This window comes from Corvus moneduloides, chromosome 12, assembly GCF_009650955.1.
Source record: "Corvus moneduloides isolate bCorMon1 chromosome 12, bCorMon1.pri, whole genome shotgun sequence".
Classification (NCBI taxonomy): domain Eukaryota; kingdom Metazoa; phylum Chordata; class Aves; order Passeriformes; family Corvidae; genus Corvus; species Corvus moneduloides.
The window spans coordinates 20,760,952-20,904,789 of record NC_045487.1 but is presented as its reverse complement, the minus strand read 5'-3'; the positions used below and the strand labels follow the sequence as shown (position 1 = coordinate 20,904,789).

The 143,838-nt window shown below is 43.5% G+C and overlaps 2 protein-coding genes and 1 non-coding gene across 8 annotated transcripts; 2 read left to right on the top strand and 1 right to left on the bottom strand.

Moving 5' to 3' along the window:
* The first annotated feature begins 6,876 nt into the window (after positions 1 to 6,876).
* Positions 6,877 to 6,950, top strand: TRNAT-AGU. The gene has a single exon. It is a non-coding gene; the product is annotated as a tRNA-Thr (tRNA).
* A 35,068-nt stretch (positions 6,951 to 42,018) lies between these two features.
* On the top strand, positions 42,019 to 77,149 carry LRP3 (LDL receptor related protein 3). 3 transcript variants are annotated; one of them, XM_032121858.1, is made up of 8 exons: positions 42,163 to 42,185; positions 43,795 to 43,857; positions 47,240 to 47,287; positions 60,551 to 60,689; positions 68,971 to 69,179; positions 69,463 to 70,549; positions 71,736 to 71,868; positions 72,785 to 77,149. In XM_032121858.1, the coding sequence occupies exons 2-8, from the start codon at positions 43,851 to 43,853 to the stop codon at positions 73,589 to 73,591; spliced, it is 2,430 nt and encodes an 809-aa protein (XP_031977749.1). In that variant the 5' UTR covers positions 42,163 to 42,185; positions 43,795 to 43,850; the 3' UTR covers positions 73,592 to 77,149. The 3 variants fall into 3 exon arrangements, with proteins under 3 accessions (XP_031977747.1, XP_031977748.1, XP_031977749.1); XM_032121856.1 differs by lacking the exon at positions 43,795 to 43,857 and having other exon boundaries at positions 42,019 to 42,185; XM_032121857.1 differs by lacking the exons at positions 43,795 to 43,857; positions 47,240 to 47,287 and having other exon boundaries at positions 42,019 to 42,185.
* A 1,374-nt stretch (positions 77,150 to 78,523) lies between these two features.
* On the bottom strand, positions 78,524 to 129,173 carry SLC7A10 (solute carrier family 7 member 10). 4 transcript variants are annotated; one of them, XM_032121868.1, is made up of 11 exons: positions 129,061 to 129,173; positions 98,988 to 99,192; positions 92,681 to 92,832; positions 91,831 to 91,956; positions 90,716 to 90,869; positions 88,936 to 89,059; positions 88,737 to 88,840; positions 87,619 to 87,715; positions 83,858 to 84,007; positions 83,396 to 83,573; positions 78,524 to 82,417 (listed from the first exon to the last, which is right to left on the bottom strand). In XM_032121868.1, exons 1-11 carry the CDS (start codon positions 129,152 to 129,154, stop codon positions 82,293 to 82,295), a joined length of 1,509 nt encoding a protein of 502 aa, XP_031977759.1. In that variant the 5' UTR covers positions 129,155 to 129,173; the 3' UTR covers positions 78,524 to 82,292. The 4 variants fall into 4 exon arrangements, with proteins under 4 accessions (XP_031977759.1, XP_031977760.1, XP_031977761.1 ...); XM_032121869.1 differs by lacking the exon at positions 91,831 to 91,956; XM_032121871.1 differs by lacking the exon at positions 83,396 to 83,573 and having other exon boundaries at positions 82,327 to 82,417.
* Between the last annotated feature and the right edge of the window lie 14,665 nt (positions 129,174 to 143,838).

The window sequence follows — 143,838 nt, the reverse complement described above, 5'->3', positions numbered from 1 at the left end:
GCGGGAAATTGGAAACAGACTGTGGCAGTCCACAATTGAGGGTGGAAAGGAAGGTAAAGAAGCTAAAGCTCTCGGATTAACATGGAGAGCTGTGACTAATACCCTTGCAGAAATGAAAGCAGAGAGGAAGGTGGCTGCGGCAGCCATGGAGGCGCTGGGGGATGGCGGCCCCAGAAAAGAAAGAGAGGGGGGTCTCATGGAGCAGCGGCCGGAGGCCAGGGCAGAGTCCAGTGTTGCGCGATTCTTTGGGCTGACCGTGGGTCGACCAATGAAGGGGACATCAGCGCCTGTACGCTCGCTGCGGGAGCTGCTGGACATGACGGGGAAGGAAGTTACCCTGCAGAAGCCTAAGGGAGAACTGTGGTAGCAAAAGTGGAAGCAGAGTCTCCTGACTCTGGGGGCAGGGCGCAGGTGAGCAGAGGAGAAGCAAGCAGTCCTATCTGCCGGCCGAAAACGGCAGCGCGCCACCCCCCTCTGCCAGACAGTGGATCATTGTCCGACTGCAAAGCAGCCTCTACGACTTTGTCACCTGCAGAGCCAGAGCCAGACGAGGCTGCCAGTGGTCAGCCCCAAGAGGAGGAGAAGCACCGAGAGATGATGCATGAATTAATGAAGAAGCTTGCTGAATTGTCTACGCATCAGGACACGCTGGAGTCTAAGGCTTGCGAAACCACACCATCAGCACCGTGGCATCCTGTGGACCCACCGGTCAAGATGGCCACCAGAATTCCTCCGTTCCCATTGGGAGAACCGGGCACAGTGCCTACGGCCCTTCCCTCCCAGCAAGAGGACGTGCAGCCATTGCCTCCGTCAGCCCCAATGGTGAGGACTGATCCATTGTGAAGGAGATGGAACAGAGTTGTCCGTAACTCAATCATTGAAGGAGATTGGCAAGCCCTAGATGCCCTAGCCTGCCCTGTACTGATGCAGGGGGACACCGCAAGGTGGGAGCCCCATGACTGGAAGATCTTGCAACAAGCCAAGCAAATGGTCACCACGCACGGCCTCTGGTCCGAAGCTACACGGAGCATCCTGCAGTTTATCTTTACAGCAGATGTCCTGTGTCCTAATGATTGCATCAGCATCGCACAATTGTTGTTAACCCCCTCACAGTTCCTGCTCTGGGAGCGAACGTGGAAGCAGCTAGCACAAGAAGAAGCTAGCAAACACCAAGGTGACACACAAGACCCACTGTATGCACTCCAAGCTGACATGCTAACTGGGAGTGGGGCTTATGGAGCGACGGTGACGCAGCTGACCATGCCCACAATCATTCATCAGTTGTCACAGACTCTTGCCCACAAAGCCTTGTTGTCAGTACCCGAAAAGAAGAAGTCTCCCCCGTATGCAGCAGTCCGACAGGGGCTGTCAGAGCCATATGGTCAGTTCATTGACCGTCTGTCAGCGGCCTTGAAGGACGCAACTGAGCTCTCTGAAGAGTTCCAGGAGCAAATGTTCCGGACCCTTGCCTTTGAAAATGCTAATAGGCAAACTAAAACGATTCTTGCCACACTGCCCCAGGGAGCAGGAGTAGACGAGATGCTTGTGCGTGCTACCCGTGCGGAACAGTCGTCTCAAACAGCTGCATTCACCGCAACGCTGCAGAATGTCCTGCAACAACAGGGACAAGTCATCGCCGCAGCGCTGACGGGAGGGGCGCAAAGTGAAAAGGGGGCGAGGGCTGCTGGCCGAGCTCCTGGTCCCCGGACGGGCGGAGTAGCGTGTTTCCGATGCGGTGAAGAGAAGCCTGCGTAACCTTCGGGAGACAGGCGACCCTATTGGAGATTGGCTTAAGGGTCTGGGTATCACCGGATGGCTGCGTACCTTGGTAGTAGAAGGCTGCTGTTTGCTATTTGTAGTTATATTAGGCTTAATAGTATTTGGGTGCATTTTTTCTTGCATTAAAGCGGGACTGTGAAAGATCATCGACCAGGCCTGGGTTGCCCAAAAAGAAAATGGTGGATGTGTAGAGGGATTCCTTATGGAACAGGAGCATATGATACCCCTGGAAAGACTGGGTAACCCAGGGTTGCTGAGGAAAAGCTCCTGAACTGGCCCCTGGCTGCAGGCAGGCCTGGAAAGCACCTGGCTGCAGGCAGCCCTGAGAGTCCTTGGCAAAGTTATACACTGGCCGGCTCCCCCGCTGATTAGAGGCTGTCTAGAGGGACTGGGCGTGAATTTTTGCAAAAGTAGATATAAGTTGGCATAGTTGAACAATAACGGGAGAACGATGCTTAATCGAATCGGTGTATGTGTCATTTATCTGGCCAGCTCTCCAGACTCAGTCCCTATCAATTCAGAAAAAGAATTTCGGTGTTAAAGGAAAGCTGTCACATTTCTAGGCTGAAAACACAGATTGATCATGGTTTTGTCTCTCGGAAAATTGTCAAATCCTTTTTTAGAACTGGAATGTAGTAATAATAGTACTTTGTAAATAGTGATTTTGGTAAGGACATTGATTTTCATATACAGGTGCATTTTGGTTTTTAAAAGCACAGCCATGTAAGTGTACATCTGAAAATAAACATATTTCGGTTTTCTATACCTGATGCTCCTGCAGAGTACTAGCCCATATATTGGAGCACTACTAAATCAATGTAGGTATTAGTTATATGCTCCTGGACACAAATCAACTTATAAGAATTTTGAGGAGTGTCTTTTCAAAACTGAGACTGTATGTATCCTGACTTCTAAAACTTGAATTATAAAGAGGTGTTAGGAATGAAGAACATTAAGCTTAATACTATTGAAATATGCTTTCTATTAGAGTCCCTCAATTGTTTTGGATAGTGAATTTGCAAGATCTTGTGTATATTTTCCTTCTTGTCAATAATCATTAAATGAAACTGCATGAAAAAGAACTCTTTTTCTTATATTTCTATCAGATTTTTTGTTGAATAGCAGGTATTCAGAAATAATGAGCAGCTTTTTAAGCTTTTATACAAGTTTGATAAATGGGTCAGCAGTGAAAATGTGTAGATTTCAAAAAGTATACATAAACAGAAATTTGAGAATATGTTTAAAATTGGTACAGGAAATTATTTTTTGTGTGCATTTAAGTAATACTTAAAGCATAACAATTAGAAAATGTCTACTTTTTTAATAAATAGTTTCACAAGTAGTTAATTAGGAATCAATGTTATATTGACTCTGATAGAAGTGGATGGAATTTCATGAGTATTTGTCTAATCAGCAGAAAACCTTCTCTGTACTGAGTACAGTGGGTTAATATTTAATCTAATATTATTGTTGTGTATCAATTTTCCTTTTTTTTTTTAAATTTTTCTACGTGTCTCCTTTAGTAAGATAACAGTCAGACTAAAAAAAGAAAAGTAAATATGAAAAAGCCCCAAATGACCTCGTGTTAATCACTGAGACAGAAAAGCTAAGAAATGGATACCCATCAAGCCACCGAAAAAATAAAGTATGATACTGTATTGGAAAAGATAAAATCAGAGTTCACATGAAACACAGTTTTATTCAGGAAAAAATCTGAACCATTCACCATAGGAATTAATTTAGGGCAGCACTATCTGTGTGAAGTTTACTACAGCTATATGGCTTGGGGTTTTCAAAAATCAGGCCTAGATTTGTGTGTGTATATACAGAGCTGTACCTGCATGAGTGAAATAATGCACACTTGTTACAAATGATTAACTGAAATGCCCTTTTTTTGTTACATTTACACCAGTATGAAGAATGCAAGAAACCCTTCTTATGCCTGCAACATAGCAACTCTGAATAATATACAAGTGTGCATCCTGTCATCTGGCTTCTCCAGTGAGAAAAATTTCGCCATTGGTACCTTTTGTTTCTCCTGATCTTTGAATAAATCTAGCAGTCTTGAGACTGTACATCTGTATGTAATACACAAGCTAAGACTTTCCCTTAACTACAGTATTCTGTATGAAGAATAATAAAATAATTGCACTAGCCCATTTAATACCTGTGATGTATCAGTTAAAGAATAAAATCCCCAGGAATATAAATACTACTTATTCTGCATGGCACCAGAGAATAAAATTGCTTACTTGTCCTTTGGGAAACATTAAACAATTTTAAATAAACACACTAGTCCAATCTTAATAAAGAAGTAACATTTAGATGCAAATTATTGACAGGTTTCCTTCAGTTCCCTAGAGGGCACGTTCTTCACTATGACAAACAACAATCTTTGCTGTCAGTGGCCCTCAGGAAGACTTCTGTGAGTAAAACCATGAATAAAACCATGAGCTTTTGTCTAACTTGTTGTCATACCCCTTAAAAATTTTTTGTGAAGGAGTTTTCAGGTACTGAAAGTAAGCTTATGTGGCATGATGCAGCACAAATTAATTTTGTGTAGTAAAGCCTTCCTTCAACAAGGAGTGTAGTGGTTTATCTGCCCTTTCTTAGGAGTAACCCTGAAAGGATTGTATCTATTCAGTATAGGTGAGAATGTCAATTAATAAAAGAGTAACTGTTTCAAAAATTTTGGAAGCATTATTCCTAAAAACAGTGATTTCAACCTTTTCAACTGTTCCTTCTAAAAGGAACTTAAAGTGGGGAAAATATTTGGGCATGTGACAGCCTGGAATGCAGTTAAGCTGTGGAATACAAAGAAATCTTAGTAGGTAGATTTTTTTCTCCTTGTGCAAATTATGTGAGGGTTAAATGAAAAAATATTTCTATTTTTGTACAGATTTATGGCTTTGGATAAGTACTAGGTGATGAATTGTGTTATTTTCCAGCATTCTTCCCCCTCTTTACTCCTTTATTAACTATTACTGGTTTGTTACAGAGGTTAAAAGAAAATGCTATGTCTATGCTCCTCATGCTGTTTTTTTTTTAAATCAGATCACATAAAATATGCATGTTTTATAGATTAACTAATTTGGCTTTAATGTAGTTAGTAATGCAGAAGTAATTTCTGTATGTTAGAAATGATTATTCTAGAATAATTAATCTTATATCGGAATTGGAAGTGTTCTTTCTTCCCTTTCTTTCTTTTCTTTCTTTCTTTCTTTCTTTCTTTCTTTCTTTCTTTCTTTCTTTCTTTCTTTCTTTCTTTCTTTCTTTCTTTCTTTCTTTCTTTCTTTCTTTCTTTCTTTCTTTCTTTCTTTCTCTCTTTCTCTCTTTCTCTCTTTCTCTCTTTCTCTCTTTCTTTCTTTCCTTTTTCTTTCTTTCTTTCTCTCTTTCTTTCTTTCCTTTTTCTTTCTTTCTTTCTCTCTTTCTCTCTCTTTCTCTTTCTTTCTTTCTCTCTTTCTTTGTTTCTTTCTTCTTTTCAGCTAGAAAAATCAAAGCTCCATTTTTTCCCATTGAAACAGGAAAAAAAGCAGTAGCTTTTTAGAGGTTTGGTTCGTTTTGAATCAGTGGTGGGACTATATTGGGAGATTTCTTTTGAATGAATTCTCTATTTTCCAAATTGAGAAAAAACAAAGAAATGTTAATTCTTACATTCTGGTTTTAATAAAAGCAGGGAGTTTTATTTATTTTTGTTTTCTGTCCACTACCATCACTGGTTTAATGCCTGGGTGCCAGCTGAGTTTCTCTCAGCCCTGCACTGGTCTCACCTGCAGCAGTGGGCTCACAACTGTGTGCAGTGTCGGTTTGCTGCAGAATGTGGTAATTATGGACAATTCATAAGATGGAGATTTATCTGCATTTTTTCTGGCTTTTGTACCACTGTAGTTTGAATAATTATCCCAGTCCCCGTTCTTAGGTACCTGATGAGAAAGCTGTAAGGCTGTTTTGGACTAAGCCAGGATGGCTGCTTTCCCTCTAGGAGTTATTTGGAGAATAACACCTATAATTTGGCTGTAGATATGCCTTGGATCCCTGTTAGATTGCCACAGCAATCTCTGTGCTTCGCAGGTTCTGATTCCACTCCAAGTGAGAAATCACAGAATTATAGAATGGCCTGGGTGGGAAGGCACCTCAAAGCTCATCCCATTCCACAAGCCTGCCATGGGCGGGGACACCTCCCACTATCCCATGGTGCTCCAAACCCCGTCCAACGTGGCCTTGGACACTTCCAGAGATGGGGCAGCCACAGCTCCTCTGGGCAACCTGTGCCAGGGCCTCCCCACCCTCACAGGGAACAAGTTCTTCCTAGTATCTAACCTAAACCTACTCTCTTTCAGATTGAAGGCATTTCCCACTTATCCTGTCACTACGTGCTGTTGTAAATAGTCTTTCTCTATCGTAGGCTCCCTTCAGGTACTGGAAAGCCACAGGTCTATTTCCAACGGGATCCTTTCCCAATGCTCCTGGGTTAGGGGCTGACCTGGTACTGCTGGACACTGCTCGGAGCAGGGTTTATTTGCTCTGCACAGGTACCGCCTGTGGGCTTGGCCCCACGGAAGGGGTAGCTGGGAGCAGCATCACTTCTGTGTCTACCGTTCTTACCAGCTCTCTAAGAACTACCCAAACCACTTTTTCTGGTTATTTAGCTTGTATGAACACACGTTTGGTTCGACACTGTGCCGGTGTGTGTGCACAGGTCATGAAGCACATGGCAGAGTGTGCATGTGTATATCGTGGTTTAATTTTTCATCATTATAGATGATTGCAGAGTCTAACTGAGACCCGATCTTCCCTTTGTATCCTGTGCCATGAACCTCGGCCAATCGAGGCACTGCAGGATAAGGCAGGGCTGGAGCCTGGCCGTCGGCAGTTTCGCCTAAGTGTCTGAAAGGCCGACATTCATGCATTTTATTCCGCTCCCTACGTGCGTTGTGCCAAAACCAGCTGCAGTTGGCGGTCCCGCACGGGACAGAGCCGCGGCCGCAGCTCCGGAGCCGCAGCGGCGGGGCCGGCAGGGCAGAGGAAGGCGCAGAGCACGGCCCGGGCCGCGCTTGGAGCTCTATTAATGCTGCATTGCGAAGCCGCTCAACGCGCGGCGCCGTGGCTTAGTTGGTTAAAGCGCCTGTCTAGTAAACAGGAGATCCTGGGTTCGAATCCCAGCGGTGCCTGCGCCAGTAGCGTGGCTTTTTCCTATCCCGAGCGCTGTTTTACCGCCGCCGCGCGGGGACCGGCCCGGGATGTGGCTGAGGCTCCGCTGCGGCGGGGGGGAAACAAATCCGGTGGGTGCGCGTGTGGGTGCGTACATAAATACATAAATACGTGCATACGAAAATATCTGGCAGTCGCAAATTCAGGCTGTCTCCTATGTGCTTTACGGGGGAGCTTTTTTCCAAACTTAAGAGTATTTACACAAAGTCAGGAAATGCCTCTCACAATTTTTTCTTCTTATTGCCACATCTTCAATAGCCCCTAGGGTAAACAAAGCTATTATTGCCTTTTTTTCTTCCTGCTATAGCTGGAGTGCCTGCTGACTCAGGGTTTGCTGCTGAGGTTTTTTATTGCCCATCAGCACTGAGACCTGCCTTTTACCTCTTACCTGCTACTGTCACTGGCTTTTCCAAGTGAAAGTTGCAATAAGCACTCTGTGCTACCATGTCATTAGTGACACAGCAGAGGGACAAAGGGTTTTCCTAGAAATCTTGAAAAATCAAAGGCCAGACCTTGCTCTGTTAGGCTTGGGAATTAGGTTCAGTGAAAATATTCCAAATTTGTGTTACTTTAAAGAAAGGCAGAATTCATCCCCAAACCGAAAGATAAAAGGCTTAGAATCCATTAATATGACTTCCAGCCTAGCAACCATATCCTCAGGTGCTTTTTTTGCACTCACACAGCAGTGATGGGAGTAAGTGGATTGTCAGCCACATTTGGGGGTCAGGTTTTCAGGATTCAGATCAGCACCCAAATCACAGTTGTCAGTCGCCTCAAATGTAATGTATAAGGCTTAATGTCTAGGATGAACACTTTGGTTATAATGTTTACCTGCAGGAATATTTCTTTGAGTAGCACTTACTGTAAAAATGCAGGCTAGATACTATTTTATATGTCATACATATAAGTAAACCATAATTACAAACTGTGATATATTTTAAAAAAATCAGAAGTATCTTGGGATTAACCTCCCATAGATTGACGTTATCTAAATGAAAACAAGAAGAACTAGACAACTGGAAAATGCAAGTTAAGGAAGATTTGGGAGACGAAGCTGCAGTGTATGCAGCCAGTGAAACAAACTTGTTCTCAGCTCTTGCACAGGAGAGCGATAACTTAGGCATCCTTTACTTTGAATATTTGTACCTGCTGTTACTCTGCTAGTTTCCAGCTAGGTTCTGTTCTTTGGCTTGTAGATGAGAACTACCAATGTTAAGGAGTTCTAGGCATTTGTATCAAAATTGTTAATGCTCTTTTTTGATGCATCAGCAGGAATGGCATGATGACCCAGCCAAGATGGTACCGGAAGGGGCTTGTCACTTTCTGCTTTAACACAAGCACCCTAAAAAAAAGACTGAAAACTTGAACTTGACTCCCTTGAGGGAGATCTTGACAAATTACGGTAATGAGAGAGATGGAGAATCCCCAACCATGGGAAGTTTAACACAGGCAAGTGCTGGATTCTGCACCTGGGAGGGGGCACCCCTGGCTGCGTGGATGGACTTGGAATGAGAGGCTGGAGAGCAGCTGTGGGAAGGGACCTGGGGGTCCTGGTCGATGGCCAGTTGGATCTGAGTCAGCAGTGCCCTGGCAGCCAGGAGGGACATCCCTGTCCTGAGGGCATCAGGCCCAGCATCACCAGCCACAGCATAAGAGAGACATTAAGCCATTGAAGAGTGTGCAAAGGAGATTTCTCCCCCAATGGGTGGTCAGGCACTCGAACAGCCTTCCCAGGAAAATGGTCTGTCATAGATCAAGAAGTGTTTCGACAATCCCCTCAGGCACAGGGTGGGATTCTTGGGGTGTCTGTGCAGTGCCAAGAGTTGGAGTCAATGATCTTGATGGGTTCCTTCCAACTCGGCATATTCTATGATTCTATGAAAATGTTTGAGGAAGAAGGGCATGATCAGAATCTGAATTGGTTCATGAACACAGACCTGATTTGTCTGGATTTTGCAAAACTCTGTTTTTATACATTAGTCAGAAATATGGAGCCCCAGCTTCTGTAAAGCCCCACATCCTAAAATCCCCAGATTTCAAGGATGATCTGTATACTTACACAGAAAGTAATCCTATAAGACAATATTGATGCATATTGAGTGAGCTGAGGCATATTTTTTTTGCCTAGATTGAAGGATATCTAAAAACATCATACAGTTGCTTGTTTTGGCTCAACCTTGGACATTTTAAATATATATTTATGAAATCCCTTCATCTGAGCACTGAGCTTTTTCTGACTGCCCAGAGTGTGTGGTTGAAGGGCCTGCTGGGCTGGGCAATTTGCTGTATTTCTTATTTAGCTATCAACACTAATAAGAAATGTGACACTCACTTCAGTGTGCCTGTTCTGCTGACAGTAACATCTAAGTGTGTAGTTATTTCCAAGATTTGTTACCAGTCTTTTCCTTGGAGGGGAAAAGTCAACCTAAACAGGTGTAAGTCCATCTGCTTTCTTCATTCACTTTTTCCGATGTTTTACATTACCTTTGTGCAAATTGTGAGTTGGAAGGGTAAGTGCTGCCTAACGAATGGCAAAATTCAATTGTCTCCAAAAAGGTTGGTTTGAGTATCCTGAAATGGAAAATATGGGCAGATTTCAATTTGCAAATGGAAATGGTGTTTATGGTTGTTGAACTCGGTCTTGATTTTGGCTGAGCACTACATCACTCACTTGTTTTCCTTGCCAAAGTAGGCAACTGGACTATTCAGTGAGCCCAGCCAACTTCAGTGAAACTATTCCCTGACAACTTTTTTTTCCTCCCCCAGGATTAAGGCTTCTGGTGTCCTCCTTCTGTTACAGGTAATATTTAGTTCCTAAGATAAGCGTAGAGGGAAAAATCCAAGGAAAATACTCACCAATGGGATTGTGTAAAGTGCTTTAATGCATATGATCAAAAACCCCTCTGTTAAAGCATCAAAATACTACTTATGCCAAAAAGATTCTGTATTATTTATCATTTGAGTTTCTACAAAGTTTTTAAAGGTAGTTTAAAACTGCTAAACAAATCACTAACTCTTAAGCTAAATGTGTATGTTGAGTGTATATGGGGATTTTTTTTTCTTTTGCATTTATATGTGGGAACAGACCAGATGAAGGCTGCTTAAATCTAAAGTAGGATTGTTGTAACAAATTTGTGAATATTGTTTAAATTGCATTAAAGCTTATATGTGGTGTGCCAGCTAGCAGTCAGTAACAGCTGTCTTTGCACAAATATTTGGTTTTTTATTTTTAATGGGAGCTGAATAAGCTTCCTTCTCTCACTCCTCACCCAAATGCTATGTCATCACATCAATACCCAGTGAGGTAATTGCACTCTCTATATAATTATATTATCAACTGCTCTAAAATACAATATGTTGTGCTTATAGGCCCCCTGGCCCTTATGCTACTGGTATTTGCAAGGTTATATTTGAAAATCCATATATACTCAACTGTGATCTATTTAATTTCCAATGAGCAAGAGCACCTGGTCAGAGGAGCCCTGTGCATCAAGAAACCTGTCCTTGCCCCTCAGCTGCCCTTTGGCTCTGCACACACTGCTCTTAACTTTTCATCTCTTCTGCAATCTGCAAAATTATAATAATACCTACTGCTCTCATAGAGTTGCTGGGAGAGTTAATGAATGTAGTATGAAGCACTCTGAGCTTTCAGATAAAATCAATGTTATTAAAATCATGTTTTTGTTTTTCTCCTCAATGAGTTCAGGTCATGCTGGGACTAAGCCTTTTCAATAATGCTGGCAGTGTTCACAGATGCATTTAGACTGTTTCTGGGAAAAGGGGCCTGACTAACTTCATCTCATTGATGAGACAGAAAATCAATTTGCAAATAAAACTTTGAGATTATTAAATAGGGGAGATCATTGGAAATTTAGCATGTAGGACTGTTTTAGCCTTCTTGTTGAAGGTGCTTATTAACCACTAAGATTATTTTATGTTTATCCACAGAAATATATGTAATACATGTTTTTACAGGCCAGTATTTTTTTGACAACCTACTTGTCCTATTTTAATCTCTCAAAATATTGCAACATTTTTGGTGCAGGTGTGTGATTATGATATCAATATATTTCTGGTATTACCGGAGAAGGGTTAAGTGTTATATGTAGCTTATGATGAGTATTTAACAAACACTTTAGAATCTTTCTAATTGTAATGTTTGTTGATGCCCAATGTAAACCAAATGGCCGCAGTCTGTAAGAAAGTAGGGTGAATGCCGTAATTCTTATGACTGTTCCCATAATGACTGCCTCCTTCAAACAGAAGCTTAAAATGCTCTCCATTATCTATTGTTGGTTCTGGCTCACCAGGGAGGGCCCAGATGACTAAGCTGGCCAATGTGATGCCCATCCACAAGAAGGGCTGGAAGGGGGATCTGGGTAACTCCAGGCCTGTCAGCCTGACCTCAGTGCCCAGCAAGATTATGGAACAGATCATCCTGAGTGCCATCACACAGCACCTACAGGATGGCCAGGGAATCAGAGCCAGCCAGCATGGGTTTAGGAAAGGCAAGTCCTGTCTGACTAATCTGATCTTCTTTTATGACCAGGGAACCTACCAAATAGATGAGAGTAAGGCTATGGATGTGTCTACTGAGACTTCAGCAAAGCCTTTGATACTGGCTCTCACTGCATTCTCCTGGAGAACCTGGCAGCTCATGGCTTGGACAGGTGCATCTTCACTTGGTTAAGAACTGGCTGATGGCCTGGCCAATGGAATGGTGCTGAATGGATTTAATCCAGTTGGCAGCTGGTCACTAGTGGAGTCCTACAGGGCTCAGTATTGGGGGCAGTGCTGTTTAATATCTTTATTGATGATCTGGATGAGGGAATCGAGTGTACCAATGGATGGCACCAAGCTGGGTCAGAGTTCAGATCTGCTGGAGGGCAGGAAGGTTGCAGAGGGACCTGGACAGGCTGGATTAATGGACTGAGACCACTGGCATGAGGTTAAACAGGACCAAGTGCCGGGTCATACACTTTGGCCACAGTAACCTTCTGCAGCTCCCAGGTGTGGAAAGAGTGGCTGGGATGCTCATTGGCAGCGGCTGAACCTGAACCCAGGTGTGCCCAGGTGGGCAAGAAGGCCAATGGCACCTGGCCTGTATCAGCAGTACTGTAGCCATCAGGACCAGGGCAGTGATTGTCTGTCTGTGCTGGGCAGTGGTGAGGCCACACCTCGAGTGCTGTGTCCATTTCTGGGCCCCTCAATTCCAGAATGACATTGAGGTGCTGGAGTGTGTCCAGAGAAGAGAAAGGAAGTTAATTAAGGGTCCAGAGAATGTCTGATGAGAAGTGGATGAGAGAACTCAGAGCTGGGGAGCTGGGGAAGGCTCAGTCTTGAGCAAAGGAGGCCCAGGGGGTATTGAACGAGAGCTTCAGTAGATCGATGCCGCGTTTATTCCTCTGGGTCCCTCGTGGACACGCTTAGGCGGCGCTCTCCCAGCACCCACGTGTGCACTCGATCTCACCTTCGCAGGTGGTCGCGAACAGCCGCTCACACTCACAGTCTGTGCACGAACCGGAGATAAAGAGGCAAGAGGGGTTCTCTGCATGCAATTCTGAGGCGTTTAATGGTAATGCACCTGAAGGGTGGCAGAGGCAAAAAGAACACAAAACTGAAAGCCCGTGCTGGTTTTATCCTGAAAACTCCCAAAGGCGGGCAGAACATCCAAAACCAATAGTCTGAGGGCTAGGGGGCAGAGGCAAAGTTGAGTGACATAACAGGGGCCAATGGAAGAAGGGATGGGAGGGAGGAGAGGGCCAGAATCTAGACAAAGGGAGAACTTTCTAGCAGTGTTGTAAGGAGAGATCACTCTTAGGGCAACTTGGAGGGGTGTAAAGTGGACTTAGCCACCGCAACAAGGGGGGACCTTGTCACTCTCTACAACTCACTGGAGGTTGTAGTAAGGTGAGGGTTGGTCTCTTCTCACAGACAGCCAGTGACAGGACAAGAGGACACAGTATTAAGCTGTGCCAGGGAGGCGTAGGTTGGACAACAGGAGGAATTTCTTCACAGAAGGGATTCTTAAACATTGGAAGGCATTGCCCAGGGAGGTGGTGGCTCTCTGAAGGTGTTCAAGGACCAACTAGACATGGCACTCAGTGCCCTGGTCTGGTTGACAAGGTGATGTTTGGTCCAAAGTTTGATGCAATGATCTCAGAGGTCTCTTACAACCTAATTGATTCTGTGATTCTTTGGATTTAACACCTGGCAAAGACAGGGAATCCTTTCAAGTTAAGTATGATAAACTATAACCTTTTGTAAAAGGATTTTATGGGAGCTCACATATTACCCTGATCAATCAACGATAGACACAAATCCCTAGAATTGTTAATCATTCTCTGGTTTAGCGGTGGGGGGTTCCGAGCGCAGGGGAGACCGGCCAGAGTCACGATATGAACACCGATACGATTTGAGCATCGTGCTCCCTTTATTGTTTACTTACACTCACTTATATTTACTTAACAAAGCTTCACACCCTATTCCCACTGGACAGCCTCTAAGCAGCGGGGCAGCCGACCAGCGTGTAGCTTTTCCCAAGGCTGTTCAAGGCTGCCTGCTGCCAGGTGTCTTTCTGGCGTATCTGCAGCCTGAGGCCCCTTCAGGGGCTCTTCTGCAGCAGCTCTGGGGTGCCCAGACTGCCCAGACTGTCCTGGGGTATCATATGCCCCTGTTCCACGAGGAATCCCTCTACACTCTTTTTATCCACAGAGCACACAGTATTCTACAGTTTTAGAGCTATAATGAATCTTTGAAATCATATTAAGGTGGAACCAAATAATAATTTAATTGCCAGTAGCAAGAATCCTGTTAAATTATTTGAGCAGGAAGAGCATATCCACCTGAAAGTGTGTGATAAAGTTAATGGTATAAGTTCTTCAGCAGTAATTGTTTGGGTAATCTCCGGATATAACACATAGGTAATTTAACCATGATTTTCTTGAATGGTTCCTAAATTGCACTGTGTTTTCTTAATAACTGTGCATGTTTTCCTTCATTTTCTAGCTTGTGTGGGCAAGGACAAAATACACAAGATACAAATTCATGAAGAAGTCAGGAGGTTCTGGATTCTTCACACATAATCTGTGACCAAAGCCTCATGTCATACAGTGCAGTCTCAAGCTCAGCAAAAAGATTTTCAGCTTAGAAAAGCAGAGTTTTTATAATCAGATATGTTACCTTCATGTATTCAGTAGTTATTTATATAATACCTACCTCTGACTTGCTCTTGCATGGTTTAAATGCAAGACACTCAAAATACATGCCAAAAGAACTTGGTCAGGTGACTCCAGCCTGAACCAGGTATACCAGTGCTCGGGCCAGAATCTGCTTATTGGTTTTCATGTGAAATTCTCATGTGCTACGAGTTGGAAGTGAAGTCTTGTCTTGAATAAGTCTAATAAAACATTTTCCATCTGGAATAGAAAAGACCATAGTTCCAAGTTTTTATGAAAGCCTTACAAATTAACTTGGGATGTGTGGAGGGCTGGGAGCCCTTTGCACAAGAGCCCTCTGCACTCCCTTGGAGGAGAGAGGCCTGAAGCCAAAAAGACTTTCCCCAGAGATAAGCAACCTTCCTCTGGGTCACGGTGACAAAACGAACCACCCCCAGCGTGCCTTGTTTCTATATGGTAATAGCCTCTACCCAGTTGGCTAATTGGTTTCTATCCCCGCCCCCCCCCGCCTTTCCCATAAAAAGCCCCTGTTTCTGCCCCTGAGGAGTGTGTTTTTGTCCCTGGCCTTCCTTTCACAGGGGGTGCTGGACAATAAAAGCTACCTCTGTGGAACAGGCAAACGAGGCTCCTGTTTCTCTGTCCCTGAGTTTGCCTTGGGTGATTTCACAAAGCTGAATCACAAGAGCTGGAATCGCTTGTAGCAGGGAAGTTCCTACACTTGCTGAAATCATGTGCTGCCCAGGGAGGCCTGCCATCACCCCTGGAAGAGTTGTTCTATGCGGGACAGTCTCTCTAGGAAGGTTGCAGCATACTGGTGCTGACCAGCGTCGGACCCCTTGCAACAGGGATGAATAAATAAAAGATCTTTTAATGTATGTAATTGGAAGAGAAATTTGTGTTCTAGCAGCTTCTCATGATTTATCCTAATGGTGGCAAATCAATTGAGATGAGAGAGAAGCAAGGAATCTGCCTGCTTGTGTATTCAAAAATAAGATATGTTTCCTCTTGTTGTCTAACAGCAGCTGCATCACTGGAAAATGTGTTCTAATGAGAATATTTATTTTTTCAATAGAAGACTAAACTGCTTCATAGAGCCCTGGATTGAGCCAAATTACTTTTTGTTGGGGTTTTAGGAGTTCTCCTAGTTTTTTTTCTGTTAAAGGAATTTTCCCCCATACTGTTGCTAGGGGAACAAATGGCCAGGTGCTTAAGAAGAACAAAAGACCTGGCTGCTCTTTTTGTTTCACCTGGGGGTGTGGTCAGTCGGTCTCGGAGTTCGGAGTTCAGAGAGAGAGAGAAGCTGCTTGCTCTTTGGCCATTTTTTTCTTTCTGCCAGAGCAGCCCCGGGATCCCAAGCCCACCTTCCCTGCCCCGCTCGAAGCCGGGCTGTGGCTGCCCTGCCCCGCCGTTGCTTCGAGCCTTCGCTGTGCTGTAGCCGTGCTCGCCCTGCCTGCCCAGACCTCCGGGGGTTCCCCGTTTGGATACATCTCGTCTGCCACCCGGGATTTGTGCTCGTCCCTGCCGCTCCAGCCTGCTGTTCCCGAGGGTCCGGCCGGACACCGGGATCGGCTGCCCAGGGGTTTGTGAAGCCTTTGTCCCATCCCTTCCCGGGATCCCAGGGCACCGGTGCCGCGGGCTCCCCGAGCTCGCTCCGGAGCGCCCCCTGCAGCCGCGGGGGAACCATCGCACCTGCCCTGCTCACCGGGAGCCGCCAGCGCCCCTGCCGGCTGCGAGCGGAACTGCACCCGAGGGGAAAGGGCTCGGCAGCCGAGAAGGCTGGGGCTGGGTTTGTGATTGTTTGCTGTTACTGCCAGAGTTATTGCTGTTTGTTTGACTGGTTATACACATATAGATATATAACAGTAAAGAACTGTTATTCCTATTTCCCACATCTTTGCCTAAAAGCCCCCTTGATTTCAAAATTATAATAACTCGGAGGGAAGGGGGTTGCATCTGCCATTCCAAGGGAGGCTTCTGCCTTCCTTAGCAGACACCTGTCTTTCAAACCAAGACACTTTTAAAAGCCCAGAAATTAAATTTTGAAAGGTGTCAACTTAGATTCTAGCTTTGTTTTCACCTGCTGCTGCTGCAGGTTTTCTCTTTTGGTGTTTAACTGACATACTGTGTGAACACTTAATAAATAAGTTGCACATAAGGTGGTGGAAAAAAATGATATATTGCTATACGTTCTTTGACTTAATCACAGCCTATGCAGTACTTTTAAGGATCTGAAGAGTAATAAATTTACGTTATCCTGGTAGGTATATTTTTTATAAGCTTTTACCCTAGACAGTTGCCAGAATGTGATCTGTATCTGTTACTGATTAATAGCTGAATTAGGAGCACAAAACTAACCTGTTCTTGAGAATCAGCTGCTGGGATTCTATCAAGATGCTACGGAAGAATAGCATGTGAAATAATATATTAGCAGCTTAGTATTTATATAAAAATATGAAGTGGTGAAATAGAAAGTCAATCTCTTGCAATTTAAAGAATTCTGAAAGTGCCAGAATTGCTCCAGAAGATCTTTAACTCCTGTGCTGTTGCGATTAATTATTTTCTTAGGCGTTTCAGAGCCAGCTTGCTCTGTGAAATTGTATCCAGAACTTACCACAGTAACAGTTAAGTATTACTTAACATAAGAAAATATCTAGATTCAAATTGAATCAGATTGACAGTGTATCTGGCCCAGCATTCTCTCTAATAAACATGGCCAACAGCACATATCTTGGGCAGAACATAAGCACAGGGCAAACAGGCAGCAGTATTTTGCCAGAATACCCTACCAGCCTCTGGTGATTTCCAGCTTAGGGTCTTGAACTTTCAAATACAGACCTGATCAAATCTAATTTTTCATTCCTCCATGTTTGTGAATAGGAAAAAGTGAAGTGACTCATGCAGGCAGATTTGCTTATTGGAGATATCTTTTATCAAAGTGGCAGTTGCCTAAAGAAGGGAAATATTAGAGGCTGCCAAATGTTTAGTGGCTGTTTATTGCAGCACTGACTATAGGCTTAGGGGACGATATCTCCAGTTTGCCTGGGAGCTGGGATTACTGCCTGCACATTATTCACAAAGATTTGGGTGAAAACATTTGATAAAAACATCAAGTGAAGCCACATTGCCTGTTAACCCCAGTTTGTAAGACTGCTTTTTTGTCTTTCCTGACATGCTCTGCTGTGATGTGTCATTCTTCAACAGGCATGTTCAGCTACATGGTGTCATGGCTGCATAATGTGATGTATGTATCGTGAAAGGATTTGCCACAGTGTCAGCTCTGAATTTTGGGGGAGAGGCAGGGGGAGAACTGTTTGGGATACTGCAGTCTGCATATTGGAAAACAAAGACATTTCCCAGTTATTCCTTTGCTGCTTGTAGAAAATATTGATATGGATGGTTTAATTTGTAAGTAGTTTGCAGAACTTACACCTATTGCTTGTAGGCTTGTTTTAAGGTTTTCATTGTCTGTTCTTACAAAGTAAGCAATGACATCAGAGTGTCTTATTGTGAAGAAAGTGACTTGCCTCCATCACCCAGCAGAGAAGTCCCTGATGCATGTCGCTATTGATATTTACAGCCTAGATGTTTACAGAGATAAAACTGGCCTGTGAACTTGGAGATAGATATGGTAGATATCCCATACTGTCACTTAAAAGACAGAAAATGCAACAGAGATCAGGAGGAGAGAGCAAGAGGACACTGAGGAATTTAGATTCTTCCTGTTTACGGCCTGTGCCGCTCCATTCTCCAGGAAGCCCAGCTCATAAGTACACCAGATCAAAAGAAAGAGTTTTTGAAAGTTTGACTGTATTTTGGTTCATAATGAAACACAAGTTTGTTCAAGCAGGGAGCGTAGCTGGCTAGTAAATTGCAAGTTGTGTACCTTCTGGCAGCAAAATAGAATATTTTTCATCCAAAAGGCTGAAATCCATAGCCACAAAACATGGGGTTCTGTAGGACTGATGGGAGAAGTGAGGCAGTTTTGGAGGTGTTCTTTGAAAAATGTTTTTTCATTAGCTGTGCTTGGCTCATATACAGAATTTTGCCTTTGTGCAGGTGTTTTCACTTCTTATATTTTAAGTGTCTAATTGCCTGTCTTGGCAATTTGTGTTTGTATTTTTTTAGATGGTGAAGCCATCACAATTCAGTTTATTTTCAGTTTACCCTTCTTTTTCCAGTTTACTTTTTTTTCCAACAGGGAAGTACTCTGTAAAGATTCGAATAACAAGCAGGCTCCTATACATCCAGATGAAGTCCAGTGTACACAACTCATATGGCGTAAGTTTCTACGGAGTGCACCACTGTCATATGCCAAGTCATTGGCAATGATGGCACAGACAGAAAGAGAACAAACAGTGGATAATTTGGTTGCCCACCTCCAGCAAAATGAAGAAAGTTTCTCTTCTCCTATGGGCCTGCATCTCAGCTGTGAAAAGACTGTCCAAGTATGTCCAGCAGTTTAGAGAAGTGTCCCATGCCCTGCCAGTGCAGACCAGTCCCTGGTAAGTGCTCCCCTGTGCTAGAGAGAGGGGACCCACCATGATGTTACCTGTGGTTTTACCTGCATGATCACAGAGAGGATGTGGGGAAGTGGGATGGAAACCCTGCCTCTGCCCTGGGAGCACAGGTGAGTGGAGAGGAGGAACAACCACCACAGGAAATTCTTCAAGGATAAAAGCAGCTCCAGTTTCCAGTGGGCAAGTCCTCAGACAGAAGGGCTGATGTTACTTCTGATTAATTGGCACTGAAGCACAGCTCCTTCTGGCACCCCAACTGCCAGTGCTGGGCTGGATGTTCAGAGAAGTCCCTTCCACGCATCCTGGCCCTGATGCCATGTGGAGTAATCTCACACAGCGAGCTTGAATAGGAAACCCCAATTGCCCAGGGATCTTGAAAGTTACCACGAACTGGCCTGAAGCTGAAAATTTCAGATTATCATCATAAGAGGAGGAGAGGGGACATGCTGAGGAGGCCCCACCACATAATCAGCTACCAGAAAAGGAAAAGCGATGCCCTCTCTTCACTGCTGTATCATAGAGATACACTGAAAATGGAAAGCTGCTGTACGGAGTCCTACGTGATGAGTCGCAAAAGCTCTTGAGGGACAAGGTGGATCAAGTCCGGTTGCAGAGCTGAAAGCCTCCAGATGGCCTGGATACCACTGAAACAGAGAAATGGCCAATACTACCTCTACACTGACTCGTGGGTGGTGGCAAATGCCCTGTGGGGGTGGCTGGACTGATGGGAAAAGATCAATTGGCAGCACAGAGGGAAACCCATCAGGGCTGCTGAATTGTGCCAAGACATCACTGCCTGGGTAGAGAACGTGGCTGTCAAAGTCCTTCATGGAGGGCTGCCAAAGGACATCAGCAACAGACAGGTGGATTGGGCTGCCCAGATTAAAGTGTTTCAGGTGGATCTGGACTGGTAACACAAGGCTGAGTTATTTCTGGCTTGATGAGCCCATGACACCTCGGGTCGTCAGGGAAGAGATGCAACCTCCAGATGGGTTTGTGATTGAGGGCTGGATTTAACCATGGACACCATCTCCCAGGTTATCCATGACTGTGAAACGTGCACTGCCATCAAGCAGGGCCAAAGGGGTAAAGCCTCTGTGGTGTGGGGGACAATGGTGGAAATATAAATAAGGGGAGGCCTGGCAAATCAATGACACCATGCTCCTACCAAGCCTGCCAAGGCAAGCACTGTGTGCTGACAGTGGTGGAAACAACCACGGGATGGCTGGAGATTAATCCTTTGCCTCATGCTGCTGCTTGCGGCACAACCCTGGGTCTTGAAAAACAAGTCCTGCAGTGACATGGCACCCCAGGAAGAATTGAGTCAGACAGTGGGACTCACTTCTGAAATAGACTCATGGACACCTTGGCCACAGAGCACGGGACTGAGGGGGTGTTTCATATTCCCTGTCACGGACCAAGCTCTGGGAAAGTTGAACGGTGCAATGGACTGTTAAAAACCACACTGAAAGCAAGAGGTGGTGGGACCTTTAGACATCAGGATCTACATTTACTGAAGGCCACCTGGTTAGTTTTCACTAGAGGCTCTGCCAATGGAGCTGGCTCTGGTCAGCCAAAAGCTCCACGCGCCGTAGCAGGGGATAAAGTCCCTGTGGTGCATATGAGAAATGTGTTAGGGAAGGCAGTGTGGATTTATCCTGCCTCAGGCAAAGGCAAACCCATGTGTGGGATTGCTTTTGCTCAAGGACCTGGGCGCTCTTGGTGGGTGATGCAGAGGGATGGGGAAATATGATGTGCACCTCAAGGGGATTTGATTTTGGGGTGAGAACAGTTTGTAATGTTGAATTGTATAATACTGGTTGCTGAATGACACTGTCACTGTGTGCCATTACTACCATGGACAGTGAGTATGGATTGCACCACATACCAGTCATGTGTTGCAGTGCAGGGCTGGATGATAAAGTGCCACGATGTTCCCAAAAGCATCTCCAGGAGGAAGCCACTCGGCAAGGCCACCACACTTGCACAGATGTACACACACACACAGATAGCTCCAGGAATGGATCAACGGTAAAGAGCCAAGGAAGGGTCTTCGTATGGGGTTCCATGGGAGAGGTTTAACGCAGCCACACACATGAAGGGGTCAAGAGATGAAGAGAAAGAACACGAGGGTTCAGGTTTATATGTGGGAGCAGAGGGAGCATCAGAGACCAATGATCTGAGGGCAAGGGGCAGTACACAGGCGGGAGTAGAGAATGGGAGCCAATGGGGGGAGCTCTGAAGGAGTGGCGATGGGGCAAGGGCCCATGGGGGAACAGGGAGTGGAGAACTTTCTAAGGCAGGGACATAAAAGGTAACAAGGGGGTGGGAAGGCCAACAGGCCAACCAGGGAAGCAGAACTGGGGTACATTAACATAACTGAACAATGCATCTTGGGGGAAGTCTTTTCAGTCATCCTAACCTGGAGAGGATCTCTGGATTTAGGGACGGTCCCACCAATGGACTCCTTTTGGTCTGTAAGCCCATCAGACCCCACAGTCATGAGCTCCTGCTGCAGCTTGCAACCACCAGACAGCACATATTCTCCACCTCTTTCTCCCTCTCTCTCCCACTCCCTCTCTCCCTCCCCCTCTCCCTCTCCCCCCCCCCCAATATATATGCAAAAACGTGTACACCTACACAGACACACAGACATGTTTATAGTTGGAAGGTATAGCATCTGGGCATGATGTAGATGCTGTAGAGAATGTCCTGGTTCCTGCCAGGAGGGCGTAACTTTTGCAGCAGCCAGGAGAGGCATGGCCAGGACCCTGGAGTTATCCAGTAACACCTCACACCATGTGCAGTGGTGGTGTGTCTTTCTGGTTTTCTGGAGTGTGCGGTTGGGTGGCACAAGGTTCTGCGTGGTAAGTGCGTGTGAATAGTTCATGGTTTGTACATGCTCTTGTTCTTACTGTTCATTTTCTTATTTCATTGCTCTTTCTAGTAAATAGTTCTTATTTCAACTCTTGATCTTTACATTTCTGTGCCTCCAGTTCTCCTCTCTGTCCCACTGCAGGGGGAGGGAGAAGTGAGCAAGCGGCATGTGGTCTGGGGTGTTTCATTGGGAACACTAAATTAGGGAATATCATTCCTAAACAATGACATAGGGCCTCCTCCTTGTAGCATTCCTTTTTCGCCAAAGAACCTTTCAATCCTCAAATGAGTTTAAATTTAGTATATTTTAAAGGCATTTATTAATGGCTATGGTCTCTTGGCAGTCTCTGTACATCTCTTTGATTATGATAAAGGTAGAGAGGTGCAGATGGACTTCTGGAACCTGGAGCACAATTCTTGTCGATTTAGGGCTTTTTTCTAATCCCGGAGATGTGAGATTGCACAGATTGCATGGGTGTACATGTGCTGCTAGAGTGGTTGTGGGAAACTGTTTCACATACTGTAAGGGCCAGCATGCATGTTACCATGCATTCAGCAACCATCGGAAAGCCAGCAGCTTCTCTCTGTTTTACATCATTTGAAAGATGACAACAGAGGGAGGCATCTGTCTTTTTTTTGCAACAGGACTTTACTTGCTTTCAAAAAACTGTAGTTAAGCTATAATTAAGGTTTAAATATACAAGGTTATTTTTAATATTATTTGGAGAGGTAATCAAGCAGTGACCTCACTTGACGTTGACAGCAAAGCTCCCACTGACTGTGCTGTAGTGAGGTTTTCATTCAATAAAAAGGCAATAAAGAATCTAATTCATAACGAAGGGAGGAAAAGATGAATCAATTCAAACTGTGTGGGTAGATTCTTTCCTGTGCTGTTAACTGTGCAGTGCCATTAAAACAACAAGGTCTGTCCTTATCTCCTGTAGTATTTATGGTTGTTCTTTACTTACAAATGACTAAACACAATTAGCCCTTAAATTAGCTGTTTGTTGTCTATGGAAACTATTGAGTGATGACTTTTTCTGAAAAAACCCTTGTTAATATTTTAACACAAGAAATACTTTGAAATTGTCTAATTACAACTTTTTTAAAATGATGTAAGAGTTGACCGGGTATTGTTTGTAGATGTTTTTTAAACAAATGTGGTTTTTAGTATGTATACTATATACATCAGAAATATTTCTCTCTTTTTGTCCAGCAATAAAATAATAGTTTAAAATATCATAATAGTTATAACTATCATAAGAGTAAATAATATGACCATTGATCCATATTATTTCATTCGACTTATCTTGCTGAATGAACATACTAGAAGGTCATGGCTCAAAAATAATTTATTACAGTGTCCCCAATTACTACGAGTATTGGCTTAGTATTTGAAATAAATTACTGATATAAACTATTCAATTAACTCTGCATGTTTATTTCTGATTAATTATACTATATATAGTGCTTCTCTATTAAAATAAATAACTACTGTCAGTAACAAAAATTGTCAAATAATATGCTAACTCAGTTCTGTTTGTCCAGCTCTGAGTGGCTATTTTTCTCAGTACTAGACTTAAATTTTTTTTTAGTTAACATTTTAATTTGCATGTCATTTTCAGGCAGAACAGAATCGCTCTTTTTTTTTCCTTCTTACGGGTTACGCTCTTTAATTATGTGCTTCTCAAGGTAATTCAAGTTATCTTTATACAATAAACATGTATTGATGCACTATCTTAATTGATCAGGGTACCAATATCCTGTTATTTCCCTACTTTGAAAGAAAACCAAACCCAATCCTTATACTGTATTATCTATACTGGCTAAGTTCTTGCTCTTTTGTATTCTGTAAAAGAATGTCCTTTAAAGTGCAAGAGCTTGGTGTTCTTAACCACCATGATTGCACACGTGATGAAGATTGGGATTATGCAGACTGCCCAGGTATGATTATCTCATGACATCTTTTTCTTTTGCCTCAGAAAATGTATCCAAGCTATTTCTATAAAATTCCTTAAATGAAACTTCAGTATGTAAGGTTTGCATATTGAATGAAAAAACCCCCTCAAGACTTTTACTTCTCAACTCTAACCAGCTGAAAAGATATGCAGGTCTCTGGTGTACAGTTCTTTGACTACCCAGAAAACTTAAGTGTTGGGTGAATAGCTAACTTGGGACACCTGGTCAAAATGAGTAAACTGCCTTGGTTGCCATGGCCAGACCCTGCCGCCCTTCTAAGAACAAGGTGAACTTCATGTGCTCCTTAATATTGTTTCCCATGAGGTCAATTGTGATTTCTTCTGGTATTCTCTCTGGCTGTGGTCTGTGGAAACAAAACCTGGAAGATTAAGGGAGAATTAATGAATTAGTAGTTGCAAACACAAATTTGGAATTATTAGAGCCCAAGGTTGTTTTGAGATAGCACATCTCTCAAAAAAGGTGGTAGTAAGATCCCTAACACTATTGTTTAGCTGTTGTGGTCCAAATTCAGTGTCACATGACTAGAAATAAGAGAAGGATTTAGTCACTTCGATACTGTCTTGTTGAATCTCTGACTTAATAGTTTCCAAATGTTTTTACATAAATTGATTATGCAGCTGCTGCTGGTTTCTGTATTTCAGGAGCTCTAAATGTGGGACCCTTAGGAGAGCACAAAAATAGATTTGGGGCTTCCTTGGCACTATTGGTTTTAGGCCTGCCTGACAGTGATCATGGCTAATGCAGCTGCAGAGCTCTTGGTTGGTACTGTACTGTACTGAAATTGATCCACATATTTGCTCTGCATCTGCTCTTCCCTGTGAAGAACTTCAGGAAGAATATTAGTAATAACCTTGGGAGTGAAAATTGCCCGTAAGGAGGAAGAGCATACTTTACGCAGTAAATACAAATATTTCTGAAACAAAGTTACAGTGTGGGAATATTAAGATGGTGAATGCTTGCACATCAAGATTTACATATCACTGATGGATTTTGTGTTAACTTCTTGTGCTCTTGACTCTGGATAGAGCTTTGCCGAAATCTTACTGAGCCCTTCTGTGCTGGGATGCGTCAAGTAAATTACCAGCAAAAACAGTGAGACTAGTACCAAACTAAATGTGGACACTGCAATGAATATTTGTAATTGTTTCCAACTGGAATTAATGTACTTTCAGTAGATGTATAGACACCGAATGAAATATTTAAAATTGTGTGACAGTTAAATATTTGCTAGTGTGGCTTGCTTTTGAGAAATAGGAAGCCTTTGTGATTCTTCCTTCTGTGTCACTGTAATCAATGGACACTGCTTTGCCATTAAGTTCAGCAAATGTAGGATTGACAACAAATTAACTCATCACTATACACCAGTTCTTCGCAGTAGGGGAGGCAAGAGGAGTTGAATTTGAGATTGCTGCACCTGTGGCCGTGGAAACGGATCAATGCCATATTGTCTAATGAAACAATGGTATTACATATTATCTCTTTGAATCACTACCTTTGTTCAAGCTAGTACAACGCCATTTTTATGGATATAACTACTACTATTTTTTCATAGTTAGAGCAGAAGAGCATGGAATAAGTAAGATAAAAAAATAAGAATTCTTGTAATTACTGTCATTTATGAAAGCTGGCAAATTACTATAGTAAAGGAATATTTTAAAAGGAGTAGGTTTTCCTAAGTTACGTGACAATTATATGTGAGCTGCCATATTTCTGGCACTCAACAACACAAATGCATACACATATTTTTGTTCATTTGTTCCAAGAGTGTCTGTGAATAATGATAGATTCATAAAAGCTAATTACAATTAACTTCCAGAACAACTGGTTGGGTGAGATAGTAACTGAAAAATATATAAACATCTGAAAAGTTTATAAGTGAGTCTGACAACTTGAATGAATACAAATTAATAAATGAATACTTGGGTATTTTATTCAAATATGGTTTAAAACTGGTTTAATCTTCACAGCACCTCCCCTGATACGGACAAAACAAATATTATGCTACCATGGGAAAAAAATGCTCTGATGAAGGGTGTTTGAACCATGATCGCTGTAGATGTATACACGAATCTGGGATCATGGGATTTTCTGTGCCATGTATACTGTGTTACCCTGGAGTCCTCAAATCTGTACAAGATCAAAGAACTTTTCTGTTTTCTTAGCTACTTTTAATTTAGAATATGTGACCCCACTAGTTCTATCAGTTTGATTGCTTTCTGTTTAAAAGAAAACATGCAAAATATAAATATAAAGCAACATATGGAGCAATAGATGTATAAATTGTTTTTTATTATTGTTGCCTGCTGCAGGATTCTCCCCTATGCCCTCTGGAGTATGATTGGTTCTGAGATTTCCCAGAGCAAGAACTCTGTACAGAAATTATTTATTTAGAAAAGTTATAGTTACCTTCTTGTAATTCTGATTTTAAGTAGATACTATTTTGCAACTTTCCTGTTCATTTGCCACTACAGGTACTGGTGGATACTATCCTAAGTGGTTTTACTGCAGTTTTCTTCGATTTTATTTCCTAATTTTTATTAAAATATTATTTTTCATTAATTTAGTTGGCTTCTTTATCTGGCACCTTTATCTTCAACTGAGGAAACAACTGGAATGTTTTGACAGCCACATGGATATTCTGGGAGGGGTTGCCCTCTTGGCAAGTAATGCATGCAGCCATGCTACTGCTGCCCTCAAGGATAAAGAAATGAATGTCAGCTCAGGGGAGCACCATTGATCCTGTGTGAGAGGCTGATGCATATGAAAGAGGATCTCAGATGACTCAACCTTCAAAAACATGGAAGCACAAGGGCAGAAATCTTCTCAATTTTGTCTTTCAGTTTTTGACACATATCTTACTGCTCAGGCATCAGGTTTACATATCACGTTGTATCCTAACAATATGTATGGTTAAAGCCTTGCGAAAACAATTACCAGTGTTCTCTTGAAACAGTTGTGATCCTCTAAATCACTGATTATCCTTATAGTCACTGCCTATTCTTTTTTTTTCTTTCTTATTCCTAGGCATACTTCCAGCCTCTGTGTGTATGAATCCCCAGGGCTGCCAGTCTTGTTCACTCACTGTTCAGTTGTTGAAATGATTTTCCCTTCTCGTTCTTCAACCCATTTACCACAGGCTCTCCTTTTCTTTTCATGCTTTGGTTAGAACACAGAACTAGGATCCACAGCTCTGCTGCACAGACTGTGTCTTAGTTAAAGGGTGTATTGGATTACAGGGTTTTCTTCATGCAAAGGAAAATCTGACTTTTCATGGTTTTAAGCTCCATTGAAGATTGAAGCAGCTTTGATTATTCTACAAATCTCTGACAGTAGTTTTGTTCCATCATTTATGTTTATCCTTTTATTTTTTTTTCTCTTCTCTGTAATGTGGTCTGAATTAGCATGCTTATTTGTGAAAACATTACTGGGTTTTATATTAATCAGATTTCACTTGCACAGATTTTACTTTTTAGAAATTTTGTACAATGTGCAATAATAAAACCAGCCTGAGCAGCATGGAACAGAGATGAAAACATTACACCTTTGGGGCAGGTATAATTTCCTATCCCTAGCTGTAAGCCCACCATCCTTGATGACATGCTACCAGTTTTTTACCATTCTGTTACTGTCAATAGTTGGCAGAATCAATGAGGATCCAGAAAGACAGTGTTTGTTTATCCAGTGTGACAAACCAAAGAGAGCAGAGCATTTTGTGTCATGGAAATCCACCTCATGACTTAGTAGCGATGGACTTGACATGTTCTGTGTCCTTTTCCTGGTAGGTGTTGACTCACAGCCTGTGTAAAGATCTGACATCCACAATTGAGCACAGGTTGGCATTTTTCCTTTCCTAGTGCTTTAAACTTGTTTTGTGTTTTAGTAAAATTAGCTGAACAGATTATTGTCCTGATGCACCAATACATTGTCATTGCTATGTCCTTTTTAATACAATACTAAGAGTCTGGCTGTGAAAAGTAGGTAAATTTTTACGTGAGCTCATGTGTTCATTTATATCCTTTTTCACTCTTTCTGTGGAACAGCTTCACTGAGGCACAGTTCCAAATTCTTGCTGTGTTATCAGTCTACTCATGTTAAGAAGAGCTTTGGGAAATAATCTGTAATTTGCTCTTTTATGAACCCAAAAATCACTGTACTATGAATATGTATTGAAAACATCAAGAAGAAAATTTAGAAGAATTGTCAGTAATAATGATTTTAGTTGATTCCAAGGATACTCTCATACTGTAAAATCATTAAGACTTTTAAAACTATGTGGGGTATTGGAGTGAATAAGAAGTGCAACGTTTCACACAGAATGGGTTTAAGAAAAAATTATACTCAAAAGCATACTACTGGAACTTTAAAAACATAACTACAGTAGCCAAATAAAGAAAACAAAGCCATACATCAGTCTTAGTGACACCCCCTAAGACAGGTGAAACACAAATTGCATTTTCTAGGACCAAATAAAACCTTTAAGGAAGTATTTGGGGCAAATTTTAATGAAGAGTAGCCAGAGGCACTAAGTTTTAGTTATTGGTAACATGAGCAGTAGGGAAAAAAAAAAATTAATTGTCAATGAAACAGGAGAAGCCTGGTTATCCTTACCCTCTATTGTGCTTTTCCTGCTGAACTGGTAATTGGATGCAAGTAAAAGGGCAGTCTATAATAAGTATACTGTGTACTATAGACTTTAACTATTATTCAGTTTACAGTGGAATTGCTGCAGTGCAGGGAGTCTGGTTCAGAACTGTACTGTCAGTATTGCTGTGATTTTTAACCCAGTGCTTGTTTAACCCAGCACCAGCTCTGAGTTACTCGCTGCACCATTCCTCAGACATCGGCTTGCTGAATGGCATGCTCTGGCTAACTTATAAGTCTTTGTACAAGTTTCCCAGTCATAAGAACAGATGGAAGACAGCTCTAAAAATTATTAGTGTTCACAACTAAGGGGTAACATTACACCAGAGAACATTTTCTGGGCTGGTAGTGGGAACATTACAGGGTGGTGTGACAGGGGAGTTACTCTGCAGCCTCTGCATCTGCACTGCAGTGGTTTACAGCCCTTCTCCACAGTACAAAAACCAGTCACTGAACTCATTTGAAGATGTCTGTTCAGTCCTAATGATACTGTTTGCTTTTCAGTGCATGCTCCATTTTAGGTAAGTCTGATTGTACGTAATGCTTTAATTAATTTCTATTTTTTTTTTCTTTCTTTATAACAGAATTGGAGGCTAGAAGCACATTGCTGAGCAACCTCAGGTGGCTATTTTCATCTGCTCTGATAACAATACACATTCTGAGCAAAGATATTTGTTCTCTCCCTAGGAGATAGCTTTAATGCGCATTCACTGTATTCATTCTGTGACTTAGAGGAGCTTTCATGCTTCTGATTCCAATCTCTTTGATCTCCTACTTAAATTCTAAAATAAGTCTAGTAATTTATGCAGCTAGTATATCTTGACTAAGAACATATTGATAGTTTGTTCCATTTCCTTCTGTAGAAAAGAAGTAAAGTAATAAAGTAATAAAGACAACCTCAGGCCCCACTGAGCCTGCTACTCCTCTGAAATTCTGTAGGTGAAGGGGAATCTGAAAACACATTAATTCACCTGAAATGCAATTCAGCCTTATTTTGGTACTGCCCTTCCATCATTTACAAAAAAAAGATGTCTTGAGTTACTTTAGCCCTCATTTACCAAACATTTTGTATGTCAAGGGGAATAGTAAATTCTTTGAGACTCCAGCTACCAGAGAGAGTAAGCCCCTAATATAAGCACAAAGTGATTTATCATAAACTAAATTAAATCATCCAAACTCATCAATGGATATGAAGGAACAAGCAGAAGAGAGAAATCAGTTTAGCATCTTAGTAGATATGGGGTCTCACTGTTGTCTTGCAATGCTTTTTTATTATGTAGATAATAAGACCCAGCATCACTGCAGTTTAAATCAATCCAGATACAGTTATTAAAAGATAAAGTCACCGGGGAGGTAGGAGATGTGGTGTAATGTTGAAATAGCCTTTCACTGTGGCATCAAAAAGTGAAATAAATGTGTAGGAACTCACTGTCCTTGTGTAAACTGCAGAATCTCTGTGCTGTGCAGTGGGACTGGGAAGGTGCTCAGAAGATTCCAGTGTGCTGCAGGGAACGAGTGTGTGTGTTGGCCTGCCTCCTGAAACAGTTAACGTAACTGCTGATAAAGCAGCAATGTGGGGTTATACTTTAAAAACTGAATCACACTGAAAATATTTAAAGCCAAAAAGAAGAGAGAAATAAAACAGTGCTGGTTGTGGCCTGGCTTTTTCTTTCAGGTGTCTGGAATGACTTGCTGTCCAGTGAAGCTTTTTGATAAAGTGCAGCTTAAAAACTTTTTTAAGAAACCCTGATAAACTTCCTCCAATTATTTCTGTAAGAATTTGAAATGCAGACAATTCTATCCCTCTTCTGTCACTATGCTGCATGTTTCAAGAATCTGATCTCAATAACACAATTAAACAAAAACGAGATATAATTTACTTAATGGAGCAGGTCGCGTGGACCTTCAGTTTTGTTAAGAGAGCTACGTTACAAGTATAAAAAAATCTAATATGCAATTAATGATGCTTTGATAGTAGTTACAAAGACAACTGAACCCTTTCAAGAGAGAATAATTTTATTTTGTTTTTCAAGCAATTACCCTAATGTAATTGCTGCTCATAATCTGGTCTGCTTGATACAAACTCAGGATTTCATTGAACGATCAGAGTGCCATAGAGGAATATCACAGCTTTGCACTCTCTTTGGAAAAGTGCCTATACATTGGTGACATTCTTATAGTATTTCTCCATCAAACAGTTTGGATTTGCCTTCCTGTGATACCAAATTGCTCCTATTTATTCCCATCACATTTCATAAAATGAATGTGAATTACAACAGGGTTTTTTCAGATCTACACAGAATTCATGAATAACAAATTCCTAAAGAAGAGGAAGGAAAATAGATCACTGTGAAGTTTAGTAATGATTTATAATGGATCAAGGCAAGAATAGTGTTAAAGTTGGTGCAGCAAAGTACCCTTGAGAATTTTCTTCTCTTTCAGGGAGGGTGTAGTTTACCACTAAATGTAAACCTTATTAAATGCAGCCAGATAGTGCTGTGCAGTGATGCAATAAAACTAGAGATGAACAGTGTGAGGCTGAGTCAAATAATGTATGTTACCACACCTAATGTTCTCTAACCAATTTTTCTTTAATACCAGCTGTCAAAAGAGAACAATGGTGATTATATGGGACCGCAGTCTTGCTGATCTGCACAAATCTGTACATGCATTGAAACTGATGTATGCTAAAAAAGAGATAAATGCATATAAATTACTTGTGGAACTGGTAAAATTATGGTCTTAGTTTAAAGAAATCTCAACCAAATTAATCCATAGATAGAGATGCTTGTAAAAGAAGCATAAGCCTTCACTAGTTACAAAAACTAGATACAAGGGGAACTGATGTGAATAATGTAATGAAATTACATGTAATCAGAGTAAATCAGGTATTACAAACATGGATAAGGTTCCAAGTTATTTTAACAATTTTAGTACTAATACTGATGGAACCCATAATCTTTTTCAATATTGCTGTATCATTCTATGTCTTCATCTTTCTACTGCATATTTTAAAAAATTGTACTATCTTTTGATTACACTCAGTAAAACTTTATCAAAACTTTATTTTGGTGGTGTTACATGACTTTTTTGTGATCGAGTTCTGTCAAAAGCATTAAAATTAATGAACATACATATAGCTCCAGGATACATAATGGATAACGTCTACAAATGAGATTTCTAGAGCCATCATATGTTTTGAAATGGGATATGAAGGCTTGACATTAGGCCTGAGCAATGATTTAGTTTGCTGCAACTCTTTTAAAGTGATTTTAAAATAATCTGCAGATCACCCTGAAGTAGAACACCTAGGATGGGTTCTGCTGGTTATGTTTTCAGGGTGGATGTTGTGATGTGATAATTAATTCCCCTAGGCCAGCAGATGCTGGAGCATACACGTATGTACCTTCACATATAGTTTTCTAATATATACATATATTTATGTGAACACCAAAGTGTGTCACTGAAAATCAAGTCTCAAAATTTTAAATTAGTCCTACGTGAACGTCAAAGTGTAAAATAGCCAGAGATCTGCCGGGATGAACCACACTTCTCACAGAGATATGATGGAACTCCGTTTATTCAATTGTCAGTCCCGTAGTTATACCCTAATTCCCCAAGCATGTGTAAGCAAGCTCCATGCTATTGGATCACAGCTGCTATTCACGTGGCCCTTAATAGCAAGTGATTGGTTACAAACAAATATGCACGTGACTATTGCTAACACAACTTTTCCTCTTTCTGCGGTCAGCACCTCCTTCTTAACATCCTGTCGACTTGCCACATCAGCATTGTTCTTCTCCTTTTTCCTTACTCAAGGACAGTTCACGAACATAGCTTGGGTTGTGCACGTATACATGTCCCTGTTCACCCAGCCATTCCTCTACAATTCCCTCTTTTTCTCTTTGCACAAGCCAAGCCCGATTAACAACTTTCTCTAAAGCCTTCCGTATGCACCCAAAACCACAACAAAATATCCTGAGCACGATGGACACACAGTGCCTTAAACTTCTTGTCTCAGGCACCCGATAACATTCTCGGCATAAACCACCTCGCTCGTCTATGTTCCAACTACCCCTTGTAAGCTCCTCCCCACAGCCCCCACAGCACAAGCGCAAGCACAAGCTATTATAACAGCGTAAACAATTTCTGCGGCGATTAGCATGCACACTTGGCGACTGCGCCCAGACTCCGAGTGGTTGTCCAGATGTGAGGTTGTCAGTCACCAAGCAAAGATTCACTTCCCAAAGGTTGGGAACATCTGCTTTACGTGTCACATCCTGGCTCAATGGCTCACGCACTCGCTGGAGCCTTTCGTGTTGACAGCAGGACTGGGAGCGGGCTTGGTCCATCTGCTAGGAACCCATATTGGTCCGGTATCTGAAGAGACACAACTATAACCTCGACCGTTAAATAACAATGGAGCTGGCCCCTCCCATTGTCCTGTCTGTGGGTCTTTATAACAAATTTGTACCCCTGGGGTGGCTTGTAACCTAATATGGCTGTTATGTGTGACTATGGGGGGCTGTACAGCATCTCCTGCCAAACTCAAAAAATTTAGAGTGAACAGTACTTGCTGCAGCCTAATTACAGGATCTGTTTGCTCAGTACCCTTCTGTTTAGCTAAATACTCCTTGATTGTCTGATGGGCCCGTTCTACAATAGCCTGTCCTGTAGACACATGGGGAATGCCGGTATTATGCTTAACACCTCATAGTTGTAAAAACTTCTGCACTTGACCCCCCACGTAAGCTGGCCCATTATCAGTCTTTAAGGAGTCTGGTACACACATAATGGCAAAACACACAGTTAGGTGGCGAATCACATGGATTGCCTTCTCTCCTGACTGTGCGGTAGCCCATTATCATTTTAGAAAAGGTGTCTACAGTGACATGCACATATTTTAAATGCCCAAATTCAGGCACATGTGTAACATCCATTTGCCACAGTTCGCATGCCTGCAGCCCTCTTGGGTTCACTCTGAGGCCTAAACTTGAGCCGTGCTGGCTGCACTGTGGGCAGGCCCTCACAATCCCGTGTGCATCAGTGTTGGTAATGCGGAACTGTCTTTGCAAGGCCTTTGCAGATTGGTGGAACATAGCATGACTGTTATGGGCTGCTGCAAAAGAGTCCTGAGGTGCCTTCAATAGCGAGCTAACCAAGGCATCGGCTCAGGTATTGCCTTCACCTAATCCTCGGTTGGAGAGGTGACTTCTGATGTGCAGTATGCTGCATGGCTCAGTCTGATCATGGATCGCTTGCAGCACTTTAAAGAACAACTGTCCAAGCCGTGGGTTGCTGGGTGGTTTAATCAAAGCGTCCTTGATTCTCATCACTACACCCACCATGTATAGTGAATCGGATACTACATTCAATGGTTCTGTTCTCCACTGTATTAGTGCCCACGCTACTGCGGCTAATTCAAGTGTCTGTAACGAGTCCTGATCAGTTCCATACAGCAGGTGATGCTTCCATGTGGTCCCCTCTAGCCACGTGCAGGCAGCTTTTCTACTTTGTTTGCCTGCATCAGTAAATACCGTACGTCCCTCTACAGGACGCTTGGACACTTTTGCAGTCTCAAGCCACAGTTGTTTCCCTAACATTTGGAGTCGTGCATCCTTTGGGTACCGATCAATAACATCTCCGGGGTAGGCCAGGAATGCCACTTGTAGCGGTTCAGAGTGTTGTAACATCCCTTCTTTCGACTCTGCTTTCAGAGGTAAAGCTATGAATGCAGGTTCCATAGCACCAGTTTTAAGAGTCCTAGTCCTGGCTTTGTGAATCAAGTGGGCAATTGCCGCTGTTCTGGCCCAAATGCTCATTGGAGGCGTGTGCGACATAAACACCCATTCCAATAGGGCAAATTTGTCATCTGGAGTTTTCAGTCGCTTTGTTGTCACTTTGTCGGGTGCTTGTGTTTGTTGTTGTCGCTGCAGCCTGGGACTACAGATTGTGTTATCAACAGGGTCATTTCCCCCCTTTTCCTTTTGCCAGGCTGGCCATTGACAGAGCATTGCAAAAGGGAAAGCCTCGTGGTTAAATACAAGCACCCCTATGGGTTCGTCTGGGAAGCAGCAATCAGCAAAGGCACCTGTTATCTTGTTCCCAAGATGCTGCAAACAGCAGCGCTGGTCGTCGCTAAGCTGGACAGGGCATTGAGGAGAGGTACTGTGTAATAGGGGCATTAGTGGAGCTATTTCATCATTCCGGAGCCCTGTTATGTTGCGTACCCATTGTAAGTCACCAATTAAAGTGAGCATCGTGTAGGCTGGTGACATCAGTGGCAAGAGTCACTTTTTGAGGGCGTACGGAGCTAGAGGTAAGCACCCATCCCAAATACTTCCAGGGGCTTGATTGTTGCACTTTTTCTAGTGCCACTACAAGATCTCTGTTCTGTAGCAATCGAGTGATGTAAGAAACATCTTCATCAGTAAATGTTGCCGACAAAACAGAATATCGTCCATGTAATGGTAGATGATGGTGGCAGAAAAGTGCTCTCGAACTGGTTCCAACGCCCAATGCACGTATAACTGACACATAGTGGGAGAGTTTTTCATGCCTTGAGGCAGGACGATCCACTCATATCTTTCTGTTGGGGCACTTTTGTTGACAGAGGGCACTGTGAAAGCAAAGCGCACAGTATCTTCGGATTGCAAGGTAACAGTGAAAAAACAGTCCTTAAGATCAATAACCAAAATTTCCCAATCTCGAGGCAACATAGTAGGAGATGGCATGCCAGGTTGGAGGGCACCCATAGGCCACATTTGTTCATTTACCGCTCGTAGATCATGCAAAAGGCGCCACCTTCCGGATTTTTTGGGAATTACAAAGATCGGTGTATTCCATGGACTGATGGAGGGCTTTATGTGGCCTGCTTGCAATTGTTCATGTATCAGGTGCTTAGCAATCTGGAGCTGCTCTTTGTTTAGAGGCCACTGGTCTACCCACACAGGTTCATCAGTTTTCCATGGAATTCTTGGGGTAGGCGGCTGTTCTGCAGTGGCTGCACCTAAAAAGGTGTTGGCACATTTAATGTGGCCCCTGTCTGGCTGAGGATGTCTCGTCCGATGAGACCTCCCAAGTTCCCTGGAAGGGTCATGACATATGGGCAAAGAGTAACTTCTTGCCCTTCTGGCAACTTTATTTTTCTCGTTTGCAAACCGCGCATGGGGGTGGTTCCTCCCCCTACGCCTTGTACCACGCCAATTGCAGGGCACAGAGGCCACCTCGTAACATCAGCGCCTGTATCCATGACTGCAGTAATTTGATGCGCCTCGGTGTCATTTAACATGGTAATAGTGACCATGGGCCGAGCTTTCATTTGCTGTATGAGATTGACCACTGTTTCCCCAGTGGACCCAAAGCCACGGTCTTTGCGATAAGGACGAGTATGAATTTCTTCTCCTGCGGGCTTGTCTATAAACATGAGCTGAGCAATTCGTTGTCCCGCTTTAATGGTAAGAGGGGGAAACAAAGTATAAGCACAAATCATACTTTCTCTGGTGTAATCAGCATCAATGACCCCTGGTAAGACTATTAGTACAGCAAGTCCTGTTGATGATCTCCCTAATAGCAATGCTCTAAATGAACTGTCCACGTCTACCACGGGGCCAAAAACACCTGTGGGAATTTTGTGGACAGTGCTGTCCTTTAAGGTGATATTCACTGCTGCTGCCAAATCGACTCCCAGGCTTCCCCTGGTGGCGGGGAGGGGAAGGTCTTGGACGCTGATGCCTGGCCGACTACTTGTGTCTGGGCGTGGTGAGGCCTCGCGCTGGATTTCTCGTTTTTTGACCTCTTGTATACAGTTGTAGAATGGGTATCCTTTTGGCATTGGTCACACCATACAGCCACCTTGCAAATGTGATGAAAATGTCCTTTTTGGCCACAGCAAAAGCAAATTCCTGGCTCTTCTCCTTGTGATTTAACCCCCATCCTTGTAACTGTGGTGGCCAGGAGCTTCGTAGCAGGTTTTACAGCCTCTGCTACCATACTGGCCATAACTTGTCCTTGTTGTTGTTGTACTGCTCAATTGGCTAGCTCGCGCATATCACTTACTTCCACGCCCCTTGGAAGGGTGGTGAGGACACGTTTTGTGTTTGGATTGGCTCCTTCAAACGCCAACAATTTAAACATACTCTGCTTCGCATCTTCTGTCACATCTGATTGGCTGGCCAGAGCTTCCCAAAGCCTCTCGATGAAATGCGAGTATCCTTCAGAATGGCCTTGTCTCATGGTGGCGAAGCTGGGTTGAGGTCGGGAATCCGGTACCGCGTTGAAGGCTTGGCGGGCAAGCTGCGCTGACAGATGATGCACGGGCAGCGGGTATTGAAGCTGCACTTGTAAATGTCCATATACTCCAGACCCGGTCAACCTGTCTGGGTTAATATTGTATAGAGGTTCATTCTGCTGTCGCGGACGATTGGCCTCCATCTGTGCTAGCCTTTTCCACTCTCGCTCCCAGTGAAGGAACTGGGAAGGTGTCAACAGGAGCCTTGCCAGGTTAATGCTGTCTATAGAAGAGTTGGTATCTGCTGTAAAAATCCAATCTAAGGCCATGCAGGCAGCCTCAGATTTTATTCCATGATCTGTTACAGACTTCTTGGCTTGTTGTAAAATGCTGCTCATATCGTCGTTCACCATTCTGGAATATGATGGGGCATGCAATTTGCCCTGCCGCTTGCCAGTCTCCCTCCAGGATAGCATCTTTTATAATTCCAGACTACCTCTGCCCCAATCGAGAGGTAGTGGGAACGCCCGTGGCGTAGGGTGGAGGTGGTATGTTATCAAAGTCAGGAGGTGGAGGGGAGGGCTCGACTTGAGCCCATTCTTGTAGTTGCAGGGCTGTCTGGGCCATGCCCTTTGGGGGCCCATAGGGCCTGGTTCAGGTTCTTGTTTCCAATTAAGCTTTTCCTCCATAAAGGACAGAGCGCGATCAAGACGATGTTCCATCCAGTGCATGGCCTCTTCAATCTGATGGGCCCATTTCCCCAAGGCCTGCTGATCCCCTCCAGGCCCTGGGGACGGGGGAAGTTCATTGACCACCTCTGGCATTGGGACATCATTGTCTGGCAGCGGAATGGTCTGTGGTTCAGGGCGAGGTCCGGCCAGCAGAGGAGGTGGAGGGGGTGGGCAAGCAGGGTAGAGGCGCGGTTGACAAGAAGGACCGCCCGTTGCTCCGCCCATTGCTTGGTCAACTGTAACTTCTGCCTTTGCCTCCAGTTTGCTTTGAGGTGCTGTGGCGGTAACTTCCTCTTTTGGCTCTGATTGCAAGAGCTCTTTCTCCTGCTCCTGTAGGAGCTCACTGACAGTCTCAAAGTGTTTCTCTGCTTTCTGCCCTTTTATTGCGCTCAGGCCTTTAAACAGTCCACTCAGCCCTCCGCATTGTGTAGTTTGGGCAGGAGCGACAATCCCAGCTGGTGTTGCCATCGCCTCTACCACAGCCACGGCTACTTTTGATTCGGCTTGCATATTTTTCAAGGCATTTATAGCAGTTCTCCAGGTAGGCCCTAAGTTTGTCATTTCTTTCCCTTTTCCCTGGACAGTACAGTCCCACAGGTGATCCCCTACTTCCCTCCACTCAGCTGCATTGAAGGGGAGAGGGGGTACCTGCAAATGTCCATGCTCCCGCGCCCATAAAACAAGCTTGTTCAGATCCTTTTCCCTGACTTCCTCCCCTCACTTAGCGAGGATACTGAGGAGCAATTTTTGCGCTGCTGCAAACTCTAAATCCATGCTAGCAGGGTATCACAGAGGGAAGGTAGTGACCCTTCTTACCGGCCTGACCGACATCCTTTGACTCGCGGTCGACACTCTCCGCCCGCAGTATCTCCATCACTCGTCATCATCAGCCTTCTTTCAGTGATCAGCGAGCGTATCTTCCTCTGAGGAACTGTCCCTATTTGGGCGCCAGAAATAGCCAGAGATCTGCCGGGATGAACCATGCTTCTCACAGAGATATGATGGAACTCCGTTTATTCAATTGTCAGTCCCGTAGTTACACCCTAATTCTCCAAGCATGTGTAAGCAAGCTCCATGCTATTGGATCACAGCTGCTATTCACGCGACCCTTAATAGCAAGTGATTGGTTACAAACAAATATGCACGTGACTATTGCTAACACAACTTTTCCTCTTTCTGTGGCCAGCACCTCCTTCTTAACATCCTGTCGACTTGCCACATCAGCATTGTTCTTCTCCTTTTTCCTTACTCAAGGACAGTTCACGAACATAGCTTGGGTTGTGCACGTATACATGTCCCTGTTCACCCAGTCATTCCTCTACAGTGTAACTAAACTGAGTGGAATTTATCTTAACAAGTTAGTGGCATGGACAGAATCTATTCAAAAAGAGTTTGCATTCATCATTTTGCTTTCAATCCTATACAGTCTACTGTTTTGGTGAGATGCAAGGGTATTATTTAATGAAAATGAGAGATGCCCTTTACTCATAATTATAATAAAAAGCGTTAATGCAGAATGTAGAGATGACTGGATAAATTTTTGAAATTACAATAATACACTCACTGAGGAAAAATTCTTTTATGAAACATTCCATTATTGCTCTTACAGACCCATAATTTGAGGATTACTGTTCAAAAATTCAGATGAAATGATTTTACAATCCTGGGTCCATTAAAGGTTTAAGAATTGTCTGGTTAGATTAGGAAGAACATAGTTGTGAAAAAATGTTGTGTGATTTATTATGCTATTTAAAATTGCAAGACACGTGAAATAGGCTCTATCTGCAGAACAAGCAGGTCACTGCTGTGCTGAATGTGGGACCTTCTCACCTACAGGTAAACTTTGTACTGACCCACTTATTATTTCTGCATCTTTAGCCCAGTAGAAGTATTTATTATGACATCCATTTCTCTCATCCTAGGTACATCTGACATGATACTATTGATTCTCAGGCCAATCATCCATTAGGAGCCAGAGTGATACGCAAATGTGAATTACAATTATAATAATTCCAACAAAGGAATTGATAAGGAAATGATAAGGCTCAGGTCTGTAGCTCAGCGAGGGTAAGGATCTCCTCAACCCCTGATACTACTAGAGCCACACTGTATTGTTGAAATAAAAAGGCCTAAAGCAGTATCTCTGTGTGCTGCGAGGTGTCCTTTGGTGAACTGTGGTGTTTCCAAGCATTCAGTAAAGCATTCTGTTTCACCACTCTGCCAGACTTTCCCACTATCAAGTGAAAATCAGCAAAAGGGAACCTGGACCTTTCCTTTCTACATCCAGTGTGATCTGCTTCCTGTAGATGCTCCAGAAAGCAACTGTCATCACCGTTGCCCCTAAGTAGCTTCAGCCTGGCCTGCTATTTTCTTAAACATTTCTGCCTTTTCTTTCTTATTTGGTGTTTCCTTTCCCATATTATAATTTGGTCTCTTTTTCCATTTTCCTGGCTAAATCTGACTCTGAAACTTTCTGCTAATTTAAAACAAGATATGGTTCCATAAGCGTAACAGTGTGCAATGGTTTTATTGTAGACATGTTTGAAAGTATTTGTTTAACTGAGCTGTGTGTTTAATATTACATGCATGAACTTATGGGCAAATGACAATCACAGTTTAATTAATATTTTTAAATTGCATATCACCCCATGCAAATTAGGTATGCTTTCCTCATTATTTTTAACCAAACTGACATTTAGAATTGCACAGCTCTTTTCTTTGATGGGGCACACATAACTAATAAATATCTGAAATATCTGTCTGAATATGCACCTGGATGTGCATTAAATGGGCCTTTGGTATGGGAGGCCTCACACTGTAAACAGTTATATGTCATGGGCTCAAGAAACCTAGCTCCCCCCCCAGCCACTCATTTCCCTTCCTGCATCCACTTTTGTTATTACAACAGCTTATGAGCATTCTTGGATGTACTATTTAACCTGGCTTTGGGCAGTACCTGATCTAAACCTGACTCTTAGATGACAACCCAAACCAGCATACCTTCAATGTGGTATAGAAACTGTAATTTATAGTGTTGCATCTTTTTAGTGAGAATCCTAACTCATGCTGCTAAAAGGTCAGCAAATGCCTCACCTTTACCTCAGCATTCCAGTTCCTCTCACTGCTGTCTTTTGCTTTTCTTATTCTTTCTCCAATATGATCACTCCACCAGTCAGAGTGAAGAGCTGAACCTGGGCCTGTTGATGACAGAATACTCTTAACTGGATCACACCTCACCCTGGAGGCCATGCCAGCAAGTGTTTGTGAGTATGCATGCATGTCATTAGCACAGTTAGACCTTAATGTTGGATGGAAACCCCTTAAGTATGAAGTCTACTTGGGGATTACATCCCTTTCATGGGAAACTGAGTACAATAATGTGATTGTTTCATGATGTTGATTTTACCAATCAGTGTTTAATTTGGTGATCGAAGAGTTTCTGACTGCATGTCTCTGTGATATGGCTACAGAATGCGAAGATACAAATTTTTTAAAGCATGTAGGGAAAAATTTCTGTGTTTATAGTGAAATGTAGCAAAACCTCATCTTTGCCCTGAAGGATTAAACTATGCCCTGTAGCACAGGCCTCATTCGTGTAGTTTAAGCACTGGTGCTGTTACTGAGTTTTCTATCACTGTTGGTATTTGTAGCTGAATTAAAGTGCTGCTCAGTGGGTTGCAGCAATCGCGTTAAAGATCTGTGGCGGTGCCGTCGAGGCTCTCTCTGTTCCTTGAAAGAGAGAAGCCGTGCTAATGACAGTGGAGCTGGTACTGGTTCTCAGGGGCAGTATGTGAGCATTTGCAAATGAGAAAACAAGGAAAAGTTCAGCAAACGTGAGGTAGAGCTGGATCATTGTAGCTGTTTAGGGCAATCTGAGCAGGGGTACCTGTCACCTCGCACTGTTTTGCAATTCTTTTCATGAAGTTCCCAGTTAACTTTTGTCGTCTTGCTGCTTGTAAACACATTAAGCTTTGTCCATTTGCAGTGGGACAGGATAGGTTTAAGTCATTTATACTAATCCAAATTGGCTGCCTTGCTGTGGATACGGTACCTGTTTGATGACCAGATGACTTGTTTCACGTTCGGCAGGGCCTGGAAGGGTCCGGGCCTGGGTCCCAGCCCTTGGTACGGGTGAAGGGACTATGACAGCCGGGTTCCTGGGGAGGCTCTTCTCCCTGCGCCCGTCACGGACCACAGCGTTCACTCCCGGGAGCTACAGCGGAGCCAACTCCAGTAGCCGCTTCCCGCGCCTCCGCTGCCGCCCGGGGTCCGCAGCGTGGCTCCGGAGGGAACCCTGCTGGGAAAAGGCATCCGGGTGACCCGCTGGGCCGAGACAGCTCCCGGCAGGGGGGGCCAGCGGCGGCGGCACTGGGCGCGGCCTCCCGGCATGGGACCGCAGCTCCCCGCACCCGTCCGGCACAGAGGCGGCCCCCGCGGGGCGCTGCGCTGGCGCTGGGCCCGGCCCGGCCCGCCCGGCGCGAGGGCTGGCTGCGCCATGGCTACGGGGGCCGGGGCGCCGCGAGAGCGGGGCGATCTGTGCCTGACAGGAAGCCCGGCGGCCGGCGCTGCGCGGGCGCGCTCGGCCCTCGCCTTCCCTTCCGCCCCGGGCCGCACTCCGCCCGTGCCGCCCGCTCGCTGGCGGCGGCCCCTCAGGTGTGCGCGGAGCAGAGCGGGGCGGCGCTGCGCTCCCCTCGCTCTCTGGCCCGGCCGCCGCAGCCGCTCGGCGGGCCTGTCACGTGGGGCAGCGGCGGCGGCGCTGCCGTCTGTCCTCTGCCACCTGCCCCGGAGTGGGAGCGTGGGCCGGACATGGGGACGCCGCTGCGGCGGGCGCCCGCGCCACTCCCGGCCCCCCGGCGGGCGGGGGCACCGTGGGCCGGAGGCGCCGCCAGCTCCTGCGGCTCGGCGTAGCGGCTTGGTGGGTGCGGAGCCGCCGCGGTTCCCCCCGCGCTGAAGGGCAGGCGACAGCGACCCGCCATGGAGAAGGCAGCAGCCGCGGAGCTTCGTCAGGGCGCGCTGGGGCCGCTCACTGCCTTCTGCCTGGGTGAGTGCAGCCCGGCCGCTCCCTGGCGGCGGGGCATGTCCGGGCACGGCGGGCATCGGCTGTGGGGACTGCTGGGCCCCCTCCTTCCCACTTCCCTACCGTGGGTGGGGGGCTCAGGATGGGACGAGGCTGCAACACACCGAATCGTGCCGGCGGAGCCCCCTCCCGTCACCCCGCTTCCGAACGGGGCGAGGGGCGGCGCGGCCACGGGTCCCTCAGGCACCCACTCGGGCTGCCATGTCCGGCCGCTGCCCGGCGGTGGGGGGCCGCGCAGAGCGCTGCCTGATCCAGCGGAGCCCATCGCCTTGCCCTTGGCTCTGGAACCGCTGCCATAACCTCGCATAGCCCTGAAAAAAAAGTTCAGGAGGCATCGCCGGTTCTTCCCCGGGCTGTGAGCTCGTGCAGGGCGGGCAGCGGCGCCGGGGCTCGGTTAGGGACTGCCCGGCGCTCGGCCCCGCTGCGTGCCTGCCCGGCCCTTCTCTTGAGTGCCAGCGGGAAAAAACATTTTCTCTCCCTCCGTGTCTCTGCCATATTCTGCTCTCCTCCCTCCCTTCTGCTTGAAGCCGTTGCTCTCCGCTCTGCTTCTCAGCAGGTGTTAAGTTATGGCTGCGTGATGAAGCGTATTACTGGTTTCCAGTCTGTCAGCCCGTTCTGTCAGCGGAGATGTTTTTTGTTAGGCAGAAACGTTGGCGCCTGTGACTAGAACGAGCGAACGATAGGCCCCGCGTATTTAACAGGGACACGTGAAATTAGGAGTTACTAGAGCTGACTGCTCCGTTCCTGCGCCCTGCCAGAGGGTTCTGGTGGGGCAGCGTAGTCAGGCGCACCGGATGCAGCTGGGCAGTGCTGGGGCTGCACTGAGCCCACCAGACACTTACTTGGTAAACTGTCACAGCTCCTTGATCCAGAATGTGTTAACCTCACATCTCTTTGCTAATGCAGTGGATTAGAGTTAATTTTTAATAATCCTAAGTGACAGTTACTATTTGTTATGTAAACGATCAGAAAGGGATATCTGTGGCCAGAGTGCTTGTTCTGCTTTTGTAAAAGTGCTTCCTTAACATCAGTGCTTGTAGGAAGTTGAAGTTTAAAGCTTACTCTGGCTATTTCAAATGTATCTATTTTAATTAACATAAGTACAATGTCAAAAGCTAGCTAAACTACAAAACAGTTTGAACATCCAGGTAGTACAACTCTTGTTTTTTCAGAGTCTTAATGGGTTTTCAGAGATGTGCACAGCATGAGGATAATGTCTGCTCCATTGTTTATTTAAAGTTAGAGAAAGATACAAATTTTCAATGTGTCTCTCTCTGAATTTGTTATTGTTTTGGGAGGGGATGTTTTTGGTTTTTTTTTTTCATTTTGTTTAGAGGTGTTTTGGGGGTTTTTTTTGTGGCCCAGTCAGGCCTTTGTTAAACCTTTTGTTATATGACAGAAATAGCATGATTATTGTTGAAATGACTAATGAGATAATAACAGATTATGTAAACTCCAGAGCTGAAGTGAGAACACTTCTTGTGTTTAGGTGTGGGTGAGGTCAGGTTGAAAGTTTAGTAGATTTCTGCTTTCTATGACTTCTAGAATTTCACTGTCTGGCTCTTCTTTTCAGCTGGAATGTTTTATTCCTATTCCTTGCACAACTGACAGTAGTGGAAGTTGAGAAACATGAGAGGTGGGAAGCTTGTAAGGTATTTTGCTTCAGTGAACCCATAAGAATACAATGCTGCTACTTTAACTATTTTTGTATTTTATTTCCTGCTTGTCCATCCTTTCCTTTCATCCTTGTTTTTGATTCTTGTTTCTTGCCATTGTTTTCTTGTTTTCCCATGGCCTGTGTGTGGGTGTTTGGTGTCTGTATCAATGCACTGCCAGTGACCATTGCTGTGTGACCTCTACTACTGCTCCAAAGACTGGAACTGGGTTTGTTTCAACTGTTCTTCTGTGAAGCCATTTTTTTTATCATTCTTGAGAAGTTCTGGAGGACATAGAAAGTTATCAAATAAGAAGGAATCAGTGAAGCTGATGTCTCTCCTGGGTGTGGAAAAAGCCTGTAGCTGTCAGTTGGTTTGGAGGTGCCAAGATGTAAATTTCCCTTTTGATCCAAATAGCTGCTTTCCCAGATGAAAACCTCACCCTGAGAATTATTTAGCAATCCAGATGAATGGCACAGTAAGTTTCCTGCATGGAGTTCAAGCCAACTGAACCACTTCTGGGTTTTTTTTCTGGCTTTCCCATAATTGCTCAATAGTTAAGAAAAAGAGCATCTAGAAAACTTTCGAATACTCTAGTCTCTCACCTGTTTTTATTTTGACAAGGTTTTGTTTTGACAAGAGACAAGAAAATCAGCAGGGAATAGCTGTTCTTTCTTATGGGCCTCTGACAGTTTTGAGAGCTGAGTACTGGTTTACAGTGCTCTTGTGGTTTGATTTGATGGTCTTGAGTGAGCAAAATGGATATTGGACACTGTAAGCTTGTTCAGTTGATTGGGAAAGTATCTGATGTGAGACTTAGATTTTATTTTGAAGAACTGTTTTTGCTTATTTCTTGGTATAAAAGGGTTTGAAAATGAGAGCAAAGAACTCGCAACTGCAGCCAATAAAAGTTTTTTGCAGAGATAAATGAGTATTTTTCAGGGTTCTCTTTCTTAGGTATCTTCCAGGTGTGATGCGCAAGGCTGCCTATAACTGTATTTCTGGTAGTAAACTAGGGCTCTCTGTTTAACAGTCTTCAGTAATGTAACTTCAGCTCTGAGTTGGCTAGTTCCACTCTATTATGCCCCATGTCTTTATCCTACTTATAAGGGGCCCCTATGCCCACTTAAAGGGCATAGGGGCCCCTTTTAAGCCACGTGAGGAAACCTCTGCTTCAGAGCTTGTGTTCTCTTATGGCTGTTGGGAGTATTCAGGTAGGAAACATGAAGAAAGATTATAGAATGGTAGACCCAGACTTTTCCATACAATGTATCTTCAAACACTGCTTTCAGTTGTGCTGATAATAGTTACGCAGAGTATATTCATGTACTTTCTTTGGAGCAAAACCAAGTCTTTTAATTCTCATGAATATAAATTTGTGACATAATCATGGATTAATTTCATCTCAGTCTTTATGACTATATTACTATGGTTACAGAAATAGTGGCATTTTAATATTGTGTGAGGAAATGTTGTGTTGCTGTAACTGCTGTGATCCAGAGTTTGTCACAAATGGATGTGCTGCTTTGCCAGAGTTAACAGAGCTGTGTTGTTTCCTGGTACAGGATGATATTGTTGCTCCTAGGTAGGCTTACTCACCTAACGGAGCAAGCTAGCATAGTGAAAGAAGAAATAATTATATGGCACATTGTTATTATCATATAACAAATGTTACTGTACACTAATTATGTAATAAAATGCTGTTAAAGTCCTTTGAACATTATATTAATGCTTATTAACACAAATCTGTGGTTCAGGTGTGTTTCTCCTCAAACTGTAGCATTACATACACTGCCATTTAGTTCCCCTCGTTCTTTTGTGTGTTCCTAAAAGCTCAGTCCCAAGACCACTTACGAGGGAGAAGTCACTGCCCTTGTCCCTGTGGTAGTGCCCTGAAGTCTGTGATGAGTGATGCCAGGAGCAGTCTTTGTCTCTGTTTTGCAGGGCCTGGCCTCGACCTGAGGTCTGTAGCAGTCCTTCCAAAATCACTGTCTGCAAAAAGTTCTGGCTTCAGGAAGGAGAAAATCCAAATTGTGGATAGCCAGACATAAGTTGGGAGGGACAGCTGTAGGCGCCTGGGCTGCTGCACTGTCGTGACTGGAAAACGTGACTGGGCCTGAACTGGAAAGCTAAGGGATTGTTTTTTATTTCCACCCCTTTAGTGTCTGGTACTTTTTGTACCTCTTGTGCTGGTTTGAGTTATACCAGAAGGTAGTCAGGGCAAGGGTCATTGTTTTGTGATGTGTTTAGACAGTGTAGAAGACAATGGGGGCCCACACTGAGACATAAATAGTGTTGTCAGCTGCTTCCTAAGTGACTGTTGGGAACGGGGACGGTTTCTCTTCCTCTCTTCTCCTATTGTTGATTGTTTAATGATGTTTTTAACTAAATTCTTGCCAAGAGATTACCTATTAAAAGATTTAGGACTTAACTCATGCAAAACAAAGCCAGAGTGAGTGCTTGGGCTGGGATGTTGTAAGTTAAGTTTTTGATAACGTTTTAAACCTTTCTAATTCTTTTAAGCATTTGTCATTTTACTAATAGTCTATTTTTGTAGATTACAGATTACAGTTGAAATGAGAGCAGTCAGTGAAACATGCTGTAATTTTTAGAGAAGTGGCTTAAAGAATGTATGGGGAAACTAATATGGAATTACACGTTAATGCTGACTTCTGGAGCAACAATGACACATGACAAATTTTTTTTGGCAATAACTACTCTTTCCAGATCACTTTAGTGGTATACACTGTGAGAGGAGATTTTTCAGAAAGTGAAGAGTCTTCGGAACTTAATTTGCAAGTCTGATATGTACTGCAAGTATTGCCTCATCCTGTTTTGATTGTATTAGTGGACCTTGTTGAAAACTTCATTGCTTTTGCTTAGTCAAGGCAATCATGTTAGCTTTAGCAGTTGATTTTCAAGGTGACATTTACCTGAGGAGTAAATGTCACCTTGCTTTATTCAGAAGAGATGTATTTAAGTAATAATTGCATTAGTTATCCAGCATTTAAGCAGGTGAAGTCACTAGCTGTGATGATAAATGTTTTAGTGTGATTGTTCTTCTGTGTTCCTCAATTAAAATAAATCCTGTGGAAGATAATTTAGAATAGATTGTCAGTTGTTTCTTTTGGTAGCATGTTTCACAGATACTAAACTTGGATTGCTGGTGACTTGTTTTAGTTCACTGTAGTGAAGGATAATAATTGATTACATGACTTGCCTGTGCCGATAAGCAAAGTTCTTGTTGGAAAACTGCAATGCATTTATGCTAACACCCCAGCAAACACCTAGGAATGGTTAACTGCTGACTGCCACCCAGTACCAGTAGAACTTCTGTGAACATTATTTTCTGTCTTTACACAGTGAATCTCTTCCTGACTGGGAAAATAGAAAGCGCTGTTACGTCATTAGGTAAGACATACTTTTCTTATTTGTATTTACTGTTCATTTGAGCTGTTACTGTTTCTTTCCCATACAAAGAGATATTCTAATGAAAGAGAGACTTTTTAAATGACGTTTGTTTAAGACAGACTACCAATGACATCTTTAGAAGTTTGGGACTTTTAAGTCTTCCTGGGTTTTTTCCTGGTGCCAGCCAAGGCCAGGGATCCTTGTCCCAGTGTCAGCCAAGGCCAGGGATCGCTGTTGCGGTGTCAGCCAAGGCCAGGGATCGCTGTCCCGGTGTCAGCCAAGGCCAGGGATCGCTGTTGCGGTGTCAGCCAAGGCCAGGGATCGCTGTCCCGGTGTCAGCCAAGGCCAGGGATCCTTGTCCCACTGTCAGCCAAGGCCAGGGGTCACTGTCCCGGTGTCAGCCAAGGCCAGGGGTCACTGTCCCGGTGTCAGCCAAGGCCAGGGATCGCTGTCCCAGTGTCAGCCAAGGCCAGGGATCGCTGTCCCGGTGTCAGCCAAGGCCAGGGATTGCTGTTGCGGTGTCAGCCAAGGCCAGGGATCCTTGTCCCGGTGTCAGCCAAGGCCAGGGATCGCTGTCCCGGTGTCAGCCAAGGCCAGGGATCGCTGTCCCGGTGTCAGCCAAGGCCAGGGATCGCTGTCCCGGTGTCAGCCAAGGCCAGGGGTCACTGTCCCGGTGTCAGCCAAGGCCAGGGATCCTTGTCCCGGTGTCAGCCAAGGCCAGGGATCGCTGTCCCGGTGTCAGCCAAGGCCAGGGATCCTTGTCCCGGTGTCAGCCAAGGCCAGGGATCGCTGTCCCGGTGTCAGCCAAGGCCAGGGATCCTTGTCCCGGTGTCAGCCAAGGCCAGGGATCGCTGTCCCGGTGTCAGCCAAGGCCAGGGATCGCTGTCCCCGTGCCGGGAGGGGGGGCGGCTGGAGCCATGCGGGCGCGGCTGTGGGTACAAGACAAAGGTGCTGTGTGGAGGCTGCGCCGCCATTTCTGTCGTTTCTGTTCCTGTCCTGGGGCAGGAGCGGCGAACGGAGCGAGGGCCGCTCGCGTTGGGCTTGGTGAGCGCTTTGCGCGGCATCGCCCTCTCTTACACGCTGTTGTCATTAGTGTTGTTGCCATCACTGTTTGTTTTCTTATCTGGTTGCTGTTTCCAGTAAATTGTTATCTCAACCTGTAATCTGCAGTTTGTCTCTCACCTGAGGGGGTGGGGAGATGAGAGTGGCTGCGTGGGGCTCATTCTCCAGTTGGGCTTAAACCACAGCGGGGTTATAGACTGCATCATTGTCACTGTGGTAGATAAAAATTATAAGCTTGAGGCTAAGGTCATAGTGCATGCTGATATGTTTAGGGGAAAACTCTGTGTTTAGGAAATGTGCCTGGGAGTATCAAGTCAGGGAGAGTGGCTCATTCTTGAAGAAGTTAAAACAAGAATATTAAAAATGTCTCATGAATGTCTGCGTGGAAATTCAACCAGAATCACAGCACCTTGTGTAATTTCCTTCTCTCTAGCAGTGCTGTGACTTACTGACATTATGGGAATATTGTAGTCAGGGTCCTCTTAGTGATTAAGGGCCCTCTTGTGATTGTCAATCCACTGTCATATGTGTAGATGTACTTTATGTCCAAAGAAGCTGCAACTTACATTAAAACATAAAATCGCAAACAAGGGAGATGGGAGGAAAGGATATGGGAAAACAGAAAAGTAATTCTAGGACAGTAGGTCGATTAATATGGGAGCTTGAGTGTTCAAGTCAAAACTAGGGGTTGAGACAAGGTTTAAATCAGGAGAAGGTAGTAATTTTATGATTAGGTAACCTGCTTAAATTAAGCTTGGAGGAAGTGTGGATAAGACATGCAGGACATGTGATGTTTGCAACACAGTGTCAGGAAAATTAATCCACAAACACCAGAGGTTTATGTCTGAAAAGGAGACAGAGGGGTTCTGTTACTTTATTCGAATAAAGGGAGAGGCCATGGGGCATTTCCCCTGGGGTCTCTCAAATTTTTGGAGGGCACAGCCTCCTATTTATCCTAATTTCCCGGCTGCATTTCCCTCTCTCTTTCCCCATTGGCTGAGGTACTTGAGAGGTGCAGACTTCCCGAAACGTCTAATACCTAAGACTCCCTTCTAATGTATAAACCCCCCTTTATTTTAATTCTTATGGAATTTATGGTTCTTCTCATTGTTTCTTTCATCTCTCAATATCCAATTTCATTTATCAGCAGAGCTATAGTTTATTTGTAAAGAGAAATCTTTCTTTCCATTCATCAATCAGTGGAATCCTTCCCATTGTTTCTTTTATCTCTCAGTACTAGTTTTATCTTCCAGCAGGTCCACAGCTTGTTTGTAAAGGCAAATCCTTCATTCCTTTCAACAGTATTTTCCATTCTTTCATTGGAAAAAGTACAGAGTGTCATTTATGTCCTAGTATGTTCTGCCTGGATGGTTGTTTAGCTTTTGATGGAGTTTGGCATCTGTTGAGTGTATGATACATGAGTTTACAAAGTGTAAACTAAGTAATTACACAGTGGCTTACTTAGACTGGTGATACTGCCTCAGCCTAAAATATGTAGAGCTTCTTCCAGTTGGCTCTGCTGGTTTCTAACACTTTTTTTTTTTTTGCTAAAAAGAGAGTTCTAACATCTGGCTTTTTTTCTTCCAAGTATGCTGGAAACTTCAGGGTATTTGTAGTCTTCAGGTTTTCTTGTCTTCATACAGTTTTGAGTTACCTTGTTTCCTGATGGTGTAACTGGAGCTGGGGATAAAAATGATCATCGAAGACTGATCCATGTGTAGCTTCTCTTACCTGTGCTCGCAGAAAGCTAGGTCAGCCTGTTGATAGAGCAGTGTGAGCTCAGATTTTGTCACATCTGTGAGGTGAACCCTCACAGCTGAAGGACTGTGCCTTCGCCGTTTCTGGTCAGGGGCAGAAGCAGCCAGCTGGAGACTGGATAAAGTGAAGGGGAGCCTTCAGTCTTCTTTTTCCACAGGCGTAAGGGATCTGCATTAAACCATGTGTGCAAGCCCTCCTTGAGGGAGCATTGTGAGAACTTGGGGAGAGTTTCCTGCTGACTCTGAGACAGCTACTTGAGGAAATGTATATTTCAAAGCATTTGGTTTTGAGAGGAGGTTGCAATTTTTCAAGTGCAAAACATCTTTTATCCTGGAGCAGATGGCTGGGATGTGTTCTTTGTGACTGGGGCAGGCCCTAGTGCAGGAGAGTGTAAAGCTGCAGGATTTATTTTCATCTGGGGTTGTCTGAAAATTTATTCCGGCAGAGCGTAGTACCCTCAGTGCTGTCCTTTGGTGAAGCTCAATGTCTGTTTTATTGCAGTTGCTCTCGCAAAAATAGGAGTAATATTATTAATGTAAACTTTTTGGAAACTTCATTGTCATTATTTGTGGCATATTTAACTGGCAGAGGGAATCTACTGCTGTTTACAGTAGAAGAAATCCATTTGATTATTACAGAGAGAACCTCATTAAGATTTATGCCCTCTTGATAGAAACTCTGAACTCCAGTATCTTCTGGCATTTGTTTGAAGTTTGGGGTTTTCTTTTTCTTTGTTTGTTTTTTGTTGTTGTTTGGATTTTTTTTTAACTGTGGAAGATGTATTATTTTCTGTCTTTAGAATTTATCTTTTCTTCATCTCAGTAAGATTTTTGGTGGGTTGGTTTGCCAATCCAGGAAATGGTAGTTTTGTATTTCTTCAGTAACGCTAAATGTGGGAAGTTTAAGCAGTTTGGAGTTTTTAGTTAATTGGAATTACACTTTTCTTCTAGGTTTGTGCAGAAAGGCTGTGGAAAGACAGAAGAATTGTTGTAAAAGTGTTATCACTGCTATTCTTCTGTGTTGTCACTGATAAGGCCTTCAGAATCCAGGACTGCACCTTTCTATTTAGGAACTTCTCTTTCCTTTAGATATTTCGGCAATTTGAACAGGCCCTTGTTTATTTTCCTTAAGGAATCACAATGTCAAGCTGAAGCCCAGCTTAATAACACAGGACTTAGGTATGTGTGTGATTTTGCAGACTTCATGGCCAGGAGCTGAGGAGGGAAGTGGGACCCTTTTATTGATACTGAAGCCACAACAGTATAAAATTCTGCCTTTGTGTGTGTCTTGGTTTTGAAAGACAGGTGTCTGCTAAGGAAGGCAGAAGCCTCCCTTGAAGTGGCAGATGTAACCCCCTTCCCTCCGAATTATTATAATTTTGAAATCAAGGGCTTTTAGGCAAAGATGTGGGAAATAGGAATAACAGTTCTTTACTGTTATATATCTATTTGTGTATAGCCAGTCAAACAAGCAACAGTAACTATGGCAGTAACAGCAAACAATCACAAACCCAGTCCCAGCCTTCTCGGCTGTCAGGCCCTTTCCCCTCGGGTGCAGTTCCGCTCGCAGCCGGCAGGGGCGCTGGCGGCTCCCGGTGAGCAGGGCAGGTGCAATGGTTCCCCCGCGGCTGCAGGGGGCGCTCCGGAGCGAGCTCGGGGAGCACGCGGCACTGGCGGCCTGGGATCCCGGGAAGGGATGGAACAAAGGCTTCACAAACCCCTGGCCAGACCCTTGGGAACGGCAGGCTGGAACGGCAGGCTGGAGTGGCAGGCTTGAACAGCAGGGACGAGCGCAAATCCCGGGTGGCAGAAGTGATATATCCAAACGGGGAACCCCCCGGAGATCTGGGCAGGCAGGGCGAGCAGGGCTACAACGTAGCGAAGGCTTGAAGCAACGGCAGGGCAGGGCGGCCACGGCCCAGCCTCCAGTGGAGCAGGGAAGGCGGCTTTGGGATCCCGGTGTTGTTTCCAGCAGAAAGAAAAGCGGCTGAAAAAAGAAGCAGCAGCCTCTCTCTCCTCGAGAGTGAACTGACCACACACCCAGGTGAAACAAAAGGAGTAGCCAAGTCTTTTGTTTTCTCGTAAGCACCCAGCGATTTATCGTCTTAGTAACAGAATGGAGGAAAATTCCTTTAACAGAAAAAAAACTAGACCTCTTAAAACCCCAACATTGTCCACCCCGAATTTTTTCCCATACTAACATGTTACATGAAACTTAACCCTTTTAACCATATAAATACATGCATCACCCGAATTATATACATATATACATGCTGATACTGATACAAGTACAGAGCCATGGGTAGTTCACCCTAAAACAAGGTCCCCTTGAGGTATGCATCGGGTCTCTCCATCCCTTTACGTCACCCACCAGGAGCAACCTGGTCCCTGAGCAAAAACAACTCCACGGATTGGTTTGTCTTTGCGCAAGGCAGACTTAACCCAAACAGTTTTTCCAAGCATACCTCTCATATGCACCACTGGAACCGTCTGTTGTTTGTAGCGGTTTGGATTGGGCAGGGCCTGCTCGGCTGGTGGAGCCTCGGGTGTTAACTAACCAGGTGGCTCTTGCTAAATGCACCTCCCAGTTTTTGAAAGTCCCCCCACCCAGTGCCTTCAAGGTGGTTTTAAGCAGTCCATTACACCGTTCAACTTTCCCAGCTGCTGGTGCATGGTAAGGGATGTGGTACACCCACTCAATGCCATGTTCTCTAGCCCAGGTGTTTATAAGGCTGTTCTTGAAATGAGTCCCACTGTCAGACTCGATTCTCTCAGGGGTACCATACCTCCAAAGGACTTGCTTTTCCAGGCCCAGGATGGTGTTCCGGGCAGTAGCGTGAGGCACAGGATAGGTCTCCAGCCATCCAGTGGTGGCTTCTACCATTGTGAGCACACAGCGCTTGCCTTGGCGGGTTTGAGGCAGTGTGATGTAATCAGTCTGCCAGGCCTCCCCATACTTGTATTTGGACCATCGCCCACCATACCACAGAGGCTTCACCCGCTTGGCCTGCTTGATCACAGCGCATGTCCCACAGTCATGGATCACCTGGGAGATACTGTCCATGGTTAGATCCACCCCTCGGTCTCGTGCCCACTTATAGGTGGCATCTCTGCCCTGATGGCCTGAGGCATCATGGGCCCATCGAGCTAGGAACAACTCTCCTTTATGTTTCCAATCCAAGTCTATCTGGGACACCTCTATTTTCGCAGCCTGATCTACCTGTTTGTTGTTACGATGTTCTTCGTTAGCCCGGCTCTTGGGGATGTGAGCATCTACATGACGGACCTTCACGGATAGCTTCTCTACCCGAGTGGCAATGCCTTTCCACTCCTCAGCAGCCCAGATTGGTTTTCCTCTGTGCTGCCAGTTTGCCTTATTCCACCTTTCCAGCCAACCCCACAGAGCATTGGCTACCATCCATGAATCAGTGTAGAGGTAGAGCTTTGGCCACTTCTCTCTTTCAGCTATGTCCAGAGCTAATTGAACAGCTTTGAGCTCAGGAAATTGGCTCGATCCACCTTCTCCTTCAGTAGCCTGTGCAACTTGTCATGTGGGGCTCCATACAGCAGCTTTCCATTTCCGGCTAGCGCCTACAATTTGGCAGGAACCATCAGTGAAGAGGGCGTATTGTCTTTCACTCTCTGGTAGCTCGTTATATGGTGGGGCTTCTTCGGCACGCGTCACTTACTCCTCTTCTTCTTCAGAAGATAACCCAAAAGTCCCACCTTCCGGCCAGTTCGTAATTATTTCCAAGATCCCAGGGCGACTTGGGTTTCCAATTCGGGCGCGCTGCGTGATGAGGGCAATCCATTTGCTCCAAGTAGCGTCGGTGGTGTGATGTGTGGTAGGAACCTTTCCTTTGAACATCCACCCCAGCACCGGTAGTCAGGGTGCCAGGAGGAGTTGTGCCTCTGTGCCGATTACTTCTGAGGCAGCTTGGACTCCTTCATGAGCTGCCAAGACTTCCTTCTCTGTTGGAGTGTAGTTGGCTTCAGACCCTCTGTAGCTTCGGCTCCAGAATCCCAGTGGTCGGCCCCGAGTCTCACCAGGCAACTTCTGCCAGAGGCTCCAGGACAGACCATTGTTCCCGGCTGCAGAGTAGAGCACGTTCTTCACCTCTGGTCCTGTCCTGACTGGGCCAAGGGCTACGGCGTGAGCGATTTCCTGCTTGATCTGGGTGAAGGCTTGCTGCTGTTCAGGGCCCCAGTGGAAATCGTTCTTCTTGCGGGTAACCAGGTAGAGAGGACTCACGATCTGGCTGTACTTGGGAATGTGCATCCTCCAGAAACCTATAGCGCCTAGGAAAGCTTGTGTTTCCTTCTTGTTGGTCGGTGGAGACATTGCTGTGATCTTATTGATGACCTCAGTGGGAATCTGACGTCATCCATCTTGCCACTTTACTCCCAGGAATTGGATCTCCCGGGCAGATCCCTTGACTTTGCTCTTCTTGATGGCAAAGCCAGCTTCCAGGAGAATTTGGATAATTTTCTCTCCCTTCTCAAATACCTCTGTTGCCGTGTTCCCCCACACAATGATGTCATCAATGTACTGCAGATGTTCTGGGGCCTCACCCTTTTCCAGTGCAGCCTGGATCAGTCCATGGCAGATGGTGGGACTGTGCTTCCACCCCCAGGGCAGTCGGTTCCAGGTGTATTGCACAAGCCTCCAGGCAAACTGGGGCCTGCGCTCTGGTGCCAGAGGAATGGAGAAGAATGCATTAGCAATGTCAATAGTGGCATACCACTTTGCTGCCTTGGACTCCAGCTCGTACTGGAGCTCCAGCATGTCTGGCACGGCAGCACTCAGCGGTGGAGTTACTTCATTTAAGCCATGATAGTCCACAGTCAATCTCCATTCCCCATCAGACTTGCGTACAGGCCAAATGGGGCTGTTGAAGGGTGAGTGGGTCTTGCTGACCACCCCTTGGCTCTCTAGCTCACGGATCATCTTGTGGATGGGGATCACAGCATCTCGATTTGTCTGATACTGCTGGTGGTGCACTGTCAAGGTAGCAATTGGGACACATTGCTCTTCCACCTTCAGAAGCCCAACTGCGGTAGGATTTTCTGATAGTCCAGGCAAGGTGCTCAATTGCCTAATGCCTTCTGCCTCCACAACAGCTATTCCAAACACCCACCTGAGTCCTTTTGGGTCTTTGTAATAGCCATTCCAGAGGAAGTCTATGCCCAGAATACATGGGGCCTCTGGGCGAGTCACAGTCAGATGCTTTTGCCAGTCAGGCTCACCTCAGCTTCCAAAAGGGTCAACTGCTGCGATCCCTCTGTCACCCCAGCCATGCATGTCCCGATGGCATTAGGGTAGACTGTGCCCCAGTATCAACTAATGCATCATATTTTTGTGGCTCTAATGTGCCAGGCCATCGAATCCACACTGTCCAGAAAACCCGGTTCTCCCGTGCCTCTTCCTGGCTAGAGGCAGGGCCCCTCTAGCCCTGGTTATCATTCTTTCCCTGGGCGTACATGCTCAAGGTACCTTCAAGGGGATCCGACATATCATCCTCCCATCTGTAACACCTGGCAGCTTGGTCACGGGAGGCTGAGGCTACCTTCACCTTAGCGGAACCCCCTCAGTTAGTGCCTCCCTCCTTGAGTTCATGCACCTGCGCTGCCAGGGCAGAGGTGGGTTTCCCATCCCACCTTCTCATGTCTTCCCCATGCTCACACAGGAAAAACTACAGCTCAGCTCGTGGGGTGTACCCTCTCTCTCTCTAGCTGGGGGACAGCGGGCTCTGACTTGGGGGCCTGTGACTTGTACTGGTGCCGCACTGACCTTCCTCATCTCCTCCCTCATCCCCCTAATCTCTTCTTTAAATTACTCTTTGAGGTCCTTAACCACGGCAGAGACATGAGCTTTCAGTGGGCCACTGACGATACTGTCATAATTTCTGAGCTTGTTGGCGACGGAACCCACTGTTTCTTGGTTGTCCTTGGCATTAATTGTTGCAGCGAAGGTGGTGTATTGCGGTGGCCCTAGCTTTGCCAAGTTCCACATCATCTGTCCTGTACACCTGACCTTATTGGGGTCATTATCATGCTGTCCATCTTTCCCAAAGAGTACCTCTAATACTGCCACTTCTCTTAGCTGTTGGATCCCTTCCTCGAGTGTCTTCACTGCATTCTATGATGGTACTCCTGCATTCTTTCTTTGTGAATGAACCTTTCTCTCACACTCATTAAGAGCTGCTCCCAGAGAGAAAGGAGCCCTGGCTCCCTCACAAATATCTGGTCCACACCTGGGTCCTGGGTCAGCGATCCCAGATACCTTGCCTCACCACTATCCAGTTGCACACCTGTGCCCATAAGGTCCCAAACCCGAAGCAGCCAGGTTGTATAAGGCTCACACCCCCTTCGCACAATGTCTTTTCACATACCACGGAGACTGTCGTACAACAGGGCCTCAGTGATGTTTTTTGGCTCTGGCTCTCCTGCTGGTTGTGAGGGCCCTGGTTCCCCACCATCATTAACTGGTCATACTGATTTGGTCTTACACTTCCTCCTTTGCACAGGGGCGACTGCTGCTGGATGGTTGTAGCATCCCTGGGTTCCACTGCTGCACCATCGGACTCACCCTCTTTGGCGCAGGGAGAGGGTTTCCCACTAGCTGAGGAGGTGTATTCCCTCAGCACCTGGCGCATCTTGTGCACCTCCTTCACCAGTGCCCCCACTAAATCTGGGTGGTTCATTTCTGGGGTGGGCTGTTGGGCAGTATCAGGCTGTGGGGCAGGGTCGCTAGTGTCTGGGGCTGTGTTAAGCTCTGGGGCCGTATCTCTAGTCTCTGGGGCCGTGTCAGGTTCTGGGGCAGGATCAGGCTCTGGGGCTGGATCTCTAGTCTCTGGGGCTGGTGTCTGTGTCCAAGTCAATCTCAACTTATCAATGAGTGCTAAATAGAGTAGGCCTATCAGCACCAGTTGGTTAGTATCCAGAGGAAATCTAAACCCTTCAAAAGTTGGTGGGGTGGGCCCAAAGAACTGGTTGAGGGGTTGGGAGAAAACTTCCCCTGGTGTCATTTCCTCACAGAAGGTACCATTTTTAACATAACCCCAAAAACATGCACTTAGTGTGTGACAGCCCTTTATCCACGTGCCCTTTATCCATTCTGGAGGAAGTTAAAAGCCCATGAATTCCTCATCTTCTCAACCCGTAGTGCAAACTGGATAACAGCAATGGTAGCCTTAGTCAGAGGACCCATGTTTAGGTAAGGAGCTGCAAAGGGGAAGAATATAGCCACGGCCACATGCCACCCGAAGCAGGGTAAGCTAGACCACATAGTGCTGCCTAGCAAGGTTCCTATATCCAGCACACAAAATTAAGTTATCCAGGAACTGTTATTCCTTTTTCACCTCTCTCTCTTAATGCCCTCAGGCCCCACGGTTGGGTGCCAAGATCTGTCTTGGTTTGAAAGACAGGTGTCTGCCAAGGAAGGCAGGAGTCTCCCTTGAAACAGAAGAAAAAAATATTGCAACCCCCTTCCCTCCGAATTATTATAATTTTGAAATTAAGGGGCTTTCAGGCAAAGATATGAGGAATAGGAATAACAGTTCTTTACTGTTATATATAAAACAAGGCAAACAAACAGCAATAACTATGGCAGTAACAGCAAACAATCACAAACCCAGTGCCAGCCTTCTCGGCTGTCAGGCCCTTTCCCCTCGGGTGCAGTTCGGGGCACTCCGGAGCGAGCTCGGGGAGCACGCGGCACTGGTGGCCTGGGATCCCGGGAAGGGATGGGACAAAGGCTTCACAAACCCCTGGGCAGCCGATCCCGGACTCTCAGGAACAGCAGGCTGGAACGGCAGGGATGAGCACAAATCCCAGGTGTCAGACGAGATGTATCCAAACTCCGGAGCTGCAGTGGAACCTCCCGGAGGTCTCGGCAGGCAGGACGTGCGGGGCTACAGAGTAGTGAGGGCTCAAAGCAACGGTGGGGGCAGGGCGGCTGCAGCCCGGTTCCCAGCGGGGCAGGGAAGGCGAGCTTGGGATCCCGGGGTTTCTCTGGTAGAAGGAAGGAAGGCAGCCAAAAAAGCAGAAGTCTCCAGAGCTGACGAATTCCTTCCAGCCTCTCTCTACGTCCAAATGCCAGGAACTCAGAGCCCACAAGCCCAGGTAAAAGAGAGTAGCCAGATGCACCCCTGCTCCTGTGGCCAGGTCTTTTGTTTTTCTTAAGCACCCAGTAATTTGTCCCCCTGGCAACATGTATGGGGAAAATTCTTTAAGAGAAAAAGAAAACAGAAGGAGAACTCCTAAAACCCCAACAGATGTTACAGCTGATCGTGTACATTAGGAAACTGTACATTATTCCAGAAGAAAAAATGCAGTGATATTACTTCAAAAAAGCTGGGATACTTAAGTAACTATTGCTCAGAGTCTTTGTAATTACTTCCTAAAACTGAGAAACAAGTACTTGGGAGAAAAATAGCTCCACTAACTACACTGGTGAATGTGTGAATGGAAGTCATCATGCAGAGCCATCAGACTGTCAATGGGACTTCCTCAGAATGGAACTAAATAAGTTTTGCGTAATTTTGATTCTGTTCTATTGCAAACACTATGAATAAGGGATATTAATCCAGAACATTATTTGCTACAAGGGCAGCAGAAATATTTGCACAGGTGTTACTGGAAGCCTCTGGATAGTGCTGTCTGGTGTATTTGTTCTTTCACTTTGTGCATTCTGTTTCCTTCCCATTTTGAAGTGTTACTAACCTGGCAGTTAAGAAATGCAGCCTTTCCAGCTCCTTTTTGTGTTTGCTAGCTCTTGGTCCTCTTTTGCTGCTGTGATACGTTGATGCAGTAACAAGTATATGAAGGATCACATTTATAGACCTAAAGAAACTGAGAACTAGAGTTGGAATGTCTTGTGGATCTTAAATTTGCTTTTATAATTCTGTAATTGCAACTGGATCTCAGTATTTTCCAGCATCTAGCATGGAGCTGCTCTGGTGTTAGAAATGTGATAACAAAAGTGTTCCTGTTTTTGTAACTGCATTACTGCAAAATATTTGTTTGGAAACAGATGTTTTCATGTATTTAAGTATTCTGTATGTTTTTGTGGCCTTTGAAACTAGTAGGAGTTATATGCATGTATTTCAGTGGAATGCTGTACCTGGAGAGTAAAAATAATAGCATTTTTATGTTTTGCCTCAGGTAAGTTACTCGCCTCATGCTTTTTGTATTCCTGTGGCTCTCACTTCAAAAGTGCTTACTGTGAACAAACAGAATAGTGCCAGGCCTAGGTTTCCTGGAGGGGACATGCTGCAGCCCAGCCCCAACCAGGAGCTCTGCAGGCAGCCGTGCCACCTGATTTGACTGCAGCCAAGTAGCTTTGCTGGTGCTCCTTCCTTCCATCCCTCCAGTGCAGCTAAATCTGATCTTGACTGGGAATTGAAAATGATGTATTTACGTGGCTTGTTTTCAAGCAATATCATAAATATCTCATTTATGTATTTGGATGCATATGTGTATGAGGCGACAAGGTATAGGCAACTTTTTCTTTCCCTTGCTGCGTTTTTCAGCTACAAGAATGTAAGCTTCTGTCAGAAACTGGGATAATCAGCTGCAGTCCACAAGTCATGCTCTAGATAGTAATTTGTTTTGAAAATAGTTTAAATAATATTTTTGGAGAATGTTTAGAATAGCTATTGCATTACAGAGAATCTTCCCTCTTGTAGTCTGCTAAGAGTACATTTTCCTATCAGAACAGCTTTTCAACTTGTCCTTGGAACATTTAATTTTCATTTTTGAATTGTTTAATTACGAATTAGTAGTATTTGTTTTAGCCCGCTGTTTTCCATAGGAAGAACTAAATGTGCTTTGAAAATGCTGAGCTTTATTTGGCCTTGTTTGCTCCTTTCTCTCTCTTGAAAATTTTTCCCATCTATGTGAGTTCAGAAGGAATTTACTAATGTTCAATGAAAATATTTAACATTGGACTCCAGTTCACATTTTTGTGGGAGGGGTGGGTATTTTTTTAAGCCTTAAAAACTCTTCAGGTCTGTCATATGGTTAAGAGAATAAACAACGTGTCCAGGAACATGTTACAACAATATGAACTACTAGCTACTTTACAGTTAATATGGATCTTCTTTACTTGCTGGGTGACCTACCTAGGCTTTGGGAAGCTGGTAAGAAGGATTTCTGTCTTACATTCTCTTGGCAGATCCATGCAGTAATATTGATTGTGGCCTGTGGTAGATTCATACAAGATTATCGATTGGTCCTGCATTGAAATGCAGGTTATGCTTACCTACACTTGGTGTGGGTGTCCTGGTTAAAAAACAGGGCAGGGAAGAAACCGGTAAGAGGATAAAACTGTTGACTCTCATATGTCTGCAGTCTCCAGAAACTGATGAAATCTCTTGAAGCTAATATGAATTGTTGATTAGGCAAAGCATTAACAATATTATTTTTCTCCCCTTATTAACAGCTGCTTGCAGTGGAGAACTGGAACAGCACACAGAGAGACGGGGAGTCATCTATAGTCCTTCTTGGCCATCGAACTATCCTCCAGCTGTAAACTGCAGCTGGTACATTCAAGGAGATCATGGAGACATGATAACAATTAGGTATGGTTTGATGTTTGTGGAGGTAAAGGATTGCTGTGCTGAAATAAAACAAAACATGAGTTCTTACCTGATACACCAATGTGAGGCTCTCTTCAGAGCTACTGGATGATTGAAGAAAACTGAAATTGGTTGCACTGGAACATGGCTGCAGGTTGGGCACCTCTCTCTTTTTAAAAATGCTTCACTGTGTCTTGTTTCTGTAGGCTACTTCTGACATCCATTATTATACAAGTCACTTGCAGTCTTTTAATGTATTTATCTTCACAATGCCTGTGTGAGACGTCATATACCTCTGACAGATGAGAGAGTGGGAAACAGCAATATATTTACTCACATTAAATAGTCCCATTTTCCTTCATTGCTTATAAATAGGATTAGGTGAAGGTTATAAAACCTGCAACAGCCTCAGTGGTATGTAAAATTCTTAGAGAAAAAATGGTATTTTCACTAACATCTTGAAATGGTGCTATGTTTAATAGACAGTTGAAGATAATTATTGCTTATTGTTACTTGTTTGCCAAAAGACACATGCTTTTCTGCTTAATAATTTTTTCCAACAAATCAAACAATAGTTAGCGTTTGTGGTACAATTTCAGCTCGATTCTAGAAAAATGCTGTTCAATAAAGACTAAAATATATTGCAAATGGTTTGTTAAGAATGTTTAGGGTTTAATATGAGCATACTTTGAACGTGCTTAATTTCTCTGGGCTAATGGTAGAATCCTTCATGAACCAAGAATTTCTTACTTAAAAATAAAACCTAAGAGAAGTTTTTTGGGAGGGTTTAGTACTATTTGACACCATCTGTTCATTCTTTGCTCAGCTGCTTAAAAGGAGTGCAAAACCTCTTCAACTGCAGATGCTCAGAAATTGAAAACAAATCTGCCACAGATAGAACAAGAGGAAGGCTTCACCATCTGTAGTTCAAAACAGGAACTACTCACCAAAAGTAATGAAGTAAATACCTGCCAGCATTTGAAATTCATAAATAGAAACACGCTTTTAAACCCCATTACATTACATGAGACTTGGGGAATTTGTTTCAAAGCAGAGATTGTTGGAAACTGAGAAGGCATGCAAATGAGACACAGGACTTGACTCTAGAGAATAATGCTGCTATGAAATAATTATGCTATGAAAATGTCTCAGAGCTCCAGTTAGAATTAGGACTCTCCTCTGCAAGTATGAGTGTAACAGAGGCTAAAGAAGTAAAGGAATGTGAGGTGTGGAAACTGGTAATAATGTGTGTACAGTTTAGATGTATGCACAGCAATATGACTTGAAAAATTTCTTCTTAATGGGTTTGTTTTCTATCACTGAATACACAGCCATATCCTGCCCTCCTCTGCACATGCAAACAATAGAAACTATGTGTTTACATCCCAGGGACTAGTGTTGTGGTGTTATGTTTCTGACTATAAATGTACTTGGAATGACTCACTCCAGTGTATGAAATCCAAAATGTTACAGCATCTGGGGATTTCTTTACAAGGCTGTTGCCCTTGTAATGCAAAGGATGTAAAAGAAGGAGCTGACTTGCCTAGGCTAAGAGGTTTCAAATGCAAACCCGTTTTCTGCTTACCAGTTGGATATGCTTCTTATTCTAACAGTGTGTTGGTAAGGGTATAAGAGTACCTTTTAAAATTTTCCTAGGAAATTCTAACAGTTCTTGTGCTAACATCTGGATTTTTAAAGGTTTCAAAAAAGCCCATCTCCTTTGTGTTGTTTTACACAGTGTGCACTTCCTTTGATCTTGAATTCTCATTGACAATAAGACAGCAGCGTTATGTGAGAGATATATATAATGAGATACAGCAGGAGTCATTAAGGGATAAAATTGCAATTGAAAGTATTTTTTATTTCTAAACTGTTTGCACTTGGTTGTTATTTTTTATAAACCTGTTTTTCATCAGCTTTCAGTAGAACAGTGACCAGATCTACATGTGGATGTAAGATGCTGGCTTCTATGGCCGTGTCCTTTAGAAGCTATGTCTTGATGTCTGTCTTTCATGTGTATATTGATTTTCTTCATATCCTCACATTTCCATGCTTATTGTTTTGCTTTATAGTTTACTTTTTAGAAATCCTTGAGGGAGCTTTCCCGTGAACAGGAAGTGTATGTTCTTTGTGCTTATACCACTCTATATGCGCACTTCAATACTTTCTTTCAAGTTAGTGTGTCTGATGGAATGTTCTGGGAGCAAGTCTGTAGCCACTGTTTTCCAGGAGTATGTTATGTCTCTTTAAATTCAGGTAATTCAGGAAATTCAGTTGCTAGTTATTGTTTTGGAAACTACCTGATTTTTCCACCCATTTTCTCCATTTTTATGCTTTTTTTCCACGGAGGATTACATAAAATCATGTAAGATCAGATAAAGATGTCATATGCAGTAACTGCCTTTGTACCATCGTTTACAGGCTTTATAGGTTTATGTTTCCTCATATGTGAGAAAAAGACGAAAAAATTTTTGTTTAGCAGTTGCTAAAAAAACTGCATCAGCAACTGCTGATGGTTGTAATTAATCCTGGTGTAGGTAGAGTATAAATTTATTATTTTATTATTGGAATTTAGGGGATTGAGAGTAAGATGTTCTCCATATTCAGAATTCAAGATAGGAGTATTGAAAAGCGATCTACTTAGTGACCCACTCAAGCTGTCTCTTATTAATTGAGGTGAGGGGATCACCTTCATTGGCTTTTACTTCAGTGATTCATGACACTGGCTTTGGAAAAAGAAGTTGTCAGGTACCATTTGAGTTTCAATTTCTGCATAAAATTGAGGTCTGTTCATGTATGCTTGCTGGTCTGTAATTGTGTGAAGAGTTAAAGGGACTGCTTCATAGTCTATTTACCAAACTCGTAGTGTTTCAGAATTTGACATTAATTGGAAAAAGCCTCATAATAGCCATTTACTTGCTCAGCTTTTGAAGAAACAGTCTCAGTGTCTCTTGCCTAAGTTTATGCAGTTAGCTGGTGCTTGGGAGCTGGGAGGAGAATAGGGCTTTCCTGACTTAGATCCTTTTGCTTCAGTGGTTAAGCAGAAGTTTTTAATGAGCCAGTTAAGTCATCAGTTGTTCAGTCTACACTTCCTGTGAAGCTGGCAAATAGAAGTAACTTTTCTTACTTAATTGGCTGGTTGATTTTATTTTGGGACTGTGCTCTACTGACCTATCCGTAATATTTATTTCCAATTTTTAAAATGAGTTTAGAGGGCCAAATTGGACATTTACTTTTTTATTTATTTACTAATTGCTTTCATTCAGATTTTGCATCCCATGTGTGTCCTTTTCCAGTTACTAAGAAAGCTTTCTTTTTCTTTAATCTGTAGTCCCTCGTGCCTAAATTACTGAAAGGGTTGTAGAGAATTCCCTACATTATTTATAGAAGTACTTTTTTTCCTAGCTGCTGCTGTTCCTTTCAGTGCAGATGGAAAAAACCTAAGCTCTGCTAAGCATTAGTTTTGCAGGAAGCACATTTTTCTCATACATATAGACTGTTAATGTGTGTTTATGATAATCTGGTTTAATGAAGTACTTTCCAGCAACATAAAAATACTTGTCAGTTAACAGGAAGATACCATTGTAGGCTGTTATTTCATGTGAGTACATAGGCGAGAACTGATATATATGACCAACCCTGTAATTTTCTGTAAACTCCTGGAGTTCTGCTCACTGTTGGAGGTAACCTCTTTTTCAGTACCATGCCACTGAAAAAATAATCAGATTCATTTACTAATTTCTGCAGAATTCAGTAAAAACAAGATTTAGTGCTGCATTTCTCAGTTCGCACTGAGTTGTTCTGATCCTCAGATTCTGAATACTTTCAATGTTTAATAGGCTATTGTTGTACATTTCTATAAAAATATGGAAGAGGCATTCCAAGAACAAGACAATAGCATCTTTCAGGAGAGACAAAACCTGCAAAATTTGGTCCAATAATTTTGATACTGTACACCAGTCTCCTTCTATACTCCTGTATTGTTTTGGAGATCCACAGGTAGCAGTGAGAACAGCCTAAGGGCCAGACCATTTTAAAGGATGTTCTGTGGTGGGTGTTGTATTTTGTTAACACTGTAGTTCTAGTACTTGAAATACCAATGTTTGACTGCTTTTCCTTTCCCTGCCCTGTGAACTAGGCTGTGTGCTCTGGTTCTGGAGAGGAAAAAAAACCTGGAGGAAAGCCAGGTTCTCCTTCCCTTTATCACCAAGTGCCAAGATACCAAAGCAGGGGAGCATTGCCCTAGAAGTGAAGCTCTTGGGTGGAGGGAGATGTGTGGAGCAGGTGGGGTACAGGGGGGAAGGCTGTAGTTGAGGAGTGCCAGGGCTGGAGTTTAGCGCCACTGTGCACTACAGCTTGCATGGTAGGATGGAGCTTTGGGTCCATGTTCCTGTGCTTCAGAACTGTTGGAGGGCTTTTCTGGAGAAGATTAGTGACTGAGCAGACCTGTCTTCTGGTTTTCCTCTCAAATCCTGTGCTTCCCTGCCCAAGATGTTTAAAAATACTGCAGTACTGACTGGTGCTGCATGAGATATGGATGATGTTATACATAAGTACTCTCTGTTTCTGTATGGCTCCTGTTTTTTTGTTTAAGTCACAGAAAATGATGTAGCTTTTTGATACAAAGGGTCTGAGACTTCCCTCAAGAACAGTAACTACAGACTTCAGTACTTCTCCAAAGACCATACAATGTCTGTATAGTCCTACAAGCAGTACAAGCACAAGTCTTTGTCCTGTATTTCCACTGTATACCAATACACATTCAACCACTGGACTAATCCTTTTGATAGAAAAATTTGCATTCCAGTTTGAGAAAGCTCAGCTGAATAAATAAATGTTTTGTGGGTAGCAGGATTAAATTATTCTTCAGAGGACTGTAACAGAGCAGCTCTAGATCTAATTACAGATGAAGAAAGAAGTGAAGTAGTAGAGGCTGAGTGCAGTATTCGGGACTCTTGGCTAAAATAAATCAGTTGGCTACTTGTTGTCAGAGTAGTATGGCAGAAACTTCTGACACAAAACCTTGTTGTCATAAATGCGTTATAAAGTGAAGCCAAATTTTATATACTTTAAAGTGCAAACATATGTATTCCATGTTGTTTTCATATTTCTTTGCAAGGTACTGTTTTTTATGGTGAGGGCTTGTTCAAGTATATAATGCTTTTGGTCTTGTGTAAAATCACCATCAACGTAAATGAGGAAAAATTTGCTTCTAGTAGAGGCAATATAACTTAAAAGGGTTCTGAAATAGACTGGCAATGCCTTAATCAAAGGAAAATTTGTTGAAAATACATCTGTTGATTAATTTGCATAAGGTGGAACATAATTGCTTTGACTTTGCTTTGGCCCTTAGCAGAAGAAACTTTGTAACTGCTGTGGTATATCTATTACATATAAAATTTCATGTTGGAACTAGAACATATTTGAGAGAAATTGTGTTTGAAACTCCTAGGCACTTGGGATTAAGATGTTTGTTTTTGTAAAAGAGTTTGCTCTTGTGAATGTTCTGTATTGCCCTTTTTGAATACCAAGGCATTTTTTTCAGTAGCTTGTGTATCTCCGAGAGGCACGGTGCTCTCAGGGAGTCTGTTGAATGAGGTGCTTCCTTGCAAGTCTGTTCTGCCTCATGACCCTTGTACTCTGTGGCCAAAGTTCGGATTTGTTAGTGGGGAAGTGTGGGATTCTGCTCTGAATCTGAGATCCACAACTGACACTCAGGAAAATCAGTTATCTTCTGTATGCCTGGTCTTCTGCATTGGAAGCTGAAACTAAAGGTTATTCCTCTTCCACAACCAAAAAAAGCTGTTTATTAGCAATGTACAATACCAGATCTTCAAGGTTCAAGTAAAAGATATTAATTATACATGAATGCAGGCTCTTGAGATGTATTGCTGTCATCTGCAAAGGAGTTTGTAAACAAGGTATGTGCATGTAGCTAACTTTTCTGTACTCTTCCTTTGTGTGAATCTTTAAAAGCGTTAAATATTTTTCTTTTCTTTCTAGAAAGAAATGCATTTTAAAGTAGGTTATAGGCAGCTTATTGCATAGGCAAATTCTCTCCTGGATTTGTGCAGTCTGTCTTGTGTAACCACACTATGGCTGAATCATTTACTTGATAGACAAAAGTAGCTCTTTTCACCAGAGGGGGGAAAACGAGCGGCTGTGGGACCCAGTTGGCGTGGTGGGAACTGGGTGAGATAGGAGAACAATTTGTTCTCCTCTTTAAGGTTGATCCTGGTACATCTAAAATAATTACGTAAGTAAACGATCAAAAGATTTAGTAAATGAACTTGTTTGTATCACACAAACAGAAGTTTTTCTAGTAATTTCTACCCCCCCATCCTTCCCAGTTTTGTGTTTCCATTTCTTGATTTAGTGACTTAGATTTTCTTAAAAACTTTTGTTGTTGGGAAGATAGGTATTTCTCACACTTAGTCCAAAAGGTTTCATTAAAAAAATCCTATTAACAATCCTCCAAGTAGATGATAGAAACTCTACATGATGTGTGGTGCCAAAATGAGTTAAAGAGAACAATGATGTGGTAGCCATCTGTGATGCTCACATCTCATGTAACAAACAAACTTTATGTGAGTACCTATAGCTTCCCTGATGCTTTGGATAATTCCTCTTCACGATGCAGTGGCTGTTCGCTTTCTTGGTCATTAAAACATTTTATGCGTAACACCTGTAACAGAAATACTCTAGTTTATCTTTGAATGACTGAGTACTTAAATATTTTTATTTTGGCTGCACAGTTACCTAAAACTTCCTTGCAAAATATGCTGGTTTCAGAAGCTTGGTGAGATTGCTTATAGTGAAGAATTAAGTGCTGTGGGAATATTTCTTCACAACTGGGAAGACACACAGAAGTTGGTGGGAGAGGAAGAGTTAGAAGAGGAAGGAGATATTTCTGGGTGGATTGTCCTTGCACATATGTTGTTTGTCATCTCTAAATTTCTATTTTAACTTAGCACTTTCAGTGCTCTCTTACTTCTCATGCTCTTGCTGATAAATTTTTTTTTGAGAGTTAAGCCAATGTGTTTGGCAGAACCTACAGCTGTGGGTAGGCTGAGTCTCCTGCTTAAATGAATTAGCAAGTTTACATAGTTACTGTTCTTTCCCTTTCAGCTTCAAAGGTCAAGATCTGGCAGGCATTGACAGCCTTTTGTAAATTCACATTGATATCAGAAAATTATCTTTCCATTTATCTTTTTCAAAGAATTTGTTTATGAAAAAGCCTTTATGGAAGGAGATCTGTATCTCACAGCAGCTTTTCTGCCTTTCTGAAAATTCTGTCTAGATATCTGCATGGAGCATGCACAAACTTCTACCACATCAATTTGGTGTAGCTGAGTTACATAAAAGAGGACGAAAATTCATTTCTAAGTGTGCTTTTTTCCTAATGAGTATGCTTTTCTGTGCAGTCTGCAATCTGCTATTGTCATTGCAGATTGCTGAATACAAATGCTATCTGTTTCATCAGAGAACAAATACCACATATGGTTTCTGAGCCACAGGTTAGGGAGTATAATCTGGTTGTGTTCAGTGTTCTGCAAACAGTCAGGGCACCTCTTTGTACCAGATAAGCTACTATTGAATCATCACTGGGCTTGTGTCAGCAGAAGGGCTAGAAATTTGACTGTAAAAGGTTATAGTCTTATTTGCTCTGCATTTGCACTCCCAGAAGGGGAATATTTTAATCTTTGAATTAAAAGATAATGGTGTTAGATTTTAGGTTCCATTTCCACCCTTATTCTCTTGTTCTCTCCTTGCCCATCCATGGCTCGAAGAGTGGATTTCTGTCTCTCATACTTAGTCCTTTAGGGTACTTTGTACTGCTTCCTATTGTTCTTTTGCCAAGACACTAGTCACCCCTGACATCCCTAGTTTCATAGCTTTTATGGTTGGAACTGACTGCTGAAATTAATCTACCTTCTGTAAAATGTATTCTGGAATTTTGCTTTTCCTCATATATGTATTTTAGGAAGCAGTTTTATTTAAGGAGTAAGTAAAAGAGGAATCATTCTTTCGCTTTTGGAGCTATTTTGGTGTGATGTTTGTGCTTGTGAGATGGGTGCTTTTCCAAATTGGGGGATGTGCTTTGTTTCTGTATACTCAAAGTAGTATATAGAAGGTAGATGTTTCATTATCTTTGAATGTGATATCTTTATGTCAGCACTGCTTGGTGCAGAAAGTCAGCTGTTAGAGTCTGTTCTTTCTCTGTTAGGCTTTGTTCCAGATACATGTCCTCTTTGTAACTTGTGCTTTCTTTTGTTCTTAACAGTTTTAAGAACTTTGATTTGGAGGACTCTCAGAAGTGTGCAGTAGACTGGTTGATGATAGGCCCATCTTCCAAGAGGGAGGAGTACAAAGTGTGTGGATCTTCCATACCTCCATCTTTCATCTCTGCAAGGGACCATGTGTGGATATTTTTTCACTCAGATGCATCAAGCTCAGGACAGGCTCAGGGATTTCGCCTTTCTTATATTAGAGGTAAAATCTTACGGTTTTGTTGGCTTCACTTTATACTCACTCTGGCAAAACTTGGAAGACAGTAGTACTTTTTTTTTGACAGGTGTCTTGGGCCATTGATGACTATAAAGTATTGGTGTGGTAACACTGATATTATTTGCATGTGGGTTTTTAACAGTCTTCCTGAAGTGTACTGACCTGACTGATTGACTTATGACATGCAGGCTAGTAGATGTGGAAAAGTTATATCAGATAGTTCTGAAAATTTTGATACTGATTTTTTTCTCCTTGTTCTCTTTCGCAGGAAAGATAGGTCAGTCTGTGTGCCAGTCAGATGAATTCCATTGTGCAAATGGGAAGTGTATTCCCAGTACTTGGAAGTGTAATTCCATGGATGAGTGTGGTGATAACTCAGATGAGAAAAATTGCACTGTCCCTCCAACAGACCCTCCATCCAGCATCTGTCCCTCAGGAATGTTTCAGTGCAGCGCAGCCCACTCCACCAAATGTTTGATGAACGAGCTGAGATGTAATTCGGTTAAAGACTGTGGTGATGGTTCGGATGAAGATAATTGTCCTGACCTTTCCTGTGGGAAAAGGCTGGGTAATTTTTACGGATCTTTTGCTTCCCCAGACTTATTCCGTGCTGATCACAGCAGATCAGACCTTCGTTGCACATGGTATGTGGACACACAGGATAATCGGCATGTTCTGTTGCAGCTCGATTTGCAGTTAGGCTACAATGACTATGTAAAGGTGTATGATGGCATTGGAGAGAGAGGTGATAAATTAATGCAGACGTTTTCGCACCACAACAATAGGCATTCAGTGAGCGTGGAGTCATCAAAGGGCCAACTCACTGTCTCGTATCATGCTCGCTCCAAGAGCACTGGCCATGGATTCAATGCAACGTATCAGGTGAAAGGCTATTGCCTTCCTTGGGAACACCCTTGTGGAAGTGATGAGGAGTGTTTCACGGATAAGCAGCATTGTGATGGCTGGTGGCATTGTCCAAATGGCAAGGATGAGGAGAATTGTCCTGCTTGCCAGAAGAACGAATACCCATGTGAAGGAAACAGTGGGCTTTGTTACTCAATACTTGACCGCTGTAATAACCAGAAGAACTGTCCAGATGGCTCAGATGAAAAAAACTGCTTTACTTGCCAGCCAGGAAACTTCCATTGTGGGACAAATCTGTGCATCTTTGAGACTTGGCGCTGTGATGGCCAAGAAGACTGCCAGGATGGAAGTGATGAACATAACTGCCTGGTGATCGTTCCCAGGAAGGTCATCACAGCTGCTCTGATTGGGAGTCTCGTGTGTGGCTTGCTGCTAGTGATAGCACTGGGTTGTGCATTTAAATTATATTCTCTGAGGACCAGGGAATACAGGTTAAGTGTCTTGCTTTGTTGATGTTTTCATAGCTGTGGTGATTTTTTCTGTTTTGTTTAAAGGAAGAAAAAGTTGATTCTTAACCAGAGAATTTGCAAAATACTGTGAAATCGAATCCAAGGACTTGATGACAGCTAAATAGTAGTCACTGCATTAGGCTTAGAGAAGATTTCTGGGAGTAGTGAGGGGAATATCTGTGATGTGTGAGAAATACATGTTTATTGTGCGGCATGGCAGAATCTGTATCTAACCTAATCTGTCTTGAGCAGTTTCCTTTTCCTTCTCCTCCCCTTGCTACAAACCCCTTGCCCCTGCCAAAAACTGAATGCTGAACTGCTACAGTGAAGTCTTCACTGAATCTAAATTGAATAACCTTTCACCCCTCCCCAAATACGCTAGTTCTTAGTTCTGCTAAAAGCGATGTCCTGCTATGGTGGGGCCTCTTCTGAGTGGGAGCTGTCCATGGTATAGCCTGTGCTCCTTTACCCTGGTCCTATAAGCCTCATTTTAGGTGTAGTGTATGTGTTTCTTTGCCTGTGTGTTACATGTATGTGCAAGTGGGGTTCTGCTTTGTAGGAGACAGTCATAAGGGACTTTCTGGTTCCCATCTCTTGTCATGTGCACCAGCTCTGTGCTATGCTGCTGACACTGTTTTAAACAGTGTGCTTTACATTCTCTCCTGATCAAATCTGCATGATTAAGAACCTGCAAAAGAACTGCTGTTGCTAAGGTGTGAATCTCAGTGCCTCTGTTCTGTCAGGACTGCCAAACCTCTCTGCAACTGCAAGCTGCCCCTGTTGTGTGATTGTTTCCAATTCTTAATGGAGTCTTAAAAGTCTTTTCAAAAAAAAAAACCTTTGGGCCCTTGCTGAAGAAGTTACTGCTGTTACTGGCACAACAGCTACTGGCTGGTTGAAAAAACTTCGGTTGCCACAGTGTCCAGCCTGAGACTGCACTAGAGAGTTTGCTGGTTTGATTCATTCATATTTATACCCTGTACTCTTAGTCCTTTTGTTTGTTTTAGCATCCTGGTAAGATTTTCATGGAGCTTAGTGGAAGGTTTGTGGTTTTACTCCTAGTGCGAGCTCATTGGCAGTGCTCATTAATGGCAGTGCTCATTAATGTCAGGGAGGCAGGATAAACTGTTCCTTCTCTTCCATGTTTTCTCTCTGGTTCTGTTTCCAGAGCATTTGAGACTCAGATGACACGACTGGAAGCAGAGTTTGTGCGGCGGGAAGCTCCACCTTCCTATGGACAGCTGATTGCACAAGGACTTATTCCCCCAGTTGAAGACTTCCCCGTATACAATGCATCACAAGTATGCAGACACAAGTGCTAATGAATATTTCAGCTGCCAAACTACTATAAATTAGATAAAATCTATCTGGAACTGTATTTCCGTGGCTGTGCTAATTATATTGAAGTAATGTAAAAATGTGTGTACCCACAGTTCCTCAGGTGCTGTGGGTAGTTTTGAATGCATTAAATGTATTTGTTGGGGAACAGCAGTGAGATAAGCACTTCTGCTGTATGTCAAGACAGAATGAATAAAGTCAGAGAGAAAGGTCAGAAAGTAAATAGAAAAAGAAAGGCTTTTCAAGCTGAAACTGTAAATGCACCTGAAATGATAAGAAAGTCTCTAGCAGTATTTTTGGAAAATTCTTGATTTTCCAAAATGATTGTTTTTCATTTACAGATAAATTACAGTGGCAAGCCATTATGTCATTCTATTTCATTGCTGAGTACTCAAAAGCTCTTGTACCCTGTTAGAAGTATTCAGCTGAGGTATAGTTCCTAGTGTGATAATGCACTTGTAGTTTGCTACTCCAGTGGAAAATTAACTTCCTGGGTAGACAAGTAGAGCTTAAACTCATAAAGGAAACACTGTAAGGGACAGAAGTTGTGGCTGCCCTTCCCTGGCAGTGTTAAAGGCCAGGTTGAATGGGGCATTGACCAACCTGATCTAGTGGGAGGTGTTCACAGCAGGGAATTTGGAATTAGATGATCTTTAAGGTCCCTTGCAAGCCAAACCATTCTATGAATCTGTGAGAGTCTTCTGGTACAGGCAGAGCTGTCTTTGGTGTTCTCAAATATTTTGTTAGAAAATACGCATTTAACAAGGAAGAACAGGGATCAAGTCTGAGTATTGTGGTAAAGTGGAGATATTCCTGGGGAGAACGGGGTTTAGAAGTCTTTTGAGTATGTGTGAAATGCTAGTAACCTCTGTGTTACAGGCTTCTGTGCTGCAGAACATTCGAACAGCCATGAGGAGGCAGATGAGACGACACTCGTCAAGACGGAGCTCATCTCGGCGGCGCTTGGGCAGGCTCTGGAACAGACTCTTTCACAGACCTCGGGTGAGAGGACAGATCCCACTCCTGACTCCTGCCCGCACCTCACAGACTACACTGGGTGATGGAATCATCAGCAGTGCTGATGGGACTGTTCGGAGTCCTGCACCTTCCCCAGAAGGACCTAGTTTAGAGGCAAATGGCCAAGCCAGGGGCCCACAGGAAGCTGGATGTAGCAGCGTGCAGCCAGAGACTGAAATTACAGAGCCATCGCCTTCCAACATCTTACACCCAAATACTTGCACAGCAGCACATGCAGAGCCTGAGGCTGGATACACTGATAAATCCTTAAATGCTGACTCTGACAGAGAGCTTAAGCAGTCCAGTAAAGTAGATACAGGAAAGGCTTTCAGAGATCCTTTATCTGAAAGTGTTACAGAAACGATCCATGGTGGGTCAGTATCCAGGAGGACCGTCCCAGAGGACAATTGTTTAAGTGGAAGTCATCCACTGAGTGAAGATCCATGTAGATTACCCTTAAAAAAGTGGGAGTCTGGTTATCCAGACAGCCCTATGAATGTTCATATCCAAGTGGATGGACAAAACCACTGTTGCCCTAACTCATACCAGGAGGAGCCTTTGGATGTTCATGCGGCTTGTTGCCATTCTGTGGAAGTGCCAATGTTACAGTCATCTACTTCCCTCTCCGAAAACAATACCAGTGATGATGAATCTTTACTTGTTTGCTAATAAAAATTTCTGGTTTGTCCATGTAAATTTTATAACTTCATTGTTACTTCAATGCACTTTGATGATAGGTGGTATGTTTGTGCTCCCAACTTTCTCTCTTCAAATGAGTGTGCTTTAATTCCACAGTGAGTGCAGTACAAGACTAAATAGGACAAGTTTATGTCACCGTTGCTATTCCTGAAACTCCAGTGGGGCAGAAGTAGGCCACTATGTGATGTCAGGGGCTAGGAGAACAGGAATGTGTCACTGCAGTTTGGAGGCATCTCCATCCTCTGGTAGTTTTTCTGTACTTTTTACTCACTCTGCATTCAGTGTTTCTTTGCCTTTCATTGGTCTTCCTGAACTAGAGAACTCTGTTGGAACCTGGGGCAGACACCGGTCATTGTAATTCTGAGTACTAACTGACAACAAGTAACATTGTTGTCTTTTTAGGCATAATAATTTAAATAAAATTTAATAATTTTAATTACAAATATGTAGGAGGAATTAAAATCCCCTGTAGCTTCCCCTTTTTAGAAACTGCTCACTTCTTTTGATCCCTTCAGAAATGTTTTGATGGCCATGTGTACCTTGAAGCATCCACTAAATCCGAAGTTTCTGTATTGTATACTCAGAATGAAACCAGGTGTCTTAGCTACTAAAGCTTTGTAATGAGAGTGTAGCAGTGTTCAGTGTAAGTGGAGTGCATTGAATTCTAGTTGCAGCAATATTTCTTTTTTACATTGTCATGTGTTGCATTTTCTTCATAGTGATGTTGTGAGTGTTGCAGAATTATTTCCTCCTTCTCTACCCTCTTTTTCCTCTCCTCGTGTTTCCAGGGACTCTATGCTGATACCACTTTGAGGGTGCCTGAAGGACACTGAGGCTTTACAGCTCCTGGGGGCTGCACTGGGAAGCACTGAGCACTTGGTCAGGATCAGACTTCGGTTTTATTTTGAAATAAAATCTGTCTCACAAGTTTGCTTGTAAATCTGCTACGTAAGTGCAGATGTATAAGCCAGGAATTTTATTTATCTTTTATTTTTAGAGGATGTTATTTTGATTTTTTTATTTTTATTTGCTTTTTTTTCTTTGAAGAGCTGAAATAGATCAGTGCCGTTTTCAAAGCTGACACTGTGTGGATTGTACACACTTAAATGTGAACTGGTGCCTTTTTGGTTTTTTAGAGTGTAAGTAAAAGTAGGCAAGTTATTTACCTTTAAGAAGGTGGCATTGCAGAAGAGGAGTTCCTGCAGAATGACAGAACTCTGCTGTGTGATAGCTTGGTCCTGTTGTGATGGCTGGGGTGGTGGCCAGACTCTTGCTACTCTAACAAGAGCTCTGCTTCAATTCCCCCATGACACAGTGACAAATAAAAATGCTTTATAAAGGAGTTAACAAGGAAATTGATGCTGCTGCTCTGTAAACATTCGAGTGCTCCAAAACCTGTTTGTTGTTGTAGGAATTCAAGTTGTCCAGAGTTATTAACTGAACTTGTGAAATTGGGGTCTTTGACATCTGCAGGCCTGAGCTCTGCTGCCCACAGGACTTTCCTGGCTGTAAAGGCAAACAGGCTTCTGCAGTGAACAGTTAAGTTTACATCAAAGTGTCAAAGATTTTTTCCTTTAAATGGGTTATATTTAGCTCTGGATCTTTCACTAGGACTCCCTTTGGGGGAGTGCCTTGAAAAGAACAAGGAACTTTGGCCTACTAAAATGTAATATGGAAGAATTAAATAGAAGTGATTTTTTTTTTCCTTTTCTGTTGCAAATTGGTTTCATACTGTGCATTCCAGAGTTAGAAGATTCAAATTCTTTAAGGGCATTAATACCAGGAAGGGCTTGTTGCAAAATGCATAACAAGAGTTGTAGTTGCGTTAAATAAATACTGCTCAGTCATTTTTTCCAAGTTCTTCTGTGATCAGAACTCATTTCATCAAAGAAAATGTAGTTTTGAAAGAGATCTTCCTTTCATAGCATTTGTAAACATTTTGGGTACATTCCACCTTTGCAAGGCCATGTACTGTAGTCATTGCACTCCAGAGTAGTTGTTTGCATCAAAGGCTACAGGTTTTAGTGTCTTTTTTTTTTTTTTTTTTTTTGTCTAAAGGTAATTTAAAATACATAGACTTGTATGTGTAAGATAGTTATGTATAGTTAGGAGAAAGATTAAAGGTTTGTATTGTGTGGATATGGAAGGACCTTAGAAATACATGTGTATTTATTTCTGTTACAGAAAAATATTTCTGTAATAAAATAATGCTAATCATGCCATGCCTTAAACCATCACCATTATAAGGCTCATAAAGTTGAAATATGTACTCTGGAGTACTGCTATATTTTGGGAACAACCCTGAACAGCTAACACTACTTTAAGATGTGTAACTTCACATAATTTCTTACATGTATCATACATATTTTGTATACTGATGCATTTGGTAGCTCAGTGAAAATTTCACTGGGAAAGTTTTACTTTGAGAAACTTTAAAACAAGTCCAGGTTAATGAAAATTTGATGTTGAAGCATACAGAAGTGTTCACGACCCTCATGACTGGACTATACAGCACTGCATCAATGAGAAATACAAGCCTGGTGCTCTTTGTAAGCACTAACTTCTGTATTCTGCAGGGCAGTTTTCTCTCCTAGCTCACCCCCTGCAAGGGAAGAGCCGTAAGTTCACTGTTAGTTTTACAAAAGAAATTTCTATGTTTGCACTCTGAGCACAAAGAGGTGCAGTGCAGTGCCCTGGAATGTCAATACCTGGATAAATCATAAAGTCTGCTTTAGTGTAATGTCTGCCCTTCCTCCATCTCTTGTAAGCATTAAACAGGGAATCAATCATCCTTGAAGGTACCTTGGTTCTGATTCATATAAACTGCCTCCTTGTATTCAGAACTTCTTAAAATTAGAAAAAAGGAAGAAAGTGGAAATGCAACACTTTAAAGACTATACAACCTTAAGTTAATCAGCTAGTAAATTTGTTAAATATTTTGTTACTTTAATAATGCTTTTCTGCACTCTAAAGATTTTTGTAGACTGGAAGCAAATTGTTTGTTTGTTTGGCTTTGGTTTTTTAAGATACACAGCTCCTCTGTCCAAACAAGCAAAAAAAAAACCTCCTTCCAAAAAACCTCCCTTCCAAAAATCTCTCTGAATAGAGAAGAATACTTACTGGTTTAAAAAGAATGCAAGCTCATAGGCAGCATAAAGGGGAAGTGATTCCCTTAATATTTTTCTCTGCTGCTATTAAAGCAGGGAATATTTCTGTTAGGAATTCTGGTACCTTCCAACTTGTCTATTACTCTGCAACATCCCCTAAACGTACTTGTTCTCTATTTCTGTTCTCTGCTTTGTGATTTTTTTGTTTGTTTGTTTTTAATTTGTTGTATATATTAATTTAGTTACAACATTTTACCATAGCGTGTGTACAGGCATATGGTTCAGGTATGGTGTTGTGTTTACCAGTATCTACTACTGCTTCCTGGACTGAGCAAGACACTAAGCAAGAAAGATGCTGGCATCATCGTACCTTGCCTTGCTTTGGATCTCTTAATTTTTAATAAAATTTCATGTGCCCAGAGCCTGTGGGTTTCTGACCATCACTCTTAACACCAAAGCTCGAGGATTCCTAAATTGTACTCCCACAGTCTTTGTTTGACTCTGACTCTTACGTGCCAACCCATGACTCCATGTGTTGACATGAATGTGAAGGGGAGGGGGTGTGTTTTGGTTTGGTTTTGTACCTTTGGGGGTTTTTTATCATCTGCTATCTTTTCTGGCTGAAGCTAGTGGAAAGGATATCACTTTTTAAATAGTACATGTGAAATCTTGGCACTAGCAATTCACTGTTGTATACAGCTGCCTTTAAAATGTATGTATGTGTATATCCCGACTGAAAAAAAAGAAGCCCTGAAGTGTATGACTATTAGGGTAGTTAAAAACACAGTTTCTGAAGTACTGCCTCTCCCATTCCTGAGGCCAGTGCTTGTTTTGCTGATGCTGATGGTGATGCTTCTCCTTCCCTGTCTCTTTGAGGTACTGCTGGCTCTGTCTTGCTCTTTTTCAGAAGAAGGTGAAGGCTGAGTTACTTTGTGTTGACAGTGTTCTGCAGACTTGGAAGTCTTTATTTGTATTGAAGAGAACTGGACAGACTTCATGGTGATCCCAGATTTATCTGTAGCCATGAAGGATGGAAGGACACAGCTGGATGCAGAGGGATAATACCTTCTAGCCTAGCAGGAAATGTTTGCTTTGGTTTGCTTTGCTTCGCTTTGCTTTGTCATGAAATGCTCATTCAGCTACAGTGGCAGTGGCAGGAGCACTAATGTTTCAAACCATACCCTGAGGTGAGGCTGAAATGAGAATAACCCATGAAATGGAAATAGAGTAATAAATGATACCTGAGTGTTTGCAAGTCTTTTGACAGCCTGTGCAGTACAATAGATACGTCTTACAACAAACCAAGGGGCAAGCCTGGAGGGAATTTGGTACTTTTTAATCAGACCCTTTCTTTGAGAGGAAAAACTGCTTTTGCTTATTTAAGATTTTTGGACTTGGCCAGAAATTGAGTTTTAATCTCCCAGGCAGGTGCTAGGATTTAAAATCCAGTACAAATATCTGTCTGAACCTGAACCTTGCAGGCAGCACACCTCGTGTCCTGTCCTTTGTCAGTTTGTCACCCTAGCAAACAGTTCAGTGAGCCATTTTTCCCTTTTCAGATTCTGTTTCTTGTGATCTTGGCTACAGGGATTAAATGGTTACCAAGACTGAGGTGAGTGGTGGTGATTTACATTTTATCCTATGTGGTTTTTTATTTCATTCTATGTGTTCCCTGCTTTATGATGCCTTCTGGATCTTCCTTCTATCGCTGTGTCTTACTGTAAGACTCTAAGACAAATTTGGTTTTGGCCTCTCAGCATCTTCTCACTTTCTAATCCTTTTTCTTGGATTTTCCTTTTCCATTTGTCCAAGTGCAGAAGTTTCTATTTGAAGATAGAGCACTGTTGAGAGGTGTCAAGGACCAAGGAGAGGAGGTTTAAAAACCAGAGTTTGGTTTGCAACTGTCTGAACTCTAAAGCTTTAGGAAAAGACAAATTCTAAGCAAAGTTTACCCTTTATTTTTCTTTCAATATCTCTCATAGAACTCCTCAGCAGCTGAGTAACTGCTAACAATTTCTGATTTGGTTCTTGGTACAAAGGGGCTGGAAACCAAATTTTTTTTCCCAAGGTTTAACAAATTAACAATAAGTGAAACGTGAGAAGTACCTTGACAAAGGCTTCTGAATATGAAGTGTGGGACAGCATGTCTGCTGAGGGCTGGTTGGTTGGTTGGTTGGTGTCTTTCCTTTGAAGATGAATTATTTTGTTTAACTTCAGCTCTCCAGCACGTTTCTCTCACAGCATTAGCTTGTTTGGAGGTGGGCTGTGGCAGAGGCTCTGTCCTGGGCTCCCAACCCACCACAGCACCTCGCCAGACAAATGTGCTGCTCCCCTGGGGCCTCCAGCCCCTGTCTCAAGGTCGATGGCTGCATCAGGGCTTGTGCTTTCAGAAGTGATGGAGCATGGCTAATGAAATCTTTTCTGCGTATTTTTGGATACATGTTTTGTAAAGATGCTTCCAAGTCAAATGTGTTATTAAATACACAGGGACTCATCTGTCCTTCTTGAGTTGGAGGAAAGCTTTGAACTGAAACAGCATGGTGCTGAACCCAAGGTTCAGTCCCCATATGGGTCAATTTCTTAAGAGCTGGATTCGATGTTCCTTGTGGGTCCCTTCCAACTCAAAATATTCTGTGATTCTGTGAGTCTCTTCCCTTGACCCTTCTGAGATCAAACTTTTCTGGTTTATGTACTAATGTGAATGGAAAAAATTGATTCCTTTATCAAGTTTTTGAAAATGCTTGAGGGTAGCCAAGCCAGCAGAAGTACCTCTGCCTCATTCTCCTGCTTCCCAACAGTGCCCACTCTACTCCTGGAATTTTATCTTCTCTGCTTCTGTCTTGCAAAGCATTTAGCAGTGATGACATATCTGTTGCTGCTTTTTCAATACTGTGAAAATCAGATAAGAATAATCCAATCCTTTTTTTATTGACTTTTCTGTAGGCTGACTTACAGGTGATACTCCCCGGAGTATTTTTCTGCATTACAGCCTCTAATATTTTATGCTACATAAATATAATAGCACATAATTTATAGGCTTATATGGTACTGTGCTGCTATTCAAGTTTTATTTAAACTCCTTTCTGTTGGAAACAACTTGCTTCTCTGTATCAAGTATCACAATATTCTCAACATGCTGATATTGTCAGCTGTTTCAAGGTTTTTCTTTTGTTCAATGGGCTTTAAAATACTAGTAATTATGTCTCCTTTGAAGCTAGTTGCTTTGTCTTTAGGAAAAATCTCTCTTATATGGATTGTGTGCTGCTAAATTTCATTTAGCATATGAATTTATCTTTCTAATTTTGTACATTGATTTCTATGGGTAGAAATTTTACACGTTAGGCACTAACATTTGCAAAGCCTTTATTGTATGTGACACTGTGAGCAGAGATGAAGCTGTTCCTAAAAATGAAACATTGTGGAACACTTTTTGGGGATTGGTATCCAATTCAAAGATGAAGTCTAGTAAATAATGCTGTTCTAAATTGAGCCTTCTGATTTAAGGCCAAATGTTATTACTTTTAAAGCGTGTGAGTATAATCAGGGAAAATTTGAGCCAAACTCAATTGACAATTAAGAGGAATTTGTTCTTTAATTTTGCTTTTGATTTCCTTATACAACAGCCAGGAAAAGCCTTGGTAGCTGTTGCAGCATTACTACTATTACTATTATTACTACCTTTCTCATTACCATACAGACTTGTCTCAAGAGCTGCAAATTTTCCATGCTAGCTCATTTCCTTACCTTAATTTTTTAAACAAACAAAAATAAACCCACGCCAAAACTTAGCAGTTCTGAAAGCAATCAGTATTGCTGATGCTGTAATACATTTAGTTTTCCCACTAGCTAATAAAGGTATTGAAGGAGTTAATCTGTTGGAATTATACCACAGAAAGTGGATTTTGAGCTATGGAAAAGGAGACTTAGCCATGAGAGCCTCTGACATTATTTAAAGTTCAGGTGCTGCTTAGCCACAGAGATTTTTGCTCTGATTTTTTTTTTGTTAAAGCAAGCTGAATATTTATGATTTCCATTAGCAAACTGTATATTCATACTATTATTTCAAATGTGGTATCTTTCTTTACATGTGTGCATATATACACATAAAACCACACCTTTTTTTCTAGCTAAATATATATTTTGATCTCTTATAGTTAACAGCTTTATACAAAGAGAAGAATGTAAGCTGTGTTCCTTTTTAGTGTCTACCATCTGAAATTTTGGAGAGAGATGAATAGAATTTTAATATATAGATATTACTATTATTATTATTATTATTTAAAAACAAAAGTATTTCTGAATAATTAACTAAGAGATAATGAATCCGTAATTTTTGTGCCAGGACCATAGAAAGATATTTTTAAATTACACTCAGATGACTGTTACCAAGGCTACTGAATGTCATAGTTTTTGTTTTCAAAAACCGTGAAAGAATAGTAGCTCAGAGCTGTTCTCACATTTTGCATTTTCAGGAGATTCCCTGTTGTAAAAGTGGCCATATTGCTACAGCAGCAAATCTCCATATATTAATTAAGTGCACAAATGAGATTTTTTTCCTAGTGCATGGCACAAATAAAATATGCAAAACACTTTCTAAGGAGCATCTGATGTGTGAGTAATTTAGGCTCGTTACTTGGTTGAGCACAGCTGAAATGGGGAATTGGTCTCTGAAGCAACGTGGCACCACCTGACACCTCAATAGACAGGAGGAACATCAGGCTCCTTTCCCATGTTTCCTTTGAGTTCCCACTGCTGATCCCACTGCAAACCTCTCCATGTCTCCATCCTCCCCAGCTGGCACCTGGATCCTGCTGAGCTTCACGCAGGAGTTCTGGGTGCTGCAGTGAGCCCTGTCCCATCTGGGATGCAGGAACCCCCCTCCACCTTTACAACAATGCTTCAAAACTGAGATACTTGAGATTTAGATCACTACTTCTGTATCTTTTTTCTGTGTCACAAAATGATGCTGGAACTGTCCAGATGATTGTTGGTGCTGTAGCTTTTACTCTGCAGTCCGTGCTCAGTGCAGTCACCCTGCCCCAGCTGCGCTGGTCTTTGGAGCTGGGATGGAGATGCTGTGCTCCTCCAGCTCTGTGAAGGGGTGATCCCTTGGATTGTAACTTTGATGCCTCATGTTATGTGGGCATTCACCCCACCCAGGGGCAGCAAGAAGTCTCCTTGCTTTCTCTTGATTTCTGTACTTCGATTTTGTGTTGGGAACTGCCCTAGTTTTGAAATGCCTAAATTTGTATGTCTCTGGTGGACCCTCGTGGTGACTAAAATCAATATTCCAGAGCTCTGTCTGTGCTGCTTTCCCCTGCTGAGCAAGAATGCTGCCAGAAAAAAACCCCAACCAGCACCTTATTTTACACTTTATTTCTTTTCTTTTTTTTCTTTTTTTTTTTTTCTTAGGGAATAACTAAAAGCTACAGAGGCCATAAAGGGTGTAGCTCATTTTATGGGCTTCACTATTGGAGCTCTAAAACCATTTTTTTTTCCAGAAAAACTTTTTTCAAAAATCAGCATGTAAACAAGAAGCCACTTCAGCCTCAAAGGCCACGCTGTTATTTCCTCACTGCTGTCCCGCTCACCGGCTGCCAAGAGTGGGCCGAGGAGGCCTCCTCCTCGGCACTTCCACACTGAGGGTACACCACAAAGCACAGCTTCTGCCCCCAGCACGTCATGGACTCTGCAAGGAGCAAATGGCCAGTGGTTAATGGGTGGTTAATGGGGATGCTTGAGCTCTTCTAAACAAATATGTGATGCTGGAGCGGTGCCACATGGGAAGGAGGCTGCACAGCCCTGCTGCCCCACTGACTGCCCCTTCCAACCCTTCTCAGCTCCAGCTCAGTGATCAAAGAGTGTTTGTGAAGCAGGGGCAGGTTAAGATTGAACAGCTTTAGGAATACCTTTCCCCAGCCCCTCACAGAGCTGCCAGTGCTGCCCATGGCAGGCTGTCAGGATTGGGATGGGATGGGATGGGATGGGATGGGATGGGATGGGATGGGATGGGATGACTGCCAGCCCTCCTGGCACTGTGTCAGCCCAGCTGCAGTGACCACTGGCCTTGGGGAGCTGCTGGCAGCAGAGCCCACTGCAGCTGATGGAAACCCTCCAGTCAGAGCAGAGGGCTGCAGTGTGCTTGTTTGAAAGTCCTCACCTTGGAGCAAAGTGATTAAAAATCAAACACAACCAAAACATAAACGACTTATTTGCAGTTTTAATTTTATATGAGGGATAATGTAAGGCTTTGTAAGGAACTTTTGAGTATGACATAGTTCATCATGTCACACAGGGCTTGTGTGACATGACGTGCTGGTGGAACAGAGGGAGAAGGCAGGGCAAGGGTGAGAAACTCCTCGGTCCCTTTCTGATTGCTCATTTGGTCTCCATGTGCATCAAGTGACACCCTGGTGTATTTGCCACAGGACAGGCTGCTGTGAGCAAGCTGAGTGGATGGGCACACAGGCATGAGAGGAGGCAAACGTACCCAGCAGTGAACAAAACATTTGCCCAAAGGAAAGCACTGCCTGGCAACTTCGTGCCCAGGCGCTGCCAGTGGCTGAGAGTGGTGGCTGGTCTCATACAGGCAGTTTCCTGGCTGTTTTGGTGCCAGTGTGTCAGAGTTTAAGCAGGGAGGGCAGCAAGGCACATAGTGCTGGCTTACCTATCAGCCTATTTACACACTTTGGTTTATTTCTCCAGTAGACTCCAAGGAAAAACACTGGCACTCCGGTTAAAATGATAATTAGTCCAACCCCACAGACGATCGGCTCAGAGTATAAGCTGAAGATCAGCAGAAATGCCCAAAACGCCAGATAAGTGATGGGGATGAGGAGGTTCACCTACCAGGAGAAAGCAGAGCAGAGCACGGCTGTGCAGAGCAAGAGCAGTGGCTGACTGGTTGTGGTGGGCTGCAGGCAGTGCAGGCTTCAGGCCCCCCATAAGTTGTGTCCCCCTTCCCTCTACTGCTGTTGTCCTCTCTGCCCATCCCAACAAGTTCACAAGGGATCTGCCTGTGTATCCCTCTTTTGCACTAATGGCACTTTGGGACATGGTTTGGGAGGTGTTCCCATCCCACCCTTTGCATCACTATTGCAACCAAGAAATTTAGCTTTAACAGTGTCACCTTGATAGGTCTGAAGATTTTGGGTTTCTTCCAGCGTAAAACAATCAGGCCTATAATTGTCACTCCATAGCAGAGGTAGTTAATAAATGACACGTAGTTGATTAGCGTGTATGTGTCTCCAACAAGCATGATGATAAGTGTGGCCAAACACTGCAAAGAGAGGAGCATAGCCTTCTTGAGCCATTACTAGAAAAGATAGCTTAAAAAAAACAAAACCAAGCAAAATTCCCATTAAAGCATTAAAAACCCTTTTGTTTATGGCACCTGCTGGGATTGTGCTGCCTCCTGTGGCTCTGTGCCTTATCCCCAAGCTGTGCCACCAGGGCTGGGGCTAAATGGGTATTTTGGGTGATTTGGGGCATGCTGAAGTCAGAGACTAGAGGGTCTGTTTATAAATACCCTGGGGTGCTGGCATAGGTATCTCTGCTGCCCGTGGCTAGGCAGGCAGGGCTGGGAAGGTTGGCAAAGTTCCCACTCCACCTATTTCTGTTAAGTGTTTTAAAAGCTATTGAATGTTATGGTGAGGACTCCAGGTGAAAGGATTTCTTAGACATAACATGTTGTGTTTCAGGCACTATGTTGTTGCAGGTGCTCTGTATATTATAAAGAATTAGAGGTTTGTCCTTTCTGCTGCTGGCTCATGTCACAGCTGATCAGTATCATCAATCTTTTGAGCATTACTAATGTTTGGAAACTGGCAGATGGATGGTGGAAATTCCCAAGCTTTTGCTTGCTTTTTTGAACTCTACATCTGCCTAATACTGATACCGAATTGATTTTCACCTTTTTTGCTTTTATATATTCTCTATATTCTTTACACATACATTTGTAGCGCTGCAGCCTATTACAGTATTTGTAGCTAGCTTTTTACCTACTCTGACAGAAAGACAAAATAAATTCCCAGTGGCTCCAAGGTGGGGTCCAAGGTTAGATTATCTGGAAGCCACGGTTGAAACTAGCTCTCCAAGACACATTTTAATTAAAAAGTTTAGTTCCTATCTAAGGGGGGGGGCAGAGGTGGGAGATTCAGAAAGGGTTGAACTGAGGGGGAATTACCTCATTGTTTATGTCTCTAATTGGGGATTCTTGTCAATTATGCTAATTTGCTAAACATATAAAAATTGTATGCATTTTATATTATGTGTGCATCTTCAGCGCTTTCCACCTAGCCAGTTGTGCACCTAAGGATCCTTATAAAGGTAACCCTTTTTATCACCTAAGTGTGTCTATCTTGTGATTTTACGACCAGCAAAAAGCCATCAATACTGTAAAGCCAGGAGAGCTGACTTGGGGGCCAGGGTGCTGCTCCTCAAGCCCCCCACCCTGCTCTTTGGTACCACAGGAGCTCAGCACTCACCTGCACCAAATAGCAGTCCAGTGAACACTCTGTTGGGGCCCAGAGCCGGAGGGAAACTAAATATCCAAATTCCTCCAGAGAGTGCTCAAGATTTTGGTCTGTGTTTATCTGGGCTCCCTTTTTGCTTTTGTCCCTTTTTTCTTAATCAGCCATTTCGATAGTAAATTCCTTCCAGGAGGGAAGGTTTCTGCACCTCCAGCACCAGGAATTAAGCACCACCACAACCGAATGCCCCATTAGTCCCTCTGTTCCCCTATTCAAAGCCTTGCAGGCTTGGCAGGGGGATTTCAACACCTTGAACAGTTTCACCACAAAATGGGTTTAAAATTGGACACCATCTCGTATCGCTGATATATAACATGGCTGCTGCTCTCCCCTGAAGTGTGCACTGTGTCATATGTGTGTACACCTCTCTACTGCCACTGGTGGGCTTTGCAGTGATGTCGCTCGGAGTGGCAAGATTCCGTGTAGGTGACACTGATGTGTCAGATCTGCTCACAGTGCGGGTGTCATCCCCAGTGGCTCATGGCTGAAGAGGGGGTGCTGCCCTCCCGATGGCCTGGCCATAGCCACATGGCTGGCAGGAGGGCCAGCTACTCCCCACCGTCTTGCAAAAAAACCCAAGTCTGTTTATTTTACATTTAGCTTGGCCCTTTGATTTTTGGAAGTAAAATAGTAAATCAGTAAAAATAAAGGTCTCACTGGTAGTGTTGAAATAGCTGTTCTCCATAAACAAACAAACCTCTCCATGCAGAGATCTAGGTGTGATTCAATGGAAGAGAAAAAGAATCTGATGTATCAATTAGGTTTGCCTAACGTGTAGCCCTGTTTGCTGTTGTAGTTGCCTACACTATACTATTATTATCTTTCTTAAGAGATAAATATTTCCGAGCTGCGTTTGATGTGCACTGAGCTGGATTAAAACACCTTCAAATGATGAATTGATATGCCATGCTTGTTCTGTGATTTGCACTGTGATTCAAGGGGGATGGCGTGGCATGGATCAGTCAGCTCGACAGGCAGCTTGCTCTTGTTGGTGCTGTTCCACAGAGAAACAGCCTCTGAGACTCAGTGTGTTGTTTCAGCTGATGTGTTTTTAAGGACCAAGGAGTTCTGCCTCATGGGCCCCAGCGGAACACAGGATTCCATGATGGGTGCCCAGGGCAGTTTACCTCAAACCTTCAGTGGGCAGTAGGCAAGATGTTTGTGATGGGGCACTAAGCCCCAGGAATGCTGTAAAACCTAAGCAAGATGCATATTTTGTCATAAAAGGGGAATGAGGAGGAGGCTTATTCAGTGAAGTTTGTATGGGTATATTGTGCCAGGGTTGCTGTTAGAGCTGGGAGACATGTAAACATGCATCTTTCTAGTGCATCTGGGGTCAACCCCTCGTGGTTTTGATATCAATGGCAAATCTGCAGTTGGCAGCCATTGATACAGCCAAGATTTCAAGCAAATGCCCTTTGGGGAATTCCTTTGCTTGGGCCCTACAGCCTTGTACAGCAGCAGTGCGAATCATTTTCTTCTTAATCATCCTCTATGCTGCTGTAAAACCCATCACACATTCTAGTTTCACTGTCGATAAAAGCATATGAAGCTCTTTGTTTCAAATAATAACTTCCCTAAGTCATTACTACTGTGGAAATTTGTCTAAAAAGTGAGGGGAATCTTTTTCCCATGGGAGCACATCAGCAACTGGACCAGCCCCTGACACTCCTAACAGCTGGCCCGTTGGTGTCTGATCTTTGCAGGTGACCTGTTGTCTGCCTGATGTACCATTCAGCAGACACATTACTCAGGGCCACTGTAATCATTGTCCCTACTTAATTTTTTGGCCTGTGAAAGAAATACCTGTGGCCCTCAGAGAACTGCGTGATCACCCCTCACAAGATGTCTTGGTTGTTGAAAGTAATTATAGGAGCATTTTGTCCTTTCCCTGGGACCCACCATAACTCTGGCTTTGGTGGCAGGACCTAAAGCAGCCTTGCCTGAGTGGGATTAGCAGTGACCATGGAGATTTCCAAATGCTTGTGGGAAGCAGGCAAAATTGGTCTAAGGAGCTCGTCTTTTCTTAAATGAAGTATCTCTGTTTCAAAAGCCAGTCCCTACCTCTTGCTGCAGGACAAGAGTTAATGAGCTTACACTGCAACGCAGGTTATGAGGGAAACCCTTCAGGTGTCAGGGGATTGGGAGAAGGAGGAATTATTTCTGAGGCTGAAGGCTGCTTCTCTCTGGGGCAGTAGGAGCTGCTCAGCTGGCACCTACCAGCTGCAATTCAGGCTGACCCACTGCTCCTCTTCTGGGGTAAAACCACCACTCAAGTGTTTTCCCAGCTCTTTTCTCTGTGATTTAGTGTTTCTAAAAGCAGGTTACATGGTGACAGAGGAGGGATAGTAGCACTTACGCAGACAAGAAGGGCAGGAATGGGTGTGCAGTGCTTGACGTGGATCATGGCAAGCAAACTTGGCAAATGGCCTTCTCGAGCACCAGAGAAACATAACCTGGAAATAAGAAGAGTAATGATGAATCCACTGGGTATACAACAGCCTCTCCAGTCCCTAGTCATATAACACCTCTTATCTCAACCACCTGCTTTGGTCTTCTCATGGAAGGGAGCTGTGGCTGCCACTGCAGAGACAACTAGAGACTGTGAACCCTGGGGAAAGGTATTTAAACTAAACCCTTCAGTATACAAGGCCTTCAACAGCTAAAGTCACCTGGGAAAAACCTGCTCTGAGATGCCGAAATACCTCTGAGGACTCTCTACTGGCCAGCGTTGTCTCTTTACCCAGTGAGGGATGAATACTCTGCAGGTTGTGTGGGTATTTACAGTGTCAAAAGGTTTTAGATAAGGTTTAACATGCCTCAGCATTTCACTTTTAAGTGTATACCCTGTTACATATGCTCTTCGATTTGTTGCATATCATACCCATGAAAGTGCTGTGATAAATAACTTTCCCAAGGTACTTGAGCAGTTTCCTCAAAAAAACTTTATAACTTTTAAATTAAATTCAGACAGGTCAATTATTATAAACAGGCTTTATTGATTGCAATCTTACAGACTTTACAGATTCTGGCCCAACTATCAGCAGTTTCCATGCAACGTATCTTGCTTGAAAGGTGATTTTCCAGCATGGGCATGAAAATGCCTGTGACTGAGTACAGCACCAGGCCCCAAAACTGAGCAAAGCACAGTTTAGCTGGGAGCTACTGGAACTTTATTGATAAAAAATTACTTTGGTTTTATGCGAAAGCTGTGTTTGGATCTTACTGCGAGTTATTCCACATCTGCAAACACTTTCAATAACTCATGAGGATTAATTTGCAAGAAATTTCATGATTTAATATTACTTTTGCTAATTTGAAACAGAATAATTCATAACTGATTGTATCCAACACACCCAACAACAACCTCATGCTCTACAACATCCAAAATGTCTAGCTAGCATTTCTTTAGCAAATGCAATTAAAACAGCCCCTCCCCAAATTAGGTAATGTTCATAAAATTGTACTCCATCTAACCTTGATGAGGTAAAAAGGTATCCATTTATTCCTCCAAATGTAGATAGAGCCACTGAGACTGGCATAACCCAGGAAAAATAGCCCAGTAACTTTTCACCAAATGTCTAAAGCAACAGAAGGCAGAGAAACTGAAATACACTGCAAAGCACAGTACTGAAATCAAAGTGTATTTTAGACATGCAGGGAATGGTTTACTTACTACCGCCACAGCGTTGGAGGACAAGAGCTCTTGGGGTGACATGGCAGTGAAATATGCAATGTTGGTGAACGTATACACAAATGTCACCAATGGGATGGATATGAATATGGCACGAGGTAGGTTCCTAATAAAAGAATTAGGAGGGTAGACAAGAAATTACAATCATGCACAGTGAGGTCACAACAGCTGTGTACGGCCTGGGGATGGTCACCCAGCTGGGTGGGTTCATTGGCTGTTTCTTTGGAGGGAAGCAGTGCTTCCATCAGCTCTCTGACTCACTGCACATTGGAGAAGGCTAAAAGTGCTCTAAAATGCTGGGTCTGCAGGGAGTTTCCCGGTACAAAGGTACCACGAGCTCCGTTTGGGCTCTTTACTGGGATTGGGACAGACTGTTACTGAAAAATGAAACATCCGTTTGCCAAAAGCCCTATGTGGAGGCACCGTGGTGGGATAAAATGTCTTGCTTTGCTTTACCTTCGCCTGCTCTGAAAAGGAAGGGGATCCTGTTGTTCAGCTGCTGCCTTGGGCCATTGTGTACCATAAACCTGGTCTGGTCATACAATACCGTGGCAACTTACAGTAGTACAGATGTACTTGATCTCGAATCCAGAGACCTTCTTAGAGGTGGATATCTGAACTGTTCTGTATCTAACATAATGCATTTTTCTCTGTGTGTCAGATTTGGAAAAAAGATTTTAGAAAGAATGTTTAACCTTGTGAATTTGAACAGATTTAGGAAAAGTAGGAAGTGGTTTTGGTTATCCAATTCTTTTTATACTTTAATTTCTCCTCTAAGGCTGCAACAATATGTAAAAATAAAAAAGCACCATTCACTCCATTCTCTCTTTATTTCTCAACTAAGGCCATATTTACCTTATTTAAATAATAAATTTTTTATTATTATCGTTGAAATTGTGGTCATCCATTAAAATATTGTTGTTTATTAAGGAAACACATTACCACACTTTCTTTATTCCTGACGAGATTTCTGGACATACACTTTGCCGCTCACTGGTGTGCAGAGATGCTCATAAGGCTTTAGCTTTAAGTCATTCCCATCCAAGCTGTAATAGCTTAAATTTCTTCTTGCTTAATTGCTGTGTGCATTGGGTGCCCAGAAATAACTCATGCTCCAAGAGCTGCTCTTGACATTTGTCATTCCACTTTATTAACTCAGAAATGTTGAAACATTTGAACTTTGCTAAACTAAAATTCCCTTTCCCTCCAGCCTTCTCAGGCTGCTTGTGATAAATCATTTCCAAGCTCCTTTGTGTACCCTGGATCTGCAGTGACCCAATGTAAGTTGCCTTGGCAGGCTGGTGCCCACAGCTGTGCTGGGGCAGAGAGTGCCACTTTCACTGCACAACTAATCTTCTCCTTCAGGTGTTTGTGGGAGACCTTTGGGTGAAAAAGCAAAGCAACTTCCAGGATAATTCATCTTTTTATGACAAAGAAGATTCTCCCTGTAGATACTTGTGTGGTATCTCATTTATGGTCAATCTTCTGCTATGGAAAATTGACTATGATTGAATAGTAACATAAAGATACTGCCTTGTCTGTAGGCTGCTTTGATTCAGTTAATACTTTGTGCAATATTTTTTTAATTTCAGTGTTTCTGTAACTTGCCTGCTGTCTGTTCTAAAGAAAAATCTTTCTCCTTTAGAAAGACCAGTCCCACAGACATGGAATGACATTGCAGCATCTTATGAAATGAGTAGTACTATCAGACAGCTCCACTGTCTCAGCCTCTTCAAGAAGTGTCATGGAAATGGATACTTGCCTGCGGGGATCAACCAGCTCTTCTGTTACATAGTTCAAGAAGTTCCAGCCACTGAATGCAAAGGACCCTTGAAGAAAAGCTAATGCTAAATGCCCCACAGATGGAGTCATCCAAAAATTGAATGCGTTGCTTGGTGTCAACTCTTTGTAGTTTCCTGCATAGAGAGCGCAAGCAAGATGTTAAGCCACGCCTACCTTCCTCACACACTTTAAAATAGGTAAGCTTTCACTTTTTAGTCTTTATTCTTTATTGGAACTGAGACTTCATGCTCTTCATGTCACCGTGGGCTGACATAGCAATTGCAGTGCTTTCTGCAGGACCGTGTCCTGGTGGGGCAGCTCGTGCTGTACAGGCACCCTTCACCACCATCTGTGCCACAGCAACTCATGAGACCCTTTGTCAACCTGCACTGTCTGAGGGTGGATCCTTGGCAGTATAAATTCCTACCTGTTCTTAATGCAATTTTCTTTTAAACAGTTTGGTGTTGTTTAGTAGAAATCCTTGAAAATAAAATGCCTATGGAACTGAAAGATTTGTCAAGACTATAGGACTATTACCACTGAGAAAACGTTTTCTGCTCCCTGTAAATGTGATATTTCTTCGTCCTTTATAAGACTCATCATATGCATGATAAAAATATCAGTCTTTTGTGCTTTCTGCTTTCCAATAACTGGTGAATCAGTGAGACATTTTTTGCCTGTGTTTAATCTTGTAAGTCACTTTTTGTAGGAAATTGGACTAGTGCCTGAAATGAAGCAAATATCTTCCTGCCCTAGGCAAAGTATTGCTTATTCGTTTTACACCCAGAGCATTTCAAATTCAAGGAATGCACAATGGATTAAAAATTTTAAGTAACTATTCCGAAACACTGTGAGCTGCACTCCTTTATTCTATCAAATCCTACAAGGTAAACTCGAAAGAGACTTTTTTAAGGGGATACAGCTGATTTCTCCCTTGTGTTATACTTTCCACAGCTGTGTCAGTATGCAACTCCACAGCTCAGCAAAACCCAGCACACCTTCAGGTCAGTTTGTAAGGAGGAAACAGTGCAGTAAGTGGGAAAAATAAGTGTATCAACAGTACCATACCAATGTTAGAGCTGTCTCACAGAGTACCTTTAAAGATCTGTATGAAGCCCACAATAATGATAAGGGTCAGGGCTAAGAGTTTTCCTGCTGTAAATATATCCTGAATGCGCGTTGCCCATCGCACACTGGAGCTGTTCACCCAGGTCAGGAGGACTGGAGAGCAAAAGACTGAATTCAGTGAAATGAAATTATGTTTATTTAAGAAAATACAGTCAAAATACTGAAAAACACACACATGTTCCTGCAGGGAGCTCTAGTGTGGCCAGGAACGAGGGTGAAGAGGACAATCGCCTTTCCCAAGGATGCTCTCAGCTGCAGGGGCATCCCTGGCAGCCATCAGCCTTCACCCCTTGGCTGCTGCCTTGGGGCTCTCCCCAGCTCCAATAACTGTGCCTGAGTAGTGCTCAGCGTGCAGGGATCATTGCCTCCTCACAGAAACAGTGAATGTCTTCAGTCCTGGAGCTTGGGTTGGCTTTCGCTGGCTCCAGAAGTAATTAATGCAGAGCTGGCTGCACGCTGCCTTCTGCACACTCAAGTTTGTAAATGTGAAAGAAGACTAGGAAGGGGAAAGGCTCAAATGGTGGTGGGTCACAGGTGCCTATGCCTCTGTGTCCCCTCCCACATGCTCACCTGCCTCTACTTTCCCTGGACCCACAGGGATTCAGGTGCCTTTCTGCCTCACTCCAGGCCACTAGATTTGCTGCAGGCAAGTGGAAAGGGACAGAATATCCCACACTGGTCACAGTGCCTCTCCTGGGGCCTCCCCACCAGCCTTTGGAGTTGTGGCCCTGACTCCAGCCTGGCTGGAGTGGCCCCTCAAGTAGTCCCTTGTAAAACCAGGGCAAGATCTGTGTGTGTGCAAGAAGCAAATACTCACGTAAACACACCATGGAGAGGATCCTAGAGGCATTATAGGGGGGAATACAGTTAGGGAAGACGGGTTGCAGGACATAGTTTGAGAAGGTCAGTGCAATGACAGCCAGACTAGTTGGGTACATGATAAGCACTGCGCTCCACAGCAGCAGAAACCTGGAAAGACAAGGAAAAGCACAAGAAAGCAGTGCTGGTGCTGTGCTGGAGGAGATAACACACACTCAGCTGTGCATGACGCATCAGAGCTGAGCAACTTCGTCCTGGTCACAGGACAAGTGACATAACAGTCACTTACTTGTGACTCTCCTTATCCCTTTTCCCATGTTCTTAGCACAATCTAGATTTTAAATGAAACAAGCATGGTTTAGGAATGTGTGGAAGAGCAAGGATTATGAGCAGCAGGCATGTTTTGATTTAACCGTGTGTCCAGATGAAAGGATCTCTGTTGCTCCTGGACTGACACATTACCACAGCAGACAGGAACTGTGGTACCGTGGACAGGACTGACATGTACCACAGAGGAGCAGTCCCTCCACTGAAGGCACCTCTAAAGGCTTTTGGCAGGGCTACAGGCAGTGGCTGCACTCTTAGGGCTGCTACCAGTTCCCTGCTGGTCAGCAGGGGGGTTTCTTGTCACTGCTGGTGTTGGCTCTCTGACCCGGGCCAGGGCAGATAAGTGCTGCAGTATTTTGTGATGGATCACACAGCTGGGGTCCACTGGGCTGGCTGGTTGCCTCCAGCTGTGGCTTAAGGTGATTGCACCCAACAAGGTATCTGTGCAAATAGGAAGTGTGAGATATTTTGGTTTCTCATTCTGTGCAAAGAAAAAAAAAGTTAAAAAGGCAGCAGTTGATCTGGTTAGTCTTTAAAAATATTTGAAGTATTATTATTTCTATAGTGAGAAGTAGTCATTGCAAGAATGTGAAATTTTTCTTGCCATCGGTATGCACACACAGATACACACACAGTCATTTGTTCACATACATGCACAAATGTAATGCGCAGGGATGCCCGACACAAATGAGGATTGGAAAAGATATTTCCAAATAAGACAGTATAATTTCTATATTACGTGGGTTGCTCTTTAAGGGGCTGCACCCACCCACTGTGTTCCCTGCTTGCAGGCCTGTAGATCTGGCACAGCTGAGGGAGCCCCTCTCTGTGCCATTAACCTGGAGGGAGTACTGCTTGCTGGGTGCTCCTCAGCTGAGGTGGTAAATGTCTCTCAGTCTCATCCTTCACTTTGCCTTCTTATTTCTGAGAAGCATGGGGCAATTATTAGCTATCAGAGTTAATTTGGCAAACCAAACTGATGCAAGAACTGGGTGCCTTCCTAACTGGCACTGTAGATTTTTACAATAAACTCAGCAGGTTTTTTTTCTTTCTCTTTATTTTGTTGTGTGACTCCGCCCCCTCCGCCCCCCCCAACTTCTAATGTTTTTCATTGTGGTTCAGAGCAGTTTTCTCCAGCAATTGCTTTGTGATATTTGGTGGTGTTGATGATGCACCCAGCTTGGGACAGCTCTGCAGATCCTGCTTGCTGAGTTAACTCAGCTGGTCCACACTGAAGAATAAATAGGACCTAAAGACTGCAATAACAATTTGCTGAATATGATTAGGATACTGATGGTTCTGACTGAGGTCAAGTCGGCTGTCAACTGGCAGGGCCTTTGCAGAGGCTACAGGTTTTTCCCTGTTATGTTCACCTTCACCCATACAAATTATGTAGGCCAAGAACTGTGTAAAACATTCAGTGGGGAGAATGACTCTGAAAACATTATTTCAGGCAAAATTGGCCCTTGTTTCTGTGTTGTAATATGGAGTGTGGTATAGCTGGTATTGGGTAGAATATGGTTTAATGGGAATGGATTATTTATGACAGTCATGGAATTGAAATGCAGGATTGATAGTGCAAATTAAAGCAAGTGCATAATTTTAGCACTGTCAAATGTGAAGCTCAAGAGAGATGGCAGTAAAACAAGAAGGAAGATTGCCTAAGGTGTAAGCCCACTTTTATCTTGTTTCTACAGGTAAGTTTTAATCAAAACCCACTTCTGAGAAAAAGATCTTCACACTGGTCACTCAGATCACATTCACATCCCCAGACAACCAGCTGTGGGGGCCAGAGTGCATCGCTGGCATGCACCTTGTTCTCATAGTGCCAGCGGCTGCCAGGGCAGGATGAGGACCTGAAGGCCCAGCTGGCTGGGAATGGCTGTTCCTGAGTAAAATGGCTTGTGGAGGGGGGGTGTTTGCTCGAGGCAGGGAGACCACAGCAAGGCATACCTGGAATTACTTTGTTCCTCAGATGGAAAGTGGTGGAATTATTGTCCTGAGGGCTGAGCTATGGCACTGAGAATGTTGGGAGGTGGAACTGCACCCTACAGCCTTGCAAAGTTTCTCTGTAACTGTGATTACAAGAATATCAGAAGTTAAATCTTCTTTTGTTGCTGTCTGAGAAGTGATGAGATCTTTATAACAGGCTTGAGACAGCTGAATGTAAAGAAAAAGGATGTTTGGTTGGTTTTGGGGTTTTGGTTGTTTGGTTGGGTTTTTTTTTCTGAACATCGGAGTTTGCATGAGTAATCTGAGCTCCTACACGTGCTGGTGGTGAAAGAGCTGGTAAAATAACCTCCCTGCCTGTATTCCTGCCTGTATTCTAGCTACTGGCTGGATGGCCTCCCCTGTGTTTGGTTGTTGAGTCTGATCCAAAGTCCATTGAAGTTAATGGCACACACTCCCATCAGTGTGTACATGAATGAGACAATGTCTAATTTGAGCCCATCCCCCCATTTTAGAAACAGGCTGGAGTATGTGGTGCCATGTGCTACTCTTGGGAAGGTATGGCATTTGTGTGAAGTACCAGTCATCGCTGGACTAAAACTGAATTTTTTTGCAGATATCTCTGCATACAAATTTCCTTACCTTTGGAAAGAAATAAACAACATGGTTTGATCTGGGACTTAAAGAGTCTAGTGGACTTGGTGAAATCAGTTCTCAAACATCTATTTGGGATGTGCATGTACTCCCACAAGGATCTCACGTAGATATTAAATGTTATGGATTCAAAGCAGCCTGTGAAAATATAAAATTCCATTGTACCCTACTTGTGCATCATTAGCAAAAGAAAACAGTTTGAAGCAGCTGCTATAGTACAACTCAGTACAGTTCAGGAAAAACTGAACTGGTTGAAGTAAGTTGGAGCCTGTTTGAATACTAATAATGCTATCCTACATTGCTGAAACACTGCCTTTGGAAGATTCAGATTTTTGCAATAACAAAAAAGAAACATAGAAGTATATTTGAAGCATATTATACTTGCAGTTTAGAGTGACACTTATCAAAGCTTTGGCCGAAAACTCTCTGCTGACTGATTTTAATAAGGACATATGTCCAGTCACTGGTCTCTGCTGGTGAAGCAGCTGTGTTAGCTGCAGCATTATTGCTGAGCATTCAGAAGAAGTTGTACTGATCAGAAATGCACTGGAGGGTTTTTCATGAAGCTGAATTTATTCATTATCTTCTGCAAGAATACATATTAAGCCTTTTATTTACTATTTGGGGTAATGTTCTTTTTATGACCCGTACAGATTTGCAAGCCCATATGCATGTAAGAAGAGCTGTGCTCAGATGGCTCCTACAGCACAGAAACACATTCCCTGCAGTTTGTGTGCTTGCACACAGATGCTATTTAAGACCAAAATGATTTCTAAATGGAGATGAAATCAGGAGTCTTTCTCTGGTACCAGACCAGAGCCTAGTAATACTGGAACCCTTCCTCACCTCATCCTTCTCCCCTGGCCAGAGGAACTGGGGAGTGTCTCTGCTCAGGGTTGTCTCCAACCAAGGTTTGCCATCACCACCACTGTTCAGCAGTGTTTCATGCTGTCCTTGACCTGGACTCAGAGCAGGGCTCCTGCCAGCTCAGGAGATGGCCCTGCCCTGCCTCCGTTATTCCATTCACCTACTTGAATCACACCAGCAATGTGGCTTTTTAAATTAAAAGTTATGCAACCAGCTATCGATACTGCCAGACACAGAAGCTGGGGCATGTAGTACTCCAATGGCTGTTATAATCAAATAGTATTTCTTTGTGCCTTATATCCATGGAGTAAAACATAATAAATGGGAGGATTTTGGGAGACAGGGACAAGACTACAGAAGTGGAGCTGTTGTGGTCTGGGTAGGTACAGCATGTGCTCTTATAACAAACATCTTTGTGTGAATAGACCAAACCATCCAATTGGTCATTGGGAAAATGAGATGCACTTGAAAGGCAGATGCACTAAAGCTTTGTGTGCTGAGTTTGATGTACTTTGCTGTAGAAGGATTAAATCAAAAGAGAGAAACAGTGGTTTTTATCTCAGGGAGGCACAGTGCAGACCCCTTTAAGCTCGGACCCTGTGTGCAACTGCCAGTGGTGAATGGGCACTTCCCAAGCGGGGAGCTGAAGGTGCTTTTAAGAGTTCCCCAAAGCTGCAGGCTTTAGGTGGTGGCTCAGCAAAGTGCAGCAGGGCATAATCCCAGTTTGGCTTTACTGGAAAATATGACCGAATCCCCCCTTTTTACACCAAAACCTACCTGAAGGCTTTTGCCTAATGCAACACTTTGTCATCCTAGTGGGACTACTTCTTTTCTTGAGAGAAGAGCTAAAGTCTCTACACAGCAAGAACGGGAGCACTGCTTCCCTTCAGGGGACAGGTTGTGCTTTTTTGATACTGCTTGTGCATTAGAAGCCTGGACACCAAGTAAGTGCTGCCCAAGCAGAACTTCCCGCCTTGGAAGGTGAGACTGTCCCCAGGTACATGCTGGGCAGTGATCAATCAACTGGTGTGTGGTTTGTTACAGCAGTAGCATAGCTTGGTGTTTGCAGGAACCAGGCAAGTTCTCTGAATGTGGAATAGTGAGCTGAGGAACAATTTAAAGCTGGGTTTAGTTGTACTTGATTTCTAAGTAGTTTCATTTTCTGCCCTAGAAAGCACAATTCTTTTGGTTTTGTGGAACTCTGATGTTTCTGGCCTCCTTCAAAGTGATGTTCCAGGGATGGGACTTGTGACTGTTTGTGGGGCTCTATACTCTCATTTCCCTGGTCCCTGCTTGCAGACACTGTTCCCGTGAGTAGGCAGTGGGGAAGCTGCTGCCTGCCTGCTGCAGTGCCCTGGGGAAGCAGGAACTTTGCTGTGCAGCTCCTGCCCTCATGAAAGAAAAAACCTCAGTGGAGTTGAGATTTGGTTAACCAAGCCAATGTTGTTTTTATCTCAATCTGTTCTGTGGTGTCAGTGTAATTTTCTGTGCAAAGCAGGACAGCAGTCAGAGAAGAGATTCCATCAGCTGAAGAAACACAGACTTCGTGAACCAGCATAAGGCAATGGCTTAAGTCTAAAAAGCATCAGAAATGTACCTTGTGACCAAGGATGTCTGTAATGCTGTGCCCAGTGCCTGTGTGGCACTGAGCTGAGGCAGGCATGAGAGGACAGCCTGTGGGATAGGGTGACAGACTGCCTGTGTTATGCCTGTTCTGATTTGTCCTTGCTCAGCAGCCAGCTCAACTGTTATGAGCTAATTTTCCATCTCACATGAGAAGGAATACTCTGGTTTGGTGTTTTTTTTATTTTCCTTACTCTTTCTCTAGTTTTCTCTACTGATGCTAATTTCTTAACTAAACCACCAGTACATGGTATGGCCTCTCTACTTCCAATAAGAGAGCTGGTCAGAACATTCTGCTGCTTCTCTAGTAGCCTGTAGGCTGACAGCTTAATTTATTGTGTTGAATACATGAAAAAGTGTACACTCAAATAAAAAAGATAACCTCCTCTCACTTGTCCCTTCCTCCCTTAGCCACACTACCCCATTAGTAGTCTTTTCAAAGAGAAATCACTTCCTGAGTTAGCATTCCTCCCCCCTCTGTATTTACAGCACTTGGTTATTCTGTACAGCTGCAGTAAGTGAAGCAGCTTTGCTTTGTTTCTGGTAAGTAGCTCCAGCCTGGCCTCCCTGATGGGTAAAGCTCTTCAACACAAGGCACTGATCATTCATGACTGGCACACAGGAATTATCACCCGGACACAGCATCACTCTTTTCTGTCATGGACTTGACTGAGTCAGCGAGGGAAGTGAAAGCATCTGTCACCTTTCCTTGCAAAGCAGCACCGAGAGGTCTGTGTAGGGGCAATTTGTTATTTCTAACAGAGAACAGAAAGATTGATTTTGCTAAAGTATTTTTATTGATAAATGTTGTCAGATGGCTTTCCCACACCAAATACATAATATAAATGTGTTTTCAAATTAGTTTATAGAGATAGGGTACTTACCCGGCTAACCCACCAAAAATCTCTGTGACATAGGAATAATCCCCTCCTGACTTGGGGATGGTGACTCCCAGTTCAGCGTAACACAGCGAGCCAAGGGCAGCCACACCGCCGCCAAGCACCCAAATAATGAGAGCAAGTCCCACCGAGCCGGCGTGCTCCAAAACTCCTTTTGGTGAAATAAAGATCCCAGAACCAATTATATTACCTGGAAAGAAAAATAGGTTAGCAGTGAGGTAAAAGAAAGTAAATATTTTTCTTCTATTTATTCAAAAAAAGGCAAACAAGCCCAAAGCCCCCACTCAACCAAAAAAGACAGCTGTGCCACCCCCTTTTCAGATTTTCCATGACTGCACTTTTTCTGATTACAGCCTGGCAAAAGTGTTGCCATTTATGAGCAATCAAGGACGGTAAGTGTGTGCTCAGCTCTGCTGAAGCATGGTCTCAGCTGAGGATCCATGAGTTTTCTGGCATGAACTTGCTCAGCTTGCACAACTGTCTGCTCTCACCTGCCATGCATAAGTGTATTATTGAAAGGAGTTAGAAATGACTTTGTAATGAAAATTTTTTATCCACTCCTAAGAGGAATTTGAACAAGGCCCATTTCCAGGGAGGTTAGGAGGTCAAGAAACAAGAGAGTAGCACTGTCTATAATGATGGGCCCAAAAGGTGTGCTTGTCCACCAAGGATGGATTTAAGATTATGCTTGAAAAGCCAATCTCAAAGTCTGAAATACTAGAAATCCATTAACATTTTGTACTTGCAATACCTGTGCTACTTAGTCATCAGCCATACATTTTAAAGTTGTAATGTGGTATGACTAAAATATTAGACAATATAAGACAATTGAGATGATGTGAGTTGAGGCAGTGCTGGGTATAGAAAAGGAGTGCTGGATACCACAGGTGCTCTTTTTTCATGCGGGGCCAGGGTGTGTTACATGATGGATGAGCAACTAGCTCACAGGTTGGGCACAAAGAGTTGTAGTGAATGGGGTGACATCAGGATTGTGACCTGTCACTAGTGGGGTTCCACAGGGCTCCATCCTCAGCCCTGTGCTCTTCAGTATCTTCATTAACGACTTGGACCCAGGTCAAAACGAACACTAAGGAGCTTTGTTGATGACACTAAATTAGGAGCAGTTGTTGACTCCCTTGAGGGCAGAGAGGCCCTGCAGAGAGACCCAGAAAAATGAGAGAGATGGAGAATCCCCAACCATGGGAAGTTTAACACAGGCAAGGGCTGGATTCTGCACCTGGGAGGGGGCACCCCTGGCTGCGTGGATGGACTTGGAATGAGAGGCTGGAGAGCAGCTGTGGGAAGGGACCTGGGGGTCCTGGTCGATGGCCAGTTGGATCTGAGTCAGCAGTGCCCTGGCAGCCAGGAGGGACATCCCTGTCCTGGGGGCATCGGGCCCAGCACTGCCAGCCAGGCCAGGAAGGGGATTGTCCTGCTCCACTCTGGGCTGGGGTGGCCTCACCTCGAGTGCTGGGGGCAGTTTTGGGCACCACAATACAAAAAAGACATGATGCTATTAGAAAGAATCCAAAGGAGACCACGAGGATGGGGAAGGGTCTGGAGGAAAAGCCTTATGAGTCTTTGGTACTGCTGTGTTCTAAGGGTTGTACTCGCACATATGGAGAAAGGCCTTAAGTTAAAAAAGCCCCTTAAAAATGATCTGCTACCTGCCAGCATACATAGCTGTGTATCTCCATTTTTCACAGGTCAATGTACCTGAAAACACTACACTTTTGGGAGGAGCTGGTGGTACTTTGGGGAGCACGCTAAAGTTTAGACATAGTGTTTTTTACCAAGATAGATCTGTAGGTTTCCACTGCCTCTTTGGGATGGAACCATACTCCTTTCTGGCCATTCCAGTACTGAACAAATGCCCAAAGACAGAATAACTGCTAAGGGGTCCTCTGACTCCTTTCATGCCACCTCCTCCTGCTCACTACCCTTGTTCACATTAGCTCAGGCTTGCTGGTATTTTTGGCAGCAAAGACCAGATGAAAATGCCCATCCTTCAGCAGGCTGCCAGTTTCCATCCCTATCCCTTGGGTCACCTTTCCATTTTGTCAGTACATGAAGAAAGGATACAATACAAACACAGCATGGCATCCCTCAGACTGATAATGGACAGGAAATCCAATGTTACAGCGTGTCTCTGCAGACCTGTGCTGCGTGGTGCTGGCAGGGTGCTTCCCTGATCTCCACTGTGGCTTTGTGCTGGCGAGGTGGTGAGCTGATGGCACACCTGGTTTTCTGTACCCACTCAACTGCTGAGGTGTGACGGACAGACCTGCCGTGGAGTGGGAAGGGTGAGGAAGTGGAGAGAGAAGCTTCAGCAGCACCATGGGAAGCAGCATGATCTGGCCATTTTGTGAGGAACCCAGGGAAGAGAGAGCTAAGTCCTGGTGAGGTGTAACTGCAGAGAAGGTGGCAGCAGTGATCTGGCACAGCAGTGCCCTAGTGCAGTCTAAATAAACAGTCGCTGATGTGTTTTTTAAATGCTTGCACTTGGCATTGTCAAAGCTCTGAAGCTCTCTGTGCTTCATCTTTCTGCCTCCAGGAAGGGGCATGGCTCATCTCTGGCAGCCTGGATGATGGGCAGTGAGGGGCATTGGCAGTGGGGCTCTTTCTTAAATCCAAATGGCTGCAGGGAGGTGTCCGTGGCTTAGAATGATGGCCTCCTGTTATGGTAAGACTGCCAAAGCAGTCCTCCTCGTCCACAACTCTGTCTGAGCTGGAAAAAGCCAGAACTTTCTTTGTCTAAGGAGAATACTTTCTGGGTGCAACTATCTTGAAGGAGCAGGACAAAGACCAGACAGCCTTCTGGATGATACTTTCATACAAACAGTCACAGGATTTTTTTTGTAAATTAAGTAGCTAATCATATTTTTAAAAATGTAATTAATTTTAAATTAATGAATGAATTAAAAAAAAGGACAAAATTATCTTCCAAGTTCATTACGGATTTCCTATTATTTTGCACTCACAACAGGTGCAAAAGCCATATCCGTAGGAATGGAAGTGCTACGCCCCTTCTGACAATAGAATGTTCTTAGGGAAACCTGCCTATGTGCCTATGAATATGGTAAATGTGCCCCAAAAAGTACCTTCACTTCACTTGGCATAGGATATGTTTAAAAATAGATATGGTGGAGATACTGAAATGCTCCAGAAAATGAGCTGTCAGAAACTGCCTGATGAGAAGCAGTTTTCAGGAGGTCTTGGTCAGCAGGAACTGGAGGGAATTTGGTGAGCAGCTCTGGGGTGAGAAAATGCAATATGCACTATTTCATAGCATGATGCACATTTTCATAGCATGATATTTTTTCATCTCTTGTTTCTTGGTGTTTGTTGCCTTTTTTTCTCCTTTTCACAATAATATGGAATAGCTGGTATGACAATCCCATGACAATCTCAGCTTTTGTTTAAAAATTGTTACTAACCCCTATGAGTCATTTTAGAAAATTACAAAACACAGAAGGCAAGTAAAATATCCTGAAATATATATATATCACTTCTGAGATCTTATCCAGTGTCATGATTATTTTTTTTTTTTGGACAATGTTGAGAGCAGTTTCCACATCCTAGAAAAATAGGAAACAGGGCAGGAGAATAAAAAAACCAAAGGAAGAAATGTCTGTGTCTTTTTATTTCTCCAGTCAAGTAACACATCCGGCAGTGCTGCTAGTAAAAGCAGTAGAATGTTTGTATGAAAGAACCATCCAGAAGGCTGTCGGGTCCTTGTCCTTCAGATAGTTGCACCCAGAAAGTATTCTCCTTAAACAAACAGCTCAGAGCTGCAGACGAGGAGCCCAGCCTGTCCTCTGTGAGCACATGCTCAACCCAAGCGGCCACACTTGCCGGGCCCCAGGTTGGGTGAACCCAAACCAGCTGTTGCAACATGAGTGTGAAGTGGGTCCAGCCTCTCCTATCAGCCATGCTCCATCTCTGACTTAGTGGAAGTGGGTCCCAAACATGGTTTTCTGTGAAGAGAATGCCAACCCCCTCATCCTTTCAAATCTCCGGTTGTTTTTCTAATTATGTTTAGGATCTTTTGTGACCTAGCCCTGGAATGGGTTTCCCAGACCAGGCACACACACGCATGTAGTTTTGCTCTGAGGTCAGCACCTCATGTAGGGCTAAACCATTTGGGAACTGTGGTAAGGATGTGAAAATTAGGACATGGAGCTTATTGAAAAATCCAATATTTTCACTTTGCCTCAGGCTTTTGAACTATGGGAGTTCATTTGAGGTCAGATATGGGGTTTTGATGTTTTTTAATATAACTATGAGAACTGAAACTCACCTCTTAAATGAAAGCTGAATTCTCACCAAAACACTTCAAGAACTGCACTTTGAAGGAAAACAGTATCACTGTGCTTGTGAGAAAATAAAGGAACTTGGTAATACTTGGTGTATTCACTTAGTATGCAAAATCCTGTTGGGGTTTTAAGAGGTCTAGTTTTTTTCTGTTAAAGGAATTTTCCCCCATACTGTTGCTAATCGCTGAGTACTTAAGAAAGACAAAGAGATACCCACTGGGGGTGGGTGCGCCTGGCTACTCTTTTGTTTCACCTGGGTGTGGGGGCGTCCAGAGAAAGAGGAAGCTGTTTTTTCCTATGGCCACTTTTCTTTCTGCTGGAGAAAACACCAGGATCCCAAGCCCACCTTCCCTGCCCCACTCGGAGCCGCGCTGTGGCCGCCCTGCCCCGCCGTTGCTTCGAGCCTTCGCTGTGCTGTAGCCGTGCTCGCCCTGCCTGCCCAGACCTCCGGGGGTTCCCCGTTTGGATACATCGCGTCTGCCACCCGAGATTTGTGCTTGTCCCTGCTGCTCCAGCCTGCCATTCCCGAGGGTCTGGCTGGACACCGGGATCGGCTGCCCAGGGGTTTGTGAAGCCTTTGTTCCATCCCTTCCCGGGATCCCAGGGCACCGGTGCCGCGTGCTCCCCGAGCTCGCTCTGGAGCGCCCCCTGCAGCCGCGGGGGAACCATCGCACCTGCCCTGCTCACCGGGAGCCGCCAGCGCCCCTGCCGGCTGCGAGCGGAACTGCACCCGAGGGGAAATAGCCTGACAGCCGAGAAGGCTGGCACTGGGTTTGTGATTGTTTGCTGTTACTGCCAGAGTTATTGCTGTTTGTTTGACTGGTTATACACATATAGATATATAACAGTAAAGAACTGTTATTCCTATTTCCCACATCTTTGCCTAAAAGCCCCCTTGATTTCAAAATTATAATAACTCGGAGGGAAGGGGGTTGCATCTGCCATTCCAAGGGAGGCTTCTGCCTTCCTTAGCAGACACCTGTCTTTCAAACCAAGACAGATCTTGGCGCCCAATGTGGGGCCTGAGGGCATTAAGAGAGAGAGGTGAAAAAGGAATAACAGTTCCTGGATAACTTAATTTTGTGTGCTGGATATAGGAATCTTGCTAGGCAACACTATGTGGTCTAGTTTACCCTGGTTTGGGTGGCAGGTGGTCGTGGCTATATTCTTCCCCTTTGCAGCTCCTTACCTAAACATGGGTCCTCTGACTAAGGCTACCATTGCTGTTATCCAGTTTGCGCTATGGGTCGAGAAGGTGAGGAATTCATGGGCTTTTAACTTCCTCCAGAATGTGGGCACGTGGATAAAGGGCTGTCACACACTAAGTGCACGTTTTTGGGGTTATGTTAAAAATGGTACCTTCTGTGAGGAAATGACACCAGGGGAAGTTTTCTCCCAACCCCTCAACCAGTTCTTTGGGCCCACCCCATCAATTTTCGAAGGGTTTAGATTCCCTCTGAGTACTAACCAACTGGTGCTGGTAGGCCTACTCTATTTAGCACTCAAGGATAAGTTAAGATTGGCTTAGATAACTACCCAGACACCAGCCCCAGAGACTAGAGATCCTGCCCCACAGCCTGATCCAGCCCCAGAGCCTGACACAGCCCCACACTGCCTGAGACCCTGCCCCACAGCCTGATACCGCCCAACAGCCCACCTCAGAAATGGACTACCCAAACTGGGTGGGGGTACTGGTGAAGGGGATCCAGGAGATGTGCCAGGAGATGGGCCAGGTGCGCCAGGGGATATGCCAAGTGCTAAGGGAATACACCTCCTCAGCTAGTGGGAAACCCTCTCCCTGCGCCAAGGAGGGTGAGTCCGATGGTGCAGCAGTGGAACCCAGGGATGCTACAACCATCCAGGTTTCAGCTGAACCACAAGGACAACCACAGCCAGCAGCAGTTGCCCCTGTGCAGAGGAGGAAGTATAAGACCAAATCAGTACGACCAGTTAATGATGATGGGCAGCCAGGGCCCTCACAACCAGCAGGGGAGTCAGAGCCAGAAATCATCACTGAGGCCCTGTCATACGACAGTCTCCGTGGTATGTGAAAAGACATTGTGCGAAGGGGGTGTGAGCCTTATACAACCTGGCTGCTTCGGGTTTGGGACCTTATGGGCACAGGTGTGCAACTGGATAGTGGTGAGGCAAGGTATCTGGGATCGTTGACCCAGGACCCAGGTGTGGACCAGATATTCGTGAGGGAGGCCGGGGTCCCTTTCTCTCTGGGAGCAGCTCTTAATGAGTGTGAGAGAAAAGTTCATTCACAAAGAAAGAATGCAGGAGTACCATCATAGAATGCAGTGGAAGACACTTGAGGAACGGATCCAACAGCTAAGAGAAGCGGCAGTATTAGAGGTACTCTTTGGGAAGGATGGACAGCATGATAATGACCCCGATAAGGTCAGGTGCACAGGACAGATGATGTGGAACCTGGCAAGGCTAGGGCCATCACAATACACCACCTTCATTGCAACGATTGATGCTGACAATACCCGAGAAACAGTGGGCTCTGTTGCCACCAAGCTCAGAAATTATGACAGTATGGTCAATGATCTGCTGAAAGCTCATGTCTCTGCTGTGGTCCAGGACCTCAAAGAAGAGATGAAGGAAATGAGGGAGGAGATGAGGAAGATCAGTGTGGCACCGGTGCAAGTCACTGGCCCCCAAGTCAGAGCCCGCTGTCCCCCAGCTAGAGAGAGAGAGGGTACACCCCACGAGCTGAGCTGAGGTTTTTCCTGTGTGAGCATGGGGAAGACATGAGAAGGTGGGATGGGAAACCCACCTCTGCCCTGGCAGCACGGGTGCGTGAACTCAAGGAGGGAGGCACTAACCGAGGGGGTTCCGCTAAGGTGAAAGTAGCCTCAGCCTCCCGTGACCGAGCTGCCAGGTGTTACAGATGGGAGGATGATATGTCGGATCCCCTTGAAGGTACCTTGAGCATGTACGCCCAGGGAAAGAATGATAACCAGGGCTAGAGGGGCCCTGCCTCTAGCCAGGAAGAGGCACGGGAGAACTGGGTTTTCTGGACAGTGTGGATTCGATGGCCTGGCACATCAGAGCCACAAAAATATGATGCATTAGTTGATACTGGGGCACAGTGTACTTTAATGCCATTGGGACATGTGGGGGCAGAACCTGTATCCATTGCTGAGGTAACCGGGGGATCACAGCAGTTGACCCTTTTGGAAGCTGAGGTGAGCCTGACTGGCAAAAGCATCTGACTGTGACTCGCCCAGAGGCCCCATGTATTCTGGGCATAGACTTCCTCTGGAATGGCTATTACAAAGACCCAAAAGGACTCAGGTGGGTGTTTGGAATAGCTGTTGTGGAGGCAGAAGGCATTAGGCAATTGAGCACCTTGCCTGGACTATCAGAAAATCCTACTGCAGTTGGGCTTCTGAAGGTGGAAGAGCAATGTGTCCCAATTGCTACCTTGACAGTGCACCACCAGCAGTATCAGACAAATCGAGATGCTGTGATCCCCATCCACAAGATGATCCGTGAGCTAGAGAGCCAAGGGGTGGTCAGCAAGACCCACTCACCCTTCAACAGCCCCATTTGGCCTGTACGCAAGTCTGATGGGGAATGGAGATTGACTGTGGACTATCATGGCTTAAATGAAGTAACTCCACCGCTGAGTGCTGCCGTGCCAGACATGCTGGAGCTCCAGTACGAGCTGGAGTCCAAGGCAGCAAAGTGGTATGCCACTATTGACATTGCTAATGCATTCTTCTCCATTCCTCTGGCACCAGAGCGCAGGCCCCAGTTTGCCTGGAGGCTTGTGCAATACACCTGGAACCGACTGCCCTGGGGGTGGAAGCACAGTCCCACCATCTGCCATGGACTGATCCAGGCTGCACTGGAAAAGGGTGAGGCCCCAGAACATCTGCAGTACATTGATGACATCATTGTGTGGGGGAACACGGCAACAGAGGTATTTGAGAAGGGAGAGAAAATTATCCAAATTCTCCTGGAAGCTGGCTTTGCCATCAAGAAGAGTAAAGTCAAGGGATCTGCCTGGGAGAACCAATTCCTGGGAGTAAAGTGGCAAGATGGATGACGTCAGATTCCCACTGAGGCCATCAATAAGATCACAGCAATGTCTCCACCGACCAACAAGAAGGAAACACAAGCTTTCCTAGGCGCTATAGGTTTCTGGAGAATGCACATTCCCAAGTACAGCCAGATCGTGAGCCCTCTCTACCTGGTTACCCGCAAGAAGAACGATTTCCACTGGGGCCCAGAACAGCAGCAAGCCTTCGCCCAGATCAAGCAGGAAATCGCTCATGCAGTAGCCCTTGGCCCAGTCAGGACAGGACCAGAGGTGAAGAACGTGCTCTACTCTGCAGCTGGGAACAATGGTCTGTCCTGGAGCCTCTGGCAGAAGGTGCCTGGTGAGACTCAGGGCCGACCACTGGGATTCTGGAGCCGAAGCTACAGAGGGTCTGAAGCCAACTACACTCCCACAGAGAAAGAGATCTTGGCAGCTTATGAAGGAGTCCAGGCTGCCTCAGAAGTAATCGGCACAGAGGCACAACTCCTCCTGGCACCCTGACTACCGGTGCTGGGGTGGATGTTCAAAGGAAAGATTCCCTCCACGCATCACGCCACCGACGCTACTTGGAGCAAATGGATTGCCCTCATCACGCAGCGCGCCCGAATTGGAAACCCAAGTCGCCCTGGGATCTTGGAAATAATTACGAACTGGCCGGAAGGTGAGACTTTTGGGTTATCTTCTGAAGAAGAAGAGGAGTAAGTGATGCGTGCCGAAGAAGCCCCACCATATAACGAGCTACCAGAGAGTGAAAGACAATACGCCCTCTTCACTGATGCTTCCTGCCGAATTGTAGGCGCTAGCTGGAAATGGAAAGCTGCTGTATGGAGCCCCACATGACAAGTTGCACAGGCTACTGAAGGAGAAGGTGGGTCGAGCCAATTTCCTGAGCTCAAAGCTGTTCAATTAGCTCTGGACATAGCTGAAAGAGAGAAGTGGCCAAAGCTCTACCTCTACACTGATTCATGGATGGTAGCCAATGCTCTGTGGGGTTGGCTGGAAAGGTGGAATAAGGCAAACTGGCAGCACAGAGGAAAACCAATCTGGGCTGCTGAGGAGTGGAAAGGCATTGCCACTCGGGTAGAGAAGCTATCCGTGAAGGTCCGTCATGTAGATGCTCACATCCCCAAGAGCCGGGCTAACGAAGAACATTGTAACAACAAACAGGTAGATCAGGCTGCGAAAATAGAGGTGTCCCAGATAGACTTGGATTGGAAACATAAAGGAGAGTTGTTCCTAGCTCCATGGGCCCATGATGCCTCAGGTCATCAGGGCAGAGATGCCACCTATAAGTGGGCACGAGACCGAGGGGTGGATCTAACCATGGACAGTATCTCCCAGGTGATCCATGACTGTGGGACATGCGCTGCAGTCACGCAGGCCAAGCGGGTGAAGCCTCTGTGGTATGGTGGGCGATGGTCCAAATACAAGTATGGGGAGGCCTGGCAGATTGATTACATCACACTGCCTCAAACCCGCCAAGGCAAGCGCTATGTGCTCACAATGGTAGAAGCCACCACTGGATGGCTGGAGACCTATCCTGTGCCTCACGCTACTGCCCGGAACACCATCCTGGGCCTTGAAAAGCAAGTCCTTTGGAGGTATGGTACCCCTGAGAGAATCGAGTCTGACAATGGGACTCATTTCAAGAACGGCCTTATAAACACCTGGGCTAGAGAACATGGCATTGAGTGGGTGTACCACATCCCTTACCATGCACCAGCAGCTGGGAAGGTTGAGCGGTGTAATGGACTGCTTAAAACCACCTTGAAGGCACTGGGTGGGGGGACTTTCATAAACTGGGAGGTGCGTTTAGCAAGAGCCACCTGGTTAGCTAACACCCGAGGCTCCACCAGCCGAGCAGGCCCTGCCCAATCCAAACCGCTACAAACAACAGACGGTTCCAGTGGTGCATATGAGAGGTATGCTTGGAAAAACTGTTTGGGTAAAGTCTGCCTTGAGCAAAGACAAACCCATCCGTGGAGCTGTTTTTGCTCAGGGACCAGGTTGTACCTGGTGGGTGATGCAAAGGGATGGAGAGACCCGATGCATACCTCAAGGGGACCTTGTTTTAGGGTGAACTACCCATGGCTCTGTACTTGTATTAGTATCAGCATGTATATATGTATATAATTTGGGTGATGCATGTATATGGTTAAAAAGGTTAAGTTTCATGTAACATGTTAGTATGGGAAAAATTCGGGGTGGATAATGTTGGGGTTTTAAGAGTTCTAGTTTTTTTCTGTTAAAGGAATTTTCCCCCACACTGTTGCTAATCGCTGAGTACTTAAGGAAGACAAAGAGATACCCACTGGGGGTGGGGTGCGCCTGGCTACTCTTTTGTTTCACCTGGGTGTGGGGGCAGTTGGGTCTTGGTGTCCAGAGAGAGAGGAAGCTGTTTTTTCCTACGGCTGCTTTTCTTTCTACTGGAGAAAACACTGGGATCCCAAGCCCACCTTCCCCACCCTGCTCGGAGCCACGCTGTGGCCGCCCTGCCCCGCCGCTGCTTCGAGCCTTCACTACATTGTAGCCGTGCTCGCCCTGCCTGCCTAGACCTCCGGGGGTTCCCCGTTTGGATACATCCCATCTGCCATCCGGGATTTGTGCTCGTCCCTGCCGTTCCAGCCTGCTGTTCCCGAGGGTCCGGCCGGACACCGGGATCGGCTGCCCAGGGGTTTGTGAAGCCTTTGTCCCATCCCTTCCCGGGATCCCAGGCCGCCAGTGCCACGTGCTCCCCGAGCTCGCTCCGGAGCGCCCCCTGCAGCCGCGGGGGAACCATCGCACCTGCCCTGCTCACCGGGAGCCGCCAGCGCCCCTGCCGGCTGCGAGCGGAACTGCACCCGAGGGGAAAGGGCCTGACAGCCGAGAAGGCTGGCACTGGGTTTGTGATTGTTTGCTGTTACTGCCAGAGTTATTGCTGTTTGTTTGACTGGTTATACACATATAGATATATAATAGTAAAGAACTGTTATTATTATTTCCCACATCTTTGCCTAAAAGCCCCCTTGATTTCAAAATTATAATAACTCGGAGGGAAGGGGGTTGCATCTGCCATTCCAAGGGAGGCTTCTGCCTTCCTTAGCAGACACCTGTCTTTCAAACCAAGACAAATCCCTAGGGCATCTTTTATTTATCTGCAGCACACAATCCACATAGATTATAAAAAGAATGGATCTTACAGCCTGTTGAAAGTATCCATCAGTTCTGTAAGAATGGACTTACTTATTATATGTAGAGACCATATTTGGTCTTGCTTGGAGAAAACCAAGCAATTTCCTGTGTAGTTAGCAAAGAAAAATATAACTCATGCCTTTTTATTGCATGCACATTTCTTTAAAGATCTGTTGTACATCTGAAATTCAGAACAGGTCAGTAATTTGTCTAAACAGCCCTTTCCCCTACAAAGTAAAGTATTAACAACAAAAATTCAGTGCTCCTTTGGTGTTTTTTGGCCACAGTCAGGTAATTCAGTTTGTGACTAGTTGTTTAGTGAAGTATTATAGCAGGCAATAATGCTAAAAAAACTGTGCATGGTTCACGAATATGAATCCTGCCAGACTCCTGCTTTCATGGAATGCCATTTGCTGTCCTCAGAAGATGGCACTCCACACTCAAGGTGGGTCACGCAGCACTCAGTGCACATTGCAGGTAATGAGGTGGGGAGGTGTGATGTTCAAAGGCAGGCAGAGCAAATGCCTGTGTTAACTGGGTGTCCTGCTTCCTTCAGCATTGTTGTGGAGGTGCATCCCATGTTTATTGAATCAGAATAGGAATTAGTAAAACAGTAGTCAATCACAGTAGTAAGCATCACCAAAGATTATAATCCCAACTGTATAGTGGGTGTTTCATCACTACAGTTGTGACAGATGGTCTGTGTCTGGGTATATTGACAATGAAGGGCAAGTCTGGAACCCTCTTCTCAGTGTGCGGAAGCTGTAGAAAATGGGATTTTTTTTTCTTTTAAATTAAATGTTTGAGACCAACCTGACTTCAGGTACAGCTCTCTCTTGATATATTGGTATCAACAGCAGATACAGGCAGTTTTCACTTAGAATAGAATAATAATCAAAAAGTTCTCCCATCCTCTCAGGACTTCCACATCTATGTTGACATTGCTCTGGCCAACAGGACGACAGTCTGTGTCACTGCTTAAAACAGTTCTCTTATAAACAAATGCTGAAGCTTTGCATCCTGCCTAGGAATTATAAACAAATATATCTTTTTTCCATAGAAAATATTGTAAAGAATTGAGAATCCTGTTTGGCAACAACAGCAAAAAAGCTTAATCAAAAGGAATTGTGCTTTGCAAACTGTTTAAATCCAAATTAAATATAAAGTGGATTATGACAATAATGGTGATGACATAACTCATCATGGATATTTATTTATAAATGAAGCAGCCTGGTGCAGCTAATTGTCAGTTAATTGGCTCCCAGGAGTTAAACACTCTCAACTGAGGATGTTAGTGACTGTCACTGCCTGTTTGTGAACTCAGGGCATGACACAGCTACAAAACCAGTCAAGAAGTAAAATATACAGCTCATAATTTTGATGTAAACTGGAAATTTTGTGGCAGCACAGAAGTCCCGATGACTCTATTCACAGTAAATAAACTGGCTGCTCTCTGCCCTGGCTGAACTCAAGCTCCAGCTTAGCCACGTGCTGGCAGTGCTGGGAGAGGTGGCTGCCATGCACCACAGCTGTGCTGTGGCTCCCAACGACACGGCCAGGCACAAGGTGCTGCTCAGGCTTTGCCCTGCTCCTCTCCAGCTTATTAACACAAGTGTAGCATCTAATGCAAAAGATTGTAAGTGTCCCCTCCTTCCCCCATTAAAATACAAAGACTGAGTGAAATTCTGAATCAAGAAAACAGGTCAAAAAAATTACTAGGCTGTAGGGACTCAACAGAATTAAAACTAGCAAAAAAATGCACTTCAAGTGCATTTTCTTAACCTCTAGACAAACACGAATTTAGGCTATGTGGCAGTTAAGGTATTTAATGCAATTTCCTGGAGTTTTTTGCTTTTAAATAGCATTCAGAAAACTCTTAATGAAGAACGGATGAAGAATAAAAGGATCTATAAAGCCTGGCATTAAAATAATAGCCATTTAACTTCATATGCAAGTAAAAAAATAGAACTTCTGTATAGTAGAAAATGAATTATGGCTGCTCTGCTAATATGCTTGCAAAAAAAACCCCCCTCAAAAATGGCTATAAAAATAACATAGATAATTTAATGTCTACAGGGATTAGTATTTAACAAAATTAAACAATCTTAAAACCTGACTTGAGTTCAAATATTTATGTTAAAATTCCTAGCAAGCAAGAACATGACCGGCCATTATAAACTGCTATTCCAGCATTCCAACTGGATTTTACTGGGTTAAGAATTTATAATCTGATTAAACTACACCCAACTTTAAAGATTTTAAAAATAGGGCTGCTTCAAATACTGACAGAAGTGTTTTCCTTGACTTCCGATAGATGTATAAAGAAGATTATTTGCCTTCTGAGCACTAATATGCAGGTGTAGTCCCTGAGGACTTAAAGAACCAAAGTTTTCTAACCATGAAGGTGTGGATAGAACAGAAAAATAAGTTAAGGAAAGTAAATATTTCAGGCATAGCTTCACTAATAATACCTGATGCAGCCTTACAGGGTGTGCAACAGTCAGTTTCAGTGATAAGGGTTAGATTTTGCTACTGCACGAGGTACTGTGGAGATCCGTAAATAATTTTAATTGATATACATTAAAAATCAATACCTGCTCAGCAGGGCACAGCTGTGCCCTGCCCAGCTGCATAAAGGGCAGGGAAAAGGCTGACCTGCCCATCTGGTGGAAAACAGGCTGGAAGTGGTGTCTGTTATCTGGTGAACTTGAAGAGCTGTGGCAAGGATGGAATATCATTCCTATCCTGAATTTTAGGGAATGTTACTGTGGGTGCCAAATTTTTGGGTTGCTGTTCTCCCCAGTAACCAACCAGTCTGCAGGATGATGGCATGTATCCTTCCCCAGAGAGAGAATAACCTCTGCCTTCTTATCTGTTATTTTAAGAAAATGTAAGACTGATTAAATTGCAAAGACCACTGATGAACAGAACTTGCAAGTGGGTAAAACTTGTATGTGCCAGCTGCATTGTGGTGATTTTGGGAGTGTGTTAGGCAGCTGTGTTTCAATTAGATGAAAAAATCACAATCTAGAGAAGAGCAATCAAGGCAAATTTGTGCTAACCTCAGTCTTCACAGGACCTTTAATAAATCTGGGGCCATTTGAATAGCTCTTTAAAAGTAGTAAGCTGCACATTTGGCTCTGGCTTAAGGTATATAAACTGCTTAATGATGATGGTTTGTTTGGAATCCCTTTCCACCAGTTGTGGAAGGCAGCCTTAAAGGAAAGCAGTACTCAAATCCTGCAAGACGCATTTATGGGACTGCAGTGCTTTGCTATACATCTGAAACCTGCTGCTTGCCACAGGAGACTGGCCATGTGCAGGCTATTAGTACTACAACCTCTGCCAAAGTACCCAACAGCTTAAACCCACAAAAACATGGTGGTTTAAAATTTCTACCTTTTTGTAAAATAAGTGATAATTTGTCAATACTTTTCTTCTGCAGGAGCAGGTTAACCAAGAGAAACTTCATCAAGAAAGCTTTTAAGCCTCTGTTTCAGTAACACAGTGGTCACAAAATAATCTGCTGCTTCAAAAGCATTTAAAGGAGGGTCCATTGGCATGTGCTGACTACTTATAAGAAGGGCACATCTGTACCGTAAAGACCTCACTACAAGAGATACAATGTGGGAATATTCTCATTATAGTACTTGAGTCAATGCAAATGTTCCATTAACCAAAAACAGCACTGGAACCTCTGATCCAGTTCTCTGGCTTGCAAGCATCATGCTCTCTTGAGTATGTATGTGGGTGTACAATAGGTATGATAGATGAATTTACAAATCATTTTGTCCAAAATTGCAGGGCCTAATTGAGGTGTGCCAGTTTGAGACAAATTTGGAGGAAAATATCCTCTGACAGAAGGCAGGTTACGACCATCCCTCCCCCACCCAGGTTCACGAAAAAAGAAATTTTCCTCAGAGGAAAGTGAAAGAGATAAAAAACCTATTTATTTAACAAACACACAGGAAGAGAATAATAATGCTGAATAATAAAACCTCTTGCTGTGGAGAGAAACCTGGGAAGATTTCAGAGTCCTTCTGTAGGTGTGGTCTCTCTCCTCCTCCGAGCTGGGTCAGTGTGGGCAACCTGGTTGTCCCTATCACATCAGCCCTGACCTGCTGGAGACCAAACATTTGGATGATGCATGCAGAGGACAGATCTGCACTAAGGCAGATAAATGGCCAGGAGGTGCTGGGGATCAGGCCTCTTAGGAGCATGTGAAATAATAAAGAAGATGGCAGATGTCTGCAAGTACCTGGTTTGATTCAGTTTTATTTGAGTAACAGTGTTACAGTGCGTTTATTTCAAAGGAGAAGTTAAAGCCTGTGTGATAGGATTTTGTTGTTCTAAATTGAAACTCCTTTTATTCTGTTAATCTTTTCACAGGCTGCAGGCTCTGTCTGCTCTTTTCAGGCACACAGTCCACTGCTTTATTTCCTGCTCCTCTGTTCTGACTCTTGTACTTGGTCTGACTTCTCTACTTCCTTAACTTCTGACTTGCTCTCCTCTTCTCTTGCCAGCGTTGGGATATGTGGGCTGCATTTCATTACCATGAAGAGGAAACCTCAGCCTCCCATGCCCTTCTCTGTACGCTGCAACGATAAGGCAGAAATATCAGGAAAAGCCTTCTCCTAGGGACTAGGTGACATTTTCAGTGGGATATTCTCAAAGTGAGCTCCCACGCACTGCCACACTCAAAGCAGCCTATGCAGCAGTACAGCTGTGTCCAGGAGGGGATTACAACCAGCCACTTTTGCTGAGCTTCATATTGCACCTTCCTCTTCTGCCTTATTCCCTGACATCAGGGACCTTGAACAGGGTTTATTGCAGGGCAGTGCTGCCAGGTGAGGATGAGGGAAGCCCACAGAGAGCTGTAGAGCAGATTTTTGGTGGTCCCCACTGCATCCCCACTGGCAGCAGTGCATGGGTCTATGGGGAACAGAGGCTTGAACTTCCCCCTTGACTATGGGACTTCAGCACATAAAAGAGCTACTATGACCCTTGAGGCAAAGGAGAGAGTGCTTCAACCCTCCTACTAATTTCCAAAGAGAAACTGAATGCCAAACCTACCCTGATTCTGTGAGAGGGATGTGGAGGAAAGCCCTGTGATGTTCCTAAAATGCCTGGATTGCCCTGGTACGGAAGTGCAGCACTGCACACTGACTGCTCTCTATAAATAGTGCAGCTTTATGTTGTATTGGCCCCTGTTATCTGTCCAACATCTGGTTTCTGCTCTCTGGATCTCAATATCCTAACTTGGAATTTTACCTGCAAATGGCAGAAACCTGTCATTAAATCCCCTGATGTAGAAATGGGCAGTGTGTAAAGCTCTGCCCTGCAAACATGCTGGAAGACTTGGGGGTCTTCTCTAGGACATTGTGTGACTGATTACTAACAGATAAATTCTGATTTTAAGGAAAGCAACTGATAGTGGAGATTGGTCCATCTGTAGCAGCTCAAGGGGCAGATGCCAGCCCATTCAGCTGATTTAATGTTTGTCCCTCAGCTGAGAAACCCCTCAAGTGATAGCTGCACTTCTGGGAGCACTCTCACAGGGCCCTCTATACCTGCAATGATTTTCAGTCTTTACCAAGAAGAAAAGCAGTTACAAAATGCTGCTGTAAAGCTCACCAACTCAGCTATAAAAACAGCCAGAGAGTTCAGCTATGCTGGGGAGTGCTGTGGGTCAGACAAGGACAGTATGACAGATACAGCTTTTTGGCAGCCCACTCTTCAGCCCTACTCATGCCAATGGTAAAGACCCCTGCACCAGCCTTGAAGTATAATTTGTTTAATGGAAAATGCTGGAGTTTTTCCCTTTTTTCTTCCCCTAACTCTATTCTTTTTGCTCATTGTGATTGATCATGGTGAACAGATTATTCAGTCTGGAAAATTCATCAGCAACTGCTGCCCAGTGGGAAAGCCTCCTGCTGTCCATTCCTGAAAGCTGTCAGTCCTCATGGATGTGTCATTGCCCAAATCGAAATAAAACATCAGTATGCAATTTCTAGAGTTACACAGAAGGATTTTTTTGTTACACAACTCTGGGCTCTAGCAGAAGAAACCAGCCTGGAAGTTGGCACCATCTCTCTGACCCCCGCACTGCTCCACACTCCCTGCTTACCTCGCACAGCATCTCTGCAGCTTTTTGCTGTGAAAAATGTTCCTCCTTGCAAATTAAAAACTTTGTTTACATGTATTGGTGTCCTTGCAACCTTTAGCTGTGGCTACCAAAAACCCATGTGTGCTCTGCACTAGCCAAGGGACAGTGTGGGGACTTATGGGGCAGCACTACAGGAATGAGCAGGTCTGGAGAAAAGGCACAGCTTGAACTTGATTGCTCAATTACAAAATAAAGCAAAACCTAAATCCCACTCTTGCCTCCAATTTTCTCTCAAATTACTGGGTTTTATGCCTTCTGCTCTGGTCCCACAAAGATGAGCCCTGCAAAAGTGTCCTCAGACTCAGGTCAGTTGGTGAATTTTGGACTGTGCTTACACACCTTCTGCAAACTTGGGAACCATTAAGAGCATCTCTAAACTAGGCATCACTTAATCCTTGACTTCTGAAGGGGTATAATGGGAACTTCGGTATACTAAACTTTTAAGGTAAGGTTTATTCTTCAATATTACCCTGAATAGTAAAAGGCTAAAGTGTTCAAAGGGCCTTCCTGAATTGAAGTTCCAGGCAATACATATTTAAAACAAAGTTATATGAAAATGGCAGTAACAAATCATCCAAATACATCAGCTGTTGTGTTATAGCTCAGGTCATGTTATTGAGAAGAAAGATTGATTTAGAATCTCCTATAAGGTCTACAGCCATTGCCTAGGATTTTACACAACCTTATTCTGGATGTAAACAAGACATGAACTTCTTAGTTTGTGGTTATTGCTGGTTTCACACCTCCTTGATCAGAAATCATTCAATCTCTCAAATTTACATTCTTCTGGCTGTAAATCTGTGTTAGCATATTCTGTGTAGTTAGTTTTACCTCTCAGCATGGTAATCTCAGCATTTACATCTCTCATTCACATCTCTAAGTGGCTTTATCTCTGTTTTATCAAAGAATACAAAGATAGGCTATGGTCAATGAACTGAGGTGGAATTTAAAAGAAAAAAAATTGTATTTATGCTTCCTGGGGTATGTACCACTATTGCACAATGATATTTGACTTAAAGCTTGCACTTAACTCAAAGTGCAGTTTGGTTACTAGCTCAACGTGAGTTTAAATGAGATTTACAAACACCTGTCAGCTCAGTATACACTTTGACAGACACCACTTATGATGCTGTGTTGCTGTCCTCATGTATTTAGAAACCAGTGCTGACTTGTATCTTGACCTTATTTTTAAATACGTAATTTATTTTTAAAGAACATGTTTACACAATTTTACTGAGGAGAACTAGAAACTCCTGCATTTCCAAAAGAAATGGCAGCTTTTCTTGCAGTTCTTAAATATCCATGATCTGGGAATTTAAGTACCTGTTGTAATATGATCTCAAGAGTCAGCAATATTACTCTATAACATTCTTATGCATGTATGTATCTTGTATTTGCAAATATCACAACTGTCTTTTGAAATTAAGTATCTTCAGAATTATGAGACTTCATGTTCTCACTGATGTCTTTATATATCAAGTTTATCTAAGCAGTTGACCAGCTGTATAAAAAAATTCATCAAAAGAATGTTGCTCCTGCCCCTGAATAGAAAAACTTGTTCATAGAATGGTTGGAGTACACAGAAATATAGAATTAAATTAGCTAATCCTGAAAAATACATGTTAACACAGACTTGAACACCCCTGCCATAGCAGGGTATAGGACCCTGGTTATAATCCATACTTTCTGTTCCACTGGGTAGCAGTTTTGCAAGAGATCAGAGATCTGTCTTGTTCTTCTTTCCTAGTTTCCTAAAGTAAGAGACTTATGTTTGAAGCATGTTCTTTATAAATGTCACTTTACAGAAGTTTTCTCCTTGGTTTGGGGTTTTTTCAGTTCTGGTGCTTCTGAGCAGCTAATCTCAGACAAAAATTCCTCAGACTATTTCGGAAGGCCTCAAAGGGAAACAAATGGATTTCAATATGGTATATTCATAGACCTGTCTTCAGGGAGGTTCTGTGAGTTGATGGCTAGACGCGAATTTGCTCCTTTTGGCCTTTGTGTGCCACTTTCCCTGTCTGAAATACAGAGGATGATCCCCACCTGCTGCAAAGGGCAGCCAGGATGCTGCTCACATTCCCTGACTGTGTTTGCTCAATGACAAGTGTGTTCATTTTCAGATCTGTGGTAAAATGAGTGAATGGGAATGGCCCCCAGTAACTTCAATTAATGAGAACAGATTACATTTGTTGGCATTACTCTCTGCTGTGCAATCTGAACACAGTAAGGTTCATTCTCACCTGTTTCACTGCCAACTGCCAATGTCGCTCAGGTATGTGGGCAATAAAGAATTAAAGTGTTTTGTACCTAGCTGCTTTAATTTAATTTAAAGCCTGATCCTATGAGGCAATGAAGTCCTCTGCTCTTGTTGCCTTCAGGAGGATTTGAGGGACTTGGGACTAGTTAAGGAAAGGGTCTTTCATTTTCTGTCAGGAGCACGAGCATGTGAAGGAGAGCTATTTCTTCTGTATGCACTCGTAATATGTACAGGATTGGGCACCTTTTGTATTAGTCTGCTTAAATCTTACTGTGTTGCTAGGGAACTGGCCGTGTCCACAACCAAAAAACATGGAGACATTGTGTCCTACTGGTTTCTGGCAGAGTTACCATAAGAAATGCCTTTATTGCAACAAGATCTACTAGCAGGAGTACAAAAAAGGTAATTTGTCAGCATTTTTTTTTTAAATTACAAATAATTTAATTCTATCACACACATGGAAATTCCTTTCAAGCTGAAGGCTAGGCATGTGAGGACACCACCAGAATCAAACACTTCTTTCCTTTATTCTTTAAAATACTGATTCAGCTATTTTTAAATTTACTTGAGTCTAAGTACAGTGTTTGGAAGCTTAACAAGCTTACATATTCTCTGCTCTTTTGTACTAACTAAGGCTATTACTGTTTTCAAGACACTTATAAAAAGAATTGATTATGTATGTTTCCAAAATGTATGGCTTTTCAAGTTTTCAGACTGCATTTTAAAGTACCAGAAAAAAGAAACTTGTATCTATGGAGATTTAGAATGACATTTCTGATACAGTTTCTTATCCCTTTCAGGACATCAGAACTGTCTGCGTTGTTTTAAATTAGAGATAAAACAAGGCTTGACACCCCAGATACCAAAGAATAAGTCTGCTATCAAAACAGGACAAAATCTGGGCAGAGAAAAAAATAAGCCATGGGGAAATAAGCCAAAGGAAATATAGTCTGAGGTGATCTCCCGTAAAACAAGCAAGTAAATCCTGTCTTACTAAGCTGTCAGGAGAGATGCTAAAGAATTTTGAAAAAATCCAGACAAGGAACTCAACCCGACAATTTCATTCTTGTCGGTCCTTTTCTAGCAACTCCCTAAGAAAAAATGATCCCTTGGGTGTTTTGTACAAAAGGATGAATTTTTATGATATAAAAGCACACACTTAAAAGCTGTAAGTCCTCATTCCTTGGCAGTCATTACCTTCAGGTTTATGGAGAAGAACATATTGATCCTTTCCAAGGCACAGGTGGGCAGGGAGGCAAGAAACATTTTTCTGGATTCATCAGCCTTCTTTGTGGGGCCTGACCAGGAGCAACCTCACAGCACAATACTACTAAAAACCTGTCATATATGGCACCTGTTCATAGTTTTTTCTCCTTCTCTCAGGATGGTTGCACAATTTTAACAGCAAAAAGATGGAAGACACTAAGGAACTGGGAGACTAGCCAAGTAAGGATGTTTTTTCTTGTCAGACCTGTACTGTCTAATGTCGTGCACATGTACACAAGTGCAATGGCCTTTTCACAGAACTCCTTGTGTTACAGAGAAGGCATTTCAATATTAAGACCTCAACTTTTGTACTCCACTGTCTGCAATGCACCTCTATAAGAGAGCAACTTTTTATACTGACTGCTGCTCATCCCTGTGTGATTTTCTAACCCAGAGTTAATGTACAATAATTAACGTGCCTATGCGCTGACCAGTGAATTAGAAATTTTGTGATGGGCAGCCTTGTGACATTCACTGCCACAGATTACATTAATATTGTGGATTTTAGCTCTCTGACCCAGTGTATTCAAAAGAATGAGATTCTTCCTTAATTTGATTTCTCCTGGTATTTGTGGATGTAAATAAGGTCCTTATATTGTTCAAACATAATTTTTTGTAGTATACTATATTAAGATGTTTGGCCTGATCTAGATTAAGTGGCTTCATGTAACTGATGAAAGAGCTATTGTTTTTCACAGCAGAAAAACTGCCACGCATCCAGATCACTGACCTATTTCTTGGAGTTAGAAGTAACCTTTCTAAAGTTTTATTGATTTTAAATGGTATGTTTTACACTATTGATATTCTAGTCCCACATTTGAAGTGTTATTACAGCATTATTTAAGGATCAGATAAAAAAAAATTCAACTTAATTTTTAGATGAAAAAAATTTTAGTTTTCTGTAAGTTGGTACTATTCTAAAGAAAGTGTTAAATGAATCAGAGCAATTCAGCTCTGGGGGTTATTCCATTACCCAATGATACAGAAATTCCTCAGGCTTAACCATCACTTTTCTTGCTCTGAGATCCAATGGAATTTGTCTCTATTGCCTGAAAGAGATGATGAACCATGCCTAGGAGCAAGAATTTAAACAGCTCACCCTATGATTGGTTCATATATTACTCTGCAATCAGAAAAACAGAATCTGCAAGTTCCTGAAGATGGGAACAATTTGTAGACAATCACTCTTCCAATCTTGCTTTTCAACCCTGACTTGCAAAGGCCAGTGCTGGAAGAAAACATGAGGAGAATAAACTAATACTGCATAAAGAGATTTTGCGGAGGCTGACGTGAATAAATGTATTTACCACTATACATGTTCTTCCTCTGCAGGACAACAGGGCTTGCATATTCTCTATGCTTTCTCACTATACAGAGGGGGATACAAGCATTTAAAAAGGAATTAGGGTGTTGAGATGCTCAGTCAATGTTGGATTGCTAGCTCCCTTCTCTTTGCCAAGGAACATCTGCTGAAGAACTCTTTGGAAGACTTCTGGGTTTTTCAGGACCAGCAGAAAAAACCAACACTGTTTTATATTTGGGACACTTCAGTACTGACAAATGCCTTCTCATTTTATCATGTTGCAATCAAGATGACAAAAAAGTGTGGCAGCTAGTAGAAAGCCCCCCACAGTACAACAAAAAACAGGGTCTCAAAAGGAAAAGTTTGGCACATGAAAAGCTGCAAACAAAAAAAGCTAAACCTCCACCAAACCACTTCTGCTTGTTGTAAGCCTGCCAAAGCAGAACAGACTTTCTCAACAGAAAAGGCTACATTATGCTAGAAGGAAATGAGCTGCAAGGCACAGGAAAAGGGAACACGAGTGGAGATTTATGGCACTGCTGAAAGCAGGCACTGTACTGCCAGATGAGGAGTGAGACACTTACCAAAGGATGCTACCTTTGTTAGCTCATCTATCAAGGAAGCAGTTTCTGTTGTAGGGTATCTAAACTATTGGCATTCATGGTAGAGAGCTCATACAAGCCTTGTGATCACTGTGTCCCAATCAGAATTTTCTACTTTTTTTAGATGGTAGGAGGGTAAAAACCCCCCAAAAACGACCAAAACTCACCCAAAGTAAACCCACTCAAACCAAAACCATCAGTCAATGAACACTTGATAGCTAACGACTTGGAAACAGAATTGTGTGGCAATTGTTGCAGAAAAGTACAAATTTAGCTTTTTTTTTCCTCTTCATGTTGTACATGTGGGACTTCACATGCTGAATTCTCCTTGATATAGGCTGCAGCAGAAAGGCACATCTGTGGACATACAAAACCCTTTTCTTTGTCCAGAAGTATTCAGTAGAGAAAAATATAAAGTTAAGGCTTTTAAGACCCTTTTTTTTCCCCCCTTCTCCACCAGGAATTTCTAATTACAGCTCCTTTTTAGACTTCCTCTGTAAGTAAGTTTAGTCTCAGAAGTAAGCTGCTATCCTGGAGAAGCTGCAGAATCTCCCTGAATTTTTACCAAGCTTAATTTGAATTTAGCCATGGTTTTTACTATCAAGTGAAACTGCAGCTTGTTTTCAGCTCCCTAAACTCAAGTGAAAGGCTACCCCAAACAATTCTCATGGAAAACTGTATATTGGAACAGTCTTGAAGAATGTGGGAACATGGTATCACCCCTAAAATATCATGCCATAAATATAACTTGCATTTTGGATGGGCATCTCTAGCTTCCATTTTTTCCAAATGCAGGATCGGATCTTTCTCAGTAGTATGAATCTTTTTTCCTATTGGGTACCATACCAAATTATGGATACCTATCAGCTTAAATGCACATATGGAACCTGGACATGTAATTTTCAATAGTTTTGAATCTGAGCCTAAGCCTCTGGGCTGTATGGAAAAAACATTCACAAGTTCCTCAAAAGTGTCTTTGTGGTTTCTCACTAATAAGGAATATGTGCCACTTATCTTGAACAAAAATTGACTGCTGACTTTACTAAACCATAATTTGCATTTATGAGAGGACAAGATACTGAATTACACTTCTCTGCAGTCCAGAGCTTGATCATGAAAAAAAACCAGTTATGCATTTCTAAGTACTTTGTGTGTTACGTCAGTAAGTGCCATGTGGAACTAAATGCTCAAAATATTAGTTAGCAAGGTGTGTGACAGATAAGGAAGGCTGACTTCTTTCTAAAGTGTTTAGAAACACGTTTTTTTTTTTTGAGAGAGAGAACCATTGAATTGTAATCTGTATTACTCTCACAAGTCAGTGAACAAAAGCGTGTCCTGAAACTTCAGTTAGCTATAAAAGTGAAATGCTCTCGCACAGATTCAGAGGGAGAAAATTCTTGTTGCAACACCACTGTTTTCTATGAGCCCAGGTAGGATCACAGAAATTAGGAAAAATCATCCAGTGATGTGTGTGGGGATTTTTTCTGTTCTTTTCATACATCTTTCTTTCTGCTGCAGTCCTGTAACTTGGGTACTACTCCAGTGAAGTCCATTGGGTCTGACTAGGAATGATCTCCTAATGATTTGATATGTTACTTGATAAACAGATGGATCGGATTCAATGACCAAAACCCAGTCCACTTAAGCAATGGCAGCACATGAAACATGCTCAGAGAGGATACAGCAAGCACTGGGCATTAATACCTAGCCATTTCCACTTACAAAAGGTGAATATGAAGGCTATTCCCTGTTCCATGTGTTCCCTTTCCCCAGTGTTAAGCCAGCAGCTTGCTGAATCCTGTGCTAGGTTTCTGCTGATAAAGACTACCTGTGGGATTTTAAGGGATCTTAGAATGGCAAAAGGCACAGCAGTAAGGAGACAGCTAATTGACACACAGAAAGGCTGGCAAATAGTCCTCTGTTAATGATAAGGAGGAAAAATCACATTGGAGTCCTGCACTTGGAAGTGATATTTACGCAAATAAAAACTTCCCAGTCTACACACATGCAATTATTTGTACGTAAGTACGATGCCAGGCAGATATAATGACAACCAAGGCAACTCAGTTGTTCCCTTGACAGATTATCATGGTGTGGGCAGTATCTTGCACTACATACTGGGACAACCCTGACATAAGGAAGCATCTCTGATGTAAGGAGGCTTTTCAGCTTGTAGGCATTCTGCTGAGACCATCCACTGGGTGGCTGACTGATGTCAGCTATGGGTGAAAGTAAGCGTGTGCTGTTGTCTGGGCAATGCAGACAGATAAATTCCAGAAAGTTACTTTCAGAACTAGCAATAATTGAACATACTGCTCAGCTGAACATAGTTTTGTTATTATCATTGGACCTTAATCAGGAACCAGTTTATAAGGGATCTTACATCAAATTTGTGTGTGAGTAGAATAAGTACTGCAAGCATTTTTCAATCAATGCCAAGTCAGCTGATGCAGATAACTTGACTACCTGTGCTCAGCAAAACAAGATGTATTTAGTTTTAGCTGGCATATTTTACTGTAGCTGAATTTATAAGTCTTCTAGCAGGTTTTATATAGCCTGATATTAAATCATTCATGAGTATACAACAGATTTCATGATAATGCAAGTATTACCCTATGGCTACTTTCATGCAGTTTTACAACCACATAAATAAAGGTTTTAAGAGATATTTAAGTGTTTGTATTATATAACATCACTTGATCTGTATTAAACAGTCAAACAACCCTTTTTGCATGTGTTACATATGCAATTTGTGTATACAGTTAAATATACATTTCTAATGTAAGAATGGTGTATTTTGTTTTTCCAGCCCAAAGAACCAGGCTGGTATTGGACATTAATCAGTCTGCACTTTCTAGTTCTTGTACTTTTCTACAGAACAGCGGAATGTGGTAGAAATTACACAGAGACAAGTCATGGAGCTTCTTACTTAGCTTCTCATCTACACAGGCAAAACTCCAAGGAAGGCACTGTATAGCTAATATTCCTGTGCTCAAAGAAAACACACATGCAATAATCTTAATTACATACACAGTTCTACAAACGAGATGTAAAGCTAGCTATGTGTATGTGCATGAAAGAACTGTTCAATTAAATACAGCATTGATTTCTGTGTCTGCTAAATAAAATCTAGTGTGGATTTCAAACAATTATACAGTATCTATGAGTTATTATCTAGGAGATAATAACGCATGTATGTCACTACTTTTTAAGCTGTATCACTCCATCTAAGTATTGGCAAGCTTGATTTGTGGTGTATTAGAGTGCATTAGAAGATTATTAATGTCTGGAGCCCATGAGAGATTTGTTTTCACTGTATGTAACCATGTTTGAGACAGAGCAGTTTGGGTGCTTCTACAGCAAGTCTCAAGCACTTTGCAAAAGCGCTCTTTCTGTGGCAGAGGTGAATTGCCAGAAAGATTTGTTACTACTACTAAACACTGTTCAGTTTTACAGTCATTAACTACCAGTCTCTTTTTAGAGTTAAAAGGTTTTGTATTCAGTACCTGCATTTGCATTAAGATGCTCAGAAGAGGTGTCTTATGCCTCAGCATGAAATAAAATTTGGAAACAGCCTTCTCTGTAATCAGGCTTGTTTGTAAGCAAGTTAAAAACTATAAATTAATTACTGAAGGATAGATTTAAGTTGTACGAAAGCTAGGCTGCTGGAAGAGATCAGGAGACTGTTCTATGGGATGGATATAGAACAGACATATTCCTAATTTGGTGTAGTTTATTATGCTGTTTTTTGTGAATATTTTTTGTTAGATGAACTGGTATTTCTTATGGCAAAATCTTTCAAATCTCTATAAAAGGAGGGTAAAAATTTCAAAGGATGAGTTTTGGGAGTGCATTAAGACAGCATAGCAATTTACTGTGTTGACAAATACCTTGGTTGTAAAAGTAGTAAGAAAATTGCCCTATAATTCAAAACATGTCAAGAAGATTAAAAAGGAAGACCAGTTTTCCAGGGAATTAGCACAGAGTATGGGAGCTTCAGGACAACTATCAAGATATAGGCTGGCTGTGCCCTCCTTGCTCCCTGAACCAGTAGGTGCCCCGTATTCACAGGGGAGGCTGAGCCCCTCCTCAGCTCTAACAGGTAGAGGCACGGCATGTTTAACCTGGATGACGTGATGTACTTGTAAAGGTTGTTTTTATTCTCTTGGTTGCAACTGTGATGGGCTACTAACAGACTACAAAGTATCGAGAGATCCTGCCATTACTGGAATACTCTCAAATACAGTTATAATGGTGATAAAGGTGCTCCCACCCCCAAGCCTTCTCTTTCACTTCATGTTGTGTCTTTCTGAGTGCTCCCTGGCACAATCTGACTCCCCAGCTATGCAGCTCACATAATGCCTTATTTTAAACAAGCAGAATTAGTGTATAGAAGGCAACCACATATTTATAAGATCATATTTACAGTATTTTTCAAATACTCCCTCGTGTTTCCTCTTCTTAATTACTAGAAGATTATAATTCTCTATATCCATGCTGCAGCTGATCAGAATTGTAGAACAGTCAGCTAAACCAGAACATTTGGTGTAATGTTGGCAGATCACAGCATCAAACTTCTATTTGATAATATAAAAATATGCTCATACGTTTTCTGTATCTGCAGCATTTTCATATGCTGTTTGAATAAAGATAACCTGCAAGAACATTTAAAGAAAAATAAGAAAGCATAATCTTTATGTCTGTACAGAGCAAGAAGAGGTTTTTTCAAAAGCAATTTCTGTTTTTCTTGGTGTTGTCAAGCAGTATGACTTTGCTGTGGGATGCATCAGAATCTGATGTCTAAACCCTTGAAATGGGTTTCCCTCCTCCACTCAAAAGCAGGAAATCCAATATGATGACTGACATAAAAGTCCTGGTCTGTCCTTTGGTCTGTTCCAAAGGCTCTGACACACTGACTGCATCCATTTTTTCCCTGCCATTCAATCACTTGGAAATAAGTCTTCCGCCTATGTTAAATTCTATCAAACAGAAAATTTGTGAGTTAACTGTTTGCCTAGTATCAATTCGGATCAACTAGTAATTTTTTTTTCCTGAAGGAGTCTTAAATAAGATTTCACTCAGTTAATTCCAGTAATGGCTTGCAAGCTGATCTGATGTAATTATTGTCCTCTGATTTGAGACTGTCATGTTTTATGCAGTGACACCTACAAAACTAGACTAAACCCTTACTACATACCACTTTGTCACAGAAGACTTTGATACGTGATGTAATTTCATGCATCTGCACACAAACAAATCAAACAAAAAACCAGGATCCTATGGTTGTTTTTCAAATGCCTTCTATGAAAATATGGGGGAATTTGCAGAAGAATTTTTAGGCTTTATGTGGCAAAGCAGATTACCTTCTCTAATACTTAAACCACTTGAGAATATACAGTTTATAATAAATGTCAGTGCTTTTCCCTGCTCAAATGTCCTTGATTAGATGAGAGGCTACTTCACAAGATTTATTTTGGACAAGCATGACATATATGAATTCTGCTTGCAAGATATTGCATATAAGGTTGATGAAAGGTTGACTGGGAGAGAAGGGTAGCAGTCTCAAGATATCATTCTCTAATACCTAACAAATGATAGAGATGCCATAAATCTTCCCTATGGCCAACAGCAACTCAGGGAACATCTAACCCTGGAAGTGCCTTACCTACAGCTCTGTACAGCACTCAATACTTCACTCTAACACAAGGTCATCTGTGCTCCACTGAGATCCAGAACCTAGATTTTCCCCCTTAAGTGTGCTGAGGGATTCAAAATAAATGTATGTTCATATATGTAGAACACATCTTCCCACAAACTGCAGATACAGATTTTAGTGTTTCACTATGGGAATGGAATTAAGTATTTTCCTTTCATATAACAGCCTTGGTCACAATATCCACCTACATCGGACATAAAGGCATACATGACTAAGAGCATAAAATTGCACTAGGGCATTATAATCACCTACAGGAAGCATGCAGTGATTCTTCCTCAAGCTTGGTGACATCAATCACAGAGACACATCGGGGTGTCCCAGCCAATTCTGCTACTGAAGAGTGTATTCCCATGGACGCAGCAGATCCTGCTGTGCCTGCTGTTACCGCTCCGTGCTGCCATGGACCTTGACTCAACTGTAACTGCGAGTCTTTTCCACAGGTCTTGGTGAAGGTAATGGCTGGGTCTTCCTACGGGGTTTTGAGGCTCACTGGCTTAGTACAGGCTGTTTGTATTCACCTGGGCAAATTTTCCTTCCCCACGCTTGCCCCCACATGTCCAGCCCAAACGCCACAGTGATGGAGCACACCGAGGGACGGTGCTGAGCACACCCTGCCCCAATTTCCCAGTTTTGACTCTATTATGGGAGCAGCAAAGTCAGCCCCGCTGTCTGACTGCTCTGCAGCGATGGCTGCTGCGGGGCGCGGAGAGCATCGCTGCCCGCTGCCGCAGCACACACTGCGGGTCCCGGGACACTCGGGAAGCGCCTTCTGAAAGCCCACGCTGCCACTTTGAAGAACCCCGATCTCAGATAAACGGATCAATCTGGTTTAGCCGTAGAAGTAAGCGCCGCAGAAGCCTCAACAGCTCATCCGTCATCAGGAAAAGACTTTACGAAACCTCACGATTTTGCGTTCAGCTGAACAACTGGGCAGAGGGGGCTTACTCCAGACGTACAGACCGTGTGTTACAGCGACAGCGACTCGCCGCCCAGCTCGCCACCGGACGAGCCGCGCCGCACCATGCAAGAGCACGCTGTCACCTCCCCGGTACCGCGCACCTGCCCGCGGAGCCGTGCATCGCCACACCGCCGCCTCTCCCCGCGCCGGCCGGTCCCGAGCCCCCGCCCCAGCAGCACTACAGTCGAGTGAAACAGGCTGTCAGCACTGCCGCGGGCGCGCAGAGGCGGGACGCGATGCCCTTACCGATGATGATGGCACAGGCGCTCACCAGCCCGATCTCCTTCTTCAGCGCCACCCGCTCGGGGCCGCCGGGCACGCGCCGCTCGCCGCCGGCCATCGCTGCCCGCGCTGCTCTGCCCCGCGGCCCCGCGCGCATGCGCCGCCCCGCAGGCCGGTGGGCGGGGGGCCGGGCGGGGGGGCGGGAGGTGTCCCGGAGCCCTCACGGGTGGCGGTGCCCGAGGGTCGCGCGTCACTCGGGGCGCGGCCGCCCCCAGACACCTGCAGGTGTGGCCGCAGGAGCCGCAGGGACAGCGGAGCCGGCGCTGTGCGGTGAGGGCTGAACGCCGAGCGGTGGGCTCGGACATTTGGTGTGTCGGGCAGCGGGTCCTGCCCTGCGCCACGACCCCTGACAGAGCCGGCCCCGCACGGGCTCCGCGGCGGCCGCCTCCTATTGGGCCCTATTAATTGAGCTAGTGCGATAACGTAAAGAACAAACGTTTTATTGCTTGTCATCAGTGCTGCCAGTTTAGCGCAGTTAAAACCAGCCCAAGGTTGGCTGGTTTCTGTACTCTTCCCACGGTGTTTCACGCTTCCGAAGGGATCCAGCCGCAGCCCGTGGCTGCACCGGCTCCTTCGCACCCGCCGGGGCTGAGGGGGCTGCCGGGGCTGCCTCCTGTGTCCCCCACAGCCCCCCGGGGCTCGCTGGGCAGGCAGCGGCTGCTGACGAGCTACAGCTGGGGTTATCTGCCGGGGAGCTTAAGGAAATAAATGTTTCCTTTCCTCGCACGGGATGGAGCTTAAATGTTGGGATCTGCGTTCGCAAATCTTTTGCTCTGTGAACAAGCTGCCTTCACAAGAATGTCAGTGAGTGAGGTCTCCTCTGCTCTCATATGACATCAAAAAGCTAAATCGTAGTTTGGGAACCTGGGCTCTTCCATCAAGTTGTAACAGCCAAGGGTTTAGTGATGGAAATCCCCAGTTTGTTACTTGTTTATGAGATGAACACCTTTCTGAGAGCATTTCTATGTTCAGAGAAGACCCCTGTGTGAATGACTATTCTGAAAATGCATAGGTTAGAAAATTTTCATAAGAAGATTGTGTGGTAACTGACAACGTGCATCAGTGGGGCAAACAGCGAGACAGTGGGAATTGGTTGTGGTGGGGTGAAACAAGGAATGTCTGGTTCTTCACCTCAGTGAAGGAAGTTAGGAAGTTTCTGTGGTGACATCACCCTGATTTTCTTTGACTTTAGAATGAAAAGTGTGACCTGACAGCTGGTGGGTCTTTTGAGAAAATCTGTGGACTGTTCTTAGAAAGATGAAAATTGTAAGTGATTTTACTTTATGAAGCTGCTTTATACTGCTGCTGTTATAGAAAGGCTTATTGATTTTCAGAGGCCGAGGCTTATTTCCTAAGCTGATCTACTGCTATGTTTGAGTACGAACTGCCTCACTAACCACTTCTGAAATGTCCTTTTATTGAATTACTATGTGATTTTTATAAGAAACTTTACAGGAAGAGTTACTTTTTGAACTATGTAAACCGTACTACTATTCTCCTTTTAAAGACTAGGAAATATATGCAAAGACTGGAAACAAAGTTTCAGGTGTTCAAAAGTAACTTGATGTATTAGGTGTTTCTTCTAGGTGGCTTAATTGTCTGCTTCATAGCTATGTTTTTTACTGGTAGCAACTCACGTATATTCTAGTAGATACCTCTGAAAGTCTCTACATGTTAGCCTTATACAGACATTATAATTTATTTTGGGGAAGTTTTCTATGATGGTCTATTTCTTTAGTAAAAGCTCAAAAATTATTTTGAATGTCATTTAAAAAGTAGGAAAGTCAAGAAATATGTGAATGAATGGTGTTTCTAACTCTACTGAGTTTCAAGAACCTAATGAAATTTAGGCTCAATTAACCTTTGCAGAACAACCACACAATCTGTTAAAGGAATGACACTTAGAAGGGTAACACTGAACTTGTTTTCTTTGGCTGTGGTAAAAATGATTGTTTGCTCTGAAATATGTGTATAATTTTTGTGGTATTGTGAGGAAGAGAGAAATCCCAGTCAGCCCTCTTCTGCAGATTAGTGAGAAACAGAGCGTGCTGGCTATGGGATGATGAAAATGAACAGTAGAATTCAATTAACTCTAATAATCTTCTTCAACTCAACTGATCAGTAGCTGCAGGATTTTTTTTGTGAACATTCTGGCCAGTTTAGAGGGCTTTGCCAGGGAAAATGGTAGTTATTCATACCTGCCTGCTGATACAAATATTTTGTTCTGTAATTGTTCCTCCTTACTGAAAGCCAAGAGGAACAACTAAGTGACTATACCGATTTCACTGGTAATAAGAAAGGAAAAACCTAACAGAAAAGCACCAGAAATATCTCCTTAGGAGAGGCAGTCAACAAACCGGTAAAGCTGTGAAAAGCAGAGGAACCTTAAAGCATTTTGTCTTGGTATCCAGTTTCACATTGGGTGCATGTTGAACAAGGCTTTTAAAAGAGCTGGCATTGGAGAACCATGGGGTGAAATCTCAGCTGCGCCACAGTAAAACCTTTTGCAGCAAAAACATGAATGTACTGCCACATCTCATTGTAGCTTAGAATGGCAGGATGTTATCTATTACACCTTACAGTTTCAGCACCAGATGCTGGTTTGTGAGTTTGATCTTTGAGGGCAGCATTGTGCCCTTGTCTTTGTGTGGGGCTGTTCCCAGAAGGAATAGGCAGCCTTTGTGGCTGGGCAGGGTGTGTCCAGTTATATATTTAGACAGCAGAAGTTATGTTTAGATAGCTGTGCTTCCATGGGCTTCTGACACGGCAGACCCCAACGCTCAGCTGCCTGCAGGGATCTTAAAATGTCCTTTTGAAGGGACCTGTACCCTTGCTCTGAGAGGTGGAATTAAAGGTATACACTTACCTTTTTCTCAAGATGCTTAGCATTACTTTCATAGGTGCTTCTTTGTGGTATCTCTGCTAGAGTGTTCTTTCTAATGCAAGTCATAAGCTTGGGAGCAGTTTTGCCTGGTTACTTGGTGGGCAAATGGAGTTTTGGGTGCAGCTGTGTTGGTGATGGAGGATGGTGGCTGTGCAGCAGCAGCACAGTCCCTTCCTGCCACATGAGATTGACTTGATACCATATGGATTAAAGGTTATGGGCAAGGCTGTGCAGCCAAGAAGTCTGTACTAGTAATTTAATTTAGGATTGTAGTCCTGGACCCCTGTAGAGAACTTAATTTTTCTTATTTGTCCCAGGACAAATTCTTTCCCTAAATCCATATAAAGAACACCGATTTACTGATTATTTTCCCAATGTGTGCATAACAATTTACTTTCCTTTTCAAAGTTTTAAGTGTTTTACTGTTGCTGAAGGATTAAGCAGGTGACTGTTTACAACACAAGCTTTCAATATGCCCACATCCATAGCAGAACACTGGAGTGTAAAACAGCAGTGAGCCAGAAACCTGTTGGAAAAGACAGCAGTGACAAAGGTTGTCCACATTAACTGCCAAAAAACACTCTTGCTTTATTTTCTTTTTTTTTTTTTTTTTTTTTTTTTTTTTTTTTTTTTTTTTTTTTCAGGCTGAGTGCCTGCCTGCTTCACTGTGGTTTTTGCATGAGGGTGAAGAGAGGACTTTTCTCTGTTTGTGGTAGTGTTGGCTTATTTAGGTTGTGTATTTTGTCCTATTGTTAATATAATTTCAAAATGAGCAAATCAGAGGGCATGTACGTTCTAATTAATAGTTATCTGAGGCAACACTCAGAGCAAAAATCTCCTTTAAATTGTTTTGGATCTGAACATACTGTATCTACTTGAGTGACGAAACGTTAGAAAGCAAAAAAGCCAAAGTTCTTTGTCGGAAGGCAATTGCTGCATAGCAACTGCATAGAGAGGATGCAGTGAAGCTTGCATGTGTTCTCTTTTGTTGCTATTTTTGTCCTTATTTTCTTCATGTTCTGAAATGTACAGAAATTGTTGAAGTTGTTGGAATGAGTTATTTCATTCATTGCTACTTATGCTTTAAAAAAAAAAGAAGCAAATAATACAGTTTGAGTTTTGCATTTTGGGAAGAAAAAAGGAAATTTAATATGCTATTTTGTGAAGGGATGCTGTGACTGAGTTTTCAAATGAATGTGTTCTTTGATATATGGAAAGGGAGCAAGGTTAAAGAAATATAAAGATTCTCCATGATAACAGATATGCTTCCCAGTCTCACTCCATTTTTGTAGCCATCTAAACAAATTTCTGCTGGCTAAATATATAGCCAACCCTACAAAACCAAAATATACAATAGTTATTAAAACATAATTCAACTTTGAATTTAATGGGATCCATGAACAGCAGGTGGGAAATAGTTACTTGGAAGAATAACTTATCTTGTTGTGTATCGTTAAATAAAGCAGTGGGCTGGCTGGTTTAGCAAAAGGAAATTTGGAGAGTAATGGGATTGTAAAGTGTTTCTTAATTGCTAATAAACTTGTGAATAAGGTTTTCCATATCGTATAATGTCTGCGGAAAGCTCATACAAAATACGGGAGACTGATCTTAACTGTCCTTTGGATGTGCGCCGCACAAGTACATGTTAGAGGGGTTTGGCCACCCACCCCTACAGCTGATGACTGATTTGGGCCACCCATTAGTGGGAAGTGACATCAGTGGGAGGGACTCATAGGAAGCCTTTCCACTTTAATATGGATGAGTCCCAACAGGTAACTCTAAATCAAGCCCAGGTGCAGGTGGATCAGTTACTTGTTGAAAGCATCCTACTCTCCATCACCTTTCTCTATTGTGTTCAGTCTATAAGACAAACGTGGAAAATGCTGTCCTTTGAATTTCTAATACTATTTTCTCTTGTACATCTGTTTTCAGAAAGCTGTAGTAGAGGAAGACGCCTAAGTATGTGACTCCTGTGTGACTCCCCTGTACCTACACAAGAAAATGGGGGATGTACATTTGAAAAGGAAAGGCAGAATCTTTTTCTCTAATTCAATAAAGTAGGAAAATGTCCAGAGTAGCTTTTTTTGTGGGTAGCTACTCTTCTCTTGTAATATGGGCAACAAGAGAGACGTTCCCTGAAGTGTAGAACTGTTCTGCAGTTGTTTTAAAGGGGCTCATGGAATCATAGACTATCCTGAGTTGGAAGGGACTCAAAAGGATCATTGGAGTCCAACTCCTGGCCTTGCACAGAACACCTCCAAGAATCACACCATGTGCCTGAGAGCATTGTCCAATTGCTTCTTGGGCTCTGGCAGGCAATGGTGTGTATCTTCTGAATTCTATTATGTATTGCATTTGTTGGGCATTGGGAAGAGCCATAGGAAAGGTTGACTGTTTGGGCTGACTGATGCCACAATTCCATGACCCTCTGCAGGATCTGGGAACTTTAATTCCAGAGTTTAGGAATCTCAGGAGATTCTTTAGGCAGTGTCACTCTGTTTTCTGCTCCTCTAGCAGAAATGTGGGTCTTATACACAGCAGAGGCTTGCCTAGTGTTGATAACTCCATAGCTTCTATAAAGGACAGTATCTTGACAGTGTACAGAAAATTCAGGGCCAGCTGCTTCACTGCCTTTGAACAGCACGCTTTTATCTGTATATTCTGGTGACTGAAGTGTTTGCTGTCTTTTAGGTAGGTAATTCATCAGGTATGAACTGCTAGACTCTTAGATACCATTAGACACATAGATATCTGTGCTCTAAATTTCCATCTACATGAAATGGGTCGTATAATGTTCAAATTCTATCATTCCTTCAAAGACTTTTCATGACAACTCATAAGTAGATGAGTGTAAATAAATTACGTAAAAAGCTATTTGTAGGTTGTTGATCAATGAGGTTTCTGGAGGCAGACTTATTGAAATAACCTAGTTTGAGTTGAGCATTGGTACATTTGGTGTGTTATCAGAGTACCTTGAAGTGCAGGGCAAAAGGGAATGAAAGGATGATCAATTTCAGAATAAGCACTTGTTTTATGCATCTTTTTAAAGCTCTCTGACAACACTGTAGTATTTCAACGTTTCACCATTATAAAAAGCAAAAAGATTTTCTTATATCACCAATCTAAATTGTGCCTGTTGACTCAGGCATTGAGCTTGAGCTTCACTGAAATTTTTCATATCCTTTACAGAAGGAGGAGAACCACCAGGTCCTTTTCCTTTTTATTGCTACCTACCCTGTCCTTCCCTATTCTGCATATGTATGCTAGATCCTTTCTTTCTTGCACTACTTTTTCAGCTGAACATCAGCATCCTAACTTTACACCATTTCACCAGTCAGCTGAGATTGTCCTAAATTGTATCCCTCACTTCTTCATTTGGTGAACCCATGCATTTTTAGTCTCTGTTTGGTCACTGAAAGTGAATTATATTGGTCCCTGGATAGATTCCAGGGGAATAATTTAGAAATTTCTTTCTGGCTTGCCAGTGCATTTTGAATAATTACATCAAGAGGGACAGGAGTTTTTATTACTATTTTTTAAAACTAGTTACACTGGTAACATTGCAATTAAAACTTGGCTCTTATTTCATATCTTCTTGCTTATGAACATAACACATTTGGCAGAGTTAAAAGCTCTAGTTTAAAGGAAGCTAGTTCATCTCTACCACTTCCTGTTTATCTACTGCAAGAGGTTCCCTATCAGACATGAAAACCACAACTCGCATCATGCCCTCTTTCTGCGAACTCTTGTCAGAGAAGCGCACTAGATGGCACTCTGGATCTGTAACTCAGTATTTTACAGTAAATGCAATCTCAATTGCCTGCTCTCATGATTATTGTAAGTACTTACTTTATGAAGTTTGGCATCTAAGTTTAAGATTAAAATTACTGTAGCGGTAAAAGTCTTGTGTAAGTGGGTTTGGGTTCATGTTGTCATTAACTCCCTCCCCTCCGCCCAATAATCCTTCAGCATGCATTTGTAAAGCACAATTTTAGGTATGCCATTGAGGGAGTAATCCAGCTCTGTGAGGGCAGCTGGGACATGTTCCAGTGTTGGCTGTGTGATGCACTTGTGTATCCATGTTTGATGCATGAAGAAGCAAAACAGGAGGAGCAGAGGATGGCGATCATTCTGCCATGTGTTCGCCCACTCTGAGTGTGGCTCAGATGTAATTTGAATGAAGGCGCAAAGGTTGATGAGACCAGCCATTATTACCATGATCCATAGGTCCATAGAAGAGGTATAGTCTGTGCTAAAGACTTCAAGTAACATTAGTTTTGCTAATGGCATTAGCTCTGGAATTCTGTTTCTGATGGTATTTAAGTTGCCTGAAACCATACCTACTAATTCATTTTGATAGCATCATGTGACCACAGCTTGGATCTACTGACTCTGCTCGTGCTGGGTGCTCTGTAGGCTCCTGCAGTAGTTTGGGAAGTGGAGTCTGGATGCTGCTTTCTGTGGGGCCCAAGGCATGTCTGTGTGGCTGTGTTGTGGGCCTGTACTCAAGGTGCTGGGCAGGGCAGCTTTCTGCATGTAGGGGGCAAGTCAGCTGCCAGAGGAAATCTCCAGACTGCTGGTTCAATGCTTTACCACTGAGACATGATGGGGGGTGCACTGCTGCCTCCTGCCTTTTTGGATACTGTCTTCCTGATAGTTGATTGTGTTAAGGCCAAGTCAGTGGTTCTCAACTTACCCTGTCTTGGCTTTGCCTTCAAAGGGCAATGCTTAGGATGCCAGTTACCTTCATTCATCTAAGATTTTAGAGCTCCCTCTCAACTCTTCCTGACCTGTGAACACTCCTGTGTCTTCCAGGACAAAATAAAACAAGTTAGCTGAGCCACCTGGCAGTGGTTTGAACCAACTTGTTTGATTTTGCCCTAGAACTGACTAGAAGTGCTTACGCAGCCAGTTACTGGGACTGAGCTGTAAGGTGTTAACAGCAGAGAAACAGAAAGGAACAACTTTTTAAAAGGCCTGTGAACTGTGTGCCCTGGGTGAGAGGCTTTATATTAGGCTGTTTGCTTTCCCTGGAAGAGATAAGATAACGCTTCTATGGCCTGTTCCACCAGAGGAATTCAATAACAAGCTGTCATGTCTCAGCTGTACTTTTCCTGCAAAGGTGTGCTCCTTACCTGTGCAGCACAGATGAGATTCCTGTGCCTAAGGTGTCCAGTGGAACCACACAATGTGCTTTACAGGGCTGCTTGGGGTGGGGGCTCCATTGTAGAGCCTTATTTTGTTGTGTACTTCAGAGAACGGGGAAGGCAGTTTGGCACACTAGCTTTTCTAACAGCCTCTGAAATACGAAAGTGCTTTTTGTTCTCACATCTGTTAATAAGCTGGTGCATCTATTGGCCCATGGAATAGTAAGGAAATTATAACACTTTTTATCTGTACAACATTTTAATTTTTGAGAAGAATAACAAAGTTAGAACATGTATCATGCTCTTCACCTAATGTATTGATGGATATTTGCACAAAGAACCAAAAGTAAAGCAGATTCCCCTGTTGTCCAGGAGCAAATCTGTCTGCAAGATGAAGAGTTGTCTTACAGACAGAAATCTATATTTGGTTTAAGTGCATTGTGCTTAGAGTTCACACATATCCCCTCCAGTACTTACTTATTAAATGAGTTCACAGAAACTACACTGCAAACCTGCTGGAATAATTTTTATGAAATAATTTTCTCTGGTAAAGAGGGAAAACAGAGCTGCAAGGAAGTTAAAACCTGGGCTTGGCTTCCCCACTAATGACAAACTCAGGCCCCAAAATTTGCTGAGACAGAGATGACAGGCTCTCGCAAGTACATTGGATCATCCACCTACCCCTCCTTTCTGGTTGCTGCAGGGTATGGGTGCACTCAGACAAAAAAGACTGGGTTGCTTTTGAGCTTTTTTTTCCTTTTTTTGCTCACACATAAAGCAGAGCAGGAGTGAGATGTAGATAATGGTATACACCTGTCCCATTCAAGTGCACTAGACCAGCACCACCAGACCTTTCTTTCCTCACACTGCTTGAAGAGTATGGACTGCAAGAATACTGCAGCACTCTTGGTTTTCTGTCACTTCTGGGTGGCCATTTTTAAGCTGTCAGTCTTGAGTGCGAGTGCTTCCCAGTAAGAATGATCTGTGTTTAAGGGAAATCTGCATGGGAGCAGGGATGCTATGGGTAGGTAGGATTGCCAGTGAGCCGATTCACTCACATCTGCTATGTACACCAGCCCAGAAAATAGTGAATGAACCTCAGATACTGGTACATAATGTGATCTAGGACAAATGTCTTACCTCTCTGGACTTGGTTGCCTACCTCTAAACCAGATGTTTCCTTCTTGTTGCAATCTGGCTGGAGACTTGTATGTATTACATTATCCTTTGGTATTATCAGTGGTGGACGTTTTCAAGAAGAGGAATCACAGGACACCTTTTCTTTGTGTTAGGCTTTGACAGTATCATCACAGGGGTGCATTGTAACAAACATTTTTGATGATAGCATCAGATTTTTCTCCTGCTTGCCCTTTTCCCTTGAAAGGAGTTAGGCTCTTTGGGTGTTGCCTGAAGAAACTCAGGAGGTGGGTGGGTGCAATGAGATTTTCTGGCTGCACCTCTCTGTAGGATTACTGAGAGTGCAGAGGGCCCTCAATCCAGATAGGGAGCAGTCTGCACAAATGCGAGTAGAAGCAGAAGATTCTCCAAGGCAGCACATTTCTTCTTTCTGGAGCAACTCACCAATAGAGAAGATGATTATGTTGGAAGCAGCTGGGCTATTCTGTGTGTGTGCATTTGGCTAATGATCCTTCATGTGATCACATCAACTTCATAGAAATATGCAGTTTCGGCTGGGTGTTGGTATTCACATGCTGTCTACATATCACCCTAAGGAAATGGAAGGGGAGTTTGTAAACTATGAAAGGTTATGTCCCTAACAGAAAGGACGACCAGAATCTAGAGATCATCCTTTGCTGGTAATCTCACTGATCTGTCTTCCGGTAGTATTCTGTATGTTAACAGAGCAAAGGCTGCTGCTTATTCACCCTAATTCCAGCAGCTTCTTTCTGCCTCTCTTCAGTATTCTGCCTTTAGTACTCCTTTCTTCATACCCTGCATATATGCTTCCATGCCTCCTGACCATCTTCATACTCCTTTCAAACTTAGAAGATGTAGACAGACAGGCATACACATAGCACGACTGCAAATTCTCATTTTCTTGGGAAATCTTGCTCAAAAGTGTTCAAGAGCAGCTAGTCCTAAAGTACTGACGTGTAGAAATCTGGCACTACATGGTGCATAGTGTTGGAAATATTGGTGATTTAGACCTTGTATCACCTGTGGAACTATAGAATAACAGGCTGTTCAGCAAGCGCTGTTAATGAAATGTGTTTAAGTGCTTTGTTGAACTGGAACCATGGTCCGTACTGTGGCATATGGAACCTTTTCAGCTGGAAAGTCTCAAATTGTTGAGTCAAGTCCTGTAGTGTTTTAGGAATATCTCAGGAAGCTTCTGACAACTCAGACAAAATGATGTTTTTCTACCTGAGTTGTTGGCCATTCAAGCCGAGCTCAAAGTAAACCTTTGGGGCTTTGGGGAAGCCAGTGACAAATCAAAGAATCTTGTTTAAATTGGTAGTGGCTGAATGCTGCTTGAGGCTTGCTTCTGAGGCTTGATATATTCCTTTTAATGCACAAACAACATCTGCTTCTTTTCACTGACAGTTCCTAAGATGACCTCTTGAAGGAAAGGGAGCAAGCATAATTTTCTGCTATGCTGGTGATTCTTGGTGGAGCAATCACAGGTGTGTGCAGAAGGCCAAAGCCAATATGAACACCTGCATGCTGCCATGGCTGCATGCTTTACCTACTTCTCTTTGGTCACCCAGCAGTGATGGCATCGTGTGGTGGAGGATTTCAGGGTGCTCAGCTCCTAAAATCTAAAGGGCATGGTTAAATACTTCGCAAGGTCTAAGAACCAACATGTATCTAGGTGTTTTTTCTAGTACCTGATGTTAAGTGCTACTAACACTTAACAGCATCTAAAGACTAGTGCTTTCATTTCTGCTAGTCTCTAGTCACTCTATTTTCTATCTTCATATACATATCTTCTGTCTGTTCCTCCCAGTATACCCACCATGCCTTATGTGCATTTTATCTTACATGGACAAAGTGTAAGTGGACCTGGGATGTAGTTTTGTTTGACTAGAGGCTTCCTGTAAATGACAACCAGAGGGCCTAGCCCACCCCTGTGGCACTAGCTTTTAAAGTCCCATTATTGCTCTGAATCACACCTTCATCTCCACACCCTGAGTCATATATTAAAATAAAACTGTGGGAAATAATAAAACCCAGTTATATGAATGCATTTTTTATTATAAGAGCACTTTTTTTTTTTATTACTGCTTTGAGGCCAACTCATCGTCTTTTGTTTTGTTCATTACAAAAGGGTTTGCTCCAGTCCCTATTAACTTGAAGGGAAAGGAATAGAGTGCACAGACAGAAGAACAGTTCCTTGCTGGCATCCATTCCCTTGCCCTCAGTATTCCTCAGTCTTTACCACAGCTGCTGTACAAGAGCCTTCTGGAGCAAGCTGGGTTACAAGGAGAATTGACAAGTTTGCAGAAGAGGAGGGCAGATCAAGTCCTCTTTAAGTCCCATATCTAGCTTCTGGCCTGTTTTTCCAGGTACTCCTGATACAGCTACTGTCCTTGTCAAGCAAAGAAGTTTTCAGCTTTGCCCCAGCAAAGTGAGACGTTTTCCTCAGTCACAAAGAGGTAGAAGATGAGATTGGATGGGGGAAAGAAAAAGAAAGTAAAAGGCAGAAGGCTTGTTTATATTTACTAATTAGAAAAGTAGATTGTTTCCATTTAAAAAGGAATACTCTACAAGACCATGTTTTTGTTAAGTATTTAGGCTCTGTAGATTGGGGAAAGGGGAGGAGCCCTTTTCTTTCTCAGGCTTTGTAAATTAAAGTGTTTGTATCTTGACTGAAGCTTGAGAAATTCCTTTTAATCTTCAATTTTAGATCATACTTGTGGATTACACCAGTACCAGGACTCCTTGCTCAAAATACAGCACATAATCCGTGCCATTTTATCTCACCCTAAAAAGTAGCTGAATGTACAGAAACTGAGTCCTGAACCAATACAGCCCTGGAGCTTGGCATCATACCAAAAGAATTCCTTTGTGCACCTCTGGCTACATTTTCCAACTTCCCCCCCCCCCCCCCCCCCAACCCCCATCGCCTTTTGTTTCTTTCCATGTGTCTCTGCTTTCTCAGATAATAGCACAAGCCTTTGCCTGTGCTCTAGGAATAGTCTGATATTCAAGATCTGCCTCTGTTGCAGGACTTTCTGCTATTCCTGTCACACATTTATCTAGGTCATCTTAATTTCTTTTGGCTTTTCAAAGAGCAGGTGCTTCAGAGACTACAGCCTGAAGATCTGATGGAGCAGGTGAGTCAGAACGTGGCTTCCTATTTGCTCAATGGGGAAAGGATGCTAAAATCTTTATTTGCTGTAGCTTTTTTTCTGAATTTTCTCATAGAGGCACTACTCAAAAAGATATTTTTATCGTGGGCTTCTGTTACTCTAAAATTCTACTGCCAGAAAACTTTCTGTTCACAGGGCACCCAACAACTCCGTGGTGGTGGATGACTTCCCAGTAGATTTTTTGTATATCTACTTCTGTCTGTTTCTGAACATGGATTAAATAATGCTCCATCATCAGAAATGCGTTAAATGTTCCCTGACGGACCATCCACAAATCATTTAAATAGCATTCTTCTGGTTTATTGAATGTCTTTTGAGACATGTATTATTCTCTGCTTAATAAACCACGCAGGATCTTAAAGCGTGGCAAGTCTACTTGATCTCCAAGGATGGCATATATTTTTAAATTATTTTACCCATAGACTCATTAAATCATGAGATATTTTCTGCTTCACTGCTAGGAAATAAATAGAAGTTCCTGTCAGGTAATAAAAAACCCAACAGACCAAAGAACTGGCTCTTGAAAGACACAATAGATCAACAGGATACCCCCATGTGGACCAAATGCTTGGAAAATGAGAGTCATCTGAAAATAATGTACACGATAGTTTAAATCCCTGGACACAGCTGTGAAATCCCTGTGGGTATTTTATTCCCTGTTTTTCAGTAATTCAGGTGAATTTTCTAAGGCTAATGTCTGGAGAGCTCCTTTGGAAACAAAAACTAATGATAGGTAGAAATAGAGCTGAGGGAAGCACATTACAAAGACTTCATAAAAACTCCTAATCCATGAGATCTAGCATATTCTGTTCAGGATATTGAATAATGGATTTGCTCACTGTACAAACATAAGGCTTGTTACAGGCCCCTTCTACTTACTGGCATTCTGAAAATGTTCATCCAAGCTCCAATGCCCACCCTTTTTTGGTACTGAGTTACTGTAAGATATATTATGAAACTGAAATACTGGCTGCTTCATTCTTTCTGTTTCTGTGGTTTGTCAGAGCTTCTGCCTTTCTGAAAAGAAGTGTATTAAGGGAAGTGTTTTAAGGGAAGAAAATGATAGCTTTGAATCTGGGAACAGGGAAGCTGTTCCTGGTCCTTTTCTTTATGTGAGTAATTGGTCCTGGTCCTGGGCACTCAGTAGCTAACATTTTGCATACAGTGAATGGGTGAATGACTTATATCTATGACAGTGGGGCCTGTGGGAAGATAGAACTACTGGGAAATTCAGTTCTTATAAATCTATAAAAATAGCTGAAAGGTGTAATGTACTGTAAAACTGCCACATTAACACACACTGGGCTGTCTTTTCATTGTTTTGATATGTAGCAACAGCTTTAAAGCTGTTTCAAAAGCTTTGTTTCAACATGGAGGATATTCCAAATCCAAATTTTGTTTCATTTTTATGTGGTTTCAGAAAACTAAAATTAACTAGAATACATTTGCATTTACCCTGCTTGTCACAATTACAAGGCAGGTGCAGAAATAATGAAAGTTAGTTTCATTTAATAGCAAAGATTCAGCAATGTTTGTGCTATCCAACTGTCTATTTTTTCCCTTGTAAGTGAATTGAGAACCGGAGCTTGTGGTGCACAATCACTGTCTTCAGTTGCCTGGTCTTTCTTTGCCTCTCTTTCCCCATGTCTCCACAGGGTATCTCAGCAGAGCCTAGTGTGTAAGTCAAGTAACACTGAGAATCACACATGCAAAAGAGTGTCAGTGCCCGAAGCAAATGGAAGCAAGGTAGCCAAGTGTGTATTGTAAGGTGACAAACACCAGTGCTGTTTTATTCCTGAGACAGCACCTCAAAGAGGCATTTGATTGTCAGTGGTATCTATGCGCTGACTCTCCCCGTTTAGTTCACCCTTCTTCCTCTGCAAACAAGCTCTGGACTGCTCCTTGCACCCCCAGGGTGCTCTTCCTCCTCCTCCTTCCCTTTCAATGGAAAAGGCTCTCTTGCTGTCTTTGTGACTTACATTCATTATTCTCTTCTTCATAATTTCCATCCTCTTCCTGACTAGGAAGGGAGGAGGAGGTGGTAAAACCCTGAGGGGACTAGCACCATGATAAATCAGGTTGCATGTGAAGAGATGCCCAGTGTTTCTCCTCCTGAAGTCCACACAGTAGGACAACTGTCAGGGCCTTTCTTGTGTTACTCCACTATCCTCCTGTACAGCAACAAGCATTTTTTTGCAACAGTTCCCGGGGAAGAGGTAGCACAGAACCAAGCAGAGAAGCTCTGTGGTGTGACAGATTCTTATTTGGACCTGTTGCTCATCTGCGTGATGCCTAGACTAGGGGGAAAAGCAGTCCTAAAAGGGGACCAAGAGCAGAACAGTGTCCACCCTAATAATGACTTATTTTACTGTTTGCT

What these genes read in the sequence shown, in the direction of transcription:
- LRP3 (XM_032121856.1), top strand. Translation starts at nt 42,119, where the DNA reads ATGGAGAAGGCAGCAGCCGCGGAGCTTCGTCAGGGCGCGCTGGGGCCG. An exon ending in AAGCGCTGTTACGTCATTAG is followed by an intron (nt 47,288 to 60,550) that starts GTAAGACATACT and finishes CCTTATTAACAG; the next exon opens with CTGCTTGCAGTGGAGAACTG. An exon ending in CCGTATACAATGCATCACAA is followed by an intron (nt 71,869 to 72,784) that starts GTATGCAGACAC and finishes TCTGTGTTACAG; the next exon opens with GCTTCTGTGCTGCAGAACAT.
- SLC7A10 (XM_032121868.1), bottom strand. Translation starts at nt 129,154, where the DNA reads ATGGCCGGCGGCGAGCGGCGCGTGCCCGGCGGCCCCGAGCGGGTGGCG. An exon ending in ATTTTTGGTGGGTTAGCCGG is followed by an intron (nt 92,833 to 98,987) that starts GTAAGTACCCTA and finishes TTGTCTTTCCAG; the next exon opens with GTTTCTGCTGCTGTGGAGCG. An exon ending in CTTCATACAGATCTTTAAAG is followed by an intron (nt 90,870 to 91,830) that starts GTACTCTGTGAG and finishes CTCTCTATGCAG; the next exon opens with GAAACTACAAAGAGTTGACA.